We start from the raw sequence: 141,515 nt of genomic DNA, 5'->3' as shown, positions 1-141,515 counted from the left end.
GTCCAGCCCAAGAGTTGAGTTTGGATATTTGGGGGTTGATTTTCACAACCATTGGTCCCTGCACAAGCCACACTTCTTTATGTCTAAAAACTGAATTCTCCTTTGTTCTTGGCACTGAACAGAGCCTTTAACATTTGCGTGCTTGATGAAGCCCTACAGCAGTCCTGGGAGAAGTGGGATTCTGCACACAAGAGAGGAATCTGGAGCTCAGAGGGGCATTCTATGGGCTCAGACCACATAAGTGTGTGCACAAGCAGAAATGCACGCATGAGCAGACACACTTTTGGGTGCCTGTCAAATTGTTACACCCAATCAGTACATCAGTACAGCACGTTTTTGGAAGAGCATGCATGGGCATAGGGTATGAAGGATGCTGAGAGGCCCAGCAGTGGACTGCACTGGTGCCTCCATTTAGAGGCCATTTCATATCTACTCCCCCTCCTCTTGGGTGACTAGCTCTTCCTCAGATGGATAACCCTACTGGATTCTGGGCACACGTAGGCATGGCCTGATTAGATTGTCCTTGTAAGGCTTTAGAACAGTGACCCAAGCAAGAGGAATGTCTGGGATTCATTCAGGCAGCACACCAAGGTAGTTAATGATGTGATTTCTAGAATAGACGGCCTTGTTCAGTCCAGGAATGCAGCTTTCTACCCTGCCTGACTCTGCCTCGGGCTCTTCATCTGTAAAATGAGGCCAGTGGCTGGGCCTGTCATGTGGCTTACTTGCAAAAGTGTCTGATGAGCAGAAAGTTATATTTTAGTGTGCTCATGGCTTGAAGTAATCCCACTGGTTTTCAGGGGCTTCCAGATCATTTCCAACAGTGAGACTTCTGGAGTATATTTGCTCCCTTGCTTCCCAGATGAGGGGCCCCAGATTTCTCACAGGCTCTGTGAGAACCTGAGACCCTTTCAATCAATTTTCTCTGCTTAAATAATTCAGAATCCTTTCTGCTTCCTGTGATCCTGGAAAACTGACCATGGTGTTCATTCTGTCTCGTTGCTGTGCAGAACTCACAACCCCCACCACCTAGCTGAATTCTGCCTCCTAAACCAAAGGCCATTTTCTCCCGAACGAATGCATTCCTAGGTTAGGGCTATTGGTAGAGACCTTGCCTAGCAGGTATAAAGCCCCAGAACCACATAAAACACAATGTGGTGCTGCAGGCCTGTAATCCCAGAACTTGGGAGGTTAGAGGCAGAAGGACCACACGTTCAAGGTCATCCTCAGCTTCGTACAGAATTCTAGACCAGGCTGGGAGACACAAGACCCTGTCTTAAAAAAACAAAACAACAACAACAACAAAACCACCCGTCTAGTCTGCCTCTTGCCTCTTAGGGAGGGGTTATCTGGTGTTTAAGCAAGGTCCCCAAGGGGACACCTGGAACTCCAGAGCATAGTGAAACTACTGCAGATTACTAGTCCAATAAAGAGAGGCCTGAGGGGCATGGAGGGGTTTGTCAAAAGTATGAAACAAGATGGGATGGTTCCTAACTCAGGTTCTTTCAAGTGTGGGGTGGGACATGGCTGTGGGCCATGTGGGACATGATGAAAACCTTGTCACCACACTCATCCGCTCTGTTCTCTGCTCACTTGTCCCCATTGTTTAGGCTCAGCACTACCTTGGAGGCTTTGCATGTGCTGTTCTCACGGTCTATAACTCCATCTTACTGCTGCCTGCCCCCATCCCATCCACTCAGTCTGGCCACTCTTGTTTTATAACGTGTGTGGGTGTTTTGCCTGTGTGTATCTGGGTACCATGTGTGTGTTTCTGGGGCCCTTTGAGGCCAAAAGAGGGCATTGGACCCCTAGGACTAATAGTCACAGATGGTTGTGAACTGCCCTGTGGGTGCTGGGAATCAAAGCTGGGTCCTCTAGAAGAGCAGTCAAATGTCCCCTTCGCTGGATTCCTGATCAATTCCATTCCTTCTCAGCAGTTAACTCTCGGTTGTTATTATTATTATTATTATTATTATTATTATTTTATTTATTTTTTATCATCGTGTTCCTCTCTTTCTTGTCCATTCCCGGTAGAAGACACCCCCAGTCCCCAGGACAGGGTGTCTCTGTTGTTCCGGCTCAGCACTTAGCACAGTGTTTGATAATAAACGGTTAACTCCAGAGTCATCCCACCGGAAACCGAGTACAGAGAACATCGGGTTGGGGCTTTTAAACAACACACCTTCTCCCTTCATGCTTGGTTCCAGAGACCGGGGGTGCTAGCTAGGTCAAGGCACCGGCAGGGTGGGTGTCTGGGACGCCCTGTGCTCTGCCTCACAACCATCGGGTCTCTGTCATGGGAGCTTCAAGTTCTTGACGGCTGTGTTAGCCACCACCCCAAGCCTGAGACTGGACTGTCAGGACCAACATTGACCTCTGCTCCCCAGTTCCAGGATGCTGTCCTCCCCAGCGTCATCTCCACCACCTCCCCATTTTACAGGTCAAGAAACTGAGGCTCAGGTGACAAAATGACTTGCAGATAGGGACAAGAAGCCAGTTTTGACTGGGCAGTCTTGAGTGGAGACTGGAGGGAGAGCGGGGCAGTGCCAAGCACCCCCAGACGGCTCGGGTGGCCTCTGCAGGGGGTGCGGGGCGGGCGGAAGGCTGGCCTCCCATCACCCGCGGCGGCTGCGGGGCGGGCGCAGGGCGAGGCGTCGCACAAAGGGCCGCTGTCCCGTCGCCGCCCCGCCCCCCGCGGGTGGCCCGCCTCTCCCCCCCCCCATTCCCTCTCTCGCCTACTCAGTCTGGGTCCCCTCTCCTTCTTCCCTGTCCAGGGCAGGCTGCCCCTCGGGATGAGGCCGGGTTGAGAGTCCCTTGCCCACTCGCTTCACTAGCTCCAGGGCTAGGAGAGAGCCAGAGCGCTGCCGGACAGAGACTGCAGACAGACGCGGGACCCAAGGAGCATCACCATGGTAACGCCCTCCTGGGCCTGGACCACCGTATCCTGCTGGGTTTTCTCCCGGCACAGCCCTGGGTGGGTGTGGGTGCACCCAGCGACCCTCAAGTTCCTAGTCTGGTTCAGTGCTTAATTGCACAGCCCCAGGCAGGGTTAGTTCAAGAGGGGGGCGCAGATCCACCCCTGGGCCGCGTCCTGTCTGGGCCTCTCTGCAGAGATGCACGCTTTCATCTCACTCCAAACGAGAATGCAAATCTGAACTGGAATTCTGGACCTTGGGCCATGCAGAAAACTTGGGGTGTTTTTAGTACTTTAAACTTTATACTGATTGACAGTGCGTGTCCTGTAGGGGGTTTGGAATGAGGTGGGAATCGAAGTCCCCTCCCAGCACAGCACACTAGTGCTGGGAAAGGGCGGACCTTGAGGGCAGCGGACTGCATAAGAGGGAATTGCTTACCAACTCTTGGGTGTGCTTGCAATTTTAGACGTCTGGATTTGGCAAGTTAAATGTGCACATGTTGGACCATGGGGCGCTCCCGTAGGCATGAGATGTAGAGGCAACTGGGGGGAAGGCTGGGATGGGGGGTGCAGTACCTCTGGGCTTCCTGGACCTGCACCCTGGGAAAGGGACCTCAAGGAGAGTTGTGTGTGCCTTTGTACCAGTATCTGGGAAGATGGACTGGAAATGAAGCCTGTTCCAGAGACTCCTAGCTCAGCTCCCGACAGATTCAGGATCAGGCAGGATTCGCAAGAGCGATTTTGCAAATCTCAGGGGATTTGGACAGAGCTGGGAGACAGGCCAGGGCATCCACTCCTTGATTCACTGGGCTGGCTTGGGTGGGTTTCCCTTCCTGTGCAGGTCCACACCCAGAATTCTGCAAAGAGATGTGTTCACACCATGCATGTGTACACACATCCCTTTCCCTACACTGAACACACAAGCACACAGGCCTTGTGTACCTGCCTGCTCATGCTGAAATGTGAAGAAACCCCCATGCACACAGACAGTACAAAACCAGGCTCCCGAATTCAGACACCAGAAGCATGTGTACACACTGCTCTTGGAGCAGTTTAAAGCACACCCTAAGCCAGGGGTTGTCTGCCTCCTTAGCAAGCCCCTGTGCTGGGTACTCTATGAGTGGAGGACACGCCACTCCCACCAACTGTAACTGTAGACTGTGGCCTCTCCCTGCACAGATGGGAACTTGAAGCCCTAGGAGCCTAGGTAGCTGACAAAGTCACCCTTCCAGGAAGTGCAAAGTAAGACAGCCAGATTTCTAACCTCACACAGCCACCGTAGTGCCACAGCTATCTGTTTGTCAAAAGTCTGGTTTTGATGGAACCATTTGTTCATTTTTAATTTGAGCCCCCCCCCCATGAACCTCAGACTCTCAGGTCAAGGATCAGACCTGGGGTGCTCCTCAGAATGGCTGAGAAAGCATTCCCTGAGTGGGTAGGATGGGCACGTTTTCCTGTCTTTGTGTGTATCTTGTGATATGGTGTGAAGGAATGTATGTGTATGTATGCGTATACATGTGAGGTGAGCGTGATGCATCCCACGTATGTGTACAGGTGCCTGCACCGCACACAGAAGCCTGAGGAGGGCCTGGGGTGGCAATCCTCCTCTGTCACTTTTTACCTATTCCTTAGAGTCAGGGTCTCTCCCTGAACCTGGGTCCTGCATTTTATTGGCTAGGCTGGAAGGCATCAAGGCCCAGGGATCCTCCCTTGTCTGTCAGTGCTGGGTTAAAGGCGTGTGTGAGACCACAGCCAGGTTGTTATGTGGGCGCCGGGATCTAGTCCACTCCTCTCTCTTTAAATAGTTAATGCTGTCACCCACCCACTTCTCTGATCTCACCGCTGTGCCCTGAACACTCTAGCCTTGTTTCAGAATCCCTTAGGTTTCATGTCCTCCTGCCCCAGGACCTTTACATGTGCTGTCTCTGCTGGGAAATTCCTCTTTGTCCCGTAAGTCTCCACCCAAACATCACCACCATGGTATATTCTCTCACGTTCTGTACCACTCTCGTCAGAGCATGCCACTCAGGCATGCCACTCAGGCATGCCACTCAGGCATGCCTTCGTCATGGCACCAATCTCAGCTGTCTCTTTTGGAGGGACAGTTTGAAGAATGGCTTTCCCGGGAATCTTACAGCAAAGGGGTTCAGGGCTATCCACCCCATAACCCCCAAATACAACTTTGACATATCTACTTACTAGAGAACATATTATAAGAAAACAAGGTGAACTTATTTGTACAGTGTTTTTTAAAAAGTAAACTTACTGTATAGATAAAATGCACTTGAGTGTGAGGTTTTATATCCTAACTGTGATCAGTTAGTATCTGTTACCATATAAAGAAAGGCACTAACGTTCTCTGTAAGGCAGGTTAGTGAGTTCTGGCTAGAGGTGGCTAGCTGTGTGGGGCCTCATTCAGGACTGCTCTGTCTTGCTGGGAGTAAGGATGACTGAGCCCAGTCTAGAAATTTCTCCTCAGTGTCACCAGGAGGGGGAGAGAATTGAAGGAAGTGTGTGTGTGTGTGTGTGTGTGTGTGTGTGTGTGTGTGTGTGATGTGAGTGTAAATGTTCATGTGTATATACGTGTGCATATGCAAGTGAGTTTACGTGTGTGTGCATGCATATGGAGGCAGAAGCTGATGCTGGATGTCTTTGTCTATCACTCTGCCTCCCCCCCCTTTTTTTTTGAGATGGGTCTTTCACTGACCCTTCTTTGGCAAGTCTAGCTCCATGGATCTCCAGAGGCACTCTCTAGAGGACAGGCCCACACCACCTCACATGGCTTTCTTTCTTTCTTTTTTTCATCCAATGTTACTGATTTTTTCATTTTTGTTTATTTATTTTTCTAATATCAGCTTGATACAGTACAAATTCTTTTCCTAATAGTGAAATGTTTCACTGAGGCTTGCCCAGTGATTGAGTAAAACCAAAACTTATTCTAAGCCACAGTCATCCTAGGGTCCCCCCTGCTATGTAGCCTCCCTGGATCTGTGGGTTGCAGTCTGATTGTTCTTTGCTTTATATCTAGTATCCACTTATGAGTGAGTACATACCATGTTTGTCCTTCTGGGTCTGGGTTACCTCACTCAGGATGATATTTTCTAGTTCCATCCATTTGCCTGCAAATTTCATGCTGTCATTGTTTTTCTCTGCTGAGTAGTACTCCATTGTGTATATTACCACATTTTCTTAGTCCATTCTTCAGTTGACGGGCATCTAGGTTGTTTCCAGGTTCTGGCTATTACAAATAGTGCTGCTATGAACATAGTTTAACATGCGTCTTTGTGGTATGATTGAGTATTCCTTGGGTGTATGCCCAAGAGTGGTATGGCTGGGTCTTGAGGTAGATCGATTCCCAATTTTCTGAGAAACCGCCATACTGATTTCCACAGTGGTTGTACAAGTTTGCACTCCCACTGACAGTGGAGGAGCCTCACATGGCTTTCTACATGGGTGCTGAGGGTCTGAAGTCAGCCTCCCAGGTCTTCACTGAGTACTCATTCAGCAAGCACTTGTGTCTGAGCCATCTCCCAGTCCCTGCAGGAAATGGCTTTAAAAATCATTACATTTGTATTTATTTATTTTATATATATATATATATATATATATATGTGTGTGTGTGTGTGTGTGTTTGTGTCTGTGTGTGTCTGTGTGTGCACGTATATGTATGCATGTCGATGCATGTGTGATGCAGCATGCATGTGGAGGTCAGAGGAAAACTTGCAGCAGTGGGTTCTCTCCTTCTGTATGGGTTCTGGGGATCAAACTCATCATCAGGCTTGGTGGCAAGTGCCTTGACTTGCTGAGCCATTTTGCTGGCTCTGGAGGAGATTTAGTGTTGTGATTTTTAAAGGTGATTGAACCTCCAGCCTCATGCATGTTAAGCAATTGCCCTACCACTGAGCCACATCTCCAGCTCTCTTTTTACTTGTTTTATTTTGAGACAGGATCTCACTGAGTTGCCCTGGCTGGCCTTCAACCTGCAACTCTTTGTCAGACTTAGAGAGTAGGTAGGCGAGCCCAAGCGGAGTCTATATTTATTGCCGATAAGCACAGGTGCCATGGAAACCTGAAAAAGAGATGCCTGGCAGGACTATGGGTAGAAGCAATACAGTGTGAGCAGAGAGGGTACAGTGTGAACAGACAGGGTACAGTGTGAGCAGAGAGGGTACAGTGTGAGCAGAGAGGGTACAGTGTGAGCAGAGAGGGTACAGTGTGAGCAGAGAGGGTACAGTGTGAACAGACAGGGTACAGTGTGAGCAGAGAGGGTACAGTGTGAGCAGAGAGGGTACAGTGTAAACAGAGAGGGCACAGTGTGAACAGAGAGGGCACAGTGTGAGCAGAGAGGGTACAGTGTGAACAGACAGGGTACAGTGTGAACAGACAGGGTACAGTGTGAGCAGAGAGGGTACAGTGTGAGCAGAGAGGGTACAGTGTGAGCAGAGAGGGTACAGTGTGAACAGACAGGGTACAGTGTAAACAGACAGGGTACAGTGTGAGCAGAGAGGGTAGAGTATGAGCAGAGAGGGTACAGTGTGAGCAGAGAGGGTACAGTGTGAGCAGAGAGGGTACAGTGTAAACAGACAGGGTACAGTGTGAGCAGAGAGGGTAGAGTATGAGCAGAGAGGGTACAGTGTGAGCAGAGAGGGAACAGTGTGAGCAGAGAGGGTACAGTGTGAACAGACAGGGTACAGTGTGAACAGACAGGGTACAGTGTGAGCAGAGAGGGTAGAGTGTGAACAGAGAGGGTACAGTGTGAGCAGACAGGGTACAGTGTGAACAGAGAGGGTACAGTGTGAGCAGAGAGGGTACAGTGTAAACAGACAGGGTACAGTGTGAGCAGAGAGGGTACAGTGTGAGCAGAGAGGGTACAGTGTGAACAGACAGGGTACAGTGTGAGCAGAGAGGGTACAGTGTGAGCAGAGAGGGTACAGTGTGAGCAGAGAGGGTACAGTGTGAGCAGAGAGGGTACAGTGTTAGCAGAGAGGGTACAGTGTGAACAGACAGGGTACAGTGTGAGCAGAGAGGGTACAGTGTGAGCAGAGAGGGTACAGTGTGAACAGACAGGGTACAGTGTGAGCAGAGAGGGTACAGTGTGAGCAGAGAGGGTACAGTGTGAGCAGAGAGGGTACAGTGTGAACAGACAGGGTACAGTGTGAGCAGAGAGGGTACAGTGTGAACAGACAGGGTACAGTGTGAGCAGAGAGGGTAGAGTGTGAACAGAGAGGGTACAGTGTGAGCAGAGAGGGTACAGTGTGAGCAGAGAGGGTACAGTGTTAGCAGAGAGGGTACAGTGTGAACAGACAGGGTACAGTGTGAGCAGAGAGGGTACAGTGTGAGCAGAGAGGGTACAGTGTGAACAGACAGGGTACAGTGTGAGCAGAGAGGGTACAGTGTGAGCAGAGAGGGTACAGTGTGAGCAGAGAGGGTACAGTGTGAGCAGAGAGGGTACAGTGTGAGCAGAGAGGGTACAGTGTGAGCAGAGAGGGTACAGTGTGAACAGACAGGGTACAGTGTGAGCAGAGAGGGTAGAGTGTGAACAGAGAGGGTACAGTGTGAGCAGAGAGGGTACAGTGTGAGCAGAGAGGGTACAGTGTGAGCAGAGAGGGTACAGTGTGAACAGACAGGGTACAGTGTGAACAGACAGGGTACAGTGTGAGCAGAGAGGGTACAGTGTGAGCAGAGAGGGTACAGTGTGAACAGACAGGGTACAGTGTGAGCAGAGAGAGTACAGTGTGAGCAGAGAGGGTACAGTGTGAACAGACAGGGTACAGTGTGAGCAGAGAGGGTAGAGTGTGAACAGAGAGGGTACAGTGTGAGCAGAGAGGGTACAGTGTGAGCAGAGAGGGTACAGTGTGAGCAGAGAGGGTACAGTGTGAACAGACAGGGTACAGTGTGAACAGACAGGGTACAGTGTGAGCAGAGAGGGTACAGTGTGAGCAGAGAGGGTACAGTGTGAGCAGAGAGGGTACAGTGTGAGCAGAGAGGGTACAGTGTGAGCAGACAGGGTACAGTGTGAGCAGAGAGGGCACAGTGTGAGCAGAGAGGGTACAGTGTGAACAGACAGAGTACAGTGTGAGCAGAGAGGGTACAGTGTGAGCAGACAGGGTACAGTGTGAACAGAGAGGGTACAGTGTGAGCAGACAGGGTACAGTGTGAGCAGAGACAGCAGGTGCCCAGGAGGGGATGCCATAGTCCAAATGAGGCAGCACTTAGAGGAAATTTTTATGGAAATGATTGAAATGGCACAAACACATGACAATAAATAAAGTAAGTTTACTCTGAAAATGGATGGGAAGAAAAATCAAATATTAAATAATGAAGAGTAAATATTAAGCAAATAACAAATCCAGGTACGTCAACCTGGCAAGAAAATCTTGCATATGGGGCAGGTGGATGAAGGGGAGCCCTGGCTAGACCAGTCTGTTTAGGAAGCAGGGCAGGGAGAATGGGAGCCCTAAGAACTAGACTGACCAACCTGACCCTGAAGCTGTTGTTACTGAGGGCCACAGCTGGAGCTCTGTGTACAGTCTACACAGAGCCTCAAGAGATGTTCCTGCTCACTGACTAGAAGGATAGCATGAGCCTCTGTTTATTAACCTGTGAAATGGGGATATGATACCCAGTTCACGGAATATCAGGACAATCACATAAAATGCATGGAATGGACTCAGCATAGGCCACACCCTGAAGGCTTGCTCAGGGCAACGCAGAGGCAGCCCTGGGGATCAACTTTGTCACCTAAGGCTTGAGTGAGAAGTTGTGCCCCAGGACACAGGAGAGAGACAGGGGCAAACATGAAACTAGGGAGGGCTCAGAGAAGCAGAAATGATTTACTGGACGCCACATGACTGAGCTGGACTTGAATGTAGCTCTTTTGACACCCACTCCCGTCCTGGTTCGCTGTACGTGGGCCGTTCCTCCAGTTTTGAAAGTTTGTTTATAAAGAGCTGATTTGGAGTCTGGCTTATAAAGAGCTGGAGTCTCTCACTCCATCCTCCATCCACCCCCACACAAGAGCGCAAGCAATTTGAGTTGGACGTGAACAGGAACTTCCCAGCAGCCAGGAAGCTGACTTTGGGACCTCAGCCTAGACAAGTTCAGGAGGAGAGTCCCAGGAACTGGAGGTCGCAGCCTGACACCTGCTGGGCAGCAGCTGGCTCACAGCTGTGCTTGCTTTGGCCAACCTTCAAAACACCGGGAGGTTCACTGAATTCTCAGAAGATCAGGCAAGGCGGGGGCCTCCAGGACACTGCACTCTGTGTCCCAGGCCTGTTGCTCCCCTGAGGTGGATGGTTGGGGGTCCTCAGCGAGGGTCTGTGTGTGTGCTTTCTCACATTCATCTGCTTCTGTTTTTCCTATCACCGGCAGGAGCAGGGACATGGGATGAGGCCGGGCGTTTGAAACTTCAACAATTGACAATTAGTTCACTTAGAAACCACATCCTAACCCCACATCTTCCGGAACAAAATTATACGGAGAGTTCTAGAACAGCTCTAGAACAGATATGCCAGGTGCTTTTTAACAATCATAATACTTTTATTAATTCTTTGAGAATTTCATGCAAGTGTACAATGTATTTTGATCACATACATTCACCTTCACTTTTCCCCCAACTCTCCCCAGACCCACCCTCCACTTCCCATTCTCTCCCAACTCTGTAGCCTGTGGTTTTGTTTTGTTGTTTATAACCCATAGGATCCCATTTGTGCTGCTCATATACTCAAGGGTGTGGGGCCGTTCACTGGATATTGGTCCCTCTACCGGGGGCTACCTCCTCAAAGAAAATGGACTCTAGCTCCTGCAGATGCCATCAGCTGTCACCAGCTCCCCCTCAGCAGGGGGAGGGAAGGCTCATGGGCCTCTCCCCCCTCCATGCCGGAATGTTGATTGCCTTGATCTTGTGCAGGTCTCGTGCGGGCAGCCATGGCTGCTGCGCGTTCGTGAGTGCCGTGGTCCTGTGGTGTCCAGGAGATACTGTCCTCCCCAGCAGTTCTGAGGAGGCGCCTCTGGAACTTGTCTAGGCTAAGACTCTAAAGGTCAAAGACTCGGACCTCTGGCTCTTAAAATCTTTCTGCCTCATCTTCCACGATGGTCCAAACCTTGGGGGAGGAGGTGTGATGTAGACGTCCACTTGTGGCCGAGAACACCACACTTGTCCTGTGCACTTTAAGCAGTTGTGAATTTCTGCCTTAACCGTAGTCAACTGCATGAAGAAAATTCCCGAGGAGGTCCGAGCACTCGGGCGCCTCCCTTTTACAGGTGGAGAAACTGTGGCCCAAGTCACCTGGCATGGGGTAGTCAGTGTCTCACCTTTCTTCGCTTTTTCCTTCTTCTCCATCTGTGGTGGGGGATGGAACCCAGACCTGTCCATAGCAGACAAGTGCTCCCCACCGCCAAGCTGCAGCTCGGCCATCCCAGGAGCAGAGGGAAGCTGAGGCAGCTCCAGGACCCTGCCCCCACCAGCCCTTCTTCTACTCCTCTTCCTGCCCAGGAGGAGGAGGAGGGGGAAGGGGAGGAGAAGGAGGAGGGGGAGGGGAGAAGGAAAAGAAGGAGGAGGAGGAGGGGGAGGAGAAGGAGGAGGGGGAGGAGAAGGAGGGGAGGAGGAGGAGGGGAGAAGGAGAAGAAGGAGAAGGAGGAGGGGGAGGAGAAGGAGAAGGAGGAGGAGAAGGGGGAGGGGGAGGAGGAGGAGGGGAGGAAGAGAAGAAGGAGGAGGAGGGGAGGAGGAGGGGAGGAGCAGGGGGAGGAGGAGGAAGAGGAGGGGAAGGAAGCAGTCCCACCAAATGAGACTAGAATCTTGGCCCTGTGGAGTCAGTGGAAAGATCTGGACCTTTAAGGCAGTCCAGCCCACATCTCAGAAGGCCCAGCTAACAACATCTGGCGAGACCATTTTAAAAAGGAGCCAGCCTTAAAAAGCACATGATCACACTTTTATGTTTTCCCCCTGGTTATAAAAGCTACACTCACTGTTTCCAGAATGTTTGGAAAATGTGGCAAGCTCAGAAGAAAATTAAAAAGCCGCTTCGTGAGGCCCCTACCCCTCACTGGCCTCAGGGCAACTTTTCTTAATGCCCTCTTGGGCTCTGTCTGGACCTACTCACATTCTGTGGACTATACAGTATGGAAAATTTTCTTTAAAACATTTGCAATAGAAGCTTAGTTTTAGAAGGGGAGCAGTTGGCTAGGAGAGAGCCTCTTTGTGGGGGTGACAGAACTCTTGTATATTGAGCTGGGTAATGGTTGCAAGGATCAGGACATAGGTAAAATAATATTCATCTGTGTACTTGGCGTTTGCTGATTTTTCTTGATAGAATGCCCATTTCGGATGCCAATGGCTCACTGTAAAGATGCTCAGATAGATGTGTACAGCCCAGACCAGTGGTACCTCCCTGGAACCTCTGCACTTAAGAGGCAGAGGTAGGAATTGGAGGCCAGCCTGGGCTACATAATGAGTTTGAGGTTAGCCTTAGCTTCTGGTGAGAAACTATCTCAAAAGACCAAAGGCTGGAGGCACAGCTCAGTGGTGAAGGTCAGGGGCTGCAGTTGTAACTCTCGCCACACACACACACACACACACACACACACACACACACACACACACACACACACACAAACCTTGGGTTCCAGCCCAGCTCTTCAAAAAGAAAATCAGGGCTCCATCTCATATGTCCATCCCTGGCTGGTGTACTGGGCTCTTTCTCTGGCCTTGTTGCAAAGGGAGCTGGGCCTGCCTCCTTCCTTTTAAGCCTCATCTGTGCCTGGCCCCTGTGAGGAGCAACGGACTGCTGCTGGCTGGGCCGCCTTGCTGGGAAGGAGTGGAAACGCGTCTATCAAGTTTCACGGCCGTCATTTAGAGTCTGGCAGCAGACCTTGGACTCCTGTGGTCCAGGGCTGGGCTGCTCAGTTCATTTGTAATGGCAAGGGGCCAGCATTCCTCCTTGCAGCCTCTGGGGCCTTTCCACCATGTTCTTCCTGAATTCTTGGACAGTTCTAGGTCCCAGGAGTCAAACCTTTGATAGCGAGTGAGCCACCAAGAGTGCAGCCAGCCCACTGTCGAAAGTTTCCACTGTCCAGCCACTTCTGAAGGTGGCTAAAATGCGTGGCAAGTAGAGGTACCCTGTGTAAGCCAAGGTTGGCTCAGTGGGCAAGCCTTGACTTCCTTCTTGTGGTTTCTTTAGGCACCACTAGAATCCAGGACAGACCACCCTGAAAGGAATAGATCCCAGACTAAACAGGCAGCCAGAGGTGGAGGAAGTGAGCTGTCTTCACTGCCTTGGGTCTGGGTTGGATTCCCACACTGTCTTTCTCTTTCTCCCTAAATCCCTGGGCAAGGTTGGCTCCGACTCTTTACCAGCAAGATGGAATGCCCAGGCTTAGCAGTAGCATCATGTGACACTGAGCAAGAGACTGTGGGTGCAGGGTCTCTCTCTGTCTCCCTCCCCCCCTTTTGAGACAGGAACATAATTATGTGCCTGTGGTGGTTTGAATAGGTATGGCCCCCAGAGACTCATGTGTTTGAATGTTTGGTCCATAGGGAGTGGCACTATTAGGAGGTGTGGCCTTGTTGGAGTAGGTATGGCCTGGTTGGAGGAAGTGTCACTATAGAGGCGGGCTTTGAGGTCTCATATATGCTTAAGCCACACCCAGTGTGGCAGTCTCTCCCTACTGCTTGTGGATCAAGATGTAGAACTCTCAGCTACTACTCCAGCATCATGTCTGCCTACCTTGCCACTATGTCCCGCCATAATGATGATAGACTAACACCTCTGAACAGTAAGCCAGCCCCAATTAAATGTTTTCCTTTATAAGAGTTGCCATGGTATGGTGTCTCTTCACAGCAATAGAAACCCTAACTAGGGACTGGAGAGATGGCTCAGAGGTTAAGAGCACTAACTGCTCTTCCAAAGGTCCTGAATTCAATTCCCAGCACCCACATGGTGGCTCACAACCATCTGCAATGAGATCTGGTGCCCTCTTCTGGCCTGCAGGCATACATACAGACAGAACACTGTATACATAATAGATAAATAAATCTTAAAAAAGAAAGAAAGAAAGAAAGAAAGAAAGAAAGAAAGAAAGAAAGAAAGAAAGAAAGAAAGAAAGAAAGAAAGAAAGAAAGAAACCCTAACTAAGACAGTGCCTTTTTGCTGAATGGGTGTATGTGAAAACAAGCAAACAAACACAAGTTTTCATAGTACAGATGCTGAATATCATGAGTAATTACGCTTCCAAAAATGAAGCAAACAGCACAGCTAATGATGAGGCCCAGAGAGAGCAAGACCCTAGTCAAGGCCACAAAAGGAGGCAGAAGCCAGGTGTGCTGGTGCCCAGCACGAAGAGGGTGGTGTGGAGCACGTGGCATGGAGGGATGCAGGCCCAGCAGGCTGTATCAGATGGCATTTGTGACCTCCTTCTCTCACTGTCCCCAGGCTGGTGAGTGTCTTAGCCACTTTTCTATTGCTGTTAAAGACACCCTGATGAAGGCAACTTATAGAAGAAAGGGTTTATTTGAGACTTACATTTCCAGAGATTAGAGTCGATGACCATCATGGCGGGGAGCAAGGCATCAGGCAGGAAAGCTCGGTGCTGGGCCAGCAGCTGAGAGTTTGCATCTTATTTACAGACACAAGACGGAGTCCTAACTGGGAATGGCTTTAGCTGTGGAAACCTCAAATCCCATCCCCACTGACACACCTCCTCCAACCAGACCACACCTCCTAATCCTTCCCAAACAGTTCCACCAACCGGGGACCAAGTGTTCCAATATATGAGCCCGTGGGACCCTTCTCGTTCAGACTATGGCAGGGGGAACAGGAGTTGGCTGGTGGGTGAGGCTGGAGGCACTAGCAAGGCCAGCAGGAAACCCCCTCCTGCTCTACCACACCACGGATCCCTCCACCAGCTCTAGGGAGCGACCGTCCCATTCCCACAGCTCAGCAGCATGTCACCTGACCCACTCTCCTTCAGAGTGCATCTGCAGGCATGCATTCTTTCACTCATTCACTTATTCTGCCAACATGGGGGGGGGGGAGTCGCCTGTTCTCACACCCCTGGCTTTGGAATCTGGTGGAGTATGCACCATGCCTTCTCCCCTGTCCCAGAGTCCCCACTTTATTGCCTTCCATTCCTCTTTGCCTGTATTTGTAGACCATGGAGATTTGGATGCGGGCACCTGGGGGGGGGGCTGTCCTTCCTGCCCCACTTGCCCTTTGGGAGACAGAAGTCAGTGTGGGAACTTCTCTGATAAGGTGCCAGAGGAGGGGCCATCTGACCTCACTGGATGGAGGAGGCAGGTGTGAAGTCATAGAGTACCTTCCAGAACAGGCAAGGGCTGGCCTGAGACGTGAGGTTGAAGAAAGGAGTTCCCAGGTGAGGTGGGAGGGAAAGAGGCGGGCAGGCGTTCGGGAGGAAGGGGCAGCACGGGCAAAGGTGGGAGGTGAGGTTCTCCTTGTCATGAGAGAGACACAGACCGCGGCAGCGGGGCTGAGGGAGGCTGGCATCAAGCCCAGCAGTTAGACCTAGGCTGCTGGTGCCTCCTGAGGCAATGGGAGCTCTTGAGGGATGTTGGGCAGGGGCCTGACACCTCAGAGCAAGGCTGCTCTGGGGTCCTGGTGGAAGATGGCTGGAGTTCCGAAGACTAAAGGCTGCTGAGGCAGAGAAGCCCTTACATGAAATTGGTGGTAGAGCTAGGCAGGGGAGGAGTCATAGGTGGGTGATCTGGAGAGGTCATTGAATGTGACATGGCTGAGGGGTGATGGGGGCGGGGCATCAGGAAGGCAGCTGCGGAAGGCATGCCGCCATGGAACCTGGCTGGTCTGTGGGGCTATCACTGGGCAGAGGCAGGGAGGTACAGGCTTGAGAAGCTCCTGAGTTAGGCTGAAGTGAAGTGAGAGGCTGGCCCTGGCCATTGGAGTCGGCAAGGTCTCACGCACAGGGGTCCTGAAGGTCACAGGAGTGGGCGCTGTTCCTGCTGTCACTGCTACTGTGACTCTTCTCCCTCCCTGTCGTCCTCAGCAGGACTCTTCAGCCCTTGACATGGCCATCCAGCACGCCCTGGCAGGGCTCTACCCGCCTTTTGAAGCCACTGCCCCTACTGTCCTGGGGCAAGTGTTCCGGCTGCTGGACTCTGACTTCCGGGGAGACGGGCTGAGCTTCCTCCTGGATTTCCTCATCCCTGCCAAGCGCCTGTGTGAGCAAGTGCGAGAAGCAGCCTGTGTAAGTTGGGGACACTGTGTGGCTGCCATAACAAGCTCTCCCAGAAGGCAAGAGGGCTAGAATTGAGGAGGGAGGTGGGCACGGTGTGTCTCCCCAACAAGAAATATGGTGGCGGAGGGGAGGAGGGTTCCCAAGAACCACTGCTCATCCAAAGGGAAAGGCCACCTGCCAGTAGAGAAAGGGGGTTACTTGACTCATGACCCTCAGACACTAGGGGCCAACGACATTTACAGTCCATCATCCGGGAGGAAATCCAGATGTCCAAGAACACCCCCCCCCCCGACCCTGGGGGACCTGCCTGGGTGCTAGGAACCATCAGTGGTACCATCTGGCCCTGGCCCTGGTGGGGCCGCTTCCACAGAGGCAACAGAGAATGTTCCAGAGCTCTCCTGAAGGCACTCCCACTTTTATCCCTGGAAACCTCCTGAGATTTCAGGGAGGTGACTCCTGGGTCAAGGTGGAGAGACAGTGTTTTAGGCTGTAGCGGAAAACGACTTCCCACTCAAGCCGAGAGTTTACCCCAGTCAACCCACTGGAAAACACACTGTGCTTCCTGCCTTGGCCTCTCCCAGTTAGCCCGCAGCCACAGCAGCTCTCAGGAAGGATCTCGATTGGCCAGAGTGCGGTCATGTGCCCATGGCTGGACCAATCACTGTTGACCAGAGGAATTGGGTATTAAGATGGACACTCCCCACTCCACGCGACCCCTGCACGCTCTCGAAGGAGACTGTTTTGGGAAAACAGTGGGGAGATCACCAAGGAATCACAGTTCTGATTCCTCGGCCCTCCTCCCTCAGGGATTCGCCAGTGTCCCTGAGCTATTGTTAGTTACCCTGAGCCCACGGCCACCCAGCATCAAGAGCCACGCAGGCAATCTTAGGACCCCCGGCACCTGGTGGAAAAACCCCCATGGCAAATGCTCCTGAACGGGAATAGAATGCAGTGTCTCCCAGAAGTCTTTGCTGTTGGCCCTGCCCGTGACCCCCTGACCTTGTTTCCTGAAGATCCTCCTCCCGACCTCTTTTTTCCTCTCCCTGACAAGCCACACAACTGTCACTTTGGCTCTTCAAAACACATTTGCAGGGCTGGAAATGTAGCCCAGTTGGTAGAGTACTTGCCTGACATACACAAAGCTCTGGGTTTGGATCCATTCACATAAATGGCACGGTGATGCCAGCCCTCAGCAGGTAGAAGCAGGATGATCAGATGTTCAAGGTCATCCTCAGCTTCATGGTGAGATCTAAGCCAGCCTGGGCTACATGAGACCCTATCTTAAAAGAAAAGGAAAAAAAAAAAAGGTCAAAACCACTTGCCCTGTTCCCTCCTTTATTTTCCACAGCCTTTATTTTTAAATACACGCACATTTGATTCGGCTGTCATGGATTAATTCATGTCACCTCAGAACAGACAGGAGCAAAGAGGGATTCACAGCAGGTCCTTTGAGGTCAGGTTCTCTGTTTCAGATCAAGACTCGATCACTGGGAACATGGGGGATCCATGTTCCCTCTTTGGGACTCGGCGTCACCACCCCAACTCCTGTGAGGAAGAGAGAGACGCTACAGTGTCAGAATGTAAAATGATGGTGGCCTTTTCAAGTTCGTCTGCCAAGACAGTGGCAGGGTCAAGTCTCCTGACCACTCATTCAAAATTGTTTCTGTTATTTTAACTGTTCGGCTCGAGGCTAGGGAGATGACTCAGTTGTTAAAGGCTCTTGTCACACAAGCCTGGTGACTCCAGTTCAATGCCTGGAACCCATGTAAAGGAAAGGAGAGAACCCAGGCCACTAAGGTATTCTCTGACCTCCATATGGACGCTCCCGATATGCACACACATCCACACAAACTCTTTCAAAGGGCAGGTGTTTTTGAAAGGGAGTGAATTCACATTCTATGGACACTCCCCAAGCATCACGTTGACTTCTCTGCATCCATACTCTATCTGTCTCATGCCAGCCCGGAATACTGCTGCCCTTTACTTAACTCCAATTTGCAGATAAAGAAATCAGATCTCGCTGGGCAGTGGTGGCGCACGCCTTTAATCCCAGCACTCGGGAGGCAGAACCAGGTGGATCTCTGTGAGTTTGAGACCAGCCTGGTCTACAAGAGTGAGATCTAGGACAGGCACCAAAACACCAAAACTACACAGAGAAACCCTGTCTCGGAAACAGAAAAGAAAAAGAAGGAAGGAAGGAAGGAAGGAAGGAAGGAAGGAAGGAAGGAAGGAAGGAAGGAAGAAGAAAGAAAGAAGATTAGATCTCAAAGCAGCTCAGAACATGCACAAACAACCCACTTAGACCTCCGATCCATGACTTTCTGGCTTTAAAGGGCAGGGATGCTAAGACTCCAGCTGGGCTGTGAGAAGTTATGGGTAGATGGGGAGGAGAGGGGTCATGAGCCAAGCAGGGTTGCTGTGGAAGGTGCTTGCCAATTAACTAATGTACCTGGACCCCCGGCCTTCCCGTCAGCCCAGGAGGCTAGCAAGCATCTTCAAGGCCAACGCCAAGGGTAGGTAGGAGCAAGTGACCCCCTGTTCCCTGACAGCAAAGGCCTCTTCAGTGCCTGGTTCTGGGCATCTCTCTTGTCTTTGCCTCTTCCCTGGCTGTTCAAGGTCCCATGTGGGAGAGGGAAGGAAGTTGACCAAACCCCAGGTGCCGTGAAGCCTGTCTCTCTGATGCCCCCCTCTCTCTACAGGCCCTCTACACCCACTGCCTCTTCCTGCATGAGGGCTGGCCGCTGTGTCTGCGGGACGAGGTCGTGGTCCACCTGGCTCCACTCAACCCGCTCCTGCTGCGTCAGGGCGACTTCTACCTTCAAGTGGAGTCCTGGGAGGAGCAGTCTGTCCACATGACACTCAAGTGTCTTTCCCCGGACCTCCGCAAGGTGGACAGGAAGCCTATTCCTGAGACCTCCTATTCTCTGATTTTCACCCCAGAATGGCTGGAAGCCATCAACAGTGACTTTGAGGGGAGCCCCTTACACACCTGTCTTGTGGCGTCAGAAAATGGGATCACGCCTGTGCCTTGGACCAGGATAACCAGCCCAGAGTTTATAGATGACAGACCCCGAGTAGTGAACATCCCTTCCTCAGATGGGGACACTTGTCCTCTAGAGGCGCTCCATCTGAGCAGCCCCCAGGAGCCAAGCCAGGCCAGCTCCTTGGGCAGCGTGGGGTCTGTGGTCCAGAGTTGGGCTAAGGATAAAGGGAAGTTGTCTAGAGACAAATATCCTGGGCTCATCAAGGTTGAGCCAGCAAGGCCAGGGCAGGTGGCCTTCAGGATGGACAGTGAGACCAACCAGGGCCCGGAGGGGGACTATGTGGCTCTCCTGGGCTTTCTCCAGTCTCCAGACAGGGAGGTAGTTACACTCGGTGCGGACACTCAAGGATGTGTGAAGCCAACAGACTCTGGAGAGAAGCCCTGTAATGGGGACTCAAGAAGAAAGGCCAGGCGCAAAGCCTCTGGCCACATTGCAGAGAGACAGCCCCAGCAGCCCCACGCTGGTGTCCTGGAGAAGCCGCCGGACAGTACCTCTGGCCTGGTGGAAGACACTGAAGAAGAGCCAGGAGCCTCTGAGATGCAAACGCCTTTGGGAATGCCGGCAGCCACGGTCCAGCTCAGGCCTGGGCCAAGACAAACACCCTCTCCTCTATTGTCCTCAGCTGCCCCTGTAGTCCTAGCCTCCGAGACAAAGACAGAGGAGACCACACCAGGATACGGCAGACCTTCCAAGGCCGAGGCCTTTCTCAGTAGGAACATCTCCATCCGTGGGTCCCCGGCTCCTGGGCTCCAGTTCTCCTTCTTGAAAGGACAGAGGGTGCCCCTGACGCCCCCTGAGAAGACTCTGCTCCAGCATGTTGGGAAGGCCCCGAGCCCCCACAACTCTCTGCAGCCTTGCGGAGCCAAGGCCCCAGGGAAAGGTAAGAACACACACTCATCAGGGCAAGAACCAGGCTTCCCTGGTGCAGGAGGCTGTGAGAGACAGGGGTCACAAGGCTGTCCCAGGCTCAGGAGTGTAAAACTGAGCAAGGCTATTCATTAGGTCTGTTTGGGTTCACATTCCAGTTTTACCTCATGCTGTGTGACCTTGGCCAGACACTTAACCTCTCTGAGTTCAAACCTCCTTCTCTACTTGGGGGCGGGGAGGCTCGTTTACAACACAGAGTTGCCCTGGTGGTTCAAAGATATACCAGAAGGAAGGGACTTGGCATCACTGGCAGAGAGTAGATCATGCTACAAGCCGTATTATCGTTTGGGTGGAAGGCAAAACACTGTCCCTCAGAAAGTCTGTCTCCTGTATGACAGCCCTGCTTTGTTCTTCCCCAGATGGGACAGCTCTCCCCAGAACATCTGGCTCAGCCCTACCGTCTGGGGAGCCGCCTGGCTTCCGGAAAGATTCTGCGGGTCCCCCAGGAGGAAGACTTAGCCTGGAGGAGTGTTCCAGGCCTGAGCCCAGGATTGGGACTCTGGGAATCAAGCTTCTCCACTCCAGGATAGCCTGCCTGCCAGGTTCTGGGATTCAGGGGAAGTGGAGGGAGCAGAGCATTCTCAGATGCTGGGGGGTGAAGAGGGGTAAGGTCTGGGAGGCTGCAAAGTTTCCAACAAAAGGCTTGGGTTAGAGGCAAGCCGTTTCTAAGTATCCATCAATCCATCTGTCCATCCATCCATTTATCCAGACTTCCATGAGGAAGGTGAGGTGTGTTCCCGGCTCCCTAGAAGCTGAACTCGAGACAAAGAGTTTTGGAATGGCCCCCATGAGAATGGGACTGAGCAAAACAAGGCAGGCAGAGGAAGGGACGAGCAAGGTGACGCCAGACCCGGGGAGGCTCCAAGATGTGGGTTATACCAGCTGGCTGGCTAAGGTGCGGGGTCAGTATTTAACTTCTGGGTCTGTTAGACATTAACTGCAGGCCGACGCTGGGTATATCAATCATTAACCGCAGGCTGATCCTGGAATGGGATGCAGGGTGAGCTAATAAGCTAATCTAGCTAAGGGCAATTCTTCAGGGAAGGAAGCATCTATGAGCCTCTATTAATAGTTCTCCCGGCCTCTGGTGAACAAGCAAGTACTCCGCCCACTAAGGGGCTTTGGACCCGGTATTGACAGCTTCCAAGCTTCGGGTGTTTTATTCCCGATTTGTAGCTGTTTGATCACTGTTTCCCGAGACCTAGACTCAGCACTGTGGATTTGTTAGGAAACGAGTCTATGTGGCCCCAGCACCCACACACATTTTATTCTAGTGTTAGAGAAACTACAACTGGCCATTGCAATCCAACATAAAGAAAATGTCTAGGAACTGGGAAAATAAATAGTGCTCCTGGCCCAGGCTTCTAGCAGGAGAGGCCAGGAAAGCTTAGGAGTTAGCCATGTACATGTTGGGAAGAGCGCTTCAGAAACTGGGAACAGCACATGTAAAGGTCAGGAGCATGAAGGACCCCTGTGCCTTTGGGGACTAACTGTCCTGCCACCTTGCTACTCCTGGATTTCCACGTCTCCCTGGCCCCATCTCCCCACGGATCCCAGAGGAGTCATCTGCTGGTGTCCCGGTCATCTGCTGAAGCTGTATTGAATTCTTCAGAGGCTATAGGAGCCTCCCGCACGCCTCCTGCCCTGGCCATTCCTATTTCCACGTGACGTCGGTCACCCAGCATGCCCATAGCAGAAGGGTTTTCTGGGGTTAGAGATGGTATTTCTGGTACCACCCACCAGGCAAGGGCAGTGTTTGGGGCACAGGGATCTCTTTGGTCCAGTGAAAAACAAATCAGGTTGGACAAAGCTTCGTGTGGGGTGCTGCCTGTACTTGTTCCTGATCCAGGCAGCATTTGGTGGGCAGGCAGAGCCAGGCTCTGGCCACATGGTTGCCGTGTCCCAGGGGACCCAGCAACTGACTCTTTGGCTACTCGAACTTGGGCCCAGGTACTGACTCCATCTGTACTGCTTGGGAGCCAGGGAGAGGAGGCAAGCTGGGTCACTGGGTTCCAACTCTGCAAGCTCCCAGACTTACAGGGTTTGGACTGCTTTGCTCTAACCTCCACGTGCCGGCCAGCTCCTCAGGCATCCATGCTCTGATGCTGTCCTGAGCCAGTCCCAGGAGGCAATGCAGTTGTCAGGACAGCTTCCTGCAGGACCCCGGGCTGGGGAATATGGAAGTGGTACATTGGCCAGACCAGGGGCCAGAGAGGATCTCAAGAGCTGGAGACAGGAGGTGGGGGCACACCAGACAGGCAGAGCTGGGTGAAGGAAGGTCCTGCCAGCTAGGCTGACTTCCTGGGCCGTGAGTCCCCAGGGACAGTGAGACACACAGCCCCCATCCCCCTAGAAGAGGAAATGGCCTGTCAGCAATGCACCACTGGAGGAGAAATCACAGGATCAGCCTGCTGTGGTCTGTGTGAGATGTGACAGGGATGGTACCCAGTCACCACAGATGCATTCACTGGTCCTGGCCGAGTGCTGAGCACTCTCAGGAACTAACTCAGTTAATCCCCAAAGAAACCTCATCTGCCCAGAACTGAATTTGCCTTATCAGATAGATGAAATTATTAAAGCTCCGAGACTCACAGGCTTACCCAGGGACACACAGCAAGTCAGGATGTGAACTAGTAGTGGGGTGCGTGCCCTATCCAGAGACAGTCCCAAGGACAGTGAACTGACTCTGTGCTGAAGAAGAACTCAGGGAGACTTTTCTCAGGAAGTGGCATTGAAGCTGGGCCTTTGGAGGATGGAGAGGAGTTTGGAGGTCACAGAAGGAAGAGAAGAAAGGACATTCCAGGCAGAAAGATCACTGTAGGCAAAGGCTTGGAGAGCCACAGAGGAGGCTCCCATGGAGGGTCCCCCAGAACTGCCATTACTCATGTGTCTTCTCTCCTTCAGGTGGTAGAGACCGGGCGGGGCGGCCTCTGCTCCTGGTGTCGACCACGCAGGAGGCCTGGGAGGCACCCTGGTGTACTGTCTTGGAGGTCACGAAGTTGCTGTCCTACTTATGTGGTGTTCCTAGGTGAGGGGACACTGTCATACTTCGCCCCTTAGCCAGGTGTGCAGTGGGGAGGCTGCAGGTCCTTCCTTCCACATGTGTTCACATGGCCAGCCACGGGCTAGGAGCTGGGTGGCCGGTGGGCTCTGTCCCTTCAGCGGGGCCTCCCAGGCTGGTGGGGGAGGGAAGGTGTGCAGTGTGAACTCACAGCTATGACCTGGTGGTGCCCTGGAGTCGGAGAACAACTGGATGAGCTGTTGAAGCAGCTCACACGCTCGTCCCCAGCGCTTCACACTCCGCCAGCCTGAGAATCTGCATTTCTAGTCAGGTTCCTGGTGACACTGGTATGTCGGGGGCTGGAACAGAGGCTAATCTTTGAGAAGCATTGTTGTGGTGCAGAGAAGGTGAGAGGGTTGATTTCAGCCGGGAAGCCGGGGAAGGCTTCTCTGGGGAGGTGGCATCTTAGATATAAATGTCGTTGAGTAAATAAAAGACAGGGCAAACAAATGAGTGAATGGATGAATGAGAGAATTAGAGAACCAGGGTTTGGGACCATAGCTCAGTCAGCAAAGTGTTTGCCTTGTAAGCAAGGTTACCCGAGCTCTGACTCCAGAACCCACGTACAAAAGGGCATGTGTGGTGGGGCACGTTTGAAGATAAAGAAGGCCAGCCTAGCCTTGCCTAACTGACATATTCCAGCCAATGAGAGGCCCTGCTTCAACAAAAAAGGTAGAGAGCCCCTGAGAATAAGCCCAAGTGGGGCACAGTCCAGGCAGATTCCAGCCCCCAGTCTCTCCCACTCCTAGCCCCCCAGCCCATGGTTCAGACTTCATGGTTGGGGAGAAGCCCATCTGGCTTCTGAGACACAGGCTCCCATGAAAACCTGCAGAGGTGGCATTTCCCTGCCCTGTAGCTATGGAACCCCAGCCAAGTGGAGGTGCGGCATCTGGGGGGAGGTTAGGGAACCATGAAGTTCTTTGGAATCTTCTTTGCCACCCCTCCCCAGAGCCCCCTGTCTCCTGCAGGCCACCAGACACCAGATTTTCTGCAGGTGGAAAACGGCCGCCTGTGTCTCTGAGAAATGGCCCGGTGGTAGACAGAACCCTGGAGTATCTCCCCACCCACTTTGATCTGTGACCTTGTGGCAGTGATTTGCCCACCCTGCCCCCTCAAATGACCAGGGAGCCCAGGTAGGGTCACAAGCACCTGGAATGAGGGGAATATACGATGTCAACCTCTCTCACAGTCTACTGCTCTGTGTCAATTTCCCCGCCCAGGGTAGTCATAGAAAGCGTTTATACCCCTCTTGCTCTGGGCAGGCAGTGGGCATGTGACACAGATGAGCCCATCTGTTCTCACACAGCCTTGTCCAGTGACAGGGACACAAAACAGTGTGGGGCCATGCGGACTGTGCTCGTGAACTGGTGATGTAAGGTTTGAAGACCGCTGGGCGAGTCTTCCAGACCCCCTTGACCAGCAGACTGGCTGAGGGCACTTACTGCCCACCAGCCCCCGCCCCGGGCCCCACCCACCAGCCCCCCACCTGCATCCGCTGCTCAAGGTCTGAGGGCCCTGGGTTGGGGCCTGGGGTTGGGGGTGAGGATGGGGGAAGACTCCCGTTTGGCCTAGGTCAGTAATTAGGCCAGCCTGGGACCTGGGAAGCAGCCACCATCCATCCCACCCACTCAGGTGATAAGAGCAGGGGGCCAGCCGGATGCGAGTGACTTCAGTTCAAGTTGAGAACAGCCTCTGGTTGTCTGCCTTGAGGCCGGAATTAATTCTTCGTTTCCCTGCAACACTGTATGAGTTATAGTAATTATACAAAGTAGGGGATTTCCTGATGGCTCTGTGTCCCTCGATGAGTTAACCTCTCTCAGTCTCCTTTGGCCTGCTCGTCCCCCTCTTCCCAATACCTCCCTCTGTCCTTCGAAGAACTCCTTAAAGGAGAAAACAGATTTTTCCGAAGCCATTCAGTTAGCGTTTCTCATCTCACTGGGAAAAGATAGGTCACATGACCCCACCTAGCCCAGTCATTGGCCAGGGAAGTTGGGTGACTAGTATGGTCTCTACAGATCAGAAAACCACAGGTGGGGGCTGGTAAATCCCGAACAAACTGGGGGTCCTGCCTACACAAAGAAATAGGCAGGGGGCTGTTTCATCTCATTTGTTTTTGCTTGGAATTCTGGGAACGGAACCCAGTGAGGCTCACACACAACCTCTGAGCCACAAAGGGTGGTGAACACAGTCACACAGTGACCACAGTGATGAGTCACCTGGGGCCTGAGCTGTGAATGGAAGGCTGTGGGTTCTACAGGAGGAATCATGGGTGCTTCCTGGAGGAGGCATTGGTCTTGCGGAGTGGAGACTCCTGCCAACCCGCTTCCCTCACCTTCCCACCGGGTTTTCCTGAGCCCCAGGCTGCCTGGCAGAACCTGATTTCTGTCCTCTACCCACAGGCTAGAGGATAAAGCCAAGGGGCTGCTGGTGGTGATTGATGCCAGGAAAGGGCCCCCGAGTCCTGCTCTGGTCAGCGCCCTGCAGAGCACACAGGTGAGTGCCAGGTAGGAAGCCTTAGTCTAGCTGGTCTTGGGAGTCTCCAGGGGACTGTGGCCTGCCCAGAGCCTGGTGGACTTAAGGTTGGCATCGTAAAACCTGGGCAGAGACTTCTGGTGGCAACTAAGGAAACCCTGCAATCAGACTTCTAGACAAAGGGTGTTGGCTGGCTCAGTATAACAAATCGATTTAAAAGCAGCAGCAGCGGTGAGCGCTGAAAGAGAAGCTGATGAATGGCTCCCTTCAGAATACGCATTGTATTAGGCTGGAGGGGCGCAGGGCATGATGGGGCCTTGAGGTGAGAGGTTGAACTTTAGAGAGAACCGGTGCATGATGGGAGAGACAGATACGGCAGGGACCTTAAAGAGAAGAGGGGCTTCCCTTTAAAACCCAGAGAAGAGCTTCATTAAGAGTGAGGATGAGTCAGGTGGCGCCTTTAATCCCAGCACTCGGGAGGCAGAGGCAGGCGGTTCTCTGTGAGTTTGAGGCCAGCCTGGTCTACAGAGAGAGATCCAGGACAGCCAGGACTATACAGAGAAACTCTGTCTCGAAAAACAAAAACAAAAAAACAAAAACAAAAAAGAGAGAGAGAGAGAGAGAGAGAGAGAGAGAATGAGGATTAGAGAGAGTGTGTGTGAGAGAGAGAACCAACCACCATGAGAAGGATGGGATGGGTACAGGAGTCTCCTTAGAAAAGCCCCCAGAGCGAATCCCTCTAGCAACCCCAGAAACAAGAGAAACATCAGACCTTTATAAGTCTGTGGGGGTAGCAGGAAGCTTTACATCACACGATTTATCTCAATAGACTACATGTGACAGAGAGCAAGGAAGAGCGGGACCCCACAAAGGAAAATCAAGTCACTGACTCTTTCTTCACTCCCTGTCACAGAGAGGGCTGCAGGAAGGGATGGCCTGGTCTCTTTAGTCTGTAGGATCTGGCCTGTTAAGCGTGACCACTGTCTTAAAGGGGCAGGCCCACGTTTTAACATCCAGGAGTTGAATCCAGCTGTGTATGCATACCCATCCAAGGGCTCAGAGAGAACCATCATCTCTATTCCTGTTCAGGCCCTCCCACAAGGGTGCCATTTTTTCATGGCCTCACTTCCACTGGGTGGCAGTATGGTTCCCAGCAGCTTGAAAGTCACAGTCATTTGGTTCCTGTAGGACACAGGAGAGAGGTTCCTGCCAAAGGTTCTTGGGGTATCATTAGTGCTGACTGGCTGACATCGACTAAGTCCCATGTTCTGGGGAATACAGGGCTCTGATTGGTTAAGCCTTGGGCCACATAATCCCCCTGACAGAGAAGACTCTTGACTAGTACAGCTGGACAGGTGAAGGCTTGATGTACGCCTGCCTGGCCATCTGACCTCATGTCTTATAGACAGGAAAACTAAGACCTCACGGAAGGCTTGCAGTACAGGTTGTGTTTGCTCTCTTGATGCTGGTGGTTCACTCTAAACATGCCACACAAAGCCCCCCCCATGGGACCACACCATGCCTATGCATGTCCCTCAGGAAGGAGGGGGAGATGACAAAGGGGAGAGGGGACAAAGCAGCCCTGAAGAGGCTCTCTCCTCACAGGCCCTGGCTCCAGCCTCCATCAGCAAAGTGCTCCTCCTGGGAGAGAAGGCATCCATCCTTCAGCTACCTGTACTACCTGTCCAGGTGAGTAGAGGCCTGGGCAGCAGTATTGAGTAAGAGTCAAGCCCTGGGAAAAAAATGAGTTCTGCAGTCGATTGATGATGTCTGCCTTGAACACAGACTTGGAAGTAGCAGTATGCGTGCTGTGTATGTGCCATTCCATAATCAGGGTCTGGTTCAAATGATTGATCAAAGCTTCCAGAGAAGACTCACTGCTCAGAACACCACTCTGGACCTTCCCAGTGAGAGATGTGGTGCCTGGACAGAGATCTAAGACCAGACCTTCTTACATCATCTCTGGGGAGAGTCCTCTATGCCTCCTGACTCTCCTTTCATCTGCAGGTGGAGGTACTGACCTCGCTGAAGGCCCTCAGAAACCATGTGGACCCTAGCCAGCTGCCCGAGGCTCTGGAGGGCCCCTTCCCCTACCACCACAGCGAGTGGGTGCAGTTCTTCCAGGTGTCTACTCTCATAGCCTCCAGTCTCCAACCCTTACTTCTCCTCTTCCCTTCACTGCCTTGCCCCATGGGTCCCTCAACCCTGTCAAAAACAGGGTTCAAGAACAGACAGTCATTCAACAAACATTTACAATGAAGGTACAGAGTAGCCCCAGTAAGGCCCCAGGCTCTGGGGCCTGCCTTCTGGGTTCCAGTCCAGCTCTGCTCTGTGACTTTGGGTAAGTTACCCGCCTTCTTCTCTGAGCCTTGCTTTTCTCATCAGCAAAGTGGGGGATGGGGAGGGCAATGAAATTGCCTTCCTGTGGGAATTATTATGAGGATTGAGTTCGTGTTAGTAAAGACTTTGGCTGTTCTCAACTGAAAGTGAATCGACAGGCATCTGCTCTGTGGAGGCATGGGCGTGTCACACGTGGTGGGTTAGTGTGGACGTGTCACACGTGGTGGGTTAGCGTGGGCGTGTCACACGTGGTGGGTTAGCGTGGACGTGTCACACGTGGTGGGTTAGCGTGGGCGTGTCACACGTGGTGGGTTAGCGTGGACGTGTCACACGTGGTGGGTTAGTGTGTATTGCCTCCTGTAGGGCAGGGAAGGAAACTGTCCCAGCTCCACCCTGTCCTCCCACAACCCCACAAGTGGGTATTCGGTGCCCAGATTAACTCAGGAGGCCACAAGGGGTGGGGCAGCACATGGACTAGTCTATTTTGAAGGCACTGAACGCCCACCCAGGGCCCCTCCACCCAGCTGCCCAGTCAGGACCTCTCAGCCAGGGCCTGAGGGTTCCCTTTTCCACTGTGGTGTGACCGGCAGCCCTCTGCCTCCCCCCCCCACAGCTTCCAGCCAGGGTACTCCCCAATAAAAAGCAAACAAACAAGAGAACCAGGCAGTGGTGGCACAGGACTTTAATCCCAGCACTCGGGAGGCAGAGGCAGGCAAATCTCTGTGAGTTCGAGGTCAGCTTGGTCTACAGAATGAGTTCCAGGACAACCAGGGTTATACAGAGAAACCCTGTCTCAGAAAAACAAAATAATAATAATAATAATAATAATAATAATAATAATAATAATAATAAACAGGGGAGGGGGAAGAGAGAGAGGGGAGGGAAGGGAAGGAGGCAGGGAGGCGCTGCATGCCACTGGACTGCCTACAGACTTGCTTGTCTGGAAACAAGCAGTACAGCTTTGGAGGCAGTGTCCAGCCGGCATCAGTTGTCTGAGTCATTTTCAGCCAGTTTCTAGTCCCCAGCAGGTGCACTGGTTCTAAAGGACACTTAGCATAAAGGGTTGGGCATCCTGGTTGTGATGTCCTGCGGGGGCGGGGATCTTAGAATCACTCACCTGAAGATGTGGAGGGAGAGTATGTACACACATTTCAGTGACAAGTCCTGCTCCCAGGCTCCTGCTTCCTTCTCCAGAGGCCTCCCATTTACCCAGTGACCTTTGAACTTGGACTTTCAGACTGTCCCTTGAAGTGAAATTTTACTGGGTGATCCAGAGAGTAAACTTTGTGGTGATCGTGAGTCTGGCACATTCCAGGCTGCACGCTAAATCCTGTGCACAAATCAATCCAGCAAACCCTTACCCTGCTGTAAAACGTGTTCCGCCGTGGTTTCCACCTCTCAGAAGTAAAGGGAAGCCCAGAGACGTTAAGTAACTTACCTGTGGTCTCACAGCTAGCTGATGGCTGAGCTGGACCAAATGCGCTTCTCCAGGCCACCCTCTCACCCCCATCCTGCCCCTTCTATGAAGACCCCCAGGCTCTGCGAACAGCTCAGACGCTCTTCTCTCTCCTCTGCTCTGGTTCCCACTCTAGAAGCCCCCCCAACCCTGCAGCAGCAGCACCGTGGCTTGGAGACTTTGTAGATGTTCTTAGAGTCTGTCCCAGATACTGGCTCAGCTGTGGGGGTGGGGCGGGCTAGAGGTGGGAGAAAGGCGGGGGCACGGGGTCGGGGGGTCGTCCAGAGCCTCACTTTCACCAGCTCTCCTGATGGGTCTGATGTAGTGTAAGTTCTAGAAGCCCTGCCTGGTGCCTTCCCATGTCCTCCTGGGGAAAGACAAATCTCCTCTTGGTCACCCAGGCTGAGTTCTGCGCTCTGGTGCCTGTCCTTGCAGAAGCTGGACCCGTTTGTCACTGAGCTTCGCCAGGCCTCATCCCTGCTGCAGGCTTCCATTCAAGAGTTTGAGAAGGGTGACCCCCCTGGTGGGGTGCAGGTAAGCTTGTATGCCTCCAGCATACCTCTAAGTATCAAGAGCGCTGGGAAGGGGACACCCAGGGTGGTCATTCTGTTTTTCACTTTGTCACTCAGATAATAGATCTTGGGCATCCACCATGTGCCCTGCACTGGGGATCCAGCCCGAGGAACTGGCTTGCCTCTGCTCTGGTGAGGGTCATGGTGCAGTGGCAGAGTGGCCATTTGCAAGGTAGTTGTGAAGGACTGGGGATGTAGATCAGTGGTAGAACACTTGCCTGGGGTGCAAGAGACCCCGGGCTGTAGCATGAATCTTAAAGGGTCTTATTAATAAAAACAAACCCGGAGCTAGGTGGGTGAACGCTGAAAGATCAGAGAAACAGAACAGGCCACAGCTAACCTCACCTCGCCAATTCCTCAGCTGAAATCATTTCCTCAAACTGGAAGCCTCTGAGTCCTCATCTGAATGGATCTTAGCAGCTGAACTGCTGCTAAGAGCCAAAAGCTTAACAGACTCTGGTTTCTGGTCCTCACGCCTTATATACCTTTCTGTTTCCTGCCATCACTTCCTGGGATTAAAGGCGTGAGTCACCATGCCTGGCAGTTTCCAGTGTGGCTTTGAACTCACAGAGATCTGGATGGATCTCTGCCTCCAGAATGTTAGGATTAAAGGTGTGTGCGCCATTTTCTGGCCTCTATGTCTATCTAGTGGCTGTTCTGTTCTCTGACCCCAGATAAGTTTATTAAGGTGCACAATATATTGGGGGACACAATATCACCACACCAAGTTAAAAAAAGGGGGGTGGGGAGATAGTTACAAATTGTGTCAAATGCCAAAGAAGTGGTAAGAGTGAGGAAGGTGAGTGGTCTTTGAAGAGATGGTGTTTAACTGCGGCCTGAAAGAATATGTCATTGAGGGAAATGAGCTCCAGGCAGAGAGCGAGCATGTACAAAGGCCCTGAGACAGGGTATAGCTGGAGGTCTGTGGAGCAGAGGAAAGAAGAAGGAGCTGGCCCAGGAACGGGGCAGTGAAGGCCTGGGGAGTTTGAAGCAGGGCATCACAGAATATGCCCTTTGATGTCCTTTTTTTGCTACAGGGGATGCCAGAGGGCATCAGAGAGCTCAACCAAGAGTCTGAGATGGGTGGTCCCGAGAGAGGATGGAGCCAGGACCAGTGAGGTTACCATGGTGATAAGAGGGCCATAGCTTCAGAAATATGCTGGAAATTAAAGGGCAGAATTCCTGGAGATGCTTGGATACCCAAGTGGGAAAGTTAGGCTCTATCGGTGTGTGGAGCCTGGAAGGCTAAGGGGAGCATGAAGATTGGGACCTCAGGACACCCTCCTATGTTGGCAGGAGGCCACCAGGTGCCTGAGCAAGTCCAAGGATCTGATGGAGGCTGTGCTGAGGGACCCCGGCCTGCTGGCTCTTCAGAGGGAAGGTGGAGCTACTCTGGCCAGGCTGCAGCAGGAGGCCAGCAGGCTGAACACCAACCCTGAAGTCAGGTATAGACAATCTCCCGTCCTTCCTTCCCCATCAGAGCTTAGAGGTGGGGCCACCCTGTGAAGGGAACGCAGAGGGTGGGTCTGGGGACACAGCTGCCTCACACCCACCCTCTGAGCCTTGGGGATAACCTCGCCATCCCCGCCTTGCATCTCTGGCCATCTTCAGCCAGGAACAGGCCTTTGAGGACCAGCTCTCTTGTTTCCTCCCTCCACACACAGACTGTGTCCTTTTTCAACCCAGACTCTGGTCCAAGCCTTTCAAGACCCGTCTCCTTTGTTCCTGGCAAGAACTTGGTGCTGGCCACGCCACTCTTATTTAGCAAGAAGATGAGACTGAGTACTGGGAAATAGTAGTAAGGCCCATAGGGGCCCGGGCTGAGACAGTTAGGTAGCTAACCCTACAGGCCTGCCTTTCCCACGCTCAGCCTAGAGGAAGGACCTCAGGAGCCACGGGTGGGTGACAGACCTGACTGGTCGACACCAGCTTCCTTGACTGCTGGCATGTGAAACCTCCTCAGTCTGAAAATCGACGTCCTGCCTGCTGTAAACTCGGCACTCTGGGGAAATTATACCTGGAGAAACTTTGCCGCATCCACAGAACAACTGAAACCATTGTGCAGACTTGCTTTCAGGCTGTGTGTAAAGGTATACCTGACATGCAAATGGACTTCTTGTTTAGGCTGAAGTCCCATTGCCCACATGCCTCATTCTATATGTTCAAATACCCTAAAACTGGAAAAACTCAATCTGATATGCTTCTGGGCCCAAAGAAGGGATTGCCGACCATGTAATTGAATTGGTCAGTAATTAGAAATATTTGCTTTAGTAAGACATAGGTATGTATATTTGAGAGCCAAGTGCAAAGCTGATGCATATGCTTAATAAGAACAGCTTGTGCATTGAACCAACATTTGATGGGTCTGTGTGTGTGTGTGTGTGTGTGTGTGTGTGTGTGTGTGCATTGTTCTAAGGAATTGTACATATTAACTCATTTAATTTCCACTTTTGAGGTGGAGCCCAGGAGTCTCCTTTTGTTACAGTAGGGTAACCTGAGATTCAGAAAGGTGGACTGAGTATCCCTGAGTCACACATCTGGAATGTGGTGGGGGCCAGGACGTAGTAGATAAGGCTGGCAGAACACATCACCTTGAGATGCACAGCTAGACGCCGGGTGCATGTTCATGCAGGTGGAGCTGAAACAGCGGTGGGACCTGGTGTCTAATGTGGGCCACCTCCGCCCCTCACAATGCCCTGTTGTTGTTACCCACCCTGTCGTCCCCCCTCCCTCTCCTGCTCCCGCTTCACCTGCCTCACCCAACCCCTCCGGTCTACCTGAGGTCCCTCCAGACCTTTGAGCTGAAGCTCCACCAGGGGGCGCTGTGGGCCCACGCTCGCCGCGGCCCTTCCCTGTTCAAGGCCGTCCCTGCAGCCCTCTGGGCTCGCCCTTCCTTCAAGCATCTTGGGCTTTCTTCTGATGTGGGACCCGGGACCGGGGGGAGGGGGTGTCCCTCGAATAGTCAGCCTTTCCTTCCATCATCTTTGTCTGAAAACAGGCTCCCCAGGGCAGTTGTGGGGAGGCTCCAGGTTTCTCCCTTCAGGAAGCATCAGCGAGGGAAAAGTTCCCTCACAAACCTGCTTTAGATCCTCTGGCTTTGGCCACTTTAAAAATGCCTTGCAGGGCAGGTGGTCCCCAGGTTCAAGGTCATCCTTGGTCACATAGGAGTTTGAAGCCAGCCTGGGACACTGAGACTCTATCTGAGACAAAAGACTGTCATGGGTTACAGTTGCCACGCTCTCCTGTCCTTGTGTCCTGCAGAGTGGACGCTGGGAAGACAGGGTGGTGCAAACGTGTGGGCGCCAGCCAGCCCCTAGTTCCAGGCACTCCACCGAGTGTTTCTCATGAAGGAGGGAAGGTCCCCTGGCTTCCCAGAACCCCTAAGCAGCACTAGAAAGTTCCATAGCTGGGGCCTCATGCAGCGGTCTGGAGTGGAAGCCTCTGCTTCGATCACTTTCTGCTCACAGCCGCTCAGGGCAGTGAGTTCTGTTACTATTTCCCACTTTACAAATGGGCAGCCAGAGAACCCCGAAGTGGTGATGTTGCACCAGGACCCACACTAGCAGCTGGTGGGAGTGGGATTCAGACTCAAATCTACCCAGCTGGCTTGATACCCTGCCGATTTCCTGCTGCTTCCTCGGGTTCATGGCTGAGGCCCAGAGAGGGCTAGGGATCTGCTTCAGGTCACACAGCAGGTCAGTGGCTGGCAGCCCAGCTGGGGCCACAGATGAGGAGGGCAGGCCCAGGACTGGCGAGAACACAGGGAGGGGCGTCTTCTCACCCTCGTCTCCCTCCCAGGAGCCATCTGACTGAAGCCGCAGCCCTGTACAACCTTGTGGATGACCAGCTTCACGTCCTGGTCACTGCGTCCAATCACCTCCTCCGAAGGCTGGAGCTCCGTGTCCGACTGGGCCACCTGGAAGCTGCTGTCCACCAGGTGAAGGGCAGGCTACTGGGGGACATGGTGCTTTATGAGGGTCACTTAGTTCTGGACTAAACATCAGGCTGGCAGCCCTTGGTGTTGGGGTCAAGGCAGAAAACATGCCATGCAATCAGTGCTTCAAGGATTAAATTATGAACACGAGGGCTGCACTTATTGAGCACCGACTGTGTGCATCCCTGGACTAGACTATTGTGAATATTCTTGTCTTCCAGTGTGGTCTCTTGCCAGTGACATAGGAGCTTTTAGGATTCCCCACCACAGATAGGGAAACTGAGGCCAGGCAGATACTACCTCCTGTGGTTGCACATCTGGAGTCTGAGACTTGAGCTGTTAGCATGCCTTCACCTGGCTTCAGTACTTAAAGCCAGCACACCCCTGTCTGCCCCTGGGCTGGGTCATCCCTGCCGGGCACTTCGTCTTGACCCTCAGGTCGCCTAACTGCTCAAGCCTCTGCATCCTCATCTCTAGCCTTGAGTTTTACAAAGACAAAGTATCTTTGCCAGTATCCCCAGAGCAAGAATGCTTTATTTTCTTTCCCTGTTGCTGTGATAAGAAAAATGCTCTGATAAAAGCAACCTGAGGAAGTTTATCCTGGCTGTTTAAGAGCACAGTCCAGCTGGGCGGTGATGGCACACGCCTTTAATCCCAGCACTGGGGAGGCAGAGGCAGGCGGATCTCTGTGAGTTTGAGGCCAGCCTGGTCTACAGAGCAAGATCCAGGACAGGCACCAAAACTACACGGAGAAACCCTGTCTCAAAAAAAAAAAAAAAAAGAAAAGAAAGAAAGAAAGAAAAAGAAAGGAAGAAAAAAAGAAAGAAAAAGAAAGAAAGAGAGAGAGAGAGAGAGAGAGAGAGAGAAAGAAAGAAAGAAAGAAAGAAAGAAAGAAAGAAAGAAAGAAAGAAAGAAAGAAAGAAAGAAAAAGAGAGTACAGTCCATCACAGTGGGGGGTCAAGGTGGAAGGATCATGATACATCCATAATAAGGAATATACAGTCCAGGATCCCAGCCAAGGAATGGCACCACCCACAGTGGGCAGGTCTCCCACTGCAATTAAAATCAAGATAAGCCCCAGGGGCTAGTCTCCTAGGTGATCCTGCATTCTGTCAAGTTCAGAATTAGCACTGTCACAGGGAATGTCTTAGTGAGGGTTTCTATTGCTGTGAAGAGACACCATGACCACAGCAACTCTTACAAAGAAAATATTTACTTGGGGTGGCTCGCTTACAGTTTCAGAAGTTCATTCCATTATGGCAGGGAGCATGGCAGCCTGCAGGCAGACGTGGTGCTGGAGCTGAGAGCCCTACATCTTGCAGGCAACAAGAAATGAACACACTGGGCGGTATCCTGAGCATAGGAAACCTCAAAGCCCGCCCCCACAGTGACACACTTCCTCCAACAAGGCCACACCCACTCCAACAAAGCCACACCTCCCAATAGTGCCACTGCCTGAGATTATGGGGACCGGTCACATTCACACCGCCACAGGCTCAGAGGTACTTTCCACCTCTGTCCCTCTCTGGCTGTTCGTACCGATCCATTATCCATTGCACCACAGGGTCACATAATGCCGATCCATTATCACCCATCCACTGAAGCAAGGGTCAGGCAGGGACACAGTGAGTTCTTGGGAGACCCTCTGCCACTGGCAGGTGTTTCTCCAGTCCCAATTACACACCCCTGAGACAGGGAGCTCATTCCCCAGAGACCAACCTTTTATGACCAGGTGACAGTCAGCGGCCAGACTGACCTAAGCCTTGCCTCCCTGTGACCTCATGCCGCCTTGGCTTCATCCCACGGTCACACACACAGAGGGTCTCCTGCTGCAGGGCACTCACAGTACCACATCCCCTCTGGGTTGAGCTGAGGGAGGCCATTGTCCTCTGACATTTACCGCACACGCTTCCCTCCTTGATTCTCCTGCCCTGCGTCGGGAGGGTTTCCATCCATCCAGGCCCGCGACTCACTGAGGACCAGGAGGCTTTGGCCCCTCAAGAAGTCGAGGGGTTGGGGAGGCAGCTCAGTCAGTGAAGTGTTTACACCACACAAATATGTGGACCTGAGTTTGAGCCACAAAACCCACGTAAAACACTGGGTGTGGTGGTGTACACTTGTAATCTCGGCGCTGAGGAGATGGTCAGGAGGACCCCAGGGGGTTCACTAGCCAGCCAGGCCTAGCCTGATTGGTGAGTCCCAAATCCCAGTGAGAGACCCTGTATCCAAAAAAAAAAGTCAGAAAGAAAGAAAGAGAGAAAGAAAGGAAGGAAGGAAGGAAGGGAGGGAGAGAGAGAGAGAGGAAGAGAGAGAGAGAGAGAGAGAGAGAGAGAGAGAGAAAGAAAGAAAGAAAGAAAGAAAGAAAGAAAGAAAGAAAGAAAGAAAGAAAGAAAGAAAGAAAGAAAGAAAGAAAGAAGAAAGAAAAAAGGTGGGCAGCTGCTTAGAAGCAATTCCCACGTTGACCTCTGGTCCCCACACACAAGTGCACTCACATACACCCACCTGCACACATACACACGTATACATGCTTGCACAAGCCCATGCATGTAGACACACACAAGGAAGCAGACAGTTGGCCCAGGATGGCTCCTCGGTCACCCATCACACTGAACCACGGTCCTCCGCCCAGGTCAATGACTGGATGGAGCGGGAAGGAAGCCGGTGTCTGCAGGCTCTGTCCCCTGTCGACATATGTGCGGAGACAGTGGAGAAAGTCCACGCCGAGTTTGAGGACTTCTTCCTGCAGGTTGCGGTATGTTCCAGGGCCCAAGATGCCAAGAGGTCATTGAGGTGGGGTCTTCTAGGTCCCAGATGCAGGGGTGGGAAAGTGCAAGGGAGCTTCCAGGGGCAGCGAGGGGACAGCCTGGACCACAGAGCAAGGGGACAGCCTAGACCACAGAGGCATCACCTTAGGTTCTGCCTCCTCCAGGAAGTCTTCCAAGACCAAGTCCAAAGAAGTCAGAACCTGCAAGGGTTTCTTAAAATGCAGGTACCCAGGGCCCAGATCTTGGCCTCCTGGGTCAGCTTGAAGAGACAGTCAGGGATGCTGCATTTGTGATGGACACAGGATGCTTTGGCCTGTCACAGCCCTCGGGGGACTCCCAGGCAGTGGGGGATGGGACTGTCCTGGACACAGCAGAGGACTGTGGGGGATCCAAGCCTCTGACCCAGGCTTTCAAGTCACAGAACCTTCCAGAAGAATGTGAACTTCCAAGGCAAAGGCCTAGGCTGTTGGATGAGTTAACCTTTGACTGTGGGCTGAGTTTTGCAGATGGGGAAACTGAGGCTCAGAAGGCCACAGCGGCTCCTGACTACTGGGCGGATCCTCAGGCGGGAGCTGAGTGGATGTCCTTTTCCCGCCCAGGCCCAGTATCGCCAGGGCCTGGAGCTGTCCAAGCAGGCCGCGCAGTTGGGAGCTGCAGAGGAAGGCGCAGGGGAGCCAGGGCTCCCAGACCTGGCAGCCTTCGCCTCCACCCAGCAGGCCTTCCAGGCCAGGCTGACGCATTTCTACATGGCGGCCGAGAGGCAGCGCACTGACCTGGAGACCCTGCTCCACCTCCACCGCTTCAGAAAGAAGGTGAGTGGACCTCACAGCCCATCAGAACAGACCCACATCCTCCCGTGGGGTGGCACAGGGTTGGGGCGGCCTGGACACAGCACCAGGGGCCCCATGTGGCAATCAGGGAGAGGAAGCGGGTATGGAGGCAAGTGTGTCCTGCCCTGGGGATGTGCCTGCGTCCTTCTCCAAAGAGAGGCGGAGTGGCAGCTGGATCCCTTATCTGGGTAGGCAGGGTGAAGATGAGGTGGAAGTGGTTGAGGTGGAAGGGAAGCCTTCCCTGAGTGCAGACCCTGCGAGTGAGCACTTTATACTCGCCTGCTTCTGGGTGAGTCTGGGCCACCTGCCTTGTGCCCATTTCACAGAGGAGAAAACTGAGGCCCAGAAGAAGTAAGCTACTCAGGTGGGATTAGGCAGTAGTTGAGTAGGATTTGACTTCAAAGTTTCACTCCTAAATGCACATAACCCACCCACCCACCCACCCATTTTCTAGTGGAAAAACTGAGGCCTATGGACAAAAAAAGAAGGCTAGAAGAGCTGGGTCCCAGCTGGACAGGAAGTCACATGACTACCCTATGCCCTCAGCTACCCCCTTGAACTTACCAAAAGGGACAGAGCATGGGAGGGGCTTGACCCCACCCACCAGCTGTTGGGTGGCTCGGGGCATGAAGGGACAGCTGGGAACATGGGATGCTTCAGAGGGCAGTGGGAGGGACCCAGACATCTCACAAATGCCTGGGGACCCGGAGGACAGGGCTTCTCTGTCTCCTTGGGTCAGGGACAAGGCAGGCAGCTGTCAGCAGTGGCAGTGAAGGGGCACTGTGCCCCTTCCTCACCCTGGAGAGCACAGGGGGGCAGTGTCCGGGATTCGGCCCATGTGGGCTGTGTGACCTCGACAGCTGTCCTCACTTCTTAGAACCCCAGCCCCTGTTCATAATGTGATTGGCTAGCGCTAGTGCAGGGTCTCTAGTGCCGGGCCTGGTTCTGATCATTCCCCTGTTACACCAACCCTATGCTGAAAACAGAGAGGTCGAGTGACTCACCCAAAGTCACAGAGCTGGCTGATGGCGGCACTGCAATTCAAACCCAGATCTTTGGCTTGAATGTACTCCCAGCCAGGTGGTAGGAGAAGCAGATTCGGGCTGCAAAGACCGCTCAGAGGTCATGAGCCCTGGCTGCTCCTTCACAGGACCCAGGTTGGATTCCTAGCACCCACGTGATGGCTCACCATAGGCCACAACACCCGTTCCAGGGAACCCAACACACACTTCTGGCTTCCCCGGGCATCAGGCGTAAATGTGGTGCACGAACATTCATGAGGGCAAAACCCTCACGCGTGGAAAATAAAATAAAAATTTTAAAGGGAGAAAAGCAGATTAAATTTGAGGAACCCCTCAGAGCAATGTGCCTAGAGTCAAGGACGTTTGGAAGCTTCTCTTTGCCCAAAGACTGCTGCCCGCTTCCTCCCTGCAGCCTTCCTGGAATCAACCCAACTCCTAGCACCTTTGAGCCGGCTTTTCCCACTGCCTGGAAAGCCGTTCCTCGGCCAGAGAAGCCGAGGCCTGTCCTGACCACTACACCTACCATGCAACCGCTTCACGGTGCCCCTCAGGATCTGAAGTGATCCGCTGCCTGTCACCTGCTTGTCCCTGGCGTGCCCTCTGGGTTGTGAGCTCCCCGGAGTGGCAGGGCACCCTTGGTGTCCTAGCCTGAGACTGTAAAGAGAAGAGAGCAGGCTGGGCCTGGGGGAAGGTAGCCCTCCCTCCTCCTAAGCAGGAAAGAGCAGCATGGGAGGGGGGAGGCTGGACCGTCCCCCTGTCCACCGCTGGCAAAGTCGCATCAAGGCTGGACGCTGCTGCCCTGACCAGTCCTGTATGTGAGGAGGAGTTGGAGATGGTGTCTGAGTCTCTGGGCATGACTGCCAGGCTTGGCTGGGAAGCTGGGGACTCAGACAGGGCTCTACCCAGGTGGGGCGCCCGAGTGCTGTGCCTTCTGCCCTAAATAATCCTAACTCGATTGGCTGCTAAGGGAGATTTATGGCGCCATGAGTTCTGAGTGCTACTGTGAATATGAAGCCATTTATCTAAAGACGAGCTCCCTTAATCCACAGAAAAACGCCTCCTTGCAGCAAATGGCTCTGCTGTCCCCTGGCCAGCGGCTTGCTCTCGGCCCTAAATTAATGGAGAGAGAGATTATCCTTTGCATCAGCTGCTGTGTCGTACAGTGGGGGGAGCGGGGGAGGGGGGTAGTGTCGGGAACAGGCAGAGTCACATGATGGGCAGAGGCCCAGCTGGTGTATGAGCTGTGGGGCCTGCTGGACTGACTGCCCACCCCTGCCTGAGTCAGCTTTCCTTTGGGTGCAAGGAGGCAGGCTGGATCCAGGATGGGATCCCAGCTCCCCCTCACTGCACTGTGTGACTTGGAATAAGTGAGTTCATTGCTTTGTGCCTCAGTTTCTCCCTCTGTGAAATGGGCTACTAATCTAGCTCACAGTAGTGGCCTGGGACACTCATGGAACCAGATAAACAGATGACACTCTGGAATGTATTAGCAACGCTCCTTCCTCAGTGTCTCAACTCCCCCGACCCCATCACCTCACCCCGGGCTGAGAATTAAACCTAAGGCCTCAAGCCTGGCAGGCAACCACTCTACCACCAACTCACATCCCTAGCCTTTTCACTTTTTATTTGAAACAGGGTCTCCTTAAATTGCCCAGGCTAGATCTGAACTCACTCTGTAGGCCAGGAAGGCTTTGAATGTACCATTCCCCAGCCTTGACCTTCAGAGTGGCCAGAATGAACAGGCTCACACCAACAGGCCTAGCTACACTCAGTTTGCGTGTATGTGTGCCACGCGCGTGCCTGTGGAGGTCAAAGGGCAACCTCAGGTGTCAGTTCTCACTTCCACCTCTTTTGAAACGGTCTCTTGTCCTTTGTCTCTGAACATGCTGTGCTAGCTAGCCCTAGAGCTTGTGGAGATTGTCTTGTTTGAGCCTCCCATCCCACACCAGGAGCACGGGGATTACAGTTGCAAGCTCCCCCCACCCCCACCCCCACCCCACCCCCGCCGTGAAGCTTCACGGGGGTTCTGGGGATCTGAACCCAGGTCCTCACGCTTGTGCTGCAAGCGCTTTCCCCATGGAGCCCTCCCTCTCCCCATCCGGACTCTCGGTTCTGAAGGGGGCTTTCCTGGTCATTTCTACAGCTCCTGCTTTACATCTGCCCCGCTGGCCTGTGGGTCTGTTAGAAGGAGCCTGAAGAGCCCAAGGGTGCTAGAGGCTCTTTGTAGGTGGCAGGGGTACGCATTGGAAAAGAAAGGGGACAATGGTCATCACAGTCTCCAGGCTGTGCACCTAATAGTTCACTCCGCCACATCGTCTCAAATTCTCCTGCTCACGGGCTCCTCTTGTCTTCACGGAGCCCCCACCTCCCTTCTCCTTGCCATCCTTAGGTGTGCCGGTTCCACATGGACTGTCAGGACCTGCTGACCCAGCTCAGGCTGGGCAAGAAGACTTCGAGGGCCAGCCCTGGGGACCCCCTCCACCTCCGTCTCCACTGTTACCTGAAGCGCCTGGCGTCTGAGTTCCAGATGGAGAAACTCCTGGCCATGAAGCTCCAGGTGACCTCTCTGAGCTGGGCTGGCCTGGGCCAGGAGCTGTGGGAAGAGACCCAGGAGCGACACCAGGAGACCCAGGCCTTGCTGAGGAAGGCACTGGCCTACTGCCCATGCCCAGAGGTCACGGCTGCCCACCCAGCACACACAGATCGAAGCAGGACAGCAGCTAAGGGCCGGGGTCTGCCTAGAGAGGTGGCCTCCAAATGGGACAGGTCCCTACAGGACTGTCTGGCTGCAGATGCGTCAAGGTCCCACTGGTCTCCACATGTCTTCCAAGGGGAGCAGAGCAGAAGCCTGTGGGCAGGCCTACCACCCCAGGGAACTGGCCAGACCGTGGACGCCGAGGAAGGCCGAGGTGCTCCCAAGCTGCCTGAGCCCACCCTGGAGCGGCTCCTCGCCTCTCTCTTTTCCTGGCATCATCTTCCCAGACAGAGCAAGGCCTCTCACCCAGCTGGAGGCAGCTTTTCCTCTGAGGGGACAGACTCACAGACATCCCTGGAGGACTCACCCCACACAAGCCCTCCTGCATCCCTCTAACTCGATCTGAATCGTCACGTTAGCTCTGGGGACTGGGGTAGGACCAGTGGGAGGGGTCTGCTGAGCCCACACCACCCTATCAGACATGGCCATGGAGCGATGTCAGGAGGACCACCTTCTGGCTCCAGAAAACCCCAAGATGATGGATTGTTACCCACACAGAATAGTGTCCGTGGGAGTTAGAATCCAGACTCAGTGGAAGCACATTGGGCCGTGACTGCAGGGTCTCCTGTGGCAAGGCCGGCTGGGGCCACCTTTGCAAAGTCTTACCCAGACTGCCACTTGGGGTTCACATGGGTAACAAAGTAGTGGGAGGGGCCTCTTGCCTTGAGCCCCAGGGTAACAGACCCTGAGACTTTGCATTTGGCGGTGACCCCCGGAGCCTCTGAGAAGAGTGTGGGAAGCAGGGGGAGGGAAATAAAGGACATTTGTCAGGCAAGCTCCATCCTGCCGAGGTCTGCCAGGGGACAGCAGGGGGCCTCATAGATGCCCATCTAGAGGGGAGGCAGCCCTCACCTCCTACTCTCAGGAGCTGGACTCTAGTGGACAAGGGCAGGAACATGGCCGAGGAAGAAACTGCTTGACACAGAGCTCTCCCCAGGAACCCGGCTCCCCAGCTCAGACTCAAGGAACCAACCACTTGGGATCTTGTCCATGCATTCCATAGACACCTCCAGTTCCCATGGAGTGTTACTTCATCCCCATGTCCCCCACATTCAGTGTCAACCGCCCAGTGTCATGGGGGGCAACAGTGGAGGGGGTGGTGCAATCTTTGAAAGCAGGTGGGCGTGGGTGCAACGGGAATTAGATCTACAGCACCTGACTTTTTACAGGACTGGTGTAGCGCCCCCTACTGTCACCTCTGAGCGCTGACATGTTGCAAGGATTCACGGGGCTCTGGATCAGTCTTGCCTGCCAAGATGGCCTGCTGGCAGCCCTGCCTGAGTTTTTCGGGCCCTGAGAGGAGGGTGAAATACCTGCTCCACCCCCATCAGTGAGGCTGTGTCAGGGGAGAGGGAAGCCCAAACCAGGCTTGGGAGGATGAGGTGCCACGGGAGACGTCTCAGCCCCAAACAGCTTCGAGAATCTTCTCTGAGATTCAGGATTTCTCCAAGCACAGCCTGAGGCCTGCCTGCTTCAGAGCCACCAGTGGAGGTGATTTGTAAGGAAGCCTGCTCAGGGAACGACAGCCCCTCCACAGCACACACTAAGACCAGGCCCCGGGGCCTGGGGGAGACTGGAGGCCGCACTGGGGCCACGTGATCAGGTGTTCCAGGCCATTGTCCATTCTGCTGACATCACAGATTGCCACAGGCTGTGTGACTTACAATGAGAGCTTACGGGACTCACAGTTCTAGAGTCTGGGAGTCCAAAGTCCAGGGGCTGCCTCTGGTGAGGACCTTCTTGTGTGCGAGCATCGCCCGTAGATGGAGCTTGTGTGGAAGAGGGGGGAGGGGCAAACATCCTTCAAAGAGGGCCGCTCCCACATTCATCTCACAGGAGGACGGTGAGCACCCCTATGACCTTTCTATCGCTGTCTCTCAAGTTTCCAACCTATGAATTTCAGAGGACACTTGAAACCTAGGGTGGTTCCCTTGGGAAGCTCTTGGGGCTCCAGGTCCTGGGCAGCTCAGACTTTGCATTCCTCTCCTCAGCCTTGCATCCAGAAGGCTGACTGAGGATGCTTGAGGAATTTGATCAGCCATCTCCATCCAAGCCTGTCACCTCAGAGGGGGGCCCAAGGCTCTTAAGCTGTTGTTGCCATAGAAACAGCATCCAGCCAGTGGAGACCACAGGCAAGGAGCAGGAAACCTGGGGAGCGAGAAGGAAAGCTGACTTCAGGGAGACCCACAACCACTGCTGGGAATGAGGGGGGGGGAGAAGGGATGAGTGAGCCAAGGATCTTTGGGTAGGGGGGACCCCAAGGTCTTACACATCCTCCTGTTTCCAAAAAGAACTGTACCCCAGCTGTTGACCTGCTCCTGGCAGCTCCAAGAGAAAAAAGGTGCAGATGTGAAATACGGGTGAATGACCACATTCAAAAATGAGGACGGGCTGGGAAGATGGGTGGAGTGCTTACTGCGTGAGCGTGGACTCCCCAGCACCCATGGAAAAAGCTTGGTGTGGCTGTGCGTGTCTATACCCTGGAGCAAGGGGGTTGAGACAGGCAGGCAGATCCCTGAGGCTCACCCAGCCAGCCTAGCTGAATCTGTGAGCTCCAGGTTCAGTAAGAGATTCTGTACCAAAAAGCAAGGTGGAGAGAAAAGCCCGCTGTTGTCTTGTCTGGCCTCCACCTGTACCGGCGATGGCTCCCGAACGTGCGTACACATGCATGCAAAAACTTAAAGAAAAAGAACGAGGAATCAGCTGGTGTTTCAGTCACATTCAGCTTTGTGCTGAGATCCTAAAAAAAAAAAAAAAACCTCTGCAAGGCGCATCCCGACAGCCCCGTGGAATTGGTTTTAACCTCCCATCCTTTTCCTAAGGAGGAAGGCAAGACTTCCAGTGGCTTGGGATGTCTTGTCCAATACAGCAAACGACTGAGGTGGACCTTGAGTGTGACACTGATACCTTGGCCACCTGCAGGCAAGCTGGGGCTGATTGCTGGCTTTCAGAGATCGTGGATTTGTGTCCTTTGTATTTCCGCTGTCCTTGGCCATTGGCATGTGCCTGGGGGCCATGGGTGGGCTGGGCTTGATTCTCTGGGTAGCGCTTACACCAGGACCTTTGGTAGAACATGAGCAGATCTAGAGGATAGTTAATGATGAGGACCTGGAGTTGACTGGCCAGGCTGCATCAGTCACAAGCTGTGTGTCCTTGGCCAAATGAAGTACCTCTCTGTCTCTTGGTTTCCTCACCTAGAGAGTGGAAAACCACAAGGCCTCAGAGGCTTGTAAATGTTCCCTAAGCTGGGCTGTGGGAATTCCTCAGACAGGCACTGGAACATAGTAACTGCTCACTAAATGGTATCAAGACTCAGGCTCTGGCACCAGCCCTGCCAGCCCCTGTTTTTGTTACGAGGAATATCCAGGAAGAAATCTCTCCAGGGCCCTGGCAAAGTCCCTACGGACTCCCAAACACTGTCACTCCCAATCCTCTGGCTTTCCATGTTTTATGATTCCCCGGTTGTCTCTTGAAGGCCACAGGGACCTAATTTATTGGCAAGGTGGGAACAAGGCAAGGAGTTGCCATGCATGGGAACCGGGTGACCATAGCTTCGAATAGCAAAGCCACGCCCCCAGAGACTGCGCTGAGAGACCGGAGCTGTGGTGTCCCGGGACGTAAGGGAGAAGTTTGTAACCTGCTGTGGGGGAAGGAAAGTTGAGTTTATAGGGACCCCTAAGTAGATCAGTGATGTGACCAATTATCTACTTATCTCAGGACCCCTCCCCCCGACCTGAGGGGATGGGAGGCTGGGCACAGGTGAAGGAACACAGCCCGAGATGTTGGGGTGACCCCCAGCAGGTGGCCCCTGGTCTCTGATACTCAGAGTCCCTCATCTATGGAATGGGTGCCCTGGGTGGATGGAAATCCTTTCCACCTTGAAAACACAAAGCCCTGGCTTTGAACCCAGGCTCACTAGCTTGGTGCTCTGAGCAGATGGTTACCCTCAGTTTCCCCCACCTATGAAATGGGTTGACAGCTGGGTCAGGAAATCGGTGTCTGGATCCCCGAGCTCAGCACCAGGCCTTCCCTTTCTGTGGGTGTCAGTCTCGGGAAGGGGGAAAGCTTTTAGAGTGAGCTGGGCAGAGGTGGGGGCAGAGGCAGGACTGAGCCCCAAGGACTGAGCATTGCATGGTGCTCTCCATCTGGCTGTCTCGTCAGCCCTGATGGTGCCACAGCCATCCTCTGAGACACTTCCATTTCCCAGACATGTAGAGGGATGCCTGGAGATGGGGACTTGTCCAAGGCTGAACGGCTGGGAGGCGGATGGAGAGGAGGGGGCTCTGATGTAGACCGGTCCAACGAGTGTGGCATCTGGGACGGCATGGAGCCTCCACCGGAGAGCGCCATTCCACTCCTAAGTAGGCAATGCACACTCTGTGCCCACTGGCCACTCACTCCAGATGCAGACGGGACAGCTGGCCAGGGTCACAGCACAGTCTGCCCTCAAGTAACAGGGCTGCGCTGTTCCCAGGGGCTGTAAGCTGGCTCGCTGCCCGGGACAAATTGTCCAGCCCGGAACCCCACCCTCACCCAGCTAAAAAATAGCGCTGCAGATGTGAGCCAGCAGGACCCTGAGGAGGAACTCTGAGGACAGCAGCACCCCTGGGGTGTGGGTGGCTCAGGAGGGTGGACGCTGACCTCCTCAGGCCTCATTGTCCCCATCCACGAAATGGGGGTGTGGTGCTGTGATAGACTCAGAACCTGGCCCCTGGCCTACAGCTTCTGAACCTCAACAGGTCTCCAGAGGGGCGAGGGGGTCTTCAGAGTGTAAACAAGGGACAGGGCTGATCACCAAGCCTCAGCATCCCATCTATGGGCCCAAGGAGGACCGAGGGGCCAAAAGTCAGACTGACTACCAACAGCCTGTGAGTCAGCAGCGATGACTGCCGCGTAAGAGCTCTATAAAAAGCCCACGGCCTAGGTCAGGGGGCTGCCACAGGCTGGACACTGGGGAGTAGCTGAGGGTGGAGAGCCCAGCCGGGGCACAAGGCTCTTTGCCCTTTGCCCTTGTCTTGCTCTGCCCATAGCTCCCGTCAGGCCATTCTTCAGAGCAATCTTATTAGTGGCCTGTGGTGAGGGACTGATCTTCGGGAGTGGAGGCAGGATGGCAGCTGGGCGTTTGTCACCTGAAGCTCCTGCCTGCCCTCCCCCATCCTGCCTCCCTCTCCACACACTAATAGCCCATCCTGGAACCAAGGAGAGAAACAACATGTCCTCAAACCTCTCCAGAACTCTAAACGCGCTGTAAAAATAAAAGGAAAACTTGCAAAGAAACAACATCACAAGAGCCCTTTAAAAATGGCGCCGACCCGCAGAGGAGCAGGACTTAGGCCCAAGCCCAGTTTCGGCAGTGTGGCGCCCTGGCCGCTTCTGACTGCGGGCCACGGGGACAGGTCATCGCACCGTGTCCAGAGACCCAGCTGCATATCAGGGGTGCACACACTCGTCATTTTGATCGTTGTGGTTGTTAGACGTGGTCTCATGTGGCCCAGCCTCTAACCCTTCTGATCCAGCTGCCTCCACATCCGAAGTGCTGTGCCGACGACAGGCACACACCACCGTGCCCAGTTTCCTGTAGTACTGGGGGTCAAATCCCGGGCTCTGTGTGTGCTGGGCAAGCACTCTCCCAGCGGAGCCTCGTCCTCAGCCCGGCATTAGCCACACAGGCATCGCCGTGTAAAACGCCGGGTGGAACAACTTACAAGGGAGACGGAGTTGTCCTGGCTAGGGGTTTCTGAGGGTTCCGTCTGTCATGGCAGGGAGGGCGTGTTGGAGCAAAGCAGTTGGCATCACAGGCCAGCAAACAGAAAGGAGTGAAAGGGGCCGGGGATAATATACCCCCAAGCATGCAACCCCAGTGACGTTCTTCCACCAGCGAGGTCCGCTTCCAAACTTTCCAGAACCTTCTAGAACAGTGCCTTCGGCTGGGGAAGCAACCATCAAACGACTAGCCTATGGGAACATTTCAGCAGCATACCACGCGTTTGTTTGGTTGTCTCTGCGATATGATACCCTGACGAAAGCAACGTGGGGAGGAAGGCTTATTTTAGCTCACGCCTTCGGGTTGCAGCCCACTGTTGTGAGGAGTGGGAGCGGCTGGTCACATCCTCAGCCGAGGGCAGAGAGAGAATAAATATGCATATGGTTTTTCAGTGCTCGGCTCCCTCCCTCTTCTCCACTCAGTCCCAAACCCAGCCCAGGATCTTGTGCCTTCCACATTCAGGGTGGGTCTTCCACCTCCATTGATCCACTTAAGACAATCCCTCCCTCTAGACACCCCCCCCCAAGAGCCAACCTCATTGGGAGCCCTTCTCAGGGGACTCTAGGTTGTGTCCAGGGGCAATGAAAGCTGACCATCCCTTGCTGCTACAGGAAGTCCCCAGCCTTGTGCTGGATGTCACTGTGCCCTGCACTTAGTCTTTCCTTCGTCTTCTGCCAGTCACAAGACCCTGAACCTGTTCTCAACCCCAACAGAAGCTCCCCCACAGCTTTGAAATAAGTCACACAGTTGCTTTCTCTGAAATTCCCACTGAGAACCATCCAGACACACATCTCCCGAATAGCTAAAACACATGTATTCATCAGTTCACTGGATAGACCCAGACTTCAGGAAATCTGGTTATACAAAGATATGATCTCAGACCTAATGACAATGTTACTAAATGAAAGCTTAATTTTGAGGTTACCTGCAAAACAGCATGTGTCTGATGCCTTAAGGGAGAGGTTCTCAACCTGTGGGTCATGACCCTCTCAGGGGTTGATATCAGATATCCTGCACATCAGATATTTACATTATGATCCATAATAGTAGCAAAATTACAGTTATGAAGTAGCAATGGAAATAATTTTATGGTTGAGGGGTCACTACAACATGAGGAAATATATTGAAGAGTCGCAGCATTAAGAAGGTTGAGAACCAATGCCCTATGGTGTTAACTTGTAGAATGGTTTGGGTCTGTATACTTTTCAAATGTTAATTCTGAATTCATTAATTGAAACTGAAGCTGGAGAAAGAAACCTTTTTTCTTTCATTACTGTATGGGTTTCCAGGAACATTCTTTATTTAATTTTTTTAGGAATAATTTAACATTATTGTATGTGTGTGTGTATGATGTGTGTTGCGGGGGTGCACACGTGCCCAGGGGGAGGTCAGAAGACAACTTTTGGAAGCTGTTTGTCTCCTTCCACTGAGGGTTCCCGGGATCGAACTCAGTTGTCAGGCTTGTGGGGCAAGCACTTTACCCACTGAGCCATTTTGCTGGAGATATATATATATTCTTTCTGTTTATTCTTTGTATCTTTCACATGCATCCCAATCCTGTTTATCTCCCTGTTCCTTCATATCGGCCCTCTGTCCTTGCACCCTCCTCCTCAAAATAAAATAAAATAAAATTTAAGAGAAAAGAAAAAAGAAAAATCTCATCATGGAAGCTATAGTGTGACACAGTGCGTCACATGGTTTACCTGTTAGTCCTTATATCTTTACACTGGTCTGGTTTGAGGCCTCTGGTTTCTGCTACACTATCGATGCTGAGCCTTCTCTGGAATTCCTCTTGAACATCCTGTTGTGGTCCTGTGTTGTGGAGATCCTGCAGCTTTGGGTCTGCAGCACCAGCCCCTTCACATGCTCCAGCAGATCATAGATTGGGTGGATGTTGGGGTGGGCCAACTCATAACCCTGGTTCTTGGGCCCGGGTAGCTGCAGGGTTGGTCAGTCTGCCAGCTCTTCCCTGTCCTCACCACCAGGGGGAGCTCTCCAGCATTGCCCCAGCTAGTTCACTCTGTGCAGCAAGGAGCCATAGGTGGGGCCCATTCTCCTGCTTCCATGCCCTCAGGTCCAGCTCAGCCACACCTGCAGCACCAGGATCAGTTCTACCGTGTTGCCCAGGAGAGGTGCAGGGGCCACCTCTCCTGAGTGCTGCCGCTGGTGAGGGGCAGGGACAGCCCTCTGCTCTTATGACCCCAGGGGCCAGCTCTCCCAACTACCCTGCTTGTTCACCTGAGCCCCGTCAACAGGGTCAGCTCTCCTGTGCTGCTCAGGTGAGGAGCAGGGCTCTGTTCCCAAGTGCTGCAGCTGGTAAGGGGGAGGGTCAGCTCCCTCACCTGCCACAGGTGGCAGGGGTCGGGGGAGAGGGCATCTTCCCCTCGCCCTCACCACCACATGGCAGACAAGGCGGCAGGGCATTGGCCAGATATTCTTAATATGCGATTGATAAATGTAAGTTCTCTAGAAATCCAGTGTAAGTTTTTATTAAGGCTATTATATATATGGAAATATATATGTATATTTTTATGTTAAATCTTTTCACAATGGAATTTCCAGGAGAATTCAGTTCCTACAAATAATAGCTTTCAAGACTTGGTAAGCTTACCCTAAATGTAACAGGAAAGGGGCTTATTATTAAGTCCTACCAAAAAGAGAGCTGAAGTCTTGCCTTTGAGGGTAACTCAAGTGTTAGAGTGTGCTTTTGTTAAGTGCTCCAGGTTCTCTATGCTGGATTTTGCCAGGCAAAGTTAAAAATGAAAATTTAAAAGACGAATTTTTATATTGACCCATATTTAGAGATCATTTCTGCAAGGTTTCTGGGGTTTGCTCCATATGGAACTGACATATATTTTGTCAGTGTTGAAATATGGGCTAATTTTGCAGTTGGAATAATAAAGTCGCTGCTCAGCATTAATTGGTTGGGAGTAGATGATGTATTTTCCTATAAGTAGTGTTATGAAACCGGATATTTTAATATCTAACTTGGTGTGTGCGCGCACTGTAAACCCATCAAGATGTTGTGTTTTGTTAGGGTTACTTATGTTTTCTGCTGATTTTGCCCGGTTTTTCACTACTTGGGAAACCGAGTCTCAATAAAGTCAAGGTTCATGTGACTATGTATTTGTGTTAAAGTCTTCTGAATTACTGCTTCGTACACAACTATTTTAAGGTGATTTTAGTGCATTTAACCTTAGATAATTTGTGGTTAGAAATGTAAGGAGTGCTGTGTCTGAACTTTATGACATTTATTTAACGTGTGTGTTTGTGCACATACATGGTCTTGTGCATGTGAGCACGCCACAGCCCGTGCATGGACCTCAGAGGACAACTTACAGGAGTCACTTCTCTCCTTACACCACGTGGGCTCCAGAAATCAAACGGGTCATCAGGCTGGGCGGCAAGTACCTCTATTTTCTGAGCCGTGCTGGCAGCCCTTTATCTATATATTACACAAAAGCTCACAGAGCTAAAAGCATGTAAATCTAATGTGCGCAAAATGGCCAGTAAGTGCCCTCTTTTATATGGTATGTTTTATATCTGGGTTTTTAACACATAAAATGGCCAAGAAAATTCTCCTGGTGTTTCCACCATCGTTAAATCAGTGCTGTTCAGATGGCAAGCTCACCACGTGGGCAGGCCTGCTATTTAAACCCTGGTCCATGTCTCTTGACTAAACGTCTTTTGCTAATGTGTCCACGGGGGACACTTGCACATCAGAAGACAGGTCTATCTGTCGTCACTAGTGCTGTCCCCTGCACTTGTAAGAGGTCTAATGGGTGGGTGTTTGTCTGCGCAGTGACACTAACTGTGGCTAGCTCTTCTACCTGCTCATTGTAGGTCTGGTCCTCTTTTGTCGTCTCAGCCTTCTAGGAGGCTAAGCCTGAGAGAACACTTTACCAAACTGCTGTGCTCCAAAAGAGAATTGTGAGCGTGCCTACCTTCCCCAGGCCTTCCCTCATGTGTCTCTAATTGTACCATGACTGTTCTCTTGAAGCAAAGATAATTAGACAGGCCCTGGCACTGTGCAATCCAGGCACTGTTCCCCAGCAATTAAGAGGTATTAGACACTGGTCACTTAGGGAATACTTCTGTAAACAAGCAGTTGATCTGCAGGCTAGTTTTCCTTAAATATTTGCTCCTGTTGGTTATGTTTTTGTAAAACTGTGTAACTGTTGTCTGGTAACAGTCTGCAGAATTACAGCTGCAGTTTTTACTACATAAGCAGTATTTGGGTTTTTGTTTGCTTGTTCTCTCTCTCTCTCTCTCTCTCTCTCTCTCTCTCTCTCTTTCTGCTAAGACATCACCTACAGAATAGACAAAATTAATTCTCTCGCTTGCCTGCCAGAACTTGACAGAAGACCATATTACTGAAGACACGGCATGCACACTTTGGTAATGGGACTTGCAGACATCAGGATGGTACTGACCTGGCAGCCTCATCCCTGAGGTCCAGCTCTCACAGTGACAGAAGGAGCTGTGCAAACTGCCAAGAGAGAACGCTCATCAACATGTCTGCCCAGCTGTGAAGCCTGTGAACCACTACAACAACTGGCCCACCAAGACAACGTCAACAGTGAAATAGTGGCATGTATGTCCTGGGGACAACCAACAACTGTCTGATTGGACTTTAAAGCCTGCTCAGCAGGAGGGAACTCATGCCTGGGACTGGAAACGAAGCCAAGAACCTACAGCTAGAGAGGTCATAGGCCCTAGGATCTACAACTACCCTTTTGCTAAAATAATATAGTTCCCAACTGCCTTCTAAATACTTATCCTTACACCCGTAGGTAAATGCAGCTGTCACCCCTCATCAAAGAAGCTGCTTTCTGCAGCAGATGGAGGCCATTGCAGAGTTCCACAATTGGCCACAATGCACTGAACAAGCGACTGTGGGGTGCCTAGACCCAAATGGAACATCTACAACATTACCTCTACACCTAAGGCTTGGGGAACTGCAAAAGAGAGGGTAGAAATGTTAAAGTCAGAGGATGGAGATAATCACTGCAGGAATGAGTCTGCTGGGAATGATAGGGGAGCCACACTCGTGGACTCTGAACAATATGGCTGCCTGCATAAGACCATACCAGCTGGCATGGCAACATGGATGGAAGAGAAGGGGGTGGGAGGAACATGAAAGGAGTTGGTGGGGAAGAAGAAGGCATAGAAATGATGGAAATACAGTGTACTGTGGGATGTCCTGTATGCTGTGAATATATGTTGCTATGATTGATTGATTAAATAAAACGCTGACTGGCCAGTAGCCAGGCAGGAAGGATAATGCAGGCGGGACAAGGAGAGAGGAGAATGCTGGGTAGAAGAAGGCTGAGTCAGATGATGCTGTCAGCCCCCTCGATGAGTAGAAAGATGTACATTACTGGTAAGCCATGAGCCACGTGGCAAGGTATAGATAAATAGAAAGGGCTGAGTTTAAGTGTAAGAGGTAGACAGTGTAGGCCTGAGCTAATGACTGAGCAGTTTAATTAATATGAGCTTCTGAGTGATTATTTTATAAGAGGTTGTGGCATCCATGGGGCTTGGCAGGACTGGAGAAAACTCCAGCTACGATGAATTTATCAAAAAATTAAAATAAATTTAAGAACAGATTCCAGTTAGGCCTGATCTAAGAGTTACTCCTTCTACACCCCCTTACTTGCTTAAAACTTGTCAGAAAGGGTTGATTTACACCAACTCCTTGACATCTGACATTCACCGATGCTCCCTAACATGGGAGCAGAAGAATCATGAGCTGGAGGCCAGACTGGGCTACACAGCTAGCCTGGGCTACATAGCAAGACCTTGTCTCAACCCAGCGGTAAAAAGAAACTTCCTGCTATTCCTAGTTCCAGAGCTGAGAAGAGAGAACAGTTCTCACTCATGATGAGCTGATGCTAACTGAATGTCTTCTAGCCTAGGTGGCTACTCGTATTCTGTTTATGATGTTTGTTCCAGACACAGGCATATTTCAGAAACGTTCACATCAAGTTCAGCATATTAATTACTTTAAGTCTCTCCAGACGGAAATCTAAAAGCAAAGAGAAGGAGGTTGCATTAGTCCTGGCAGGAGAGACAGTATCCTAAAGGGCACTTGCACAAGTGTCAGATATTGAAGTTATAAGCCCCAAAGAATTAAAGTTTCCCCAGCAGCCCCATGCTTCAGGGAGGGAAGGACTGAAGCCTGGTGCAGTCAGAGATGAGATGGTCTCCCGGGAAGAGATTCCATACACTTCAGATATTTCCCCCAGACCATCTTGTAGGACAGACTGGAACAGAGACAATGATGAATTACTGAAAGGCAGAACCACACCTGGATCAGGACCACTTAGTTATGCATACCTCTCTCCCTCCATTTAAACCTAAACCTTATGTCAGAACCCCCAAAATAGACTTGGGTGGCATTGGACCTTTGTTCTTCTTCCCAGTGTGGCTGCACTGAATAAATTTCCCTTCTCAGCTTCTCACGTGTCTCTTCAGTTGGTCCCCTGAGGGTAGGTGGCCAAGTCTAGCTTGGTAGAGCTGCTGGGGCCCAAGTTTGAGCCTGAAAACTCCGATAGCAGAGGCCTCTGCACTGCTAAGAGCAAAGGTCTTGCAGAAGCAATCTGCAGACTCAAGGTAAGCCTCACACAATTCCTGCAGGCTCTCCTGCACAAATAATGAAGCCAATCTTCAAGTTTACATCAAACTTCAAAAAGACCCAGCCAGCCAAACAACCTGGAGGAAAAGAAAAAAAAAGCTGTGAACTCCAAGTTGCCAGTTTAAAGGCTTACTATAAATCTTACTATAAATATAAAGGCTTACTATAAAAACCCAAACAGTGCTGTATTGCCAGAAGGATAGATATGTAGACAAGTGGAACAGAGTGGAGAGGCAGAGGGAGAACCACCTGTCTGTGACCAGTTGACCACGATGCCAAGTCTATCAGTGAAGACAGAGTTGTCTCTTCAGGGCCACAAGACGGCTCATTGGGTAAAGGTGCTTGCTGCCCGAGCCCGGTGACCTGAGTTCAATCCCAGGCTGTGAAGTTGTCCTCTGACCTCCACGTGCTTGTTATGGCACACGTGCACCCGAGTACATACATCATAATCACACAATACTGAATAAAGCAAAAATTTAAAAATAGAATTGTCTCTTCAGCAAATAGCTCCAAGACTGCCTGGTTTCCACATGCAAAGAATGAAGTTGAGCCCCACTTCATCCCATATTCTGGAGTGTATGGATCACAGACCTAAAAGAAAGGAATAAACCTAAGAAACACTTAACAACAAGCCTGAGCTTGGATTTGACAGTGGATTCTCAGACTCCTAAATCACAAGCAAAAAAAAAAAAAAAAAAAAAAGTAAAAATACATAAATTAGACTTCATCAAAATTGGTAGGCTGGTGTGGTGACACACACTTCTAATTCTAACTTTCAGAAAGTGAAGGCAGGAGGCTTGGATGTTCAAGGTCAGCCCAGGCTGTGAAGAGACACTTTCTCCCCAATTTAAAACATTTGTGCATCGAAGGACCTTACTAAGAAAGTGAAAAGGGGGAGTGGACAGATTGCTGGGAGGCTAAGATCACCTGTTGCTCTTGCAGAGGACCCAGGCTGGTTCCTGGCTCCCACATGGTGGTTCACTACTCTCAGGAACTCTATTTGATGCCCACTTCTGACACCCATGGGCACCGAACACACACACACATGTATGCCGGCAAAACATATACGCATCAGAAAAAATCTAATGAACAAAAAAAGGAAAGTGGGAAGACAGCCTATAGAACAGGCTACAATATTTGGAGAGAGCACATTGATAAGTCGTTTAGGTGGGGCCCACTCAGAGATAAAGCACCTGGAACTCATTTAAAGGCGGAAGGAGAGAACCAACTCCACAAAGCTATGTTCTGACTTCTACTCATCCATGTCATCACACACACACACACACACAGAGAGAGAGAGAGATATAAAAGTCTTTTTTTTTTTCAAAGCCAGTTCTTTTACATCAAGAACTGAAATGACTCAACAGAAGACCAATAGCCCTGTTAACACGGTGGTAAAGAATGTGATTAGGCACCTTTAGAGAGGACGCATAAACAGCCGAGAAGCACATGGGAAGATGCATCCTTTGCCATGAAGGAATCCAGATGAAAAACACCACGAGCTGCCTCTCACCCCTACAGTAACAATGCAGGAGACACCACCTGTGGGGAGGTCATGAGGCAGAACTCTCCTACACACAATGGTGCAGCCGCCATGGCTTACATTAACCCAAAGAAACCACTCCCGGATGTAAACCTCGGGAACTAAAGACAAACAGGAACAAAAAAAAAATGTTTTTTTTTTTTGTTGTTGTTGTTTTTTTTAATTTTTATTTGTTTTTTATTTTATGTGCATTGGTATTTTGTCTGCATGTATGTCTGTGTGAGGGTGTCAGATCTTGGCATTACAGACAGTTATGAGCTGCCATGTGGGTGCTGGGGATTGAACCCGGGGCCTCTGGAAGAGCAGTCAGTGCTCTTAACTGCTGAGCCATTTCTCCAGCCCCCCCAAAAAAATGTTTTATGCAAACTCTGCAGCGTTGTTCACAAAAGCTAAAGGCAGAAAAGACACAAACGTCCAGAAAATATAAATGGACAAATTACACACACACACACACACACACACACACACACACACACACACACACACACCCATGTATAGTGAAAGGAATTATGTCCTTGTTTGTTTTGAAACTGGGTCTCAAGTATCCCAGGCTAGCCTTGAACCTAATATGTAGCCAAGGATGACTGCATTTCTGATCCCCTTGCCTCCCCGGAATTACAGCCGTGCATCCCCACACCCAGAACTTCTTCTGGGCATGCTAGGTGAGCACTCTCCCTACTCAGCTGCACTGCACTTAGACAGGAGCCGAGTTCCGGTGCAGGCTGCCGCTTGGGGCAAACCTTATGCTAAGTGAATGAACCGGACACCGAAGGAACAGTTTCTGGTTCCGTCACGAGAAATGGTCAGAGGTTCGAGGAGATGTTAAGTGGGTGACGAGTTAGGTGGGGCCGGGAAGTGGAGAGACGGGAATTGTTAGTGGGTGGGGAATTTTTGTTTGGACGTTTGAAAAATGTTTGGAAACAGCTAGCGTCGCTGCCCGCACATTTCAGAGATGACCAGCGAAGTGCGCACCTGAAAGCAGTTACAATGGCCCAAGTTACGCTGTGCAGATTTTCCCACAGTGAATATTTTTGGAGAGAAATTGTGGTTCATGTGGCAACATAGATGGCCTTACAGACTTCATGTTATGTGAAAGAAATTAGTCATGGGAGGCTGCGGTTACAGTGACGGCATTTATGCAGGACACAGTGAAGACTTGGTGGTGCCTGAGACTGCAGAATGAAACATCAGGTCTAGCGGTGATGCCTACAGAACACAGCGTTTACCCCACCCCACCCCCACCCCACCCCCGCAAGCCCCCTTCCCAGTGGATCTCTTGTTGTATTCATTCATTTTATTTTATGAGTGAGTGTTTTGCCTGCATGGATGTCTGTGCACCACTTGCATGCCTGGTGCCTGTGGAGGTCAGAAAGGGGCATCAGATCCCCTGGAACTGGAGTTACGGATGGCTGTGATCCCCATATAGGTGCTGGGAATCAAACCTGGGTCCTTCGCAAGAGCAAATGCTCCTAACTGCTGAGCAATCTCTCCAGCCCAGATATCACCATCTCCTCCTCCTCCTCCTCCTCCTCCTCCTCTTCTTCAGATGAAAGCATTCTAAAATTAACTGGGGTAATGGCAGGATATGCCTGTGAATATATTAAAAAAACATTGTGTTATATGCTTTAAGTAGGTGGGTTTTGTGGTATGAGCCTTATCTCTCTAAAGCTACTTAAAACATACACACAAAACACAGACAGACAAAGGCCAAAACAGGACAGAAGGACAGAAACAAACAAATGAACAAAAAGTAACAACAGCAAAAACCCAAAAGCAAAAAAGTGACCATGGGAATCTAGATAAATACTAATAGTATCTGACCCAGGCTTTCTTTTTCCAGGACTTAGAGAATTCTTTCCGCCTCCTTTTACCTAAGACTTCCCTAGCCTTCTGATTGACAGAATCAGTTTTTCCTGGCCACCTTGAAGGTGTAAAACCCCTTTTAGGGAAGGGAGTGTAGTTCAATGGTAGAGGAAATCCCTGGATTTGATCCCTAATACAATATATACATATTTGGTTTTTGTTTTTGGGATTTTTGTTTTGTTTTGTTGTTTCGCTTTTTGTTTTTTGTTTTTGTTTTTTTGTTTGTTTGGTTGGTTTTTTTCAAGACAGGGTTTCTCTGTGTAGTTTTGGTGCCTATCCTGGATCTTGCTCTATAGATCAGGCTGGCCTTGAACTTGCAGAGATCCACCTGCCTCTGCCTCCCGAGTGCTGGGATTAAAGGTGTGCGCCACCACCGCCCAGCCAATATGTACATATTTACACACATACATCCCTTACATAAACCTCTACTTTCCCCTGATATCATGGATCTAAACTGTCATTTTGCAGTATTTTATTAATACTCATGTCCTGTCCTAAACTGTTTTGTGTAAGCAAGAACTGAGCCTTCCTGTTCTATGTCCTTTGGAATTCATGGTGGTCAGGTGCATGAATGAATATTAACAGCAACTCTTTTCTATTAGTAAAGGCTGCCCAGAGCTCAGTAAGAACTCTATGATTGATTAATGATGTCTGTCACAGGTGCTGGCAGGAGTACAGGTAGTAGATGTACCCTAAGTTCGCTAACCTTGGGCTTGATAAGGCTGTGACTTGGGGTCCCCTTCCAGAGAGTGCTCAGGGCCACCTAGGAACAGTTACATCCCCCTGCCCGCCTCCCAACCCCCGCCCCAGGCTCCCAGAAAAAGATCACAGTTGTCATCCCAGCTGGCCTTGATAATCAATCACACAGCCACGCTGTGCCCATTAGGATTTGTCATTGAGCCACATCCAGGTGCAAGAGGCAGGCAGAGACAGGTTCATTTGCATCTCGTTTGTGTGAAATTTGCATATGCCTCCACAGCCCCGTCTTCTTGCAATTTTCAAGTTAAAATGTCATTACTGCTCCTGTGAAGCCTGTTATTTCTTGATTTCATTCTCCTCGCTCTCTGCCCCTACTCCCTCCTCTGCCACAGCATAGAGGCTGGGCTGGAAAAGGAAATAGGGTTTGAGCTTGGGCTCAGCGGCAGACTCACTTGTGACTTCCCCCTGGCTGGGTCTGTGACATCAGGGACAGGGATGTGGCTGGGGGAGCTGCCCTTCAAGCAGCCAGAGGAGGGTTGATACCAGCCGACCCACCCAGCGTTCTGCACACTGAGACCCCATTGATTCCCACTTCCAAGCCTCTGCCCAGGCTGTGCCCTCTAGAAGCCTCCTCTGTCTCGAGTCACAACAGTATCTACCCCTGGGTACATTCAGCTTGGCCCTATCCAGTTTTATGTTCTCAACTTTGGAACACATGTATTACCTATACCCAGCCAGCACCTGTGCCAGACATCATTAATCGATCGAAGACTTCTTTCTTACTGAACTTATTTGTAGTTAGCCTTCTGCTTAGCCTGTACCTCGACTTCTTCATCATAGACTGATGCTTGGAGAGAGAGAGGCGGGGGTGGGCTCAAGCAGTCAGAAAGACTCCTATCGCAGGATTTTAATGGGGGGGGGAGGTCAAAGATACTGGATGATTTCTGAACCAAGCATGTGACCAGAGGGCCTAGTGTTCATGGAAAGCAGAACAGGCTTCCCTGAGGAGAGACTGAAACGGGCTCAGAGGAAGATTAAGAGGCCTGGAAGCAGACCTCCCCCACCCCATCCCTGCCAGGCTCCACCATTCCCCACCCCGCCCTGAACTCCTTCCTCTCTTCTCACACCTGGACTAAGCAGTGTGCAGGAGAAATATGGTCCCAAGGACCCCAAGAAAAACCAATGGGGGGAAAGACTGGCAGTTGACATCTTAAAAAGAACACCGTGGTCTTCTGTTAAGATTTATTGATTTTTATTTTATTGTGAGTGTTTTGCCAACGTGGCCCGGTGCCAAGTGCCATTCTCACTCCCGAGGAAGGAAGCCAGGTAGGGGCAGAGGCCAGAGCAGCTGGGATTTGGGCACCATGCGCGTGCAGTGCCCACAGAGACCAGAAGAGGGCATCACAACCCCTGAAACTGGAATTATATGCAGTTGTGAGCCTTCATGTGGGTTCTGGGAACCCTGGTCCTCTGCAGGAGCACCAAGTACTCTTTTTTTCTTTTTTTAAATAAGACTTTTTTTAAAAAAATTTATTTATTTTATGTATATGAGTGCTCTATCTGCATGTATGACCTTATGCCAGAAGAGGGCATTAGATCCCACTATAGATGGTTGTGAGCCGCCATGTGGTTGCTGGAAATTGAACTCAGGACCTCTGGAAGAGCAGCCAGTGCTCTTAACCTCTGAGCCATCTCTCCAACCCAAGTACTAAGTACTCTTAATGGGCTGAGCCATCTCTTCAGACACAGCACTGAAGTTTTGCATAGAGATAAAAAGCAGAACTTCACCAGAGCATGGCAGTGCTCACCTGTGATCCAAGCACTCTGGAGGCTCATGAGTTCAAAGCCAGCCTGGGTCGCAGAGCAAGACTCCATTTCAACAAGAATGCAGTGGGTTTTCCTTCTTCCGACTATGGCATGGATATCCCTCTTGACGTGTGGCTTAATATTCCAAAGTGGCCTGACTGTGTTCCTGCCCAGAGGCTGCCTCCTTCTGGAATCCCACCCTGATGTCCTTCCCCACGGGAAAGTCTACTCTGGACACCATAGTGGATAAGCCTCTGTCCTTCATGCCCAGCTTTCCAACTTCTCCTGCCTTCATTCCCATGATTCTGTGTAGAAGTCAGGGCAGGGCTGTAGCTGAGATGTTAATGTTCCATTTTCTTAGCACACACCAAAGTCAATAATCTTAAATTCTCACAAAATAACAACGGCCTCTTATTTACTAAGTTCATTCTACTGTGGTCAATTTATTTGTGTTATCCCATCTCCCAGTGGCTACTACTGTCCTGTGGTAGTTATTATGAATGGGAAAACTGAGGATCAGAGAGGTTAAGTAACATTCTTGAGCTCACACAGTCCACAAGTGGCAGAGGCAGGATGTGAACCCAGGTTCACCTCACACAGTCTTCCACAGTCTCTTACAGACTTGGATTCCCCTCAGGGTGCAGAATTCTCAAGCCTCTGTGCTCCTCGGCTCTATTCTGTGGCTGGGGCCTGAGCTCTGACATGTGAGTTAAGCAATGACTATCTAGCAGGGCGGCAGACACTGTTTGCCATGCACAATCCCTGCGTAATTATCAGTGACTCCCGAAAGTGTTCCAATTTGGCCGGCAAATTGCATGGACACCCATCCCATCTGGTGTGTGTACTGAGAACAGTATCTTCCTGGGCTCTTGGGAGAAGTAGGGGGACAGGCCTGAAGCCATTCTGATTCCCGAGGAACAAGGCTGGATAGGGAGATGAGGATAGGGCCACTGGGATGTGAGATGAGTCATGGGGACTTCAGAACAGCTGCTGCCTGGCCTGGCTTTCTGTGGTTCCCACGCATCTAACCACTATGGAGAAGGAGCTGTGGGCAGAAAGTCAACACATCCCAGCTGCAGCAACACCCCCCCCCCTCCGCTTAAGGGGGAACTGATTTCCTCTCAGCCTCGGTTTACCCATCTCTTAAAAGGAGCAGTTAGGCAGACCAGGATGGCTGGGGTTGGTGCCAGCCCAGCTCAGTGCCGAGAAAGCCACATCCAGGCAGGTCTCTTGGGAGGACTAGTTTTCAGTGGCCTGGAAACTCCACCATGCTGAACAAAGTTTGGGAACGTCCCAGCACTCCGGCACCCCTGAGGGAGGGCCTCCCACAAACATGCCCCTGAGTCTGACAGCCAAGCTTTGGGTTCCCCTCCAGCTCAACCTTTTGTGTTCTCTGTAAGTCACACTTCTTCCGTTGAAAAAAAAGAGACTTATAAATCATGGCCTTGGACTTGGATAAGGCAACTCGGAGGATGCTCAGAGAGGCAGGAAGCATGACAGAGCCCTTTCCAAAGGATTCGGAACCCTACCCTCTGCTGAACTAGTGCAGTGGGTGTGTGTCCTGCTCAACCACTTGCTTGCTGTGAGAACCAAGGCAAACCCCACCGGGCCAGCACCTCCTGCCAGGCCTGCCCACCGGGTCAGCCCTACCCACCAGGCCAGCACCACTCCCCCAGGCCAGCTGGGTCCCCCAGGCCAGCAACACCACCCTCCTCACCCACCCACCAGCACACCACCCCCCACCCCCAGGCAAGCCCCTGAGCCCAGGGTCATTCAGGTCACCAGGCCCTGGCAAGCCATCTGTAGCCAGAGCTCTGCAATGAGCTGTGACAGGGAACGCCAGTCCACTTACCCCAGGCCCAGGCAGGGGTTCGAATCTCCCTGGAGGTCCAAAGCTGGAATCTCAGGACTCAGCACTGACCCGGGTACCCCAGCATCTCCCAAAAGCCTTGTTTCCTTGGTGTATTCCAAGGGTCCCTGCTCCACCCTTCAGCCCTCATTATAGTCACACCCTCTGGCCAGGGAGGCTTCCCCAGCTGGTTGTCTCACTGTTTCCTCATCTCCTTGGTCAAGGCTGTGCCCGCAGCTAGGTCAGAGGAAGTTGTGTAGGTGGGGGCTTTTACTCCATTGTTTGTAAGGAGAGGCTCCGCAAGGCCAGTGGCCAAGGCCGGGCTGCTGCTCAGCTCTGAGTTCTCTATGCAAGAAAGTCCAGGCTGTGCTGGACAGGGTTGGCCCAGGAAAGGGTCTCACAGGCCTGTGAAAAGCAACCACTGACAGAGCTAATGTGGCCTGGAGTCTCAGAAGCAAGACCCCGACTCAGACCCCACTTCAGGGTCCTCAGACTCTAGGTACAGTGGATGACATTGCCCGAAGCTGCCCGTGACAATGGGCACCTCTCCTTCCACACAGCCTTTTGACATTGACTCCCCGGCTGCTCAGGTGGAGGTCTGTGTCCCTTCCCTCTGTGACTGCGTTGAGAAGAGTGTGGCAGCCGTTTGACACTGTGTGACTTCAAAGCTAGGCCATAAAAATGCATTTTTGTCTTGGCTGTCTTGGAGCGGGGCCACCAAGTTATAAGGAAGCTCGACCTAATCCCCACACAGAGAGGCTGTCCTGAGAGCCACAGGGAAGTGTTCTGGCCTCTGATCCGCTGCCAAGCTCCCAGCTGACAGTCAGCATCCGCCAGGCCTGGCGAGGGATGAGGCTCCTGGGTCCAGTGACCGCGTCACCCTTCAAGTGGCCCCAGCTGACAGAACGTGGAGACAGAACCAGTAAAAGACAGGTGGCCGTAACTGCCCTTCACAGGATAAGCGTGTAGCAGAGCAGAGCCCTTAAGACGAGTCACCTGACTTAGGACTGACCGAGCACCTCTTAGAGCTCACTGAACCACCCTAAGTAATAAAACGTGACTACTTCATGGAAGGGAGTCCCACCCCAGAGCTGTGCACAAAACGGCCAGGCATACCAACGCTTCCGTCCTCGCTCAGGAAATGCAGCCTTGTCCAACACTTCTCCATAGAAAAAAATGTACAGCTCTGTCTGAGTCACCCAAGCCCAGTCCCGTCGTCTGTCCCTTCCCTCCGGAGCACTGGGTCGTCTGTCCCTTCCCTCCGGAGCACTGGGAGACCACCAGCAAGACTGGGTCTGAGTAGCTGCTTGGCCCCAGGCCTCACCTCATTTGTGATGTTAATTGCATAGGTTTGCATAATGCGCTCACTGATTTGCATAATGCGCTCACTGAGGCGCTGTTTTACTTGCACTTTAGAATCATCTAATCATCTGTGATTTCCCCCTCTTTATCTTGATGATGTCAGGAAGGGGAGTGTGAGGGAGGCAAAGGGGGCTAGAGTTTCTCTCTGGGTCTCTCTCTCTCTCTTTCTCTCTCTCTCTCTCTCTCTCTCTCTCTCTCTCTCTCTCTCTCTCTCTCACACACACACACACACACACACACACACACACTCATTCACACACGTATAGAATCTCCTTGGACATGGTGACACATGCCCATAATCCCAGGACTTTAAGAGACTGAGATAGGAGGAGCACAACTGTGAGGCTAGCCTGAGCTATGTAGGAGGCCTAGGTCTCAAAGAATGCACTGTGTCATGCAACCCTGAGGATGTCTAACTCAAGACAGACAGACAGACAGACATACACACACACACACACACACACACACACACACACACACACACACACACACAGTGTATGCCTTCTTTGGGCTTTTATGCTCACACCTCCCACACACCAAGCTTGGTGCCTGTTCCCCCAGAGCTCATAGCTTTCTTGTTTCCTTTGGTTCTCTCTTCAGAAGATGTCACCTCTTCAAAATTTTTAAGATGTATATACTTTATGTATTTGAGTGTTTGGCTGTACACGTGTGTGTGTGTGCCCCACGTGCCTGCAGAGGTCAGAAGAGGGCATGATGTCACCTAGAACTGGACTTACAGATAGCTGTGTTCTACCATGTGGGTGCTAGGAGGTGAACCTGGGTCCTCAAGAGCTACCTGCTTCGCCATCTCTCCAGCTCCCATCGCCTCTTGAGGAAGGTCTTCTGTGACTGAGGAAGGTCTTCTGTGATGGTCTCGTTTAGCGCCCCGGTGTTGGGGGTGGTGCTAAATGAGAGTGTGTGAGCAGTCATGAGGAGGCCAGGGGTTGACATTTCTGAAATAGGGCCTCTCCCTGAATCTGGAGCTCATGGGACTGAGCAACAGGCAATTGAAGACGGTCAGGCATGGTGAGGTCTCGGAGGCAGCCCTTGCCAGAATGTCCTTGCTGAAAGCCTGCATGCCAGAAGGGTTCTGGTTCCTGTTCTGCGTCAGCTCCTAAACGAGCACTCCTGCCTGGAGATTATAAAGTGACTCCTCAATGTGACTGAAACAGAACAGGCAATGGACACTTGGTGGGCCAGTGGGTCCCCCCGCCACCCCCATAGCTCACCTTATTTTCTGATATAAGTCCTTTAAAAAGCCCCTAGGATAGCAACGCAATGGCACCCCATTTCCTAAGACCCTTCCTGCTATCCAGGAGCTCTGGCCCCTCTCTCTTAGGCTCCCACCTATGAATCTGTAATAAACACTGCTCTAAAATTCCTCCTCTATGACCCACAAGTTCTTTTTTCAAGTCTTGAGACAAGAACCCCAAAGCCATTTTCTTAGGCCAGCTTTGGCAGCTTTAGAGTTCCTGGGACCCTAGCTCCTGAGAAAGGACTACTCATTCTCAAAGACACCCCACTCTTCCTGTATCAGACTCAGCTAGGCTTGCTGGCCAGTGAACTCCAGGAATCCACTTGTTCCTACTTTCCCAGCTGAGATCGCAGACACACACTGCCACCCCCAGCTTTCATGAGAGGGCTGGGGACCCGAACTTGGGTCCTCATACTCATACAGCAAGTGCTTTGCTGACTGAGGCATCTCTTCAGCCCCCATCTAGCATCTAGTTCTTAGTCCTTCTTCTGTTACCTTGTGACCAGGTGTGATGGCACCGGCCTGGTTATTTACCCACACTGCTTGTGGAATGTAAGCACCACCACAGGGCAGAGCCACCCTGTGGCTTCCACCTTCTGCTTGGCCCGGGATCAGTATGTGTCTCTGGGGTGCAGCAGGAACTCGGCAGACATTTGTCAGATGAATGAAGACTTACAAGCCTGAGGAGATTGAGACATGAACAGTGTAATGGTGGTGACAGCTGCCCAGGCTGGATGTCGTCAAAGTCAGTCTTTCTGTGGAAATGGAACTCTCTCTGAAAGCCTTGACCCCAGGTCAGCGTGTCCCATAGCTGGCATTTCCTGAGCATAAAGGGGCAACCCTTGGCCTCAAGGGCGCCTGAGGGAGCTGGTGGCATTTCAGGAACTGGGCAGTGGTTTTTTGTAACCCAGGCAGATTAGTGGGGCCCTCAGGAGGTTAAGAGAGGTTGCGAGGTGACCACAGGGTCTTTGAGGTCAGAGGAGCAGAGAGTCCTGGGACAGCTGGGAAGATGGCCGTTTTCATAACTCAGTGGGCGTGTGAGTCAAGGCAGCCCTTCAGCCTAAGCTGCCCATGGCAAACTGTGGCTCAGTGAAACAAGCTGGAGACCCCCAGACTGAGGCCAGAAGGAAGTGCAGGGTGCTGACTGCACATAACCTTTCTGCCTGTAGCGCTCAGATTGGAGATCCCTTCTTCCAGGAAGTCCTCTTTGAAGCACGCAGGTCAGCATCCCCTGTTCTCAGGAAACCATGCTCTTCCCCTTGATTGGCCACATTTCCTCAGTGACTCTGATGTCAGTCACGCGGTTGCATTATGCATTCCACGTTGAGATGCGCTGCCTGGACGTGTTGGTCACTCTCCTGTTCCCAAGCTCAGGGCATGCTGGGTACAGTGAGGACTACCGATTGGATGAATGCGCAGTGTGCGTGCTAAAGAATGGGGTGGGGGTGGGGGGACAGATCAGAAGTGTTTCTCAGACAGTGAGGGGACCATGAAGACTGGTCAGGGACCAAATGGCATACTCACCATCCCTGTGTACTGCAGAGGGAAGGGCAAGGTCCTGCGAGGTCCACTGTGGGCACCCCGCCTCACCATCACTATCATTATATTCTGACTCTAGACGGCCTCAACCCCACTGCATACCAAGACATTCATGTATAACACCAGATCAGAAGGCTGCCCTGTCCCTGAGCTGTGGATGTGCCAGGGATCTGATCCAGGAAGTACCCTGGAACCTTCCTAGCCTTCATCTTCCTCCCCTGCCAAGTGTCCTCAGCTCAGTACCCAGCATCTTGTGGCCGGAGCGTCTGGACTCAGAGGCCATGCTTCCTCTCTCCTCAGGCCTCCCCATGCCAAGCCACCTTTAGTTCCCCAAGGAAGCCATTCTCTGCTTGTCCTGGCCAATCCCATTTGCCTTCCCAGCTGGTGTCTACTTCCCTGCCGAGCACCCCAGTGCCATCTGGAAGGCCTCTCTGACCAAACCACCTCAGGTTGCAGTGTGTCCCTTGTCCAGCACAGAGGTGGTCACATCTGGGCATGTTTGTGACGCAACCTAAGCTCCAGCTGCCTGAGATCAGACCCAGGCCATCGGCATGGTAGGCAAGCGGTCTAATCGTTAGGCACGTGTGTCCCCAGCCTCTTGATATGTCTATCTGGAGTCTTGGGACTGGCTCATGTTCAACGGGATCCTCCTGGTCCAGTGGCCTAGCCTCAGTCAGGCTGGGAAGACAGTGAGTCGTGATCAGGGTCTAACAAAGGAATGATGTCAGCACCCAGCCACCTCCAGCTTTTCCATCTAAGCCTGTGGCTCAGCATCAAGAGGCTGACTGTCCACTGTGAGTCTGTCTGACTTTCTAAATTTCCACTTCCCTTTCCTTTTCTCTCTTTTCTAGCAAAATGATTTCAACCTCAAGGTGCCCATTGCTAACCTCTCATTGCCAAACGAAGCGTGGCCCCCGGTGTCATGGAAACAACTGACAGGATGTCCCTGAACATTTCCTCTGGAGACTGTCCTCTCCTAAACCATTCCCCACTTTCCTGGCAGGCCTGCATGGAGAGCTGGATTTCAGCATCAGGCAGATTGGAGTTCAACTCCCAGGTCTATCTGGCTGGCCTTGGGTAAACCGTTTCTCTGCCTCAGTTTCCCCATTTGATGAATGAACAGCCCAGAAGTCCTTGCAGGAATTCTTGGGCCTTTTCTCCTATTTCCTACATCTGGGGACAGGAAAGGGCCAAATTACGCAGTCAGAGAGAGAAGTGGGGGGATTCTCTTTCAGTGAGAGGGACTGGAGTTGAGGTGGAACCAGATGGCCGTGGGGAGATGGCTCTGCCGCCGAGGTCCCTGGTGGGGCTGAGCTGCTGAGGAAGGAGCCTCGCTCTCCAGGTCTGGCTTCCTTGGTTATCACTCCTCGCCTCAGCCAAGCTTCAGCTGGCCTGGCCCCAGCCACCCTTCCAGACACCTAACTCACTAGGCTTGCTTTGGCCTCCTCAGCTTTTTGCCTGGGTTTGTCTCCGTTGGAGGCAATTCCAAAAGGCCTGGCTCTCCTGGTCTACAGGAATGCAGTGGCTCCAGCATGGGTTTGCTGAAGTGTTGACCATTGTGGTGGATTGATTGCCACAGGACAAGGTTTCTGGACAACAGAGCCTGGTGGGGGAAGGGACCGAGGCTGCTGTTTTGAATCCCAGATCTGTTTTATAGCCTTTCTGGGCCTCAGTGTGCTCATCTGTAAAATGGGTTGATAATAGCCTGAAGGTTGCTAAGAGGTCTGGAGACACACTTAGTTGCTTATGACCACAGTTCACACAGCAGATCTCCACGGAGGTTACCCTTTGGTCTTTCAAAGTCTAGAAGGGCAGCCCTGCATGTAAAGATCTGGCTGGTTGGCTGAATAGAACCAGGAAGATGGATAGAGGCACAAAGACTGTGGAGGGAGGGAACAAGGGAGGAAGGGAGGGAAGAAAGAGGGAGACTCTGGGCAACAGAATAGTGGAAGGAGTGGGAGGGGGCTGCTTTAAGGGATATGTGCATTCAGAGGATGTCCTGGACCGAGGATGAGCCCAGGTCCCAGCCCCTGCTGAGACCTGCGTTGCTGAGTGACGTGGGAACGCCACAGCCCGGGTTTAGACCTGGATTTCACTCTCCTGCACATACATGATAGGACTCAGAATCATCTTGACTCTCGTAGGGGATTTCAGAGCCCCAGGTGACTGCACAGCCAAGGAGCTCCAGGGGCTGTCAGTCTCTGACTCAGAGGCAGGAAGACACAGCTCGAGCCTCACTCTGACCGCTGTTTTCCTGCTGTCTGGGTGAGCCGAGGGCCGTTGACAGAAGAGGACACAGGTTTGTTTGCTTCTGATGTCTTCTGAGTGAACAATCACTCACTAAAGAAAATTCTCTCTCTCTCTCTCTCTCTCTCTCTCTCTCTCTCTCTCTCTCTCTCTCTCTCTCTCTCTCTTTGGTTTTTCAAAACAGGGTTTCTCTCTGTAGCTTTGGCTGGCCTGGAACTTGCTTTGTAGACCAGCTGGCCTCAAATTCAGAGATCAGTTTACCTCTGCCTCCTGGATGCTGAAATTCAAGGCATGCACCACCACCGCCTGGCAGGAAAATACTTTTACTTGTTGCCCATCAAATGGATGGAGGAGGGGGCTGGGGGACAGTCTTGGTTTTTTTGTTTTTTTTCCTTTAATGGAGTGTTCATTTATTTATTTGAATGGGTGTTTTATTTGCATGTATGTCTGTGTACCACATGCATACCTGGTGCCTACAGAGGACAGAGAAGGGTGTTGGATCCCCTGGGACTGGAGTTACAGGCCACCATGTGGGTGCTGGGAATCGAACCCAGGTCCTCTGGAAGAGCAGCCAGTGCTCTCAACTACTGAGCCATCTCTCCTGCCCCAGACTGTCTGATTTTAAATACCAAGTGCCTAGACCTAGACCAAACCCAACTCTCTTTGGGTTTCCAGGAGCTCCCCAGGGTATTTCAGAGGAACTACAGCACCATGCGGCAGACTGGGACATAAGGAAAAGCTGATGGGAGGGGAGGCCAGCCCACCAATAGCCCAGCATGGAGAAGTAACAGCGGCCGCAGGATGGGTGCTCCCAAGAAAGACGTTCATGTCTGACCACATTGCTCTTCCTCAGAAAGTCAAGGACAAAGTGTTGAGGTCACTGGCTAACCAGGGAGGGGACAGCAGGCTTATTTGTTCAGTTATGATAGACTGGATATTCCAACTTGGATGTCTGAGGTAACTCACACTTCCCATGTCCAGGGCTAAGCCTCCTTCCATACCTCGTCATCGCAGACAGTGACAGCTGCCTTCTGCTGGGGTCAGAATCCCCACCCCCGCCCCGCCCCGTTCAGCTTTGGCTGCTGTCTCTCACACCAGAATCTGACCTCTGACCCTTTCACATCTGCCCCACTATCATCTCACATCTGGATTGTGGCAGTGGCCCCTCGCTTGCCCACTGGTTTCAAGGTTCCCCTCAGTGCTATGTGGCCCCTGCTCCAGCACCAGGAGCATCCAGCTAAAACCTGACCAAGGTGGATTAGTTCTCCCGGCTCTTGGTGCTCCGCGGGCTCCCATCTCAGGACAGGTCAGTGTCTCTGCAATGGCTCTAGACGGTCTAGATAGTGGAGGCTCCCTTGGATTCTTACAGTAACATTTGGGGGGTGAGAAGGGAGGAGGGTATAATGGTCATGTTTCTTGTCACTCTAACAAAAACATGACCAAAGCAACTTAAGGAAGGAAGGAAGGATTTATTTGGCTCATGGCTGGAGCATGCACTCGGTCACAGTGGAAAGGACGCAGGGGTAGGAGCTGCAGTGGTGGGTCACGTCGCATCCGCAGTCAGGATCCTAGAGTGATGAACATCTGCCCTCAGTTTCTTAGAATCCAATGCATGGAATGGTACCGCCCACACGAAGGCTGGGTCCTCCCCCCCCCCCCCCCCCCAGTTAACTCAATCTAAGGTTTGTCTCCTAGGCAATTAAAGTTCCTGTAAGTTGGTAATCGACATGAACTAACCATCATGGAGGGGTTGCTTCACTCTACTGGTGGGAAAGCTAGTTCACACGCCAGTCTTGCCCTATCCACCGTTCTGGCACTGGTGTCCTGAATGGCATCTGCTGGCATTGCTAATCAGACAGGGCTGTTCGCCCTGTTCCCTCCACTCCTGCTGGCTCACTGCCCTTCGATGGCGTCAAGCCAGGTGTTGAAATAAGCCTGTGGACGCTGTGCACTTGGCCAGAGCAGTCCCCTGGATTCCACCCCTTTTTAGGCCAGATCCGAGCAGTGTGTGGTCCTACTCCAGGCTACTGAGTCACTATCAGAGGAATTAGCCCCTCCCCAGGGGCCTGGAACAGGTTAACCCTAAGGCAGGCTGCTGGGTCCTGGCTCCACTGATACACTGAGTGATCCTGGTCAAGTCACTCTCCGCTCATACCTGCGCCATGTCCACCAATGAACTCTAGCATCCAAGCGTTCTTCCGAACAGGCTAGTTCTGTGAGGTCAACAAATTGTCTGTAGATCAATTTAAAATAGAAAGATGACTCATGAGAGGCATGATGTCATAGGACATCAGAACCAAACTGTCCAAAGACCTGGAGCAGCAGGACTGGAGGGCTGGGCATGATGAGCTAGAACACAAGGAGCATTTCCAACAGCCTGAGCTTGGACGCAGCCACCAACGAGAGTCGGACTCCGAGGGAGTGAGAGTGTAAGTCAGCAGGTCTCTGAGGAACATTTTACAGTTTATAAGGTTATTTTGGAGGTCACCACAATTAAGGGCTGGAGCGATATTTTGGATTCAAGAATCAGGGCTCCTGGGTCTCCCAAAATGTCCGGAGCAGTCTCCTCCCACAGAACCTCACCCCGCTTCCTTCACTACACTCAAACACCCACTAACAAAACCCACTGCAGATCTAAATAGGTCAGGCTTTCGTCCACAGCAGAGCCAAAGGGCTTTACAGGAAGTCACAGGAAGGACTCTGTAGCTTGGAACAGGTTGTTACTGACAGGGAAGTAGAAATGGAATAAGGACAGTGACTCAGTTTCTGAATCATTTTCTCATTCCACACAGCCCGTCTGGCCAAAAAGTTGAACCATCTCCAGTTGCAGAGTTATAGGAAAAGGATTCTGAGCGTGGTTGTAATGACTGCAAACAGCAAAACCAGCTGTGAGTGTTGAATGGGAAGACGAGGCTTCTACAGGCTGAGCCTGGACTAGATGTACCACTTGGCTTCCTGCTCGCCTCTTCAGGCAGGATGCATCTCTGAGCTGGGAGTGCGCTTTCTAATTGTGACCTCAGTTGGGAACTGCTCATCACTGTGCTCCTGGGGGCCCCTTGCTGACCCTCCCCAAGCGACAGGTGGCCATGTGTCTTCCTGTAAGCTCTTCTTTTCCAGCTTTCTCTGGTCACATACTAATGAGCACATGCTGTTACATCCCACCCTAGCAGCAGGCTTTATTTTCCTTTCCAGGTGAAGCCCCTGCTCTTTCACCTTCCGGGGTCTAAGGGTCACTGGGTGCTCACAGCCTTGGAATCTGAGCTTACTCATTATGGGTGGCCCTGAGTCGGAGAGTTTTCTTTTGCCTTCCCGGTGGTTGTTCCCAGGAATACATTGAAAAATATTACGTTATTACAGAGAGCTTCCCTTTTATTCCTTCTTTATATGACAGGCTAGGCATTGCTCTGGAGCATGTGTGTATTACCACCCATGAGTTCCATTTCAGAAAATTTAAATGAAAAGAAAAATAAAACACTTAAGGAAAATAATGGATTTGGGTGATTACACTTGCGGTTTCAGGCTTGGGAGCTGGAAGGAAGAGGATCAGCTGCATGAGACCCTGTCTCAATACCAAACAAAACCTCAACTGGAAACTGTTTACATATGTCAGAATGTTTGAGTTAGCACCACTTATAACAGCTCCAAGTGGGAAACAGCCCATGAGAGCTGAAGGGGTGTGTTCCCTGTGGTGAGGCACAATGTGAACTTTTTTTTTTTTTCAAGATAGGGTTTTTCTGTGTAACAGCTCTGGCTGTCCTGGAACTTGTTTTGTAGATGAGGTTGGCCTTGAACTCACAAAGATCCACCTGTCTCTACCTCCTGAATGCTGGGATTAAAAGCGTGCACCACCACCACCTGGCTTTCTCTTATTATTTCTAGGCAAGTGCTCTACTACTGAGCTTAATCCCCAACCCCATGAACTCTTTAGAGCAAGGGAAAGGAGCCATGCACACTGCTCACAGTGACCCAGACAGAAGGATCACACTCAAACATGGAAGGCAGTGGGAGAGCCAGACTCAAAGCTGTATCCACCTAGACAGAGCTCCGAAGCAGCATGGTTAATTCTGTACTGCCAGACATGAGGGAGGTGCCTGTCTTTGTGGTCAGTGACCCAGAGACAGCAAAAGGAGACGGACAGACTTACAGGAAGGTGCTTGCTTGATGCCCTACTTCCTGATCTGATCTGTCAGTGTGTAAAAACTCACCAAGCTTCTCACTTGTGAGCACTTCCTTGTGTGTGTATGCCAGACTTAAAGCTTTCCAGAGAAGCGGGACAGTGTGTGTGTGTGTGTGTGTGTGTGTGTGTGTGTGTGTGTGTGTAAGATAGATAAGATAAATGGATTGATAGGTAGATGATAGACTAGATAGATTATATATATATCAGATAGATAGATAGATAGATAGATAGATAGATAGATAGATAGATAGATAGATAGATAGATAGACAGACAAACAGAGACTGTTGATACAGGCTTGCTGGTCAGGGTAGACCAGCAGACTGAAGTCAGGAAGGAGGTGACATGGCTGCTTGAATCTCAAGTCAGTCTGTAGGCAAGGACCTGCATTCCTTCCAAGTAATTGAATGAAGACCCATTGGTTGTATTCAGCCTATTGGTTTAAATGTTAGATGTTTGTCTTGTCTGAAAAAAACAACAACGACAACAAAAGAAGACTTTCATAGAAACATCTAGGATCACACCCGATCATATACCAGGGTATTATGACCTAGTCAACTGGACACAGAAAATGACCTGGCACAATGCTACTATTCATTGAAGCAGTCATTAAGGGGTGGGGAGCTTCTGGTTGACAGGTTTGAGAATGGCTAATGTGAAAATGCTCCCCAGAGGCCTTGTTATAGTTATGGTCACTGCAGAGCCATGTCCACTCTGTGAGCAGGACTGTCAGAACTAGATCAAAGGAGACTGTGCCCATGAGCCCCCATGTCAGCGTAACCTGGAGAAATTTGGCTGCCATTGTTATCAGACTTGGAGATGAAAGCCTGTGCCCCAAGGCAGGTTCAGCAAGCCAATTAAAACAGCCAAGCTATGAGCTAGAGAGATGGCTCAGCAGTTAAGAGCACTTGTTGCTCTTGCAGAGGACCTGGGTTTGATACCCAGCATCCATGTAGCAGCTCACTGCCGTCTGTAATTCCAGTCCCAGAGGATCTGATACCCTCTTCTGATCTCCAAGGACACCATGCACATACATACATGTGGACAAAACACTCATATACATAAAATAATAAAATACATAAATCCAAACCTATTTCAAAAGAGCCAAACTAACAGTGGCAAGCAGGAAAGAGAGATTTACTCAGTGTGATCACATTGGAAAGAGCTTTGGGAAACTCCTTCCCCGGAGAGACTTTACTTCTTCGGAGGCAGGGGTTGGGGTTGAGGGGTGGGGGTGGTCTGAAGTGAAGGTAAAGTTCATAAACAGAGGGCCAAGATACACACATGGAGAACAATCCTAGCCAGCAGGTGGTCCGGCCAGCCCCTGGCCATGTCTGGCTTCAGTCTCTTCCTGCAAGGTGGTCTGACCAGTCCTTAGAGCCCTCTGGAATCTTTCAGAGACAAGCTCCCCCCTGCTTGACCCAGCAGGAGATTTCTGGGGAAATTCCCACTTCTCTGGGGTCCATTGCTTTGATAATCTGATAGTCATATTGAAAGACACAAGTGTCTCTTTGTAGTATCTTCATTTCTGCCAGTCCTGTGACATTTCTAAAAAGGACATTTTCACAGTGACCTGGGTGAGGGTGCAGCAAGGCACAGTGAGGCAGGCATCTCTGGAATCCTGCTGAGGCAGGAGGATTGCTAGCAGGAGGAAACCAGCCTGGGCTACACACCACAATCCTATCTCAAAGAGAAAAACACAAATAAACAACAAAAATATCTCTGTTTGCAGATGCCATAAGTTTATATAGGAAAAACAGTAAGGGGCCAACAGGACATTATTAAAACTCATGAGCCAGTTCTGTAAGGTTGAGGGACAAGATTGATCCACAAAATCAATGGCATTTCTACATACGGGCAGTGAACGGTCTGAAACAAAATTTAAAAAGTGGCTTCAGTTCCAATAGCAGCCAGAAGAATAAAATACTTAGGAACAATTTGATGAAAGTCTGCGACTTATACAACAAAAACCATAGAGCATCCCTGAAAGCGGGGGCACCCTGGATAGAGAGCCCAGTCATAGGTCAGAAGGCTAGCAAGATGGCAGCACTCTCCACAGCCATCTACAGTCAGGGCAAGCCCCGCCAGTCACCGAGGAAGGGAGACAAATTAGAACTGAATAAAAAAAGAAGTAAAGAGGGAAGGACATGACTGCTCCTAGGTATGGTGGAGGAGAAAGTTTATTGTAGAAAAACGGAAGAGCATAACCCAGAGGCAGAGACAGGGAGATCTGGGAGAGTCCAGAGTGGACATGACCAGGCCAAGCTAGGCCATGTGGGGAGAGGGGGAGGGGAAGGGAGAGGGAAACCAGGTGCAGCAGCCAGGAGGCCAAAGGTACAAAAGGGCAGGTAACCAAAATGTCTGGATTATATAGGTAAGAGCCCACCGGGCCCCTGAGCTGTTGAGTTCAGGGTAGGGGGTGGGGTATGTCAGCCATACCCGGTAACAGGTAGGGACTGAGGGATGCTTGGAGAACCTGGAGGCCAGGTCCACTTGGATATGTTAAGTAGGCACTCAGCCTTTTGTCCCAGTTTTGAAACTTAACAAGAACAAAGCAAAACAGCACATGTACGAAAATGTTGTGGTGAGATGCATTACTCTGGGTGGTAACCTAAAAAAAAAATTAGTTTAAAAAAAAGGAAGAAGGAGAAGGAGAAGGAGAAGAAGAAGAAAAGAAGAAGAAGAGGAGGAGGAGGAGGAGAAGAAAGAAGAAGAAGAAGAAGAAGAAGAAGAAGAAGAAGAAGAAGAAGAAGAAGAAGATGATGATGAAGATGATCAGGTGGGTCTGGGGAGACAGAGGGGCGGGCAAAGCGCCTCCTCAGTATGCAAGCATGACATCTTGAGTTCAGCCATGGCGGGAGAGAAGAACTCACTCGCGAAAGCTGTCCTCTGAACACATGAGCGCCATGGCCCATGAGTGTCCCACTTCCCTACATACTGTCCAGCTAAATAAATAACTAAATTATATATGTATATATAAATGAAATTCTGGACGCAGTGGTTTGAACTTTTCATCCCAGCCCTGGGAAGGAGACAGGTGGATCCAAGTCAGTCAACAAAATACTATCTCAGACAAATAAAATGGACGGCTCCTGATGAAGGACAGACAGCTTTGGCTGATCTCTGGCCTCTAGTGACACACATACCCTACACAAACACAAGCATCCAAAAGACACCCGGCCACAGGCACTCACATACACATACCCAAAGCAATATAATAAGATGCCAAATTTACTGTTAAAAAGTTGCAGCTGGCTTTTTTCCTGTTTTTTTTTTTTTTTTTTTTTTTTTTTTTTTTTTTTTTTTTTAAACTTTACGTGACATGGTGTTCGACTTCATACAGGATTGCAAGGGAGCCCAAACAGTGAGAATGAGCTGTTTTGTTTTGAGATGGGATCTCATATAGCCCATCTGGAACTTGGTATGTCGTGAAGGATGACCTTGAACTTCTGAACTTCCTGCCTCCATTTCCTGAATGCCAGGATTACAGGTTTGTGCCAGGGCACTCAGCTTCCAGCCCTGAAAGAGGAGTCCAGTCAGAAGGTTGATGCTTCTTGACTTCAAAACGACAAAGCAAAAGTAATCCTGGCAGTGTGAAACGACAAAAGGACAGACATAGATTAGGGAAGAGAAGTAAACATTCAGAAATAAATCTGTACATTTATGGCAACTGACTTTCAACAGCGAGCCAAGACCACTCAGCAAGGGAGAACAGCTTCCAAATGTATTGGTTTAACTCAGGCGGGTATCTGCGTCTGTCATACCATGCACAAATCAACTCAAAATGAGCCGTGGTTCTCAACAGACACTGAAACCCCCCCAGGGAACATAAGAGCAGACCTGAAGGAGCTGGGGTTTATCTAAGGCTTCTTAGATACAAGACCAAAGAGTATGATACAAACAGCAAGAGAAGAAAAAAAAACTGTTGGCCTCGGCAATGAAAATCCTTATGCAGAGCTGAAGAGAAGGTACAGAGACAGAGCTTGCTTTTCGAGAGGCAGAGGCAGGAGGATCGCTGTGAGTTCCAGGACAACCAGGGCTACATAGTGAGACCTGGTCTCAAAATAAATAAATAGGTCAATAATAAAATAAACACACAACAACAACAAAACATTTATGCTGCAAACAACATCACCAACAAAGTCAAACGTTAATGCACAGGACGAGAGAAAAGTACTTGGAAAAGCACCTATCTTCTTAAGGAATTTATATCCAGACTGCACAAAGCCATTTACAGCTGGGCAGGAAGCCAAATAACCCAGCCTGGGATAACAGATGTGTGCCGACACCGTTCCCCGAAGCGTCTTCCAGAAGTAAGACAATATCCTGATATCGACAACAATGGTGAGCTGTAATCTACTAGGCTCTGTGGCGGTACATTTTTTCAGCAAGTACCTCACATCTCAAAAACACCCCAGGGAATGTTGAAGCTTGATCTAAGTCTACACAGGTGTAAACGTATTCCGAAGAGAGAGTTGTGGCCACGCTTGAGGACACGGTTTCTGTTACTCAGGGTTCACACCTAGAGCCCAGAAAAACCACATTTACTGGCCTAAACAGAAAGTAATTTAATACAGGAAACGGGGTTCTTGCGAAATCATCGGATTGACTCTCAGATGTCACCACAAAGCTGGCTTGTCTAGAGAAGCCATTATCTCTGTTGACAACCCAGAAGCTTAGGAATCAAGTTTGGGAATGTGTGTACCTTAGTTTTAATCTAAGGATCGGAGATACTGCTGGAACCCCAAAGACCATTTCTCCGCCCAGGAGCTGGTGACTGGCACTGACCCAGCCAGGAAAAGTTTCGGTGCCTCCACACCCACGAATGTGAAGAGCTCACCTCTACCTTCCTTTTTCTTTGAATGTCACACAAGTGCTTGTTGGCTTGTTTTCAGAGATAGGGTCTTACTATGAGCTCTGACTGGACTCAAACTTGGACCAGGCATCCTGATTCCGCCTTCAATTGCTGGAGTTTATATGTCCATTCCATGCAAATACATTTTAAGATTTAATTTATGTATATTCTCTCTCTCTCAATCTCTCTCTCTCTCTCTCTCTGTGTGTGTGTGTGTGTGTGTGTGTGTGTGTGTGTGTGTGTGTGTGTGTCCACAGAAGACAGAAGAAGAACTAGAGTCACAGCCAGCTGGGAGCCACTGGACATGGTTTCTGGAAACTGAACCCAGGTCCTCTGAAGTATTCTTAACTGCTGAGCCATCTCTCCAGGCCCCCAGAAGTACATTTTAATAGGCACAACTTAGTTTATCTCCAACCCCTAGCTGCAAAGGAGTCTGGGAAATACCATCTTTCTCTTTCCAGACTCTGCATACCAGAAAGCACCCAGAAGGAGGTTGAAAGGGACATTGAATGAGTCAACCTAGCAAATGAGCCCATGGCTACAGGGATGTGCTTATCTGCAGTCATGAAAACAAAGGGAAACAACTTAAGTGTACAGTAAAATGGGATGGATAGAACAGAGTGCATCTATTGGGTGACATTCTAGACCACTGATACACACACTGCAGAAATGCAAGTGGCCACACAGTGAAAGGGGGCAGGCAGCGAACACGTTCCCACGGCAGCTTTCACAAAAGCGGGCATCGTGTCCTTCCTGTCCATCACTTGACACGTACTCAGCACAGAGGAGGCTCTCAGAACACAGATCTTGAATGATGTAGTGACTCTGTTTTTAGAACGCAATGCAGAGCTATGCAAGTTTACAGTTGCCTGGGTAGAATAGAGCAAGGCAGAAGAGGTGCCAACAGTTGCTCTCCGCTCATTTTCAGTGACTTTCACTCTCCTCTTTTTAGCTCTTTGAACTTTGTAAATGTCAAACAGTGAGCAGGCATCAATATCAATTAGAGAGAGCACAGATGTTCTGGAAGAGCCTCAGAGGGAAAACACTGATCTCATTGCTCTTTTTCTCGCAGGGTTGGCCAAACTGGGCCCACAGTGAGTGCTGCTCCCTGTTTGCTAAGCAGCAGTGTGAGTCTCATTCAGCACTGGGGTGTGTGTGTGTGTGTGTGTGTGTGTGTGTGTGTGTGCGCGCGCGCGCGCGCGCGCGCGCGCATGTGTGTTGGGTGGGCAGGAAGAGGGTTTCCCGAGTCTTTCTCTGAGAGCCTGAGGGGAACTGAGCTTCCAGGGTGACCCTAACTCTGTGGTAGTGTTCCAGTTGGCTGAGTGCCAGAGCTCGGGGCCCTTTGAAAGGTCCAGTCTTAAGTACTGTCAAGGCTGGCTCAGGCCATGCTCAGGGTCTGTAAAGACAGGATCCATGACTCAGCCCAGCTCCCCCATACACCCATCAGGGCCCTGGGCCATTATTATGCCAGCTCCCAAACCAGGCCTGACATCAAAGCTCCCAGCTGTACCTAGGGACAGAGGCTTTCTGGAGATGGGAGGTTAGGGAAGCCTGCCCTTCCTCAGGGATGCCCAGGATATCACCAGAAGACCCTCATGGGGATGTGACCATGTCACTGTCTTGGGCTGGAGAAGGGTGCAAGACCAAGAGTCCTAGAGGCCTCTGCCACCCAGAACACACTGAGTTCGATGAAGCAAGTTTTATGCCTCAGTTTCCCCACCTTTGCCAACAGCCAGCTGGTAACTAGAACTCTTGGTGACAGCTGCGCTCTTCCTTTTTGGTACCCTTGTAAGTCTGGAGCCATTGCAGCATCTTTCACACCCATCCAGAGGAGCAGCAATCCAACCAGGGTCACACACTGGGAAAAGAATGTGTACAAAGAGGATCACTATCCCCACCAAAGTCTTCTGAGAATCCAGGGCAGGACCGAAAGGAAGATATGGAGAGGGGTGTCACCAAAGGCCCAGGGGCTGATCGGCCTCCCCCTCAACCTCTGTCCCCCTCCCCCGACAGACTAGGTGGGAGTTGCTGCCTTGGGTGGCTATGGGTACCACTGCCACCTCTGGTCTCTGCCACCTCTGGTCTCAGTGTGTTCATATTTCAAAGGAGCCCAGGGATGTTGACAGCATCAAGTCCACCTCTGAGAGCCCACAGCTAATGAAATGATCTCACTGTCATCATCCCCAAACTCTGGCCCAAACATGTCACTCCCTTTGCTTCAAAGTAATGGACTCTCTGTGAAAACCTCAAGCCTGGTGTGCTTTATTATCTATGGTCCACTCATCTCTTCATTCCCCGTGGCCTTGAAAGCCCTGTGGAGTCAGACTTCCCTTTGGGCCGCCAGCTCACAAATAATAACATGGAGACATATTATTAATTATGAAAGCTTGGCCTTAGCTTAGGCTTTTTCCCAACCAGCTGCTATAACTTAAACTAGCCTGTTTCTATTAGTCGGCCTTCTGCCACGTGGCTCGGTTACCTCTCCTCTGTGCTGTATGCCTCTGTACTGCATCCTCAGTGTCTCACTGGCGTCTCTTGTGAGCGCCCAGATCCATCCCGAGTTCCTCTCTCTGCCCGGAAGTCCCATCTAACCACTCCTGCCTACCTATTGGCCATTTAGCTCTTTATTAAACTGATCAGAAGGTGCCTTAGGCAGAGACACATCTTTACAGTGTAAACAAATAGTCTGCAATACTCTGATCATGTGATTCTCCACATCTTCTCACCTCTATGACTCGGTCCTGTGTGTACACCCAGGTCTCTTGTTGGCAACACTGTCCTTTGCCATATCTGCCTAACTCATACTGCAGCACTCAGACTGTCAACTCCATGGAGCCTGTCTGGATCTTTCAGACAGCCCCTTGGGTCTCACATCTTCCCCTCCACAGTTCTGAGCTCAGGCTATGAACCCCTTACACAGTGAACCTTGGGACCTGCCTGTTCACACCTCCGAAGCAAACGTTCCTCAACAAAACTCTGTTTACGACGCAGGACACATGAGGGGCTCAATAAATATTCAGGAAATTATTCTCTCAGTCGATCTCCAAAACACCCCACAGCTCCGCCTCTAAGTTTTTTGGGGGGGTCTCTGACAATGGGAGCTAACACTTGCTGACCTGGGGTGCGGCACAGTGGTAGAGAGCTGACCCCAGCATCCAGGTTTACCCAGAGTTCCACCACTAGCAACAGAAAAGAATGAAGAAGAAGGAGGAGGAGGAAGGGGAGAAGGGAGAGAAAGAGGAGGGAGAGGAGAGGAGACTGAACTAGCTGCTTCTGAGGTCATGACCTCACGATGTCCGTCTTCCCACAGCTGTGACCAGCCTGGGCCCTGTGAAGCTGCCAGCTAGTTCCACTAAAGAGGAAACAGACAGAGAAAGTGACGCCGACTTCAAGGCCACACAGCACCAAGCATGTGGGGCCAAAGCTCCACTGTGGGGTTCCCTCTCTCCCAGATTCCCGAAGCTGAGGCACAGAGTTGGGGTGGTGTGTCTGTCTGTCCTGTCCAGACAGAGGGAAGAGCCACCACAAAAGTGATGAAGGCCAACTCCTGCTAGAGTTAAGGGAGCAGAGGCAGTGCTGGGAGAGGAGGTCAGGCCGTGCCGGAGGTGTGGGGCAAACGCAAGCAGATGTCTGATCGCCCCAGACTGGCGTCAATAACAGACCAAAGTGTGACTCCACAGAAGTCCAACTTCGTGAGAGCAATGAGTTTGGTGGCTTTCCTACAGAGCACAGGTGAGGAGTCGCTTACAGGAGTGGGGGATCCCCAGCCAGTTGCATCACCACCAAGTCCCACCCCATCACGACTGGTGACCTCGTACAAGCTCCCGCTTTTAATTAGCCTTTCTCTTCTTGTGTATTCTGGCATCTCCCAAGGTGACTTGCAGGCGTGGAAGGAGAAATGGCTGGAATGCCAGGCAAGGGTCTGATGAACCCTTCAGAAGGGTCAATAGCTCCAGCCCCATTACCACAGACCTGGCCACCACGGTGTTGTTCTGCTCTCGTTGCCATGGCTACAGGGCAAAGTCCAAGAATGGCATCTTGTTGTGGCCAGAGGAAGAGTGCTGTGTAACAGGAGGCACATGAGCACTTCAGCTCAAGTGAAATGGGGAGGAGCCACTGCCTGCCCTGGAGCAGAGGGGAGGTGTAATCTGCCCAAGGTCTTAAAGAGCTGCTCTAATTTGCTTTCTGTGGCTGTGGTTAAACACGCTGACCAAAGGCAACTTAGGGAAGGAAGGGTTTAGTTTGTCTTACAGTTCCGGGTCATAGTTCATCACTGAGGGAGTCAAGGCAGGAACATGAAGGCAGGGCTGCTTGCCACTTGATGCATTCAGCATCGCCTCCAACCAGGGGACTCACAGCTAAGGAAACCATGGAGAAACCCTGGAGGAATGCTGGCTCACTCAAAAGTTCATGCTTCACTTTAACTAGCTTTCTGCCTGCCTCTGCCTCCCGAGTGCTGGGATTAAAGGTGTGCGCCACCACCGCCCGGCTTAACTAGCTTTTTTATGCAGCCGAAGACCACCTGTCTAGGGAATGGTGGTGTCCACAGTGGGCTGGGCCCTCTAACATCAAGTAACTATCAAGATGATCATCAGTAGACATGAACAAAGGCCAGTATGGCCCGAGCAATTCCCCAATCAGAGCTCCCTTCACAGGGAATCTGGGCTGTGTCAAGTTGACAGTTAAATCTAACAGACCAGGAGTCCTCCTGACTACTATGTGGAGGGTGCACAGGCCAGGGCCAGGGGACAAGGGAGGAAGCAGGGAGATTTAATGCAGGCGAAATACACCAGGACTGGGGTTGTCCTTTTCTGAGAAGCATGAATACGGGAACCAGGCAAATGCCTCAGTTTTCCCATCTGTAAGAGGATGGACCATTAGTGGTAACTAAGCTGGTGTTCTTGGCTTCCTGTGGGTCTGGTGGGGAAGACTGGTGGAGGTTAAAATCGTGAGGCCCTGTGCCTTAAGGAGTACCGGGACCAGTCTCAGCCAGAAAGGTGACCCCAGCATGGGGGATTGCTGGTGTTGGGTGCCTTGGGGAGACTGAGCAGGGAAGGGAGGTGACACTTTGTGTTCACTTGGAGATGGGGACAGCAGAGCAGCTGATGCAGGTCGTGTGGGATCCACAGAGACAGATCCAGCACAAGTGTGAACCCAGCCCACAGACAGACCCAGCACCTATCACAGCACGGAAATCCCATCAGAGGCCACAGGCAGGTGCCCCGTGCCCTTCAACCTCTGTCTCCTCCAGGAACACAGGGCACAGAGCCATTTTGCAGAGAATTGTCTAGAGAATGACAGTGTGGGATCAGGTGAGGCTGCAAAATAGCAAGAATCAGTAATGGACTGGAATCGGGGAGGGGGGGGCTGCACAGAGGAACCACCCTGGTGTTAATATCTCCCACATCCTCATCCAACCATATCTACTGCTCAACATACAGCCACTGGGAAGTGACAGGGTTAATCTAATCTGAGTTTCCAGATTGTGCAGGGACAATTCGCTTTATTTTTAAAAGGTGAAAAAAAAAAAAAAAAAGGCCTGTCAGGTCTCATTTAGGAACTCGAACGTTCTGAAAATATTGGCTACAAGAGGGGGCTGTGCCTGCTGGAAGATTCCTCTCGAGGAGTGACGCTAATCCAAGCTGACAGGGGTATCTCTCTTTTTAAACCAAAGAGGCAGACAGTGCAAATTGCTCTTCTGGGATTGATGGCCCGGGATGCTACCTTGGTAGGCCCCTAGCAGCTCCACCCCCTGGAGTCAGTAGAGAGGCAGATGGTGCCCCTCCCACCCACCCTCATCAGGGCAAACAGCAAACAGAGCCGGAAGTGGGACCGTCGGAAATGCATTGTTTGAGCCCATTTAACCTTTCCACAAATGGGAAACTGAGGCCCAGAGAAAGGATATACAGAATTCCTTCAGCCAGTGGGAAGTCTCAGAACATTCCCTGCCTCCTCCTGCCACTGAGGAGGTGCTTGGCTACCTCCAAGGCCAGGGAGCCCAGACAGGGGCTGCAGTTCCCTGACACTTTACCTTACAAGGATGTCCCCAAGTCCAGTGAGTGTCCATGAGTATGCTCTTTGGGGTTTCTGAGTCCTGGTCTTCTGGGCAGATAAATGACAGGTACCATAAAAGATGAGAGAGAGTCACTGTCCTCACTACTGCACTAGATAAGGAGGTACGTGAGTGTCCAGTCAGTTTTTAGTGGGATGACATTCCCCAAATCAACTGGAGGGACATAAGGCCAGCTAGCAGACATTCACCCAAAGAGTGAAGACACTGGCCCTCCCACCTGGAGGTTTACAGCATCACCTCTGTCGTCATCCAGAACAATCTGACACCAGTCAGTCATCATGGTTCACGCTGAAATAAATTGTGGGACCTTCGTGATGTGGAACACTGCTTGGTAATAAAAAGGAACTGGTGAGGTCAGCGGCAATGTGGAAGAATCCACCGCATTAGTCTAAGTGAGAGAAGCAGGACGCTGAGAGCCATATCTACACAGGATTCCACTCTTATGACATTCTGAAAACAGTGAAACAAGAGACCTAACAGTCAAGTTGGGCTTGGTGGCTGGGGCCTACCATGTACTCAGGAGGAGCTGAGGGAGGAGGATTGCAAGTTCAAGGCCTGTCTGGGATATAGGGTGGGTTCAAGGCTAGCTTGGTCTCCTTAGTGAGACCTTATCTTAAAATAAAAAATTTAAAAGAAAAAATGACTGGGGCTGTAGCTCAGAGGTAGAGCCCTGGCCTAGCATGCCAGAGGCTGTGAATTCCAATCCTAACATTGTAGACAGATCAGCGGTTGCCAGGTACAGAGCAGAGGGAGCAGCTGTGCTTGCAAAAGAGCCTGGAGGCAATCTGGGGAGCAACAGGAATGTTCTAGAAGCTACATCATGACAATGAATTAGCATCATGACTGAGTCATAGCTGACTTGGGTGAACTGCACCGTATGGAATCCAGCATGGGAAGACGGCATGTAGGTTATAATTCAGAATCGGACATCTTAAAAATATTGAACAAAAGCTTGATGAAATACCCAAACTGAAGCCGACTAGGAACGGATCAGCAACTGCCACCCCTTGCTGAAAAATTATGTCCATGTTGTAAAGACACAAAGTCCCAGGAGAGGGTCTGATTGGCTGACTTTGGCCATGAACTAGAATTGGAAAAGATCACTTGATTATCAGTCCCAGGAACTTATAGGAAGGGACCATTATCCAGCTGCAAAACACTGGACCAGCAGCTGTGTCTATAGAGGGTACTATCATGTAGAAGCTCACATGTGCTGGGGGCTCTGATCCAGGGCTCAATCAATGTTCTCCCAGGTGTGAACCAGGCCTCCCATCCCCCAGAACGACGGTGGGATCCAGCCCCAGTGTGTGGCACTGATGGTTGCTACAGGTATATAAGCCCTCAGGAGGCTCGGGATACATGCTGTAGACAGTGTAGAGAATGTGTTTAAATTAGCAGGACAACCTCAACAGGGGCCCTAGAGGCTCATTTGTTTCCATGAAAGAAAGTGCGCTTGGCTCTGTCTGACTGAACTGGGTGTGTCTGGCAGACAGGGCCTTGAGTCAGAGGGAGGGATGAGCCCAGTAACCCCCGCAGAATCCAGGCAGAGGATCCCAGCATCCCAGGCAGCACCACTGGCCTTGGAAGCGTGGATGGTCACCTATGTCCATACTCAGATGGTTTTCTCCTGTATTCCAGCAGTATTGATGGCCATCCTCAGCACATCTCTTCTGTGCTCTGTGACCTTGGACTGTTCGCTTCACCTCTGGCTTGCGTTATAGAAAGTGACTGTCCTCTAGCCGGGCGGTGGTGGCGCACGCCTTTAATCCCAGCACTCGGGAGGCAGAGCCAGGTGGATCTCTGTGAGTTCGAGGCCAGCCTGGGCTACCAAGTGAGTCCCAGGAAAGGCACAAAGCTACACAGAGAAACCCTGTCTCAAAAAACCAAAAAAAAAAAAAAAAAAAGAAAGTGACTGTCCTCAACACTTCGGGGGACTTGAGTCTGAGGAGGTGGAGTGGTCAAGCAGCAAGCATCATTAATCCCAGCCTCTGGAGCAGAGCCAAGTGAATCTCTGCGAGTTCAGAGCCAGCCTGGTCTACATAATGAGTTCTAGGCCAGCGTAGTGAGACCCTGACTAATTTTTGTTTTTGTTTTTTTTTTTGAATACACAAACAGGGCTGTGAAGTGTACAGAAGCTCAGTGAACTGTCAGGAAACCACAAGCTTCAGATGTGGGGCCCCTGAATCTCCTCTTTCTTCCTAGCTCCATTGTGGCTTTGGCAGGAGAGATGGTGCCAGTTTCGACAGCAGTATTTTCCGGGTTCGCTGTGGGGGTAGAGGAAGTGTGCCCCTTCTCTTATCTCTGTACCTCATCTGCCCACGTTACCAGTGCTCCTCCACCCTGGAGAATCCCCATGTTTTGTGAAAGCTCCATTCTGAGAGTGCAGAACAGGCCATTCATTCCCAAATTAACCTTCACCTAAGTGGGCGGAGGATCATCTCTCCACTTAAAAATGTTTTCTCCTCCCAGGGAACACTGAAACCTTTAAGGGCAGCACCACACCCCCAGTCTGGGCCAGGGCCCTCCCAGCACTGTGGGCCGCTTGGCTGGATTTTTCCAAATCCTCCCCTGCATGTTTACATTCACACAGTGAGCGCATGTTTGCTGTCTGTCCCCACACAACAGGGCTGGTCTGTGGAGACCCCACCCCCGCTCTGCAAATTGCTCTCTGCTCAACACTGAGACTCTGAATTTTTTTTTTTTTTTAAACTGAGGAGGATTTAATTTAGGGCCAAGCTAGACGAGAGCTCTGCCACTGAGCCACACTCCTAGCCCTATCTTGTCTTTTAAAAAATTCGTGGGTATGTGTGTGTGTGTATGTTGTGTGTGTATGTGGGGTGTGTGTGTGTGTAATGTGTGTGTATGTGTGTGTGTAATGTGTGTGTATGTGGGGGGGATGTGTATATGTGTGTGGTGTGTGTGTGTATGTGGGGTGTGTGTGTGTGATGTGCGTGTTATGTGTGGTGTGTGTGTAATGTGGGGGGGATGTGTGTGTGGGTGTGTATGTGTGTGTGGGTGTGTATGTGTGTGTGGGTGTGTGTATGTGTGTGTATGTGTGGTATGTGTGTGTATGTGTGGTGTGTGTGTGTATGTGTGGTGTGTGTGTATGTGTGGTGTGTGTGTAATGTGTGTGTATGTGTGTATGTGTGTATGTGTGGTGTGTATGTGTGGTGTGTGTGTGGTGTGTATTTGTTAGTCCAGATGTGTGCAAACACAAGTGAAGACAAGGTCCACATACAGTTTCTTTTCTTGCTTGCTCTTCATCTTCATTTAAAAAGATTGGGGGGGGGATGGGGGTGGCTGGGTTAAGAGCACTGGCTGCTCTTGCGGAGGATCTGAATTTGATCCCAGCACCCACAACTGTCTGTAACTCCAATTCCAGAGGATCCAGAGCTGCCTTCTGACCTCCAAAGGCACCAGACGCGGCACATGGTCATAGGTACCCTCAACCAAAACACCCATAAGCAGAAAATAAAAAAAATAAATCTTTAAAAAGTGTCTAATTATTTGACAATTTCATAATGCTCACATTGAGTTTTCATCCCTTCATCTCTCTCATCCCTCTTTCTCTTGCTAAAATTCTTCCTTTCTTTTTCTTTCTTTCTTTCTTTCTTTCTTTCTTTCTTTCTTTCTTTCTTTCTTTCTTTCTTTCTTCCTTCCTTCCTTCCTTCCTTCCTTCCTTCCTTCCTTCCTTCCTTCCTTCCTTCCTTCCTTCCTTTTTCTTTTCTTTTCTTTTTTTTTTTTTTTTTTTTTTTTTTGGCTTTTTGAGACAGGGTTTCTCTGTGTAGCTTAGTGACTTTCCTGGAACTCACTCTGTATCCCAGGCTGGCCTCAAACTCAAGAGATCCACCAGTGCTGGGATTAAAGGCGTCCCCTCTTACTTCAGTGTACACACACACACACACACACACACACACACACACACGATCTACTTAGTTTAACTGTGGTTGCTACATGAACATGAGTAGGAGGCTGGAATGTGGGCGACTGTGCAATGACACCCCCCCCTGCACCCCCCAAGCACTGTCCCCAGACGTCAGTGAAAGGTCAGGCCTTGTGAGCTCCTCTCTCCCACCCTCCCGCTGACATGTCTGCCTTCGTTTTTTGAGACTGGGTCTCTCACTAAACCTGAACTGTATGGTTTGGCTGGGCTGGCTGACCACTGAGCTTCAAGGTTCTGCCTGTCTGAGCCCACCCCAACCCCAGTGCTGGGATTATGGGCACACTCCTGTGCCCAATTCTTATGTGGGTTCTGGGGAATCCAAACTGAGGTCCTCAGGCTTATTTCATAAGATTTTTACTGACTAAGCCATCTTGTCACCCCCCCACACACACCACCACTTCCTCTTTTTTCAGTTGCTAAGTAACATTCCTGGACGTGGCTTATTCATCAAACCCTCTCTTGGGCACCTAAGTCGTGGCTGACTTTTGATAGAGCAATCAGTGCTGGACAAAGTGAGTCTCGAGCTCTTTCATGGATGTGGGTCTGAGGAGGTAGGGGGATCCTGTTGATTCGAAGATGTCAACTGGGACTGGTAAAATGGGTCGGCAGGTGAAGGCTCTTGTCCCCAGGGTTAACAACTGAGTTCAGTCCTCAGAACCGGTGTTATGAAAGGCGAGAACTGACTCCCGTTAATTGTCCTCTGACCTCCATGTGTGCGCTGTGGCACTGGTGTGTCCTCACACCTACACAAATAAAGAAATAAATGTAACTTGAAGAAGGCCTAGGGGTGTGAGAGGAGCTTCACATTTCAGGTCTGAAAACTCCTGCACACTGCTGGCCAGATGTGCACTGTGTGTGTGTGTCAGCGCTTGTCCAGGCTTCCGAGCTTAGGTCTGGCTTTCTGCTTTTGTTGTAGTCATCCACCAGTTCCCTCACATCCTGTTGTTACATGTGTATTATTAGCTCCAAATCACACATAAGAAAAAAGCCATCCATTTAAGGTGGTTTTGGCAGATTCACAGGTTTGGGCAGCATCCACCACACTCTAATTTTATAATACTTTCTTTATGTGCCCGAAGAAATCCCTCACTCATTACCCATCATCCCTTGGCTTTTGGTGGTAAAGATCCACTCTGTCTCCAAGGATCTGCCTGTCCTGGTGTCAGCTAGGCACAGCTCGGTGGCCCCAGGTTGGTTGTGGTGGCTGGTTCCTTTATCCACATGCAGTCCTGAGTTCCCAGTCTCAGTACTCTCGTCTTTCTTTTTCCCAATAATCAGCCTCTTCTGTGAGTGCTCAAGGCCTACCAAGTATGGTGGTAGACTCAAAAGCCTGTGAGTTCGGTCCTCTTGTCACTGCCCACCTTACAGAGGAGGAAACTGAGGCTCGGAGTAGTTGAGGCTGGAGAGAATACAGGGAAAGTTAGAGGGCCACGAGGAGGGATGCAGATGTGATTTCAGTCTGTCACTGGCTGGAATCAGTATTTCTTCAAAACTGACAGCTGTGAAGATTGCCTGAATAGAGGCAAAAAAGAGGTACCCCTTTCTGGTGATACCTCGAACACAATTGTTAAAATGGCCAATGAACCAGCCAGAACACAGTGTGACCTAATCACACTGCCTTCTGTAAACCTGTGTGCTTCTACGATGCTCACAGACATGGCTATGACTGTATTTATAATTTTTTTAAATGTCTATTTTTCTTGCATTTTTATTTTTTTGAGACAGGGTTTCATGTAACTCAGGTTGGCCTTCAGTTTTTCCATATAGTTATACCTAAGATATTCAGATACAAATTCCTCTTTTCTTGTTGTTGTTGTTGTTGTTGTTGTTGTTGTTGTTGTTGTTGTTGTTCTTCTTCTTCTTCTTCTTCTTCTTCTTCTTCTTCTTCTTCTTCTTCTTCTTCTTCTTCTTCTTCTTCTTCGTTTTCTTTTGAGACAGGGTTTCTCTTTGTAGCCCTGGCTGTCCTGGAACTCACTCTGTAGACCACACTGGTCTCGAACTCACAGAGATCTGCCTGACTCTGCTTCCTAAGTGCTAGGATTAAAGGCGTGCGCCACCACCGCCCGGCTCCCCGCCGCCAGTCCTTTTCTTAATAAACTCCAACTTGGCTTCATTCTGGTTGCTCCTGGAATTCTTTGCCATCTGAGCCAAGATCCCAGCTGCACCTAAATGGACATCCCTGTGAGAAAATCCTGCTGGCATTGTTGAGTTGCTTCTCCCAAGCCTGATGACCCTGTGAGACACACCCAGGACCACAACAACAGTAGCTGGCAGAGCTGAACCTGGACCTAGCCTGAGTGACGTTGCTGGGCTGTGACGTTGCTAGTGGTAACGGGCCTGCAGGCCAGTTACTGCTAATTGTCATTTGACAGACTCTGTAATCTCGGGGAGATGGACCTCTGGGCATGCCTCTGGGGAAGTACCTTAATTGCCATAGTCAATTGATATGAGAAGACCTGCCCACTGTGGGAAGCACCATTCCTTGACTGAGACTCTGAACCGTGTGGAGAAGGGGTTGGGCAGACAGTGGCATGCGTTCACCTCTCCTTCTTCCTGGCTGTAGATGTAATATGGTTAGCTGCTTCAAGCTGCTGACCCCAAACTTCCTCCAAAATGATGGATTCTAATGTTGACCTGCGAGCTAAGGTAAGCCTTCTCCTCTTAAGCTGCTCTTGCCAGAGGATTTTATCACAGGAACAGGAGAAAAGCGAAGACAGGAAGGCTGGAAGGGTATCTCAGTGGGTACGGTATCTGCTGGGCAAGCACTAGGACCGGAGCATTACGTCAAAGCTGAATGCCGTGGTAAACACCTATATGCAACCCCGGTGCTGGTAGGGCGGAGACAAAGACATTCAACATTGGCCTCAGGATGGAGTGCTGGTGGCCTTCCAGTCAGAGCACCACTGTTCTCCACCCTTCACCCCCCTGCAGCCTAGACATGCTGTCCTCTCCAAAGGCTTGCAGGGTCTGTCCACCCCATGACATTTCCACACATCCCCCATGCTAATGGCCCCACCGCACCATCGGCTCAGCTCAGGGGAGTGGCCCGGCTGCCCTGGGTGCCTCATACCAGATACTGCTCATCCCTGTTAGTCACAGCTGCTAGAAGAGGGAAAGCCTGCTAGTACCCCATCCTTGTCCCACCCTTTCATGCAGCGCAGGGTCAGCTCCGGCCCAGGGACCTTTGCCCTATGGGAATAGACAATGTCTGGGAGCCCAGTCATGCTGTGTGACCTCAGGTTTGCTCAGTCTCTGACTTGAATCTTCCCCTATGCCTTTCCTTCTTCAGTTTTTCCCAACTCGTCCCTTTTTCTGTAAGGTCACAGACATTTCAGACTCCCACAGCAAATGACAGACCATAGGTCAGACGCATGAGCCGCAGCCCTGAGGGCCTCCCTTGCTGCGGGCTGTGGGACTGGACAGATACAGGCCCCCGAGGGCTTCCCTGGGCCAGGTGGAGTCGAAGCTGACCCGAGTCCTAGAACAGTCAGCCTGTCTTTTAGCTAAAGCACTTGACTATGTGACGTCAGGCATGCCGTTTCCCCTCTTGGGCCTCTGTTACCTCATTTCACAAATGACAAAAGGCACATAGCGAGGCTTCCAGAGGATACATGACCATACATGGAGGAGTCAAGTATCCCAAGCTCACCTTTGTCACACCGTGAGACCCGGTCATCCCTTCAAGATGAGAGTCCCAGTTCTGAGGACTGTAAGACTCAGCACTCTGACCCAGGCACACAGAATCTCTGGGGGACAGGGAGCCATTGTTCCGCATTTGTGACCTGCTTCCCATCCCCGGGGAGCCCTACTTTGTGAGGAGTATCTTCATAAGGGAGTCGTTAGTGATGCTTACTGATTCTATATGTGTATGTGACCAACACCAGGCAGACAATATCTAATCCCCAAGCTGGGGACCCATCTGTTTCACAGAGGGAAGAACCAGAGCTCAGAGAGAGAGACACGGGACCCTGGTGACAGGACTGGGAACAGTCTCTGGGACCAGCTCTGCCCTGGCCCCTGCCTGCCACCTTCCCTGAAGCCAGCCCGGATTTGACTGACCAGCCCTGTTATGGCTCAAGGCCCTGAGTCACCCATGTAGCCACAGTTCTGTGGAAAGAGACAGAGAAAGGATGCAGGGCTGGCCACTGGGTGCGGGGCAAGTCTGCAGTTTTGTGCTGGGTCCCTTGCAGGCACCAGGAATAACTGATGGGGGGGGGGTCCTCCCACAATCTGCTCAGTGAGTCACTGCTAACTGCTGTACCTACCAGTCCTGTCCATGTCTGAGCCCACACGGACCTCTCAAACGCTTCATGGTGACACAATGCTTCCTTCCACCTTAAAGGTGGGAAACTGAGATACGATGATTAAGGGAAGCCCAAGCCACACCCCTGTTGGGGGAACCCAGACGGGACTTCAGGAGGATGGGCTGCCACCATAATAATAGGGACACTGTGGTGGCAAGAGTGATGGGCCTCCACATCAACCACAGCTGGTTGTGAGCCCTACGGCAGCAGCAGTAAGGGGCTGCTGGACAACTTCCCAGCATTCCTGTCTTCTGAGGCACAAAGGGTGGCGGCAGAGGTGGGAAGAATGTGCCCTCCTGGAATGGGAAAGGTCAGCAGAAGTGTCTCTACCCTTCTGATGTCAGGACTGACACCCTGGGGACACCTGGCCCTTAGGCCAGCCTGGGATCAAGAGTCCTTATGTGTTGAGCATTTTGACTATGCCCCATTCAAACTCGTGAGGAATGAATTCTTGTCCTTGCTCTTCACAGGACAGAATGGAAGCCCCCAGAGCTGAGATACCTTCATGAGCCCCTCGCTGTCAGGACCAGCATGGGCACTCAAGGTTAGCTTCTTAGCTGGCCGTCACTCATCAGCTCTTCCCTCTGATCCTTCACCAGCCACGGGGAGCAATTCCATAACAACAAGAATAAAGTGGGGTGACCCCAGGGCTCCCAGAAACTGTGTGGGTTAGTCCTGGCATCCCAAGTGACATTCAAATAGATCCTCAGGGTGTCCTCTCGGCCCAAAGCGGTGAGTCATGCAAAGAAAAAGAGCTAGTGGGGGACCCACAGGCCTGTCCCTCTCCAGGAAGCTCCCACTCAGGCTTCGTGGTGGTAAGGGAGTGTGGCACGCCGTCACCAGAGAAGCCAGGATGGGAGCTGGTCTGTGGGAAGTCAGAGGTACCGTCCCTGGAAGGGGGTTCTTCCTGCCTTAGTTCACGGTGGGCTAGCTACAAAGAAGGGGAACACAGGGAGGGAGAGAGGAAAGAAGGGAATAGGTGAGTGGATGGGAGGGCAATGGGTGGGTGGGGGATTAACGGAATGAGTGACTGGGTGGGACAGGAAGGATCTGGGTGTCTGTGGGTGTCCACAAGCCAGTACCTGCGCCTCGGTCTGCCAAAGAGTCTATAAGCTCCCACATCCAGATACCTACTCATTTGAGGGCTATATGTGGCTTAGTGGGAACCCAACATCATGTCTTGTCTGTATCCTGGCTGATCTCTAAGCTTCCAATGTGATTTAATGTCAGATGTGATCTAATCACTGCGTGTCCAAAATTGTTAGTGGATTCTGTGGGGCTATGCATGGATCTCTACGTCTGCCTGCTTGATTGTGTGTCTGCCCTGTGTGCATGTGCGTGTGGTGTACGTGTGTGTGTGTGTGTGTGTGTGTGTGTGTGTGTGCATACACGTGTGTGGAGGGGTGCGGGTTCTTGGTCACTGATCTGGCCTGTGATTCACATCTGTGTGTTTAGGGGCCCTGATCTGATCTGGGTGTACTTCGCGGTGCAGGGGTCTGTTCCGAGGTCGCCCTCTGTCCGGCAGGGGGCGCCCCTGGCCGTCTTGGTCTCCGGACTGACTGCCCGGAGTGTCCGCTCCGCCCCGCCCCGCCCGGGCCCGCCCGGCCACGGGCTATAAGTTCGCGCCGCGCGGTTGGCCCGCAGCACCGCGCTTGGTGGTCCGCGCCCGAGTGTCCCGCCGCGTCCGAGCTGTCGCCGCTAACCTGGCCATGGCCGAGGGTGAGTGCCTGGGCCGCAAGGAAGTGGGGTCGGGAGCAGGCCGGGCAGTCTCCAAGTCCCCAGAGAAGAACAACAGGTGGGCCAGTGGCAGGGACCTTGCTGGCCCTAAATTGTCGGCCTCAATTCCCTGAACCCCGGCACAGCTGTTAGCCCTGTCCCCGAATGAGGTGAAAAGACTACCAGAAGGCGTACCTGGAAGGGTTAGGTACTGTTACCTTTCCCTAACTGCTCAGTTCGAGCTGCGTCCCTGCTGTGTGCCAGGTACAGGGATGCTGGCAGGCGTGGGGTACTTGGCTTTCCTTGGTGCCTGGAGAGGGGCGCAGCCTTCCTGACCGATTCTGTGGCCTCAAGTCGAAGGGACATTCCAGCATTTGGTGGAACACCGCGGAAGCCAGGCCTGTTCTCTGAGGTCCCTTTAAGTTCGTGTTCTCCAAGCCTGGACCTTGGCCACCTGTTGAAACTTGGTGTTCCCTGCTGTAATTTAGGGACTGTAGTACCAGCCTTGGTGCTCCCACGAGGGCTGAGAAGAGTGGGAAGGGTCCAGGGTCCTGTTCATTTCCTGCCCGCTGCCTTCGTGTGGCATGTGCTCACATATGTATCGGGGAAGCACACGGACACACATGGGCCAGGACTTGGACGATGGAAGATGTTCCTAACACTGTCAGAGCAGAATCCCAGGTGACTGCTGAGTCAAGTCCGTTCAGGGATGGCATCTGTCTGCACTGTGACCTCATGGAAGGGACCTGGGGCAAGGAGAGAGGGGACATGAAGAGGAACCGAGGGGAAGTTCCAGAGGACTAGCCCTACTGTGTGGCCTTGGTCACTTCCTTCTCTGGAACCCCAACAGGCTGTGATATGTCACCCAAGGGGCTGCTTATTCCCAAGTCAGTTTCCCATCCCTATTTCCAAAAGCTAAGGCACCTGGGAGATGGCCCAGGCCTTGGGGATCCCTCCAGCAGGGGCCCCCGGCCCAGAAGGCCTGAGCCCATGAGTTCTGTGATTCTGTCTGCTGTACCCTCAGCATGTGGGTGGGGTACTGCACCCTGTCTCGCAGGCTGAGGGATGGTTACCCCCCAGGGTCTCTAGAGAGACATCCTCTTTCCCACCTGCCCTAGCCTTGCAAGGTTGAGGATTTTGTGGGTCTGTCCTGCCTCAATGACAATGGCATTAACTTCTCTGCTGTGGTGAGGCGATTACCAGGACAGCCTTTGAGTCCTGCTCCAAACCAAAGTAGCCACCTGCTGTGGGGCCAGGATCACTCATTTCATTTGAGGTGAAGCCGGCTGCACCTCTGGGACATTTCCCCTCAATCTGGAATTCTTGCACAGCAGGAGGCCTGAGCCCTGGGCTGGATGACTTTGGGCCAATCCACACCCTGGGCCTTGGTTGGACCACATGTCCTTCACTGGCTCGACAGCTCTGAGAGTGTTATGCCCACCCCCGACCTGAAGGACTCCCCAGTCCTGGCCATGAGCTTGTTCAGACTCCCACACACACCTGTCACCTTGTGCCTGCCCAGGTCCTCAGCTCCTTCTGGAACAGAAAAATAGAGCTTCCACTCCAAATGCCTCTCTCCTGGGCTGGGCCCTCTCTTTACTTGGTAGCACCTTTTGAGGTTTTGGAGAAGGGAGCACAGAGAGGTAGGGACACTTGTCTAGGATCCCAAAGCAGTATAGTAGAATGAAAATGTAGGTCTGTAATACTCGCTAACTGTCCTTTTTTTTTTTTGTTTGTTTGTTTTTGTTTTTCGAGACAGGGTTTCTCTGTGTAGCTTTGCGCCTTTCCTGGGACTCACTTGGTAGTTCAGGCTGGCCTCGAACTCACAGAGATCCACCTGGCTCTGCCTCCCGAGTGCTGGGATTAAAGGCGTGCGCCACCAACTGTCCTTTTAAAATCTTTTGTTTTGGAGAATACTGGACATCTATGAAGTAGAGAGGGTAGCACAATGCAATAAATTCTTCTGCTCTCAGCCTGTGCCTGCCTCCAGCCCCTCTGATGGTCTTGGGGAGAAAATCTCGTGTCATATCAGCTGTGAGTCTATCAACACCTGCCATCAAAAATAAGGACTCTGCTTCACAGTAGACAAGTGAGCAGAGTCCCTGGAGGTCTCTGTTCTGTTACGGTTTCAATTCCCAGCTGTCTCCTGCACATAGGAAATGTTTTCAAATCATCTTGTAAAGTCAGTCTTAGTAAGTGCGGCACCTGCAACCACCCCCGGTTTCTCATCATGGGGCCTCCCCCGAGCTTTTAGACTTGCTTTGTTGTTGTTTGTTTGTTTGTTCTCTCTAGCAGTTGATGTGTTAGGGAAAACAGATCCTTTGCTGAAGGTCTCCCAGAGTCTGAATTTCGTTGGCCGTGCCCTGGTCCGGTCCTCTAGCCTGCTCCTTAGTCTATGGTATTTCCTGTACATTGAAAGTTGGGTCTGAATCAGACAGGATGGCACAGGCTGTCTTCAGGCAGGAGGAAAAGGACTTTAAGGCCAGGCTGGGCTCCATAGTGAGGCTTTGTGTAACAAGAGGGGAAGGGGAGGGAGGGAAAGGACTAGAAGGGAGAAGAGGAGCGGAGGGAGGGGGAAAGGTATTTGGCTCTGGCAGCAAATGCTGAGTAACTCCAGTAGGTTCCACCAAAGACCCCTTGAAGCTTGTGAGCATGTGGTAGGCTGTGTGGACCAGGTGCCTGTGCATTAACTACTGTGTTGGGCTTCACACATACCAACATTTTTAATGCTTGCCATGGCCCTATAAGGTAGGTCCTGGAAACTGAGGCCCAGAAATTTTGAATTGTTGGAGATCCCATGACTGGGGCATAACAGAGGTCCCTTCTGCTGCAAGCATGGCCTTGTGATTAAAAATGCTGGAGATTGCCGGGGTGGTGGTGGTGCACGCCTTTAATCCCAGCACTCCAGAGGCAGAGCCAGGCGGATCTCTGTGAGTTCGAGGCCAGCCTGCACTACCAAGTGAGTTCCAGGAAAGGTGCAAAGCTACACAGAGAAACCCTGTCTCGGAAAAAACAAAAACAAACAAAAAACCCACTGGAGACAGTTAACCTTGGCAGACTTCTGTGACCCTGGAAAACTATGGGATTGAAAGGATTGGGGCTGTACCTCACAGAGGTGAGAGAGTGTCGCCAGGGTCTAGAGAAGGTCACAGGGGTGCAGAGCCCCGTATTACAGAGAGTGGGATCGTATCACTGAAGACCACAGCCCCCTGAGAGATGCCATAGTGACTCATGCCTGTCCCTGTTTCTGTCTCTGTAGAGTTGATCCTGGAGAGGTGTGACTTGGAGATACAGGCCAATGGCCGTGACCACCACACGGCTGACCTGTGCCACGAGAAGCTGGTGCTGCGGCGTGGCCAGCGCTTCCGGCTGACACTGTACTTTGAGGGCCGTGGCTATGAGGCCAGCGTGGACAGTCTTACATTTGGTGCTGTGACAGGTGGGTACCTTTGATCTCCTCTGTGTCCTGCTCCTGGTGGGCACAGGACAGATGAATTCCAGTCCCGTTTCATGGTCTCTCCCATCCAGTGAGAATCTCAGCTGTCATTGGCCCCATTTCACAGATGAGAAACTGAGGTCCAGAATGGAAGAGGGAGTGGCCACCTCAGGCCACCCAAGCCTGTATACTGGATTTCCACATTCCACAGCTTTCTGTCTTGGAGGTTCACCACAATCCTGTAGGTGACTTTTCTGTCCCTCCAGCCAATTCCCAAATAACCACACAGAGACTTATTATTAATTATAAATGATTGGCCAATAGCTTAGGCTTGTCTCCAGCCAGCTCTTACAACTTAAATTAACCCATTTCTATTAATCTATATGCTGCCTCATCTATGAACTTTCCATGTTGCTTCTTCCAAGTCTGGCTTGCAACTCCTCCAACTCTGCCTTCTTTCTTCCCAGCATTCTCTCTGCCCTGAAAATCTTGTCTAGCTATTGGCCAATCAGTTTTTTAATAACAATGAGAGCAACCCATCTTCACAGTGTACAAAAGGATTATTTCATAGCATAATCCAGCATGTTTCCCACACCAAACAACTTTCCTGTCTCTTCTCACCAAGACTTCCTAGAACCTACCAGGCCTCTGGGATCTGGCTTAAACCAGTTCTGGGTAGGGGGGAAAGAGTCCTACTAGAGGAAGGGTGGACTGCTGACCTGCTGTGTGACATCAAGACAAGACACGTAGCCTCTCTGAGCCTGAGTTTCATCAGCAATTCACACTGGAGGGTTAAGTGAGATGGCCCAGGAATTGTCTTGTGGCTATTGATGACTGCTGCTTGTCTTATTCCAGGGGCTCCTGGGATGGGCAACAAGATGTTGGACCCTGTCCACCCTGTTCCCAATCTCTCTGCTTGACTAACCTAGGGAACTGGCCTTGAGTGCCAAATCAGTTGTCTGGCTTCTGGTGGGAACCACTCCCTTGAGGTCAGCAAGGGGCCACCTGGCTGGGATTCTGGCCCAAGGGTGTGAAAGGCCAGCTTTCTTCGGTCTTTGGGGGTAGAAAGAGTGGCAGGCAGGAGCTGCCGACCCAGCCCAGCTGAGGCCCTTTTTATCTGAGGGCCGTTTGATACGCTTATCTCGGGGTTTGCAGGCTGCCAAGATATCCCCCCATCCCTTCCTCCTCCCTCCTCATCCGCAGATGAAGCCATTACCAGGGGCACCCCACACCAGCACCCACCAAAGGGTCTTAGCCCGTCTCTGGCCTTCCAGCCCCTGCAGAGTAGGGTAATATGGGCTTGTGAGGGCTGGATCATGCTTGGAAAGGGGACCCACAGACTGGAGCAGTCCACATGCCTACTCAAATGCCGCCAGTATGGAAGCAAAATGGGTTCCCATGTTGTAGACAGGGAGCTGAGGTAAGGCTAGATGCTTAAGTCACTCGCTCGGTGGGTCACGAAAGGGTTAGAAGGACAGCGGGTTTCAGTCCCTGACCCAGCTGTGAGTTGAGGCTCTCGGTCACTTAACCCCGTGTCCACCTGAGTGCCTGCCTGGCCTCGGTGTATTCCTCTGTGACATGGGTGACAGGTGAGCTGTCAGCCTAAGCAGCCTGTGAGCACCCACGTTCTCTCTCCTCCCTGACACAGACTCTTCCTTCTTCTGCGTGCGTCCCCATGGTTTGGGGAGTGTACAGAGGTACTTAGCATCCTGCATTCAGTGCTGGGAGGAACACTGACCTCCTGAACCCTGCAGCTAATCTCTGTTCACCAGTCCCCATGGGTCACTTCCATCTGTAGGCAGTCCTGGCTTCCCTGTCCACTATCCAAGACCCTCCCAGGTGCCTAGGAAGCCTAAGGGACAATACCAGGAAGCCAGGCTCCTACCTCCAGGCCAGGCTTGAGTCAGTGCCCAGCCCAAGCCTGGCTGGGGACGTCCTCCTCCATTAGAACTCTCTAGTTTATGCTCAGCCTGTCCTGCCATTTCAGGGAAACTGAGGCTGAGAGAAGGGAGAGAGCTAATCAAGTCACTCAGGGAAGGGATTTGTGGTCGTACCCCAGCTGTTTATTTTTCCCTAGGCAGTTTGGTGGTCTGCAGCAGGCTCAGGCCACAGCGGACAAACAGCCCTTGTCTTACAAGGAGCTTACAGGACGAAGCACTCCTCTTTGGAGGGTGGGGGCCTGAGATGAGGCCAGCCCAAGGGGGTGAAGGGAGCAGTTGTGAGGCTAACTGAAGGTGTTACCCTGTCACCATGGTCTGGGCAGTGCCAAGACCCCTTGGGTCTCTAAAATTACATGGGTCTAAAGTGGACCATCATTGGCATCCTTGACCTCACCAAGACTACCTTTGCAAGCCAGGAACTTGGCAAAGCCAGCTATGGAAGCAGTGGTGGGACCAGGGGACAGTGTGTCCTGGCCTGTCCCCCAGCAAGTCCTCTTGGAAGAAAGGGGTGTGTGTGTATGTGAGTGCGTGTGTGTGTGTGTGTGTGTGTGTGTGTGTGTGTGTGTGTGTGTGTGTGTACACATGCAAGTACATGCGTGACTGTTCCCAGATAGAGAGGTGGGATGTGTACTTCCTGCCCTGCCCTAGGGAGGGTATGTCAACAGAGACAGTGGCAGTGGGACCTGGCCCAGGCAGGTTACCAGAGTGACCAGATCATTGATCATCCAAACAGGGACATTTCTGAGAAGGGAAGGGCGATGGTCAGGTTGTGCCGGGCTGCAAGCATAATTAGGACTGAGCCACCCTGCCCACTCCTAACCAGCCGTCCTCCCTTTGCCTCAGTTTCCACATTTGTGGAGTGATTGCGTTGTGCTCAAAGTGCCCTGTGTCAGAGCCCTCAGAGCCCCGCTGTCTGGCCTGACAACTCAGATATCTCAAGGTCTTTGGAGGGAGCATGTCTGAGGACTGTCCCTGCTCTGAATGCTTTCCATGCCCCCCCCCAACCCTCCAACTGTTCCAGGACGCAGTGGTGAGAATAATAGGCCATAGTAACTATTTACTGAGCACTTACTGTGTGCCAGGCTTGCCTTCTGGAAACTTCTTGGCAACCTTGGAAGGAATGACTTCATTTCATAGATAGAGAAAGGCCCCATTTCACAGACGGGAACTCTGGCTTGGAGAAACAAAGTCCCTTGCTACAAGGTTGTAAGCCAGTTTCAAACTTGAGACTGGACTTTCTGGGGCATGTGACCCACACTTGTTTCTTCGATGAAGATACTATGGGTCCGAGAAGCCTGGGTTCTTGCCTTAGATTGCACAGTGCTGGATTGGGGTAGAGGTGGGAACTGAACTCAAGGTAGCTCTCTTGAGTCTCAGGGCTAGCTGGCTCCTCTCCAAATGTCAGCTCTGGAAGTCAGGGAGGGTTTGAAAGCCTCCACCTCAACCCCTGGCACCCAGACAGCCTCTTGAGGCCTGTGTCATGCCTATTAGCTCACGGTTATATTTGGGCCTGGGTGCAGTGGTGTTGGCAGGCGGGGAGGAGAGGTGGAGGCTGGGAGGGAGCCCCTCGGTGAGTAGGCCCCAATATTGTCAGCAGCGGATGGCAGAGCCACAGGGAGGGCGTGGAGAAGTAAAAATAAACCTCCAGGCTGCCTCCCAGCTAGCCAGAAAGCTCCTCTGTTTCTCCACTCTCTACCCAAGGCCAAAGTGACCAGCCCTGCCCTCCTGTGACTCAGGCCTGCCTGCGTGGGCCAGGCCACCCCTTACCTGGAAGAGGTCTGTGCAGACCAGGACACAGGACCTTTGTAACTCACCCGGAAGCAGAATCTTTGGAAATGAAGCCATAGCCATGTGCACAGGGCTGTAGGGAAGTGGTGGCCCTCGTGCTGCCCATGGGATTTGAACCCATAACCAGAGAGTCCCCGGTAGGCCAATGCCCCACCCCCCAGCCTGTAGCCATGATCTCAGATGTTCAGGTTCTGTCTCAGGAGTGTGCAGCTATCCTGCAAGAGGAACAGTGGTGTACAGGAAAGGGGCTCAGAACTGTGTGGGTCCTTGGCAATGTCTGCCTTCGTTCCTGCTGGTGGCATGGACAAGCAAGCTGAGCCCGTCTGACATCACCTCGGATCCGAGGTGGACGGCCGCAACAACCCCAGGCTGTCCTGTCCTCTTTCTTGGAACTCTCTGATTGTAAACTCACTGTGAGCCTCTCTATGACTTTCCAGGTGGGCTTGCAATACCTACTCCACCAATGAGAAAACAGGTTTAGGGGGGTGTGGAGCCTCTTGGCAGAGTTCCTCCAGTGGCCAGAGGTGGAACTAGGTCTTGACCCCAGGCCTGGGAGCCTGGACTGTGTCCTCCCAGCCCGCCCTTCATTCACAGCTCTTCCATCTCCCCTCTGCAGGCCCAGTTCCCAGTGAAGAAACAGGGACCAAGGTCCGCTTCCCACTGTCCGATGACGTAGAGGAGGGATCCTGGACAGCCTCAGTGCTGGACCAGCAGGACAGTGTCCTCGCGCTGCAGCTCTGCACCCCAGCCAATGCTCCCATCGGCCAGTACCGCCTCAGCCTGGAGGCTTCTACTGGCTACCAAGGCTCCAGCTTCGTGCTGGGCCACTTCACCCTGCTCTTCAATGCCTGGTGCCCAGGTGAGCCATTTGCCATCTACGGGGGCTGGGGCGTGGCAGGAACCAACAGAGGAAGTGTGTGGAGCCATGGGCCAGCTCCACACAAAAATCCAGCCTCAAAATAAGAATTCTTTTGGCATTTCAGTTTATAGACAGGAGAGGTGACTCATTTGGTACCAAAGGATTCAATCCAGGTCTGGAGCCTGTGAGTTCCTACAGCACTAGGAACCAGGTGTCTGAGTCCATTTGGCTGCCATCACAGAATCCCATAGACTGGTTGGTTATAAACATGGCTGACAATTCTGGGGATTGAGAGGCACAAGATCAAGACTGTGGGTCACATCCAATGAGGGCCTTCTTATTGTTACTCAATATGATGAAAAGCATCACGTGGTGAGAGAGGGAGAGAGGGCTAAACTCTTCCATAGTCACCCCAACCTCGAGGTAAGTAACCCAGTCCTCTGTTAGAGACAAGAGTCTATCCATCAGGCCCTCCTCCTAACATCATCACCTTGGGATTAAATCACAATGTAAGAACCTTGGGGACACAAGGTGGTGTGTGGTCCACGAGTCCCCATTAGGGGAGAGGTCCCCAGCTTATGGCCGGTGTTCACGAGGCCCTGGTTTAAACTCATCCAGGTTGGCATGAGGATGAGCGAGGCACAGCAGGGTTCGAGTCTGGCTGTAACTACCTCCTCTCACAGCTGCTGGGGGAGACGCCAGTGTCCTCGCTGCTCAGACAGGAAACTGATACTCAGAGAAATGAAGTGGCTCCTGGAAGCGCCTTCTGTCAGCTAGGGGACCGTGGCAAAGGAGGAAGTGAGAGAGGAGAGCTGGGAAAAGCCCAGGTCAGCCTGAGTATCAGGAGGAGGCCAGGCTGGGGTGCACCTCCCCAGCCTCAGTTTCCCCACCTCACTTGTTTCCTTCTTGCTCTGACACAGTGAGGCCGTCCAGCCTGGGAATTCAGTGGCCTTCCAGGCTAGCCCCCGTGCCTGACCTCTCTGCTATTAGGCGACCCCTTTCTCTGGACCGTTACTTGTTTTCTTTTCTTCTCTATTTTGGGAAGTTTTATGACATACTTGATAGGGAGGCTTTTAAAATTCTTCTGTTGTGTCTACTTTGGCTTTTCTAATTCTAACAGAGGCCGGAACAACCTTTTTATTTTCTATTTTCTATTTTATTTATGTATTTATTTATGTATTTATTTATTTATTATTTTGAGACAAGGTCTCATGCAATTCAGTTTAGCCTCCACCTCACTGTGTAGCTGAGGATGACCTTGAACTTATGATCCTCCTGCTTCCACACCCAGTTAAAAATACCCGCCCCCCCCATTTTGGGGGGCTGGAGAGATGACTAAGTGGTTAAAAACACTGGCTACTTGTCCAAAGGATCGGGTCCCAGCACCCACACAGTGGATAACAACCATCTGTAACTCCGGTTCCAGGAGATCTGATTCTCTCTTCTGACTTCCTTGGTGGTGCACACACATATATAGCATCAAAACACCCATATACACACACACACATACACACACACACTCACACACACACACACTCACACATACACACTCACACACACACATTCAACATGCACACATGTTCTCTCTTTCTCTCTCTCTCTCTCTCTCTCTCTCTCTCTCTCTCACACACACACACACACACACACACACACACACACACACACACACACTAACTGGACACTACCCTGGGGACTCTGTTGTCTGCTGACTTAGGTTAATTTTAGCTCTGTCCATATGCACCTGGAGAGATTGCTATTTCCAAGATGGCCTCTATCAAACAGGCCTGGTGTTGCAGGCCTATAATTCTCATACTTGAAGGCTGAGGCAGGAGGATTGTGAGTTCAAGGCCAGACTGGGCAACTTGATAAGACCCTGTCTCAAAATGGAAAGAGGAGGCTGGGGACGTAGCTCAGTGGTTGCGTGCTGCTTAGCACGCTTGAAGACCAGGGTCCAATCGGCTAAAATCTGGTTTCTCCTGCAGTTGTCTTCAGATCTGTACTCAGTACTCTGAACACAGCTGCCCAGTCTTTCCAAGAGTCCAATGCCTTGGACCTTGCCAACAGGAACTGCATCTGCCCAGTGCCCTGTTAATGGCCCTGAGGTCATCCCCAGCCTGTGGGGTGTCTCGCAGAGCACACAATGCAGTGATTTTTTTGGAGCAGAGGTCACTTTGCTGAGACAAACTACAGTTTGTTTGGGTGGAGGAAGAACCCTTGCCAGCCCACAGGGTTTTAGAGCTCAGGGTAGGGAGAGGGCAGCTCCTGGGGATGTCCCCCTTCCTCTGGCTCCACCTCGCCCTGCCCTGAGGGTTGGAGTGGGTCCCCACCAAGCAGGACAATGAGTGACTAAGGTGACCCACATAGCAGGGCTTGGCAGAGGCAGGAAGTTGGGCTTGGGTGGGGACAGCTATGGGGGGAAGGATTTCGAGGATGGATGGGAAAGGGCTGGTTCTGCCTGGAAATGGATGCCCCCGGCCTGTATCTAAGGCCGCAGGATAATGCCAGCATGCGTATGGCTTCATGTCCCCGGTGCATTCAACTTTACCGGAAATCAGAGCCATGATCCTAATGTGCTAACCACACTCCATGTGGCAACCCTGAATTTTCCTTTCTCTTTTACTCTCTTCCTTCCCTCTGCCAGAGCTCAGTCGTGTAAAGCTAATCCCCCTGCCCCAGCTCCGGAGCCAGAGAGCAGTGTGCCCAGGGTGCCCATCACACGCACCTTCCTCCCTGGGATACAGGGGTGCTGGGCACTCCGCAGGCCTCTCTGGGGGTCTACCCTTGCCTCAATGTAGCCCCTGGGGCCCTTTCTCTGGCAGGTTCAGCAGGGCCAGGAGTTTACCATTCTTTTAGACACCATGGAGATATTTTAATTTCTTTAAAGCGGGGTGGGGGTGCTGGGTTTGCACCTCAGCTGGTAAGGTATTAGCCTAACATACATGAAGCCCTAGGTTTAATACTTCACACCACAAAAACTAGGCAAGGTAACACACACTTGTGATCCCGGCACTCAAGAGATAGAGACAGGAGGGTCAGAAATACACGGTCACCTTTAGCTACATAGGGAGTCTGAAGTCAGCCTGGGACCCTGCCTTTAAAAATGGTTATTGTTGTTGTTGTTGATTTTTGTTTGTTTGGTTTTTTTTTTTTTTTTTTTTTTTTTTTTTTTTTTTTTTGGTTTTTCGAGACAGGGTTTCTCTGTGTAGCTTTGCGCCTTTCCTGGAACTCACTTGGTAGCCCAGGCTGGCCTCGAACTCACAGAGATCCGCCTGGCTCTGCCTCTCGAGTGCTGGGATTAAAGGCGTGCACCACCACCGCCCGGCTTGGTTTGGTTTTTTGAGACAAGGTTTTTCTGTGTAGTTTTGGTGCCTGTCCTGGATCTCACTCTGTAGAGCAGGCTGGCCTCAAACTCACAGAGATCCACCTGGCTTTGCCTCCCAATTGCTGCGATTAAAGGCGTGCTCCACCACTGTCCAGCTTGTTGTTGTTGTTTTAAGTAAATTGTTTCATTGTGTGATATTAAGACATCAAGAAAAATTGAATTTTCTTTGTGGTGGAGAGGAGGAATTCATAGAGAATAGACACCCAGGCTGGAGGCCCTGGGTTTCTCCTCCTAGCCTCAGTTTCCCTGTCTATGAAGCCAGCCTGGTCACTAAGTCTCAGGCTCGTTGGCCCTGTTTCCTCTTCGATAGTCACAGGGAACCCTGTAACCCAAACCTTCCCTGGGCCAAGCTTTGACACATGTCCTCGGCTGATGCTGGCATCTTCCAGCCTCCTCAAGCATGTCTCAGGGAGCATCCCTGACCCCAAAGCTGGCCAAGCTCTGCTTCCCTGAGACTGTGGTGGCTCTCTCTTGGTGTCTTTCTGGCTCTGGTACCTTCTCCCCAGGGAGTCCTGCACCTTCCTAGGCTGGCTTGGGATTCGGTTCCCAGCACCCCACATCTGCCACACTTTTCACTTTTAGGCAACACCAGGAGGTGCTGAGGTGGGCGCAGAGGCCCAGGTCACATTGAAAATGAGCATCAGAGCAGGGCGGTGGTGGCGCACACCTTTAATCCCAGCACTCGGGAGGCAGAGGCAGGCGGATGTGAGTTCAAGGCCAGCCTGGTCTACAGAGCGACTTCCAGGATAGCCATAGCTACACAGAGAAACCCTGTCTGGAAAACCAAACAACAACAACAAGAGCATCAGGACCAAGGACTTCCTAGTCCAGCCTCCCCATCACTTATTTGGATGTTAGCTCTCTCAACTGTGAAGCATTTCTAAGCCTCGGTTTTCCTTTCTGTCTTTAACATAGGGAGAGTAAATGGAATCATGTGTGTTCTGCTTTCATTGCGGCTCTGGGCATGCTGGGAAGTGGATGTATGGCAGCCTCATCTCCAAATGATTAGTTTTTCTAATTGAGAGAGGCTTAGACTAGGAAGTTAGCTCCCAGCTGCGCTGTTACAGGGCTCCTGACTTGCCAGCTCAAGCTGAGACCCCCTGTTTCTGTCCACAGCGGACGATGTGTACCTAGACTCAGAGGAGGAGCGACGGGAATACGTCCTTACCCAGCAGGGCTTCATCTACCAGGGCTCCGCCAAGTTCATCAAGAGTGTGCCTTGGAACTTTGGACAGGTAGGACAGTGGCTGTCCCTCACAGTGACCACAGGCCAGCCTGTGTCTGGGGAGCCTGAGATTTCAAGATGGGAGGGGATTACAGAGTCACCCATTCAATCCTGTTGGAAATGCAGGGTGCCCATGTAGCTGCAGGCCCAGAGAGGTCTAAGGCTTGCCTAAGGTCACACAGCAGAGTCAGCACCCCTGGGCTCAGGATGAGGAAAGGATTAAGAGAGTCTCTGGAGCAGTGAAGCCAGCTGGGGTTCTCAGAAGAGGGGGCAGTGAAAGCCCCTTGACACAGGATGATACTCATCAGATATTCAGTGTGTGCTCAGCTGTGTCAGGAAGTGGGCGAGGACCTCGTTGGGACAATAATTCCTAATGAGAGTCTCTCAGAGATACCTAAAAGTGCAAGTGGCCAAGCCATACCCCTAGCTTTTGATAGGCAGATCTGGGTAGGGCTGGAGTGTATCTTCTCAAGGCATTCCCAGGGATGCTGACATTGCTGTCCAGAGGACATGTGTTTGTGTCAGTCACTGCTCAGTAACAAACAAGCCTACTGCACAAGTGGCTGAAAGTAATAACCATTATCAGGTCACGGCTCCTTACAAATCGAGACCAGTCACGGCAAGGCTGTGGAGGCCGGATTCAGACAACTGGCTGCTATCTGTCCGGTTGTTTCCGGTTCCCAGCCAGGGCTGGTTCTGCAAACCCCAGGTCTCATTTCCTTCATTACCCAGCCTCCCAGAAAACCCCTTGATTCTGTCAAGAAAACTTAGAAAGCAGAACCGTGGCACCCGGCTGCTGGTGCACTGGGGGTCTCCAAGGGTGGAGCTCATCTTATAGCCTCTGGATCAGAGTCTGATGTTCAGACCCTCCTTGGGTGGAGGGAGGGAAGTCCTCCCATATGCCTCAGGGTCACGCTGACCACAGCTTCCTCCCAAGGGATCATAGCAACAAAGATCCCTACCCAGCACAGGCAGCCTGGCTGTGGGAGTAAGTAAGCCGCATCTCCATGACGCATAAACCTCACCCACAAATCAGTCTGGGCTCCCAGGGCTTTGCATTCTCTTCTGAGAAACAGGGTCACGTCCCTGCTCTTCAAGGTTCTTCTTTGCAGAAACTTAACAGGGAGGAAGCCTCATTGTCCATGGTGGTCTGGGAGGGCTTCTAGAAGTAGGAAGCATTTGAGCAGGGCTTTGAAGAGCACGTAAGAGTTTGCCACACAAGAGGCTAGCTCCACAGGGAGAACTCAGAGGTGGGAAGACTTATGTCCTGTCTGAGAAGGACGTTGTGGGTAAAGGAACCCACAAGAGGTGAGATGGGGAAAGTCCTGGTTGTCGGTCCCTCTGAGCATCAGGCTGATGGCAGCAGAGCCACAGCAAGCCCCAGAGTGCTGTTCTGTGTCATGGAACAAGACTTGATCCAGAACAGCACAAGATGAAGGAGCGAAGGCGGGAAGGGGAATCCTTGAGGGCTGACCCCCCTTCAGACCTGTGTCCCCCAGATGTCACACCGTTCCCTCCTTGGTCTTCAACAGTTGGCATTCTGGGGATGCCTAGAACCAGCTAGACTCCCATCTGCTAGCGAGATGGAGGGTGGCTTCCGCAGTTGTGGGGGTGTAGGATAGCTTCCTGGAGAGGCTGGCATCCTAGCTTCCTGTTCGATTGTTTGCTTGGACACAGTTTGAAGATGGGATCCTGGACACCTGTCTGATGCTCTTGGATGTGAACCCCAAGTTCCTGAAGGACCGTGCCCGGGACTGCTCACGCCGCAGCAGTCCTATCTATGTGGGCCGAGTGGTGAGCGGCATGGTGAGTTGGGGGGCGGGGGGTGCTCTGTGTTGGAGAAGATGAGGACTTGGGGCAGAGAGAAGTCTCAGCAAAAGAAATTTAGAAAACTTTACACAAACAAGGTTCCCAATGCAATTCATTCAGCCATTCACCCAGCAAATATTGACCAACAGCCACTAATGTCCGGGGCATTAGGGTAGAGCTGGGTCTAAACTGTGTGTGGTCCCAAATCCCATAATACTCTATTGGGTGGGTGAGAGGAGACAGACACTAATGGAGACATGAGGAGTGAGTGCACAGGCATACATCAAGATGCACGTGCTGGGGGGGGGGTACAGGGTGTGTGAGCAGCTGAGCACAGGGTCCCACCACAGGGAGGGGCTGGGGGGCCTCCCTCAGCCGTGGTCCCCAGAGCTGACTGGGAGGAAAAGATACAGAGCCTGTGACGACGGCCTGCGGAGAGGCTGGAGTCGAGTGAGCAGGGGGAGTGGGTGGGTTCGGAAAGAGCTGGTAGATAGGGCCAGAGCGCCCAAGGCCTTATGGGTTGGATTCTATTCTGCAAACAGTGGATGTTTGAGAGTTATGCGGGGTCAGTGTGGGTGTTTGGGAAACACAACATGCCACTTGCGAGCGACTCTGGATTCACAGGGCGGGTTCAGGCTCTGAATCAAGTTCCTGGCCATGGCTTTGCTAGGCCTCCTCTCTGTTTCCTGAGCCCTTGGCTGCACCCCCAGCTCCCCCTGTCACCCCGTCTGTTGCCCTGTGGCCACACTGCATCTGCAATCCTCCATCCTAGGGTGGCCGGACTCTGATCCCTTGCTGTGTGCCTACTCCCTCCCGACCTACCCTCCACCTGGGCCCAGGCTTTGCCTCCCATGATGCTCTGTTGATTGCAGGTCAACTGCAACGATGATCAGGGTGTACTTCTGGGCCGATGGGACAACAATTATGGGGATGGTGTCAGCCCCATGGCCTGGATTGGCAGCGTGGACATCCTGCGGCGCTGGAAGGAACATGGCTGCCAGCAAGTGAAGTACGGGCAGTGCTGGGTGTTTGCCGCTGTGGCCTGCACAGGTAAGCTGCGCCTGGGTAGCCCGGGACCAGTCTCAGCCTCCAGTAGCCTGTGGGGACTCAGGGAGACCTGATTTCAGTACTGTTTCTGCTGTTAAGATACCGTGTGGAGGGCTGAGTTACCATCCATAACCATGCAACAGCTGAGCCATGGAAGGCTAGTCTCACAACCAAAAATATAAGAAGACACTGTGTTGCCTGGAGAATATGGCATCTCGCCATCCCTTTCCTGCCTCTCCTCTTCCCATGGATTCCATACCCTGACCCTTTTCTCTAGGGCCTAAGACACCTCCCCTCCAAGGGTCCTCCTGAAGTCTCCTGGAGATCCCATACCCCAGCCTCCCACCTAGCTGCCTTTGTCTCTGGCCGTGGCCACCTTCCAGGCTAGTATGTTAAGAGACATAGAAACCCTCAGTCAAGTCCACAGCTCAGAGACCCAGGGGGTAATGCTTAGCCTAACTTTCCAGTCTCTAGATGGACTTGGGCCAGAGAATCAGTGTCCCCAAGCCTCAGTTTCCCCACTTGAGAAATAGAGGCAACAGTGATAAACTGATCACAGGGAGTCCCAAGGCCTGGGACAGTGCCACTCAGCATAGTCTCAAGCCAAGAATGGCTTGGGTTGGGGTCCCAGGCCATCAAGGGTCCCAGGTCATCTTGGTGGCTCCCTGGGTATTTTATCAGTGCCCGGCCCTCAGCAGCACCAACCACACTGACGTTTGTCTTGGAGGACATGTGACACACTGGCTGTCCCACAGTACCTCCCGGTGCTGCTGGGCATGGGGCAGAAGAGACCGTCACACCCACGCCTTCTCTGAATCACCACATCCTAGCAAGCTGCTATTATAAGCTCCTCTTCCCCACTGGGAACTGGAAGCTCAGAGAGGAAGTGACTTGCCCAAGGTCACACAGTTAGCTCAGGGCACAGTCTAGCCCTGAACCAGGTATGTGTGGCTCTGGGGAAGCCCCAAGTCCTTAGACTGTGGTGATGAGTTCCCTCGGGACACGTCCTGAGGACAGGAAGGATGCTGACTCCATGAGAGCAAACAGGTGACCCCGAGTCACACTGCATGTGGAACAAGGCCTAGGGTTCACATCAGCTTCAGCTGAGACTGCAGGAATCAGGCAAGAGGTAGCAGGTTATTGCCGTTCCCTCCCCCTCCAAACACCTCTGTGTCTCCTGGCCAGAAGCCAGGGCCATCTGGGAAGCTCTTTCTCCGGCCAATGTAGGGCAAAGGGCACAGCCCACTCTCCCCCTCCCCCTTCAAAGATTCAAAGTCAATCAAAACGAAAAGTGAAACACAAGTCTCATGGCTGGTGCTCACTGTGAACTTTTGTCTGGCTTTATCTTTTAGACATTTATGTTCCCAGCCCGGGAATCTTTCCCTTTTATAGTAAGGGCTGAGTGTGTCTCAGAGTTACTCTGCCTGCCTAGTGGGCCAAGGCCCTCACAAAGAAAAAAAAGAGTTGGGGCTGTAGCTCAGCTGGTAGAACGCTTACCTAACGTATCCGAGGCCCTGGTTCGAAACCCACCACCACATAAATGGGTGTTAATAGCGAATGCCTGCAATCCCAGAACACAGGAGACGGAGGCAGGAGGATAAAGAATGGAAATTCAAAGTTCAAGAGTTCAAGGTCATCCTTGACTACATAGCTAGGCCAACCAAGGTTACAGGAGACCCTGTCTCCAAAAAAAAAAAAAAAAAAAATTACAGTGGGGCGGGGCATTCATGATTATTGCCCTCCCCTTTGTATAGAGCCTGCAGAGATGAGCTTAGCCTACCCAGAGCACTTAGCACCTTGCTCCACCCCCTGCTGTTCCTGGCCAGTTCTGACCTCCCTCATCATCTGCCCTTTGCTCCCAGGGCTTTCAGGCTAGAGGGGTACTAGAGGTCAGTGTGGCTGGGGTGAAGTGTGCAAGGAGATGTTCAGGAATCAGGGCCACAGCAGGGATCTGGCTTTGATGTCCATGCTGTGGGGAGCCACTGAAGATTTTACTTGTGTTTTAGAGCAATAAGAGAGAAACATAGTGGGCATGGGGTGACCAGCCAGGTGGGCATCATGGCCGGGCAAGAATACCTGGTGGATAATCTCACGGCCTGATCAGTGGGCCCATCGTCCCCTGGGGTGCCGATGGGCCTATGGAGGCCTGGGCTGGGCGGGACAGCTTTGCCCAGGGCCTGAGCAGCAATGTGCACCATTCTTCATCTCCCCACCTTCCAACCTCCAGTGCTGCGGTGCCTTGGCATCCCTACCCGAGTGGTGACCAACTACAACTCAGCCCACGACCAGAACAGCAACCTGCTCATCGAGTACTTCCGTAACGAGTTCGGGGAGCTGGAGAGCGGCAAGAGCGAGATGATCTGGTGAGGGGCCTGCGGGGAGGCCGGGAGGGGAACCCCGCAAAGCCTCCTGGGACAGGCCGCAGCTGAACTGGACTTCAGTTGCTGAGCAGGAATGGGCAAGGGGACTGGGCTGGAGAAAGCTGGGTGGAGGCCGAGAGGCAGGAAGCCCACCATAGGCAGCCCTGGAAGGGACGGCAGGAAGGACTGGAGGGGGTGGGGGGTGGGAATGTGAGTTGGGATCCTGGCTGGCCTCCAGGACTACTCTCAGCTTCAGAGTGGGAGAGGACTGAGCCATCCCCATAGACCAGGGCTGGAGCAGGGAGCTGCGGCTGGGGTCCTCAAGGGGGTGGAGAGGGGCCTGGACCAGGCAGGGACGAAGGGTAGGAAAGGAGCTAGAGTCAAGGAAGGAGAGGTTAGCCAGTGAGACCTGGAGGTGATGAAAGGGCCCCAGAGATTGTGGACGATCAGAGGACAAGGGGTCCCCACTAAGGAACTTGCTATTGAGACAGATCGAGGGGAGCCCAGAGAGGTGGGTTCAGGGCTTCTGGTCTCCCATAGGCCATGGTGAGGGTCTGTAGGAAGTGAGAGGAATGCTGTCTTCTGCCTCTGTCCCCAACTAGGAACTTCCACTGCTGGGTGGAGTCCTGGATGACCAGACCGGACCTAGAACCAGGCTACGAGGGGTGGCAGGCCATTGACCCCACACCGCAGGAGAAGAGCGAAGGTGAGGAGAGACAGCGTTCCCTAGGGAGCTGGGATGGGGGAGCCGCAGTGTGGGGGGACTGAGAGACCAACCCGAGGCAGCAATGGTGTGGCAGTACTTCATCTGGGTTCGTAGTGTGCTTCTCTACCATTTAGAAATGAGGAGCACTCCTTGTCCAGGAGGAAACTGGAAGCAAGCACAAAGGAAAGGAAACATCTTCACCCTCTCCTGAAATAGCATCGTCAGTTGCTTTCAGCAATTCCAGATGTGATATCTGTATGTGTGAGAGAGACAGACAGACAGCACCAAGGCAAGGTCTGACAAAGCACATGGACATCCCCTCAGAATATTTTTTTAAATACACAGAATCCAAGGGATACAAAGAACCTCAAAGTTCTAGAAAGTTCTAGAAAAACCCCTTTATAGCATAGTAACACGGAGCAAGTTCCAGTGCCGGGGCCGGTGTGTGACGGCTCCTGCTATCTGGGACAGCTGCAAGGGGATGAGGAACGTCTCTGGTTCTTTTTGGTGGCAGTGCCCCTGTGCTTTGTCACTTGATTTTGTCATTAGAGGATAAGCTGCCAACGCTCAGTAAGTTAAAGATGTCATTTTTCTGCTTCTAAAGTCACTGGACCCTTAGGCTCTGCTGGAAGCTGGGCAGGGGCTATGGAGCTTGTGCCAGTTAGGTCGCCTCTTTGTAGCCTTGTCCGTATCCCAGGGTGACATTCCCGTGATTTCAGTTTTCATTTGCTACGACAATGTCCCATCCCAGGACATGCCAGGACATCCCCACCCGTCTCCAGCCCCTAACACTGTAGGTGTGGACAGTGTCGGGCAATTTTACCTTTGTAAACCCAGATCTCACGTTCCGCATCCCCGAGGCCAAGCTGTCACAGGTGTTGATTTCCACTCAACGTGCTCAGGTGGCGGAGGCAAGGCCTGGCCTCCTGATGTTCTTAAGATGCCCTGGGGTACATTTCTGTTTGACTTATCAAAGACTGTGGAGCCTTATACAGAGAACTTGACCTCTGTGGTGCATGGACCATCATTAGGCGGGTGCAGATAAAACTCCAGAGCAAAATGCAGCTTGGAGAAGTGGCTGACTTGCCCAAAGTCACACAGCTAACAGATGTTGAATGCCAGCATCTAGTTCTGGAGTCTGTATCCTGAATCCTTATCTCACGTGCCTTCTGGGAATGGCTTCCCTGGTCAATGAGTTGTCTGTTCCCTAGAGCTTCTGCTCCACACAGGACAATCAGAGAGAGGTCTGGTGTCACCCTTTGTGTAGCTATGCCCATCCCTCCCTCTTATCCCAAACAGGGACATACTGCTGTGGCCCAGTCTCAGTGCGGGCCATCAAGGAGGGTGACCTGAGCACCAAGTACGATGCCCCCTTTGTGTTCGCCGAGGTCAACGCTGACGTGGTGGACTGGATCCGGCAGGAAGATGGGTCTCTGCACAAATCCATCAACCACTCCTTGATCGTGGGGCAGAAGATCAGCACTAAGAGCGTGGGCCGTGACGAGCGGGAGGACATCACCCACACCTACAAGTACCCAGAAGGTAGATGCCCACATCCGCAGGGCCTTTAACCTAGTCTTGCAGATCAGCAGCTGGCTTTACCAGCCTGTCAGCCTTGTGTGTGCATGTGTGTTACATTTGGCAGCCTATGTGTGTCAGTGACCCATGTGTCATAGTCTGTCTTAAGAAACTCCTCAAGAACAGGTGTAGACATTCCAAGTATAGTCGTAAGGGGCGAATTGTCTAGAAAAATCATTCAACAAAAAGATTTCGTCTGAGCTGGACACAGAGGTACATGCCTGTAATCTCAACTGCTTGGGAAGCTAAGACAGGAGAATAATGAGTTCGAGACTAACACAGTGAGGTCCTTTATCTTTTTTTATAAATGATTTTTTATTTTTATTTCATATGCATTGCTGTTTTGCCTACATGCATGTCTGCATGGGGGCCCCAGCTCCCCTGGAACAGAAGTTACAGACAGTTGTGAGCTGGCCATGTGGGTGCTGGGAATTGAACCCAGGTCCTCTTGAAGAGCAGTGAGTGCTCTTAACCACTGAGCCATCTCTCCAACCCTGAGGTCCTTTATCTTTAAAAAAAAAAAGGAATTTGGTTTGGAGAAAGAAAGAGAGACAGAATGTGGTGTATGTGTGCATCCATGTGGACATATGTATATGCACATGTACATACATGTATACATTTGGAGGCCAGAGATGATGTTAGTCTCCTCCTCTATTGCTCTCCCTTTTTTTAAAATATGTATTTTATTTTTTATTCATGTGAATTTTTGTGTGTGTGTCCCCAGGGAGTCCAGAAGAGAGTGCTGAAGCCTCTCCAGCTGGAGTTATAGACAGTTGTAGGTTCACTGATGTGGGTGCTGGGAACTGAACTAAGGTCTCCTGGCAGAACAGGACGTGCTCTTAGCCTCTGAGCATCTTTCCAGCCTCACCTTATTATTTGAGTCAGTCTCTCACTGAACCCAGAGCTCACCAGTTGGCTAAACTGGCTGGCTAGTGAACAATGGGGAGCCTCCTATCTCTAGCTCCCCAGCACTGGGGTTACTGACATGTGCTACCATGCCTGGCTCTTACATGGTGCTAGGGATCTGAAGTGGGTCCGCAGCAGGCACGGACTGACCCATGCCCCCATCCTTGTCCCCCTGGTTTGTAAGCCTCACCTTTTCATTGACTTGACTCTCAATAAAACCGGAGAGCACAGGTGCTGAGTAGGAGAGACATAGATCTCAGGAGGAAAACTGATCATGTCCGTGTTGTGTGTTATTTTGTTAATGGGGTGTGTCAGGGCAGGGTCTTTAGCTATACACAGACCCCTTCCCCACAATTCTGTGCTAGGAGGAGGAAGTTGTATCTTACTCTTCACAACTGAACTCCTATACTACCCTCAGGATCCAGCCTTAACAACCCCTCCCCCGAGAAAGCTTTTCCTACCTCTCCTTCCTCCGTTATTTTCCATTTTTAAAAGATTTATTTATGTGTATGGTCGTCTGCATATATGTACATGTACCATATGCATGTCTGGTGCCCATGGAGGCCAGAAGAGGGGGTCGGATTCCACGAAACTGGAGTTACCAACGGTTTGAGGCACCGTGTGGGTGCTGGCACTTTGCAGGTTCTGGGAACCAAACCATGGTTCTTTGTAAGAGTAGCAGGTACTCTTAGTCGCTGAGCTATCCTGTCAGCCCCACATCTGCTTTTCTGTCAGCGCATCAGCCCTGAGCTTTTTGAAAGCCAGAGAAAGCATGTTTTCTTGTTTTCTCCTTTCCAGTTAGAGCATGTCCAGATAGCACTAATCCTCAGGCAGCCTTGGACTCAGTGGGGGCCAGGCCAAAGCAAGGATTGCGATATTTCAGTCACCTCTGTAAGTGTCATGGAGGCTGGCACACAGCGAGACTTGGGAAACTTCTGTCAGACTGAATGGAATGGTGGATGCGCCCAGTCAGCCTTGCCAAGCCTTTTCCTTACTGATTCTCCATCGGTGAGAGAAAGATGCTGCCCTCTGGGTGGGATTGAACCTGCTACTATCTGGTTTCCAGGAATGCTCCTCATGGCCTCTCTGGACTGCAGGCTCTCCTGGCATGGACACACTGTAACACTGGTCTGTGTCTAGTCAAAGACCCTGCCCTGACACACCCCATTAATAACATAACAACAACACGGACATGATCAGTTTTCCTCCTGAGTCCGTGGCTCTTCTACTCAGCAGCTGTGCGCACCAGATTTACTGAGAGTCAAGTCAATGAAAAAGTGAGGCTTGCAAGCCAGGGGGACAAGGATGGGACTGCTCGGAGTCACCAGGACTCTGGAAAGCCAGCTTGCCCCATCCCAACCCTCTCCCACGGATCCTTGCCACAGGTAAAATCAGAGTCCTCTTCCCTATTGTACAGGGTCGCCCGAGGAGAGGGAAGCCTTTACCAGGGCCAACCACCTGAACAAACTGGCCGAGAAGGAGGAGACGGGGGTGGCCATGCGGATCCGCGTGGGCGAGAGCATGAGCATGGGCAGCGACTTTGACGTGTTCGCCCACATCGGCAATGACACCTCCGAGAGCCGCGACTGTCGTCTCCTGCTCTGCGCCCGCACTGTCAGCTACAACGGTGTGCTGGGGCCCGAGTGTGGCTCTGAGAACCTCAGCCTGACCCTGGATCCCTTCTCTGGTAAGGCTGTGCCTGCCCAGAGCATCCAGTACCTCACACGTGCATCTCACCTCCCAGACCCTTGCCTGGCATCACCAGGGCCAAGCCCCCTGCTAAGCTCTTTCTTGGTACCATGGTGTTTAAGTGTGTGTGTGTGTGTGTGTGTGTGTGTGTGTGTGTGTGTGTGTGTGTGTGTGTCCAGAAGGCACCATAAGTATCATCCCTCAGGTACCATCCACCTTTTTTTTTGTATGACAGGCTCTCTCACTGGCCAGCTAGTCCCAGAGGTCTGCTTGTCCCCTCCTCCATTGCGATTACAAGCCTGTCTTTTTTTTTTTTTTTCCACTTGTGTTCATTCCAGGGTTGGAACTCAGGTTCTCATGCTCACAAAGCAAGCAATTTATTGACTGAGTGGTCTCCCCAGCCTCCCACCATGCTTAATTCTTATAGCGCAAAGAGAAGTGGGAGCCGGCATGATGGAACACACCTGTAATCCCAGTTCTCTGGAGGCTGAGGCAGGGAGATTGAGAGTCTGAGGCTAGCCTGGCCTACATAGTGAGACCTTGCCTCAAAAAAAAAAAGTATGTGTATGGGGGGTGGTGTAGATTCTTACATTGCACCCATTTTCTAGATGAGGAGACAGAGGCACAGAGCAGTCAAGCCAGGGGTTTGAGCCTGCCTTGTTTCATGGCATCTTCCCACGACCCTGCTGGCCTTCCCAGATCCTGTGCTCCTCTGTCACAAGCTAAGTCCCTTCCTGGTGTTCTCCTAAAATTGTTCTGGGCCCTGAGGTCACACAGTGAGCTAGCACAGTGCCAGGACACAGTCCAGCTCCACAGCCCAGCCATCACGGGCCAGTGTGGATTTCATGGACCGTTGTACTGTCAGCACTAGGTAAAGGACAGCCACGTGACCTGCCTAGAGAAGGGGCCGCCCAAGCTGTTGCTCCCCTGCTCCCACTCCTGCATGCAGACAGAGTACTCCAGGCCCTTCACCCGCACTGTCCTAGCCCAGCTCTCCTGGGCAGACAGGCCTGTGTTTGGGGCCAGCTCTTGACTCTTCTCTCCCGGGCCTGGAAAATCCCCTTAGCCCCAGGCTGGGGTCCCAGTACTGAACTGTTGAAAGATGCATTCTGAAGCCAGCTGGACTCACGTGGCATTTGCCTCTGCCGCCTTCACGGTGCACAATGCACAGACTGGCAAGGTGACCATGCCCGTCACGTGAGGCAGCAGCACACTCACCTGATGGACAACTTTGGGGACTCAGAGCTGATGTGGAGTCACCGTGGCCAGGACCCGGTGCCATGCTTCCGCTTCAGTGTGAGACCCAGCTCACCACTGTGGTGACACGAGGCAGTATCTGCTCTGCTCAGGGTCTCTCTGCCACCTTGATGGCATGGGAAGAACACACGTGATACCACTAGGTCTGGATCCCAGGAGTGAGGGGCACCTTGTCGCCATGGCTACTCCGGGTAGCCTGGATACCCGTATTCTAGTTGACACCACCTGCTGCTGTTGCCCTGGACATTTCTCTTTCCCATGCAGGCCACAGGCCCCCATTTGGACAAAGGCCAGTCCATCTTGTAAGGCCCTCCAGCCGATACCACTCACTTGAGCCTTTTATGAGCTACCCTGAGGGAGGCAGTGACGAACCTGGGCCAAGCCCTAAATTCCAGGTGCCTTACTCCCAACTGTGGAGTCACGTCTGCCCCACAGACAGCATCAGATCGCCTGCATCGTGCTGCTGCAGGAGCTCCAGCCAGGCCCGCAGTTCAGCTGAGGGTGTCCTGCCTGCCAGGAATCCATGCGGGACAGCACAGGGGACAGGGAGATCAGGGCAGGGGCTCGGTGTGCTGGGCTCTGGCTGGAAGGCACAGCTAGTCCAACACGGCCTGTTGGGGCCTCCAAATCCAGGGAGCACCTGAGGCTGCCTGTTCTGCCTCTTTGGCAGCGTTGCTGACACTTACTGCTCTCTGATGATACGATCTGGGGACTTCCATGTGCTAATGGACAGGAAGCCAGGCCCAGGACAGCTGAATGGAGTCCAGTTGTCCGCGCCTGGCTGCAGCCCAGCTGCTCTCCCCTCCCTCCACCCTGCCCTCTCTCTCCTCCCTCAGCCACCAGTAGGTCAGGAAAGCAGTCAGGGGTCAGTGACCATCCCATGGGACCTTCTAGAACAGGGCATAATGTCCGAGGGAGGACTGAGGCTGACCACACTCAGTTTCTCCTCCCAGCCAGCTTTTGGCCCAAGGACAAGGTCTGGTTACTGATCTGTGAACATCGGCTCTCCAGGACCTGCCCTGGCCTGGCTGGCCTTCTGGCAAAGCCAACCGTTACAGCCACATCCTCTTAGTGTCCAGTGTTTCCTCTTTCTGTTTTGCCCCCAGGGTGGGGCTGTTCATTCCAGGTTTTTGTCCTCATGGGCCCAGGGCTTTGCTCCCCATCATGTCTTCAGGCTGGAGTAGGTCTCTTTGGGGATAATGCAGCAGGAGAAGGCCACCCGCTGGCTGCCTAGCCTTCTAAAGCCTGTGCCGCCTGCTGCTTGGGCCAACAATGAGCAGGCCACTGCCCCTCAGCCTCGTCGGTCCTCCAGCTGACCTGAACAGCAGTCCCTGTGGGAGCTGAGCGGTGCTAGTTTGCCTTTGGCTCCCCAGCCCTTGCTAGTTGTCCCCTCATTATCCATTAGCCCTGGCCCCTGTGACATGAATGTCCTGCCAGAGGGCAGCAAGCAAGACTTTGTTGGTTTATATTTATAATTATTGTGCTGTTAGTTTGCTCTAAATAATGATGAAAATCTTCTCTTAGCAAAAGATGGTGGTGGTGATGATGGTGGTGATGATGGTGATGGTGGTGGTGGTGGTGGTGATGATGATGGTGATGGTGGTGGTGGTGATGATGATGATGGTGGTGATGATGATGATGGTGATGGTGGTGGTGGTGGTGATGATGATGGTAATAACGATGATGATAAGGTTAAAAATATAAAACAGGTTATAGAAAAATACCATGCAAACTATGAAGCCCATACTGGTGTGTGACAATCATTCCAGTCAGGATATGTAAATGCTGGTGTAGCAAGGGGAGGGGGCGCCTCTGCTGTCAGAGTGCTAGCTCCTCCCTGCAGGACCATGATGGTTGGCTGGGTGCCAGGAAGCCCAGAGACCTCCCTGGGCTCCTTTCTCCAAATGTTCCTGCATCCTACTGACCCCTGCTGTCCTTAGGCCTCCATTTTCTTGTCAGAAAAAAATGAGATCAAGCCCACCCTCAGCCCCTCAGCTGTGTGCCATTGCTCTGCAATCATCTCGGTCAGAGCTCTGCCCTGCATATGCTGACTGACCCAGGAACGGAGGGAACAGACAGGGTGGTCGTCTGCCTGGGCTCACACAGCCAGTTGGGGAGCGCTCCCTGGCAGAGGCATGTCTTCATCTGTAAAATGGGTCAGGGCCGTGGGCCCAGTGGGGAGGGAGTTCACCCTCAGAGGACAGGTGATGCTAGGGATCTGATTCAGATGCCTGGGTGGCATGTTCAGCTGGGTGGCGGTGTATGACAATACATTTTACTTGCCCAAGCCTTGGTTTCCTTGCCTGTAAGTACAGCCACGCTTGGGTTGTCAAGACAGTGAAATGGGAGGCACTGGGTTAGGCGTGGTGCCTGGTGGTCAGCGGCTGCCCTCTTCCCCACAGCAGCCAGCTGCCTCACTGCCCCATCCAGGAAACCCTTCCGAGCCTCCTAAGCACCCATACTGCCCACATAGTATGAATAGGTCCTAGAAGGTGGAGACTTGCGGGGTCATCAGCCTGAAGGAACAGAGGCAAACTGGAAACGCAGCTCAGTGAGAGAGTGCTTGCTTGGTGTGCGGGAGGCTCTAGCTTCTATCCAGGGGTGGTGGTGTGGGTCTGTCACCTCCGCAGTTGGTTGGACCCAGCCCTCACAACTCACACGTCACTCCGCCCTCCTTCTCCCTCATCACAGAGAATAGCATCCCCCTTCGCATCCTCTACGAGAAGTACAGTGAGTGCCTGACGGAGTCAAACCTCATCAAGGTGCGGGGGCTCCTTGTTGAGCCAGCCTCCAACAGCTACCTGCTGGCCGAGAGAGACCTCTACCTGGAGAATCCTGACATCAAGATCCGGGTAAGGAGCAGACGAGGCTCCAGGAAAGCCCAGGGCTGGGGAGAAGGCAGCCTGTACCCACGCACACACCTACTGCAGCCTGGAGTCTTTCTGTGCCTCAGGATCCCCGTGGAAGGAAAGTGTCACAGAGCTAAGAGACTGCAGGACTCAAGCCTCTGGGAAGGGCTCCTAGAGCCTGGGGGTCGGGAGATTGTCAGGATCTAGGACCCGGGTATCCTTAAAAGACCAGTGCACCCACCTTGGTGATACTGCGGGGGCCAGGGAAGGGTGGCGAGCAGGGTGGCCCAGGCTTGTGCCTGGGTGACTCTGAAGATGCCAATTCACCTCTGAGCCCCAGTTCACTCCTCTGTGGGACTAGGTCAATGCTGGCACTTGGGGATGCTGTGAGAATTGACGTATGGCCACAGGAAGCAGCTAGGGCGTGCCCTTCACGTTTGGAGAGTTGGTGAAAGCCGACTGTGCCATCATGGTCATCTCCCCCCAGCCCTCTTCTGAGGTGCCCCTGAGCCCCAGATGCAGTTGCTCTAGAGTGCCTTGTAGTCACGGGCCTGGGTCAGCTAAGTGCTGCACGCCTTAGCTCACCTGTCCTGAAGAACTGGCAGCTTTCATAGGGCTCAGAGAGGGTCCCAATCTCCCCAATCTCACACAGCAGAGAAGGGCAGGGTCAATAAGCTCCAGTCCTGACCTGTCAGCTTCAGACCCCAGAACGAAGGAGACCCTTCATACACCCCCAGGGTCATGGGGAGCCTCAGTAAAGCTCCGTGAAAGAGACCTGGGCCATAGCCATCACCTGCATTTTGCAAACAGGAAACAGGCACCAAGATTTGTTCTGGGCGTGTCAGAACTGGGAGCAGCTTCATTTAGCAAACATTGGGACAAATTCTTAGGCATCCAGCCTGGCTCCCTGCCCTAGCCTTCATCTGCTCCCCTTCCAGGTCCTGGGGGAGCCCAAGCAGAACCGCAAGCTGGTGGCTGAGGTGTCCCTGAGAAACCCGCTCTCTGAACCCCTGTACGACTGCATGTTCACTGTGGAGGGGGCTGGCCTGACCAAGGAGCAGAAGTCTGTGGAAGTGTAAGTGCTGGGAACCCAGGTCTCAGGGAGGAGAAGGCTGGAGCCAGGAGACAAGGCCCTTGAACCTAACCCAGCCTGTAGCCCACTCCACTCACTCCTGCTCACCTGCATCCCCCCACCAAACCCCAAGCCAGAGTGCTGACAGGTACCCCCCTTTCAACTCTCACAGTGTGCTAACTGCAGCCATTCCCACACCAGCACACACCTGGCCAGAGTGAGACCCCTCAGTCACCGTGTGCTGCCTCCACGGAGTCCTCACGGAACTCGGATGCATGGGTGTGCCCTCGTCCATTCCTATCTACACACGCACGTGTAGGAACACATGCTGTTTTTCTTTTCCAGTGCCATGTAACTCACACAATCGAAACAAATCAAGTGCATGCATAAGCCACACGATGCCTTGTGTCTCCTGTAGCCACTGAGCATGTCCATGTTACCCCTACCCCACCACCTACTGCCAGCACACATGGGCACATCTACGCACCACATATGACTGCCCATCCACAAGCCATGTTCTTGCTCACACCTCTACATACTTGGGCACACACGAACATGTACACTTCCTGTCTCATACATACCCAGATTTGTGTACACACTCAAATGCGCGCGCACACACACACACACACACACACACACACACACACACACACACACACCACTCTAGGAGGCCCAGCTCTGCAGAGACCACCAGTGGGACCCACCATTAATACCGGCACTAGTCTTCTTTCGCTGAGGCCCTGGTCTAAGTCTTTGCGTGTCTTCACTGATGCCCCACGGCAGCCAGGCCTGACTCCTCACCCTCTTTCTTTCTTCAGCTCAGACCCCGTGCCAGCAGGGGAAGTGGTCAAAGCACGAGTCGACCTGTTCCCGACCGAAGTTGGCCTCCACAAGCTGGTGGTTAACTTCCAGTGTGACAAGCTGAAGTCTGTGAAGGGTTACCGGAACGTCATCATTGGCCCAGCCTAAAGGACCCCTTCACCCAGCTCCCCGTCACCCAGCTGCCAACCCTCAACTCAACCTGGTCTTTATCCCGAGATAATGAGCAACTTCACCCCTTCAGGCTGACAGGTCTCCCTGGGGGGCTCTTTGGAAGGAACTGTACTTCCGGTCCATCCTGCTCCTCTGGTCCAGTTCCCCATCTGTCTGTCCCCTTAGCTGTGAGGAGTGTTCTGTGCCAACACAGTGGGAACCCTGGCCTTGGCAGACCAGGGGAGGGAGAGAGCCATTGCCAGCACCCTGTATTGTTTGAACTGTCTCTAGAACCTCAGAGCAAGCACAGAGGGATGGTAAACCCACTGGCTCAATGAAGGAACCCAGCTGCCCTGGCCATCGGTCTCCCACCCACCTCCCCGCTGAAAGGGAATTACTATGTGCTAGGCACCTCAAGTTCTCACAGGGCCACCAGCCTGCTTAGTGTCCATGAGAAACTGCAGGGTGGAAACTGAGGCTGCCCATGCTGTGCTGTGCCAGTAGGCTGCCATCATTTGCAGGGCCAGTGGGTGAGCCTGGAAACAGAACCTGTGCCATCTGGCTTGGGCTCTAGTCCTCCATCTGTGACATCAGCCCTGACCTGAGAGAGTCAGTGAAGCCATATGGGACCAATCTGGAAGGACACCGTTGGGGTGAGGGGTTAAGGAAAGGACAGGGAGGCTAGAGAGCTGGCAGTCAGAGCCTAGGTCTGAGCTCCAAGGAGGGCCACACTTCGCCCTCCTCTTCTGGGCTTGATGTTCCTTCACCAGAGCAATGATTGACAAGTCCACCTCCAGAGCCTCTCGGCCCTATGCTTCTGAAGCCTGCCACCCAGGCCCACGGCACTCTGCAAAGGAGACAGCAACACCAGGCCATCCTGCTTCTCACCTACGCCCGGGTCCCTCAGATGCAGTTCCAGGACTACCCGTAAGCTGCCTGCACAGTGCTTAGACTAGACTTCACAGGAGGAACCCTAACTGTCCACGCCGGTCACTTCCCACCAGGGCCACGCCCCCACCAGCCCTTCTTCCTCAGCAAGCACCCCCAGGCACATCACTTGTCTACAAAAAAAAAAAAAGCGTGGGAGCCTATGGGTCACTATCCCCAACTACCTCTCCATGGCTGGGCCCTCAAGCTGGAAGACCTCAGAAGTGGAGGGGTCCTCTGGGTGATGCGGCCAGAGGCTCTGAGACCCCCTGAAATCTCAGAGAAGAGCTTGGGAAGAATCACAACGATGCCTTTAACACGTTTCGCTTTACACAGAGAATTGCACCATGAGCCGTGTCTCTGCCCCATTTCCACACAGCTCCGCTTCCGGTTGCTTTGTGCAAGCTCCGGGTTCCAAGCAGGCAGTGGGCATGCTTCTGAAACACGTGTGAGCACTGAAATAAAGGTCTATTTTTCACATTCAAACAAGGCCTGCCCTTATCCTTTGGGGGCTTCTGAGGGAGGTGGGCGGAGAGGTTCACTCACACCTGTGCCCACTCCCGGCCTCCTCGCCCAAGCCTTAACCCGGCCTTACACTTTCCTGGCACTCAAGGCTCTACCCACAAACCCCTCCCACTAGCAGAGCCAGGAACTTCCGGTGTCCCCCAGGGTCCTTCCTTCCTTCTTATTCACCTCTGAAGTTTTGCATGCTGTTCCCTGTGCCTGGAATACTCTTCCTTGTCTTTCCTCATCTACTTGGCTTAGCATGAAGGTCACCTTTGGTTGTGTGTTGGGGTAACAAACCATGATGTGGTGGTGCCCATCTATAATCCCAGTTCTAGGGATAAAATCCCAGTCCATTGGCTAAACAGTTTAGTCTCGTTGGTGAGTTCTAGGCCGGTTAGAGGCTATCTCAAAAACAAGATGAACAGTGCCTGAGAAATGACACCCGAGGATTGGCATTTGGTACACACAGACATGCGTGCTCGCACACAACACACAGACACACACATGCATGCACACCTACACAAGCATGCACACACACAAAATGCAAAAGTGCCAAGTCCCTGTGACCCCTGGATGCTGCAGTCCTGGGCTGGTTAGGATGGCTTGGGTGTTGATTCAGTAAGTGCGCTCAAGACAGAAACAGGGCCAGCGATATGGCTCAACAGGTTAAGGTCCCCACCACCAATCCCGATGACTGTACCCACGTGGTGGGAGGGGGGAACTGACTCCCGAAAGCTGCCTTCTGATCTCCACATGCGGATGCATACACACAAATAAATCAATGCCATAAGTAAATAAATGTAGCTGTCTTTTCCCTTGGAGAAGGCATTGAAGGCCTCACTGTGGAGGGATTACCACAGAGGCAGGCTGGTCTGGCTAATCCTCCTTCATGTTGCCTGCCAGCAGATCCTTACCAGAGACCAGCTGGCAAAAGGCTCTGGGAAACTCCCCTGGAAAGCAGAGGTGGTCAAGCAAGGGAGAAAGATGGGCTGGATGGAACCTTCTGTCTTGACTCTTCCCGTAAGCCCCACATGGAGGACTCTCACTGGGCTACGGAAACCCGGCCCCAAGGAGGCCACCTCTCCGAGGCCTTCCTAGGCTGTGTCAGATGCTTCTGCCTCTGCGCATCTTAGGCAGATGTTTATGCAGGTGGCAGGGTTGTGAACAGCCACTTCTGCACCTGCCTGTGTGCTGGGTGCTCTGGGGCAGGGACAGACTCACAGCATGAGGCTTCCGGAGAAGTCAAGGCCGTGAGCTCTGGCTCCCTGCCTGACTGCTGACCCCTGACACACGGAGGAGCCAAGCTGTACATAGCTCAACTGACTTGGGCCCCCTCTCTTGCTCCCCCAGCGGCCCCCCCCCCATAAACACTTCTACTTATTGCTTGTTCCTTGTGATCCGAAAGTACAGACACAGTCGGGACCATGGCTCAGCTTGCCACACAAGCGTGAGGGCTTGAGTTTGGAGCCTTAGTGCACACATAGAAGCTGGGTGCATATCACCCAAGTTCACAACCCCAGCACTGGAGGATGAAGCTAAGCATGCAAGACAAGTGGGTCTTGGGGTCAGCCAGTCTAGCTAAATTGGTGATCTCTGGGCTCAATGAGAGACCCTGTCTCAAAAAATTAGCTGGTGAGCCATTGAGGAAGAAACCTGACATTGACCTCTGGCCCCCATGTACAAGTACACACACACACACACACACACACACACACACACACACACACACACCAGGTCCATTGCTTGTTTCATTAGAAGCCTAGAGAAATAGAGCTCTTTGTACAGGACAGACACGTGTTGGCTCCTGCTGTGGGTCTTCCACGGCAAGGCAGAATGTCTCAAATGTGTGTATGTGGCACACTCCCAAATCTCCCTCTGGGATGTTAGAAACCCTGGAGGTTGTGCCATTTCACCTATTCATAGATACAGAAATGGAGGGACAGAGAGGTTAAGCAATTTGCCCCAAGTCACACAGCTGGTAGGTTGCAAAACTGAGCCTTAGTCTACACAAGCAGCTATGCCCAGCACAGAGCATGGCACGAAGGCCTGTTCCTCCCAGCATTCTCCCTGCTCACCAGGGCCCAGGACTCCTGGGATGGAGGCCTGCATAATGCCTGGCAGCCCTCCGGGAGGGGGGTGGGTCGGGTCCGTCCTCCCACCCCAGGGGCCCCTTTCCTTTCCAAGCTGCACTTGTTTGCCTAGGATGTCTGCCAGCTCACCCCTCAGCCTCCAGCCAAGCCTGGAATGACAGACCGCTGATAGAGTCCAAGAGAGGGGGTGGGGTGGGGCCAAGCCTGTGCCTCCTCCAAGCACATTTACCTTGGGGCTGGTGCAACAGGGAAACCCAGTCAACAAAGCCAGCGGTTGGAGGACGTGTGACCGGGACAAAGAAAAGATTTGTCCAGAAAGCCAACAGACCAAAGAAGATGGCGGTGTCTCCAGACATGACCACCGTGCCTGGGTTGCAGGCACGCACAGACAGGGCTGTGTGGGCACATCGGCTGGGGGTGGGGTCGGCCCTTCTCCTAAGCTGTCCTTATCAGCAAGCCACTGGGTACTCTGGGTTCCGCAGGTCTAAAGAAAAGTTACTGATTAGGGAAGTGTGTGGCTGGAGACTTTTTGGTTCCTCTCCTGACAAAGGTTCATTCTACAGTTAATTATTAGGCTCCAAAAGGTATGTTTTCTCTGGAAGACAAGGGAAAAGCCATTTTGGAAGCCACCGGGGGATGAAAAGACAAGTTATATACACCGCTATTATTGACAGCCAGGCCGGGGTGGGGGGATGTTATTTGGGGGTCTCCCCTGCTTCCTCCTGAGCAAAGGTCTGAGCAAGCACACGGCGACTAGCAACCCCACACAGCCCGAGGGTTCTGTGACAAGAGGAAAAAGAAATAGCCCAACGAAATGAGAAGCTGTGTCCAAAGGATGGCATGTCTAGCCTCAAAGAACTGGGCTATATTCTCAGTGAGTGCTGAGAAAAATTTGCAGACACAAAACACCGCTCAGTGACTCCCTTCACATGAATCCACAGCCACCAGCCAGAGCAGCAGAAGTCACAGGTCACAGACTCACCCAAGCCCTAGCAAGCAGAAAGGAGCTGGGATCTGGCTGGCCCACAGCTCTCTGAAGAATGGCCTAGAAAGGAGAGGAGAGGATATGGGGAGAGCAGGGGAGGGGCAGGCTTGTTTCCTGAACCCTGGAAATTGGAACTCCTGAGTTTATCCCCACATTGTTTCCCCATCAGCAGTCCCAGGGTCTGAGAAAGTCAGGGTCAGAGGACCAGGCGGTAAATATGGAGTTACTCTATGACCCAGAAATTCCACCTGCAGGTATTTATCCAAGAGAAATGAAAACATGCATGACACAGAAAGTTGTTCAATAATGTCCACAGTGGCATCATTCATAGCAGACAAAAAAAAGTGGAAGTAACCCAACCGTCCACTAACTTAATTAAGAGATAAATAAATATGATGTATATATCATGGAATATTACTTGGCAATGAAAAGGAATGAAGCCCTGAGACACGCTACAGTAAGGATGAAAACATCATGTAAGTGGGAAAAAAGAGAGAGAGAAAAATGAAAGCTCTTGGAATGTATGGTGCTACTTACAGAGAGCAGATGTAGTAGATGGGTGGCTGCCTGGGGCTTGAGGAACGGAGTTGGAACTAAAGCGGGTAATGGAAGTGCTGTAAACTGTGCTGATAGATGCGGTTGTCTGAACTGAGGCCACTGAACTGTGTACTTTAATGGGTGACTTGCAAAGCATGTGGATTCTACCTCAGTAAAGCTGTCTAGATAATTAATATGAGCAGAGGGAGGCAGAATGCTGAGCTCAGAGTGGAGGCCTGGGTTCAGTCTCAGGATTCTGCCCGGGCATGATCAGTGAAAATCTACCCCTCTTCCCTGGGTCTCGGCTGTTGCTGCTGCGAGATGAGGGAGGAGAAAGGGGGCAGTGCCATCAATTTGGGAGCCTGTTACATTTTTCATGACAGCTGTCCGGGATTACGTGTACTCCAGCCCACTAGGTAAAGTCAGAGGGCTCCTCGGGGCCTTGGTAAACATCTAATCATTCACCACTGCGTTCACTCTGGCCATTGCAGGTCACCCTGGACCTACACCCTTCACACTTCACAAATGGCCAAAGAGCCGCCTCTAGACAGCATTCTCAGCCGCTGCCCTAGGTCAAGAAGTGTTGAACAGTGTAGTACATGCTTGTAATGCCAGCACTGAGGCTATAACAGGAGGATTATGAGTTTGAGGCTAGCCTAGGCTACATGGTGAGGCTAGCCTGGGTTACATGGTGAGGCCCTGTCTCTGAAAAAGAGAGTGAAGACAACCAGAGGCAAGAGCAGAGTCTAGCTTCATCAGTTCAACATTCACTCCTCTAGGACAGATGACAGACAGACAAGGGGAAATGTGTGCTAGGTCAGCCAGAGCAGTGATTTGCCTTCATTTGCTAAGATTCCTTTTTTGTTTTGTTTTGTTTTTTTAAATGGTAGGGAAATTGAGACATGGGTGGAATCAGGGCATTCTCATGCAAAGAATAAGGACAAAAGCTGAACCTACTGTTTCTACTCTTCTTGGAAGAGCTGAGTGGCCCCACATAGCCAGCTGGCAGAGTTCCCCAGAAGGGATGGTAGTGGCCCTGGGACCCAGGGTGAGATGGCCCCACCGAGGAGTTTTGGGTGGTTAATGCCCCATCTTCCAGCACTTTCTTGCTGTATGACTATGAGGAAGTAACTTACCCTCTCTGGGCCTCTGTTATAACAGTGCACCTAACACACTGCCTGTTACCCAACCTTAGACTGAGATTACAGAAGGGGGGGGGCGACACGGGGGACCTTACAAACCACAGAGGGCCAAGGACACAGAGGGCAGCAGGAATTCTGGCTGCAAGACACACAGGGTGGGGTCGGAGCAGGTGGCAGGGGCAGGTCTCCTTTGTTTAATCAGCTCCCACAACAGGGAATGCAGAGGTGGCTGCTGGTCCCATGGGGGGCGGGGTAGGCGGGGCAAGGGTCTAGAGCATCTTGGGAGTTATAGCTTGGAGAAACCTGGATGGATCAGAGTTAATATGGACCAGGTGCTATACACTAGGCTTTAGGGACACAAGGTCACCATGGCAAGACTGCCCTATAGAATGTCGGGGATGCTCCAGGGAGGAACGAGATGAGCCAAGATGGAGGGACTTGGGCCGAGAAGAGCGGAAATGCGGTATCAGTTCTAAGATCCGAGCGGAGGCTGAGAAAATGGCTCAGTGGGTAAGAGCATTTACTCTGTAGGCATGAGGACCTGAGTTTGAATCCCCAGCACCTCTGTAACCCCAGCATTCAGGGCGGAGGCAGATGGATCCCAAGAGCCCACTGGCCATTTGGTCATTTGGTCTAAAAGCCAAGCTTCCATTAAGTGTTGTGCATACATGGTCCCGGGTCCCGACATCCGTGTCCTGCAGTAGAGCAGATCAAAGAGAGACCCGAGAGGTTACTACACAGGCCCAGGGTCACACCGTTTGGAACTGGATGGTAGAGCCAGAGCACCAACCAGACCAGATGGCCCACAGTCACTGTGCCCAACTTCCCACACTGCCTCCAGTGGGAGGTGTGCCTCCCACACCTGTCACAGTGTTTTGTGTGTTCTGAGACTAATCTACGATAGTCATACTTTTCATTTTGAATGAGTGAGTTCAGTAAGTAGATAGCAAGCCAAACAGAGTAAGAGACAGATCAAAACATAATCAGGTTGGAGGTTCAAAGCATCCAGCAGAAACGGACTCGGGAAGCTGGACTGAGTCAGGCAGAGCAGACTGTGCCCTCAGGTGCGGCTTCCAGGTAAAAGAACAAACATTTAAGCCAGCAGAGGCAGGCAGATCTCTGTGAGTTCAAGGCCAGCCTGGTCTACATCATGAGTTCTAGGACAGCCAGGGCTACACAGAGAAAACCCATCTCAAACAAAACAAAATTAAAACCACAGCACCGTCAGACTGGGTGTTTACAACATCCAGCAGAGACCAGCTGAGGATGGGTTATCAATTGAACTTTTATATCATGGAATAATAGTGATGTCCCTGGAGTTGGTTACCTTCTAGCTGCTTGTAAGGACACGTTTTTTATTCTCCACCTGCTTTGCGGGTTCCCTCCACTCCCTATCACAGAGTTAGGGTGGCCGGCCCATCCCCAGACAAGGAGTCTTAGAGGACGTTTTTTGAGACACACATGCTTGGGTCTGAAATGGGGGGTGGTGAACCCCACCTCCAGAGGCAGCTTCTCAGTAAGCTCAAACAGCACGTGACCGTTTGTCAGTATAGCGTACGTTATACACATGGGGGGGGGGGGCTCGGTCAGGGAGCAGCGAAGCTGCTGTGGAGGGTGGAGCCTGAGGAGGATCGGCCAGGGACCAGGAGGGAGAGTGGTAGCTGAGCTGCTGGAAGTGAGGGTAGCCTGTGGGTTGGGGAGGCAGGAAGGAGGGTAGGGGAGATAATTTCCTAGGAAGCCACGGGTACCGCGCCTGGGACATCTGTGCATCTGTGTGGGCCCGGGGTTGGGAGCCTTGCTGTGTTCCAGGCAGGGCTTGGCCACCTCAGGAAGCATCTGAGAGAAAGAGTTCTTGGGAAATGGCCTCAGAAACTTCAGAGAAAGGACTCTGCCGCTTAGAAGTCTCCGGCAATTTGCCGTGGTTTCTTTTCAGTCTTACTAAATATTTACTTTTGTGTCCGAATTGCTAGTCATCATTTTCCTTTTGTATTCTCCTTAAATCCAATCTGTCAAAATAAAAAGTAAAGTTACTATTGCTTTGCCAGAGGGAATAAAGTTAAGAACTTTTAAAAAATAGACATTCGTCCACTTACAATGAGTCATAACAGAACTTTAAGCATTATAGTAAAAGTGTGTTTACGGGCTGGGGAGATAGCTCAGGGTGGAAAGTGTCTATAACCTCAGCACTGGGAGTGCTGAGGCAGGAGGATCCCTAGGACTCCCTGGCCAGTCAGTGTAGAAGAAACACTGAACTCCCAGTTCCGTGAGAACCCTGTCTCAGAAAACAAAATGGAGACGTGATTGAGGAAGGACTCTGGGTGCCAGTTTCTGGCCTCCACTTGAGCCCACCCAGGCGAGTGCCCCTGCAAACTCCTCACTCTCTTCCACACAATGTATTCACAAGCAGCCAGACGCCCTTGTTCGGCCCAGCCTCCCTCAGGGACGCAGGCCACTCCAACAGCCTATGGCTGGGCCGAAGCCCACTTTACTGACTAGCTCACATGGCCACTTGACAACAAAGGCCTGACTAGCTCACGTGGCTTTCGTTTGGGACTGGGGTTTTTATTTGTTTGTTTATTCATTCATTTATTTTGACTCAGGGTCTCCTGTAGCCCAGGCTGCCCTTGAACTCATTATGTAGCCCAGGATGACCTTGAGTTGCTGATCCTCTTGCCTCCACCTCCCAAGCGGTAAAGTTAGTCTTGCTACCACACCCTGCTCCTCTGTGTTTAATTGTTTTAATGTGTCCCTACAAGTGGAAAATAATATTCTCATGTGAGAATGTTGTCACACCACAGTAAAGTCTACATAGCAGTCTACTAGTAAGTTATAACACACACACACACACACACACACACATCAGTGAAGATGTGGAACGGGCTGTGGGAAGGGAGATTTGACACATCACCCTGGGGAACATTAGGCAGAAGCTTAAATAGAGGCATGCTCATCTCTGCCTTTGGGCCAGCAAGCCCTGCTGGGCATAGAGCAGACAGATGGGAGCCCACGTGCCCTCCAAAAGCCACAAGCAAGAATTCTCAGGACATCTTTCTTCCCAGATATCCCAAAGCTGAAAACAATGTAGGGTTCCACACTCAGAGCATAGAGAGGAATCTGCAGCCAGTCCTGCGGATAATGCCACAGGGAAGAGAAACGACCAGCGTGGCACTGTGGGACAGTAGGTTGCATCTCACCTGCTAGTGAGCACAGATGGGATCGTTTCACTCCCTGGGAGCTCCATCCCAGACTCAGCTGGTCCACGGTGATGGAGGTCAAGGTGGTGGCGACCTTGAAGGGCTGGGCAACAGCTCAGAAAGGGCACTTGGAACAAAGAGCTTCTGGAAGCCTGCAGTGTTCTGAGTCTCGATGCTGGTTAGCATGATGCAGTTGTTTAAGAAAACACACTGGTAACTGTGAACCAAACATTTTGTGTCTCCTCCTTCCTCCCCCAGCCTGGGGAAGGGTTTGAATATGAAATGTCCCCATAAACTCACATGTTTGAACACTTGGTTCTAGCTGGTGGTGAGATTTGAGGCAATAGCCCTGCCCACCACCAATGCACCTTCTGTTTCCTGAGTGCAGATACAATGTGACCAGGCAGCCCTCTGGTCTGTCCCTGTGCCTTCCCATCTATGGTGAACTGTATCCCTGGGAAGCTGTGTGCTGAAATAAACCCTCCCCTCCTAAGTTGTATTTGTCATTGTGTTTCGTCACAAACAGGGACATTTTCGTTAAGACAGGGTCTCAGCTATCTCAGGCTGGTCTCAGACTGCTGTGGAGCAGAGGATGACACCAAACTTCTCATCCTCCTCCTCCAACTCCTGAGTGTGCATGCAGTGCTGCGGACGGAACCCAGGGCTTCATGCATGTCAGGCTGACACTCTACCAACTAAGCTGCATCCCTAGGCCTGCCTTTATGTGTGTGTTTGCATGTGTGGTGGTGCATGCAAGTGCAAATGTGTGTGTGTGTGTGTGTGTGTGTGTGTGTGTGTGTGTGTGTGTGTGTGTGTGTGTATGCACGCATGTGCGAGTATGAGGTAGGGGGACTGAAGTTGACATTGGAGCCCACCAATTCCAGACAGTTTAACTCGCCAGCTTGCTCTGGGAATCCCTTTTCCTGTCTCCTCATGCTGGAATTCTAGGTGGCCAGCAGGCCTGCCCAGCTTTTCTGTGAGGGGATATGAACTCCAGTCCTCACAACTGCTAGGCAAGCACTTTATTCACCAAACCATCTCCCCACCGCTCCCCCTTTCTTGTTCTTTTGAGATGGTTTCACTCACTAAGCAGCCCAGGTCTCAAACTCTCAGTGATTCTCCTGCCTCAGCTCTCTAGCACTGGGATTACAGGTGTGAGCCCCCCCACACTGCTGATCTGCGCCTTTTCTACATGCATGTCAAACCCAAATGGGAATGCTGTCCTACACTAGCATTTAAACACCAGGCTCCTCAAAACCTTGGCTTAGCCCAAGGACAGGGAAATATTGGGATGTAGTTTCATGATAGGTGCCCCCTGGAGGGCTGGACAGTCATGGCAGCCAATCTCCTTTCTGCTCTAGAAAGCTGTGTCCAGCTAGGGGGGTGCAGGGTCAGAGCAGAAGTGGGGAGACCTGAGAGGGACAGATGCCAAGTTGCCCCAAAGGGGAGATGGCAAAGAAGCCTTCCATGGGGGACACAGCAGAGAGGAGGTAGACGGGAGGTGGGCTGGGAGGTTTGGGCAAAGCCAGGAAGAGGGAATTGGGTAGCGGCCATGAAGAGGATCCAGGAGGAAGGAGCGTGGCCTCTGATGCTTTCCTGAGCTACAGTGGTCCTGCCCTACAGGGCTGGCTGAAGATGAGTACCAGCAGCCCAAGCCCCACCAGGCACCACCAGACCCCAACGCCCCTGAAAGGTTTTTCTCTGCCAACTCCCCCTCCATTCTTTCCCGGGCCTGGCTGGCCCTGCTCAGTGCTAACAAGCTGCCCACACCCAGTGCTTCGCAGTGCCAAATCCTCATAGTCCTAGCAATTTGTTTCTCATCCGTCACAGACACCCACCCCTTCTTTCTCCTCCTGTTTCTTCGGCCCATTCCTTTGGTGGGGGGGAGAGGGAGGAGTTGCTTCTTGAACTTGATGATGCTTCAGTCTGTGTTACTGAGGCCCCTGCTGATCCTGAGAAAAATGAAGCCCATCGAAAGGAAATGACTTAAGGCCAAAGTCACCATCAAATAACGGGCAGAGCTGGGTTATTTTTTAATACAACTTTTGTTTTTAAAGACTTATGTATTTTATTTTACGTGTATGTACGTGTACTTAAGTACATATATGTACATACAGGTGTCTGTGGAGGCCAGAAGAAGGTGTCAGATCTCCTGGAACTGGAGTTGCAGGTGATTGTGGGATGTTGAGAACTGAACTCAGGCCTTCTGCAAGAACATAACATGCTCTTAACTACTGAGCCATCTTCCCAGGTCCAGAGCTAGATTTTAAGAATAATTGCAGTAAAAGTAACCATGTGCTAATGTGGGGCCCAGAGTGAGACACTGTGCAAACATTTATCATTAGCCCCTCACAATGACCCAGAAGAGGAACGGATCAGTATTAACAGCCTCTTCAAATGCTATTGAGGTCTTACATTGCAGCACACACACACACACACACACACACACACACACACACACACACACACACTCACACGTGCGCGCGCACGCACGCGCGCGCGCACACACACACACACACACAAGAAGTGGGGGAGAGGGAGGGAGGGGCTCTATACAAAAGGCTTACTGAGCCCATGGAAAGATACTTAGCAGAGTTTTCCCTTCAAAACCACAAAGAGATACATCACACCCACATGGGGGCTGTGACCCTAAGGCAGAGAATGGCAAGTAAGGGGAGGGTGTGGAAAGCTGGAACACCCTCACAGATCCACCAGAGACACTCTGTGTTGCAGCCGTTTGGAGAAACAATAGCGTATTACAGAAGGTTAAACACAGAGCAAACATCTGACCAATCAGTTCCTCCCAGGGTGAAACCAGAAAGTGAGATACACGTCCACACAAACGTACAGGAGCGTTCACAGCAGCCAAAGAGGGGACACAACCCTGACTTGCGCTAACTGGTAAGGGGCCAATGGAGACTATCTACACAGTGGAATATTAACCTGCAATGCAAAGAAGATAGTGATGTGTTTACAACATAGATGTGGTTTGAAAACATTTTCCTACCTGAAAAGAGCTGCTCACAACAGAGACATTATATGATTCCATTTATGTAAAATAACCCCAAACAGACCAATAGACAGAGAGTAGATTAGCCGTGGGTGCATGGGGTGCGGGGCGGGGGGTGGGGTGGCGAGAGTGACTGCTAATGAGTGCTTTTTGGGGGGATGATGAACCACCTGTAAACTTAAGGATGATGGTGATGGTCAGACTTGAGAACACTGGATTCCACACTTTCGGGGATGTGTGATTCATAAATTGTATCTCACTAGAGCATTTTAAAATAAAAAGATGTGAGGATGGAGAGATGGCTCAGCAGTTAAGGGTGCAGACTGCTCTTGCCGAAGACCCAAGTTCAGTTCCCAGCACTCACATCAGGTGGCTCACAACCACTGGAGAGTCCAGCTCCAGGGGGATCTGATGCCTCTGGCCTCTGTGGGCAATGTACTCATACACACCCAGACTCAGACCCACAAATACACACTCGATCAGAAAATGAAATCTTTTTTTTTTTTTTTTTTTTTTTTTTTTGGTTTTTCGAGACAGGGTTTCTCTGTGTAGCTTTGCGCCTTTCCTGGAGCTCACTTGGTAGCCCAGGCTGGCCTCGAACTCACAGAGATCCGCCTGGCTCTGCCTCCCGAGTGCTGGGATTAAAGGCGTGCGCCACCACCGCCCGGCTAGAAAATGAAATCTTAAAGTAAGAAGGTACTCGTGGTTCTGTTCAGGCTGCTGTCTTACCTAAGTGCCTTCTTTTCTCTGAGTGATTACAAGTTGTTGATTTCCAAGACCCAGCTCAAAGGCCATTACGAAGACTTCCTCAATAGCCCCCCGGTCCGAAGCACGTGTCTGTCCTCTGAACTCCGTGGTAATTCTCAGCACTCACTATGATTTAAAGGGCCTCATCCATTGGGTTGTTGACATTTATTACAGTTAACATGATTTAAGGACTCACCTTGCCTCTGCTCCTTTATTACCAGCTTTTGGAGACAGAAGACCTCATTCTCTTACCTTCTGAGTACCCAGAGCCCAGCACTGGGACTAGCATGCAATAGGCACCCATAGTAACTACTGTTCTCACCTCTGTGCTATCAGTAGCAGTTTAAAGAGGAAATGTTTATTTATTATGGATTTATTTTAAGAGGTAAGGTACAGTCCATCATGGCAGGGAAGCCATGGTAGCCCTTCAAAATGGCCAGGTCCATGGCAGCAAGAGCAGGAGACTGCTTGCTCAAAACTCAGTGGATCAGGAAGGGGGACGGGAAGGGGAATGTGCTCAGGCTAAAACCAGGCGATAACCCATGAGCCCCCATTAAAGGTCCCACATCCTCCTTAGTCCCCTTGGCTATCAACTGTCCCACAGCCTCCTACCAAAAGAGTTCCATAAGGTGAGAACCAAAAGTTCAAGTTCATGAGCCTACAGGGGACATTTCACATTCAAACCATAACAACAATAGCATCTTTATTTTATTATTATTATTGTTGTTGTTGTTGTTGTTGTTATTATTATTATTTTTATTATTATTTTGGTTTTTTGAGACAAGTTTTCTCTGTGTAGCCCTGGATGTCCTGGAACTCACTCTGTAGATAAGGGTGGCCTTGAACTAAAAAATCCAGCCTGCTTCTGCCTCCCCAGTGCTGGGATTTAGGTGTGGGCCACCACCACCAGGCTATCAATGGCCTCTTTAAAAGTGTGCAGAGGATGCACTCTAAATGTCCACTTCCTCTATCAGCCTCCCTTCAAGAAATGAGCTCCTAATGCAATGACTCTCAGCCTTCCTAATGCTGCGACCCTTTACTACAGTTCCTCATGTTGTGGTGACCCCAAGCATAAAATTATTTTTCATAGCTACTTCATAACTGTAATTTTGCTTCTTGTATGAACCGTAATATAAATATTTTTGGAGATAGAGGGTTTCCAAATGGGTTTCAACCCACAGATTGAGAACCGCTGTCCTAATGGAACATCCTAGACCTAATTTGCCAATTTATTCATTGTGGAAATACCCTTTTAAAAAAAGTAAACACAAAATGATCAAATGATGAAGACATCTGGTCTCCACTCTGGTTAGCCAGGCAGTTATTTTAAGGACATGGGGCTTTCTTCCAGGGTTAGGAGTGGGCAGAGGTAAGAAAGGATAGCTAATTCAGGAAGGGGGGGTCTACATCTTATAACTAATCATGATATAAAATGTGTGTGTTAGCCAAACAGTTCATTGCTGTGAGAAAATATCTGACTGGAATGACATTAAGAACAAGGGTTTGGGTTGGGGATTTAGCTCAATGGTAGAGCACTTGCTTAGCAAGTGCAAGGCCCTGGGTTTGATCCTCAGCTCCAAAAAAAGAAAAGAAAAGAAAAGAAAAGAAAAGAAAAGAAAAGAAAAAAAGAACAAGGGTTCATGTTGGTTCACAGCATCAGAGGCTTTCAGTCCATTTTGTCAGGCACAATGAGCCGAGGACTTACCTCAAGGTGTCCAGGAAACAGACAGAGCATGCCTGTGCCATCGGGCTTTTGTTTGTCTGTGTTTTCCACTATCTGATGGTGTCACCCAGGTTCAGGCCGGCTCTCGCCCCTTTGCTAGCCCTCTCTGGGAATGCCCTCACAGGTATTCCAACAGATGCTCTTGACTCAGCTCAACCCCATTTCTAGACAGTTTCTCTGTGTGCTCCAGCAGCACATGACAGCTGAATGTACATTACATCCCTGAGAACTCTCAACCTGATTTTGTGAAACCAAGTCTCTCGCTGAGCCTAGATCTTGGCATTTCAGCTACAGTGCTGACCAGCAGGCCCCTGGACTCCTCCTGTTTCCTACCTTCACCCCAAGGCACTGGCGTTACAGGCATGCGCAGTCATGCCTGGCTTTTACATCAGCACATGGGTTCCGAACTCTGCTCTTTAGACTTGTGCAGCGAACACTTTACCCACAGCTTTCTCTCTGGCCCTACAAACTGCTGTCTATACAGCACACGTACAACCCTTGGGCATGCTTCATTGGCCGAAGGAAGGGGTGTGGTCCAGCCTTTTATCAGGGGGCTGAAGGAGATAATGTCAAATGGCTTCCCTAAGTTCTATAGGTTTTTTTTTTTTTTACTCTTGCTAGGGTACATCCCACCGGCAGCACTTAACTGACCGTATTCTTTCTTGAAATAGTTCCCTCCTTTGGCTGACAGGGCCCAGCACTCTCCTGGTTCTCCTGGGAGCTCACTGGCCACTCTTCCTTGTCTGCTTCACACTGCCTCCTCTTCTTCCTCTTGACCCCAGATGACAGGACACCCTCAAGCTCACTCCCCTCTTTGATCTGACACGGCTTGCTCAACTCATCTAGCTTAAGCTTTGTGTGCTGACCAGCCCAGAACCCGCCTCTAAACACTAGATTGACACTTCCGCTGTCCACTCACATCCATCTAAACACTAGGTTGACACAGGCACTGTCCACTCACATCCATCCCTGTGAGGCTGCTCCTGAGGACCCCAGGCTTCCCATGGATTAAGAAAGAATCCTCTTGGCTCTGCCTCCCGAGTGCTGGGATTAAAGGCGTGAGTTCGAGGCCAGCCTGGGCTACCAAGTGAGTTCCAGGAAAGGTGCAAAGCTACACAGAGAAACCCTGTCTCGAAAAACCAAAAAGAAAGAAAGAAAGAAAGAAAGGAAGGAAGGAAGGAAGGAAGGAAGGAAGGAAGGAAGGAAGGAAGAAAGAAAGAAAGAAAGAAAGAAAGAAAGAAAGAAAGAAAGAAAGAAAGAAAGAAAGAAAGAAAGAAAGAAAGAAAGAAAGAAAGAATCCTCTTTTCTAGCCTGCTCCTTCTTAGATCTACCCCACGTTAGTAATGGGCATCACTGGCCATTCAGTTGCTCAAAACAAAAACCCCACAAACTGCCCTCAACCTTTGTCAAGACCTGATGATTTTCACTCCCAAACCACTAAGTCTGACCTCCCTGCTCCAAGTCACCAGGATCACCCATAAGCATAAGCCCAGTGGTTCCCCAGAGTCTTTGTCTTCCTGCCATCTACTGTATCAGGAATCTTAAAAGTTCTTATTAATAAAATCAAGCCTGAGCCAGGTATTGGGGTGAACGCCAGAAGATCAGAGAAGCAGAACAAGCCACAGTTAACTTTACCTGACCAACTTTTCAGCTGATCCTGTTTCCTCAGACTGGAAGCTTCTGTGTCCTCATCCCAATGGCTCTCAGCTGAACTGCTGCTCAAAGTCTGAAGCTTAACCAGCTAAAAGTTTCTAGTTCCTGGTATTCATGCCTTATATACCTTTCTGCTATCTGCCATCACTCCCTGGGATTAAAGGCTCACTTCTTGGGATTAAAGGCCTATGTCACCATGCCTGGCTGTTTCCAATGTGGCCTTGAACTCACATAGATCCAGAGGGATTTCTGCCTCTGGAATGCTAGGATTAAAGGTGTGAGTGCCACCATTTTCTAGCCTTTGTATCTAGTGGCTGTTCTGTCTCTGAGCCCAGATAAGTTTATTAGGGTGCACAATATTTTGGGGAACACAATACCACCACATTTCCCCTTATTTTGTCTAAAATTTTAAAAAAGCTTATAACTAATACAAGAAAAACTATCCAATAAGTATATACAACATATACAGTCAAGATTACATTAACGATGTCTAGCCCATTAACATTTGACAGATTCAGACAAAAAACTCCATTAATATATAACAATGTCCAGTCCAGTGACATTTGATAAACTCAGACAAAAAAATTTCATTACTTATCCTATTTAAAACAAGTAGTTCCTTTTTAAAAGTATTTTTTCTTTTCATAATAGATTCAGTAATCTACCTTTTGTCATTTTTATATCTTTCCCTTTTTCTTTTTAGTGTAGATTCAGTGATCTACCCATTTATCCTATTATTTCTTTATCTTTTTTCTCAGAGTAGATTTCAATGATCTACCTCAAATCTATATTCTCTTTTTTCTTTTTTAAACAAAACCTCTGAATCTAATCTCCATGTTCAGCCTTTTTCTTGACCATTAACAATTAATGACTTGTAACCAACCATCATAAACAATGACAATATTCATAACTCAAATAACCAAAAAACTATCCACCCCACTTCTTGGGAATGTGGGCATCTTTTTCTTAAAATTACTTCCTACTTTCTGGGGGTGAAGACATCTTTAGGGAATCCTGAAAAGAAAATTTTTGGGTTAATTGTCAAGTCCCTGTATCATTTGTTCAGTCTCTGCATTTTGGGAAAGTGCAGGGCTTGTCTCAAGTCTTTGTTCAAGTAGTCTGTCAGGCTGGATCATCTCAGCTAGCCATCTCAAAATTGTCTTAAACAGTTTGTAGTCCAAAGTCGATCTTTCCTTGGTGTTAATCAGCTTAATGGCTTTACCATAGTCCATGTGGAATCATCATTGTGGGATCCTGTCATCCTTTTGAAGATTTCAAAGTCACTGGTAGGTGTGATCCTGGTTCCCTGAAGACTTCATGTGTGTGTGTGTGTGTGTGTGTGTGTGTGTGTGTGTGTGTGTGTGTGTCCTCTGTGCTTTGGAACAATCACAGTCTGATAAATGTCTGTCTCTGGGAACCATGAGTGTTCTTCCCTAGAAGAGAAAATCTTCACAGCAATTTCTCTTGCCAACCATTTGTCTTGCCAAACTTTTCCAAACTGACCTTTGCTGATGCTTTCTTGTAACACGATGGTCCTGGCAATTCTTCTCTGAACCAGTAGCAGTAAACTATTCGTCCCAGGTAGCAGCATCACCGCAGTCACCAACATGAAGAGAAGAAGCCAGCAATTCTGAGCAGCAGCCACTGCCTCCATGGTCCCACCGACATTTGTGGCTGGGCCCCGGTCGAAGCTTCTCCCAAGCCTCCTAGGCCGGCCTCAAACTCGGGATCCTCCAGCCTCTCCCTCCTTCAGTAAATCCTACCGGCGTGCACCACCACAACCGAGTGTAGCTCAGTTCAGAGCTGGGGCCCCAAGGCCACAGGCAAGTAGCTTTTTTGAGAATTCGTACCACGAACGTTGGGCACCAGATGTAACAGGAATCTTAGAGGGTCTTATTAATAAAATCAAACCTGAGGCCAGTTATTGGGGTGAACGCTGGAAGATCAGAGAAGCAAAACAAGCCACAGCTTCCTCACCTCACCAGTTCCTCAGCTGATCCTGTTTCCTCAGACTGGAAGCTTCTGTGTCCTCATCCCAATGGCTCTCAGCCGAACTGCTGCTTGAAAGCCTGAAGCTTAACCAGCTAAAAGCTTCTAGTTCCTGGTCCTCACACCTTATATACCATTCTGCTATCTGCCACCATTCCCTGGGATTAAAGGCTCACTTTCTGGGATTAAAGGTGTGTGTCACCATGCCTGGCCGTTTCCAATGTGGCCTTGAACTCACAGAGATCCAGAGGGATTTCTACCTCTGGAATGCTAGGATTAAAGGTGTGAGTGCCACCATTTTCTAGCCTTTGTATCTAGTGGCTGTTCTATCTCTGAGCCCAGATAAGTTTATTAGGGTGCACAATATTTTGGGGAACACAATACCACCATAACCTACTCTCTTCTCAGACACCAGAAGGGTTCTCTAAGACAGAATCCTTGCCTTTGCCCAGACATTCAACACTCCCTGTAGCCTGGCCCACACTTGTTCCTGCCACCCCAGCTGCCTACTCGACGCCAGCTAAACTTCACCATTTCTGGTCTTTCAGCTACCCAAAGCTCTTTCCTCTATGAGGCCTATGTTCAAAGGCATTCCATCTAGATTGCCAATATTCCAGCCTTTTATTTTTAAAGTTATTATTATTATTATTGTGGGGTGTGTGGTACCACAGCATGTATGGGAGGTCAGAGGACAACTTCTCAAAGTCGGGACTAGGGATCAAATTCAGGTCATCAGGCTTGGGTACAAGAGAGCTTCTCCCCATTGGACCATCTTGCCAGCCTCCAGTAGGGTCTTACCATGTAACAAGCCACCCAACAGCACCAGCTTAGAGTAGCCGCCTTTCACGGCTCCAGAGACCGCCTGGATTCAGGGGATGGCTCTCCGCAGCTGCAGTCAGATGCCGAGGGCTGCCATTTGAAGGCTCCCTCTGCGATGGGATGACTGGACAGCTCCTCCAAGGGCTGACACTGATGCCATGGTGTCTACACAGGGACATCCCACGTAGCTTCAGCTTCTCCTAGCACCTGGTTTCAAAACAGAGTGGCCTGAAAACAAACTCCCAAGGACACAAGGACGAAAATCAGTGCGAGCAGTAGAATCCAGAAACGACTCAGCATCACTGTGACCCTAATCCGTGTGTGTGCGTGTGTGTGTGTGTGTGTGTGTGTGTGTGTGTGTGTGTGTGTTCATGTGTGTACGCGTGCTC

General features: G+C 51.5%; 2 protein-coding genes and 2 long non-coding RNA genes across 5 annotated transcripts; 3 read left to right on the top strand and 1 right to left on the bottom strand.

Annotated features, from left to right (window-relative positions):
* The first annotated feature begins 2,772 nt into the window (after positions 1-2,772).
* On the top strand, positions 2,773-42,073 carry Kiaa1755 (KIAA1755 ortholog). Of its 2 annotated transcripts, none has more exons than XM_042276683.2 (14): positions 2,773-2,912; positions 15,929-16,129; positions 18,820-20,044; positions 20,451-20,633; positions 22,996-23,119; positions 25,552-25,645; positions 27,230-27,313; positions 27,632-27,748; positions 29,856-29,954; positions 31,289-31,437; positions 33,791-33,929; positions 36,556-36,678; positions 37,291-37,503; positions 40,933-42,073. In XM_042276683.2, exons 1-14 carry the CDS (start codon positions 2,910-2,912, stop codon positions 41,632-41,634), a joined length of 3,456 nt encoding a protein of 1,151 aa, XP_042132617.1. In that variant the 5' UTR covers positions 2,773-2,909; the 3' UTR covers positions 41,635-42,073. The 2 variants fall into 2 exon arrangements, with proteins under 2 accessions (XP_042132617.1, XP_015855169.1); XM_015999683.3 differs by having other exon boundaries at positions 2,774-2,912; positions 15,932-16,129.
* Positions 42,074-69,521: 27,448 nt separating this feature from the next.
* On the top strand, positions 69,522-71,716 carry LOC143273058 (uncharacterized). Its single transcript, XR_013050922.1, has 2 exons — positions 69,522-70,291; positions 70,655-71,716. It is a non-coding gene; the product is annotated as an uncharacterized LOC143273058 (long non-coding RNA).
* Positions 71,717-75,293: 3,577 nt separating this feature from the next.
* LOC143272786 (uncharacterized) lies at positions 75,294-80,942 on the bottom strand. Its single transcript, XR_013050364.1, has 3 exons — positions 80,865-80,942; positions 78,613-78,750; positions 75,294-75,622 (listed from the first exon to the last, which is right to left on the bottom strand). It is a non-coding gene; the product is annotated as an uncharacterized LOC143272786 (long non-coding RNA).
* Positions 80,943-92,796: 11,854 nt separating this feature from the next.
* On the top strand, positions 92,797-123,219 carry Tgm2 (transglutaminase 2). Its single transcript, XM_006971062.4, has 13 exons — positions 92,797-92,931; positions 96,188-96,367; positions 100,709-100,951; positions 105,450-105,568; positions 107,236-107,364; positions 108,240-108,417; positions 110,642-110,777; positions 111,377-111,480; positions 112,780-113,022; positions 115,382-115,651; positions 119,602-119,762; positions 120,698-120,834; positions 121,650-123,219. Exons 1-13 carry the CDS (start codon positions 92,922-92,924, stop codon positions 121,798-121,800), a joined length of 2,061 nt encoding a protein of 686 aa, XP_006971124.3. The 5' UTR covers positions 92,797-92,921; the 3' UTR covers positions 121,801-123,219.
* Positions 123,220-141,515: the final 18,296 nt, after the last annotated feature.

Source organism: Peromyscus maniculatus, chromosome 4, assembly GCF_049852395.1.
Source record: "Peromyscus maniculatus bairdii isolate BWxNUB_F1_BW_parent chromosome 4, HU_Pman_BW_mat_3.1, whole genome shotgun sequence".
Taxonomy (NCBI): domain Eukaryota; kingdom Metazoa; phylum Chordata; class Mammalia; order Rodentia; family Cricetidae; genus Peromyscus; species Peromyscus maniculatus.
The sequence above is the reverse complement of the archived record's forward strand: the minus strand, read 5'-3'. Positions and strand labels throughout refer to the sequence as shown.

Bases quoted from the DNA above. Each gene is read 5' to 3' on its own strand.
- Tgm2 (XM_006971062.4), top strand. The intron at 100,952-105,449 runs GTGAGCCATTTG...TTCTGTCCACAG, and splicing joins CTTCAATGCCTGGTGCCCAG to CGGACGATGTGTACCTAGAC. The intron at 115,652-119,601 runs GTAAGGCTGTGC...CCCTCATCACAG, and splicing joins GACCCTGGATCCCTTCTCTG to AGAATAGCATCCCCCTTCGC.
- Kiaa1755 (XM_042276683.2), top strand. The intron at 20,634-22,995 runs GTTCTGGGATTC...TCTCTCCTTCAG, and splicing joins CAGGATAGCCTGCCTGCCAG to GTGGTAGAGACCGGGCGGGG. The intron at 23,120-25,551 runs GTGAGGGGACAC...CTCTACCCACAG, and splicing joins TACTTATGTGGTGTTCCTAG to GCTAGAGGATAAAGCCAAGG.